We start from the raw sequence: 114,867 nt of genomic DNA, 5'->3' as shown, positions 1-114,867 counted from the left end.
CTTCAACTAAGTTAACCTCTACACTTGTAGTAAAAAAAAAAAGAAAAAACAAAATATCAAAATGAGGAAATAAATACACCAATGACACAAAATAAAAACAAGAAAAAGCAAAGAATAAATGCACTTCTTAAGACACATTTTTTTCCTTTTTGACAAGTCGAAGCAAGAAGAGTGGTAGCAATTGTAGCTCTTTCTTTTTCGTCTTCCTTATTCACATCTTTTTTTTTTCTTTTTAAATAGAAGCAAGTGCAAAGATGTGTCCTTGTTGTCATAACGGATGAGTCTTGGAAAGCAACTATTCAACTTAAAAGGAATCGCCATCAATCTTTGTTATTTAGGTGTGATTAGTCACCTAGGTGAATCTGTGTTTCCTAATAAGATCCTAGGCTTAACTTTGGTTCATTAAAAAGAACAGGTTTTAGTTTTTAAAACAAATTTAGCTTCAGGAGTACGGTTTCGTGTGAAGAAGGTATTAGCACTCTCACAACACCCATTTAATTAATACCTAATTAATTATGTGTCTTTTAAGCCTTATTAAATAAAATCTAGTTTAATATTTAATTTTATTTCCTTCATCCATTTTCTATGTTTATAATTTCCATTTTTTGTTAGTTTATTGAAATAAATAAATAAATATTCATTGTTTTGAAAATTTCCCAAAATCTCTAAACTCTTATTGCATAATTTTGGAAGATTTTCTAAGCCAACTCTTTTAGTATCCCTGAGATTCCATCATTGGAAAATTTATTTATTTAATTCTATATTTTTTTATCTTTTTTTACTTTTAAATATTTACGTAAACCATTGGTATCGAAAATTTTCCAAAATCTCCAACTCTTATGGCATAATTTTGGAAGCTTTTCTCACCTAGAAATTCCTAAGAAGCCACCTCTTTTGGCATCTTTAAGATTTCATCGTTGGAGAATTTTTATAAATTTATGTAAAATCATAATTTTTAAAAGATAAAAAAAATTAAAAATCAAAATCATAAAAAAAATAGTTCAAAAGTTATTAAATTAAGAAAATACTTTAATCAAAATGGTAAAAAAAATCAATTAAATTAATTTCAATATAAAAGGACAACTCACCTAGTTGGGCTGAAAAGAAAAAAATAAAGAGAAAACCAAATTAATGGGTTAAGGTTACCTAAATGAGTTCATGCAGCCTAAATAACAAGCGTGGATCAGATCAATCAAATCCAATCCACAAAGCTCTTCCTTAGTTGATGCAAAACGATGTCGTTTTGCTTTTGATATAAAAGTTTCCCTTCCCTTCTTTTCCTTATTTCTAACTCTTTCACTTTTTCTTTAAGCGAAAGTTTCTCTCTCTAAAAGATAACCTCACTCCTTGAATTCTCTCAATCCCCTTATCCCTTTAATTAAAATAGTTTTATATAAACTAAACCTATTTTCGTAGATCTAGAAAAGAAATCGAAATCCAAAAACCCAAGAACTCAAAACTATTTTCTCTCTTCTGCCAATTATTTCTTCTCAGTTTTCTTCCCTTTTTTTTCCCATCCCTTTGGCATTGATGCTTGGGTATATTCATACCCAATTTGTTCTATTCCTTATTGAATTGGTTTCTTCAATTTTGATTCAATTTAACTTAAACATTTTTTAGATTTTTAAATTTATGTAGGATTAGGATTGATGCAAATTTATCCTTACCCTTTTTCATGTTTATCTCATTTTTTGTTATTTTCCTGATGTTCTTATTTTTTATTTTTCATATTATCAATATTCAATCTACACCTTGGACAAAATAGGGTGTCCACAGCTGTTGCTAACACAAAGAGTGTAAAGACAACCTTTAGGATCAGCTAATGGTACAACAAAATACCGTTATCCCTCAATGTACTCTCTCTAATAAGCAAACTACCCATAAGTATGAATACCAACTCTATCAAAAGTTGGGATAACACTACTCTTACACTTATCTAAATGAATTTGTAGTCTTTCCATAAGAAATAAAGAAACACAAGAAGAGAAATCGTTCATTAAATGAAGGTCAAACTATGATAGCTGGTCATACCCAAATTGGCAACCACTCTATAAGTAAATATACTTCATTAGAAAGTGAGTAACTATCTACACCGAGATTAGCACTTCTAATCATAGATGCAATTGAGAGCTATGAATCCATACACAAAAGTTAATTCCCTATGCACACATTCTTCCAAAAAAACAAAAAGGATGGATATCATAACAAATCCTAAAATTTCACCAAATTTATCATTAGGTTTCACATAAGGTCTAGGACTAAATTCTTTTGCCATATCTATTATCTCAAGAATATTATTCTTTAAGGCTTGATCATGCCCTGATCAAGCCTTGTAATTATTCCTAGATAGATTTATTTGTAAAAAAAAATGTAAGCGGATATACATTAAGCATAAGAGTGCAAATAGTAAACCTTTCTCATAAACACATTTTAATAAAGGAAGCATTCACATAAGTTAAATTTTGTGCCTACAAGTTGATTCTACAATCTTGAATTAATATAAGTCTAGCCTCCTATATAGAAATCCTATATACAATGAAATAAGAAGAAAACTCGTTTCCTTAGCAATCTTTATTACAAAAGGAATGATTGTTGAAAAAATCCCATCATATGGACATCCTAAAATTAAATGTTGAGCCAACCACATGATTAATAAAGTCGCTAAATCATGTTCTTGGTTTGAATACTCAAGAGGTCGTTCTTAATTCCCTTAATGTTGAATTTCTTATAAAATAATCCTACTTAATTGGAGAATCATGCAACCTTCAAAGTTCTACTTTGACTCTAGAGTAAATCAAGAAAAACTTCTCAAAGATTCTCCTATTTTTCAAAGAACTCAATAAAATGAAAATGATTTTTCCTTATACAAGAAGAATACAAATATCCTCCAAAGTAAAGATGAGTTCCACTTTGACTATAATCATAGCATGAAAGAAAGTGCTCCACTTTGCAAGAAAAGCATGCCACACAATTATCATTTTCTCTTCATGGATGTTGAACTTGGACATGACCCATACAACATCGAGCATCCCACAATTGAGAGGACTTTAACATGAGCATAATTCTTCAACACTTTGTTTACTTACTCATACCAACCATGAACAAATTGAGAATTAGAGCCAAACTTGGTAATAGAAAGCGAAAGCTCACCCTGTTTAAACTTGAACTTCAAAATTAACAGTCTTAGAATACAAAGTTTTTTATAAGGAAGTGTTTAAAAGTAAATGCCACATCCAACAAGTTAATATGGATGTTTAGCAACTTAGCTAGCTTAAACTTGTTCCTAAAAGCAATTTTCTTCCCCTTTTCTAATAATTTCATTTTCTCAATTTTCAAGAACAATGTAATTTTATCAATTTTCCCCATTTAGATCTTTTTAGAAGTAAGAACATCAAGAGCAACATCTTTCCTTTTATTTTTATTAGTCTTTTTCTTTGTTGTGACAAAAGCAACTTGATTAGGCCCACTATAATTGATCTGTATAGTAAAACAAGTCCTAACCATTAAAAAAAAGGAATGAAAAAAAAAAGCCGACAAACATGGAAACAAAAATGAGATAAGTATACATATGCAACAATATTATTTTGTTCACATATATATTAAAAAGGGGATAGTCGCATGCTGTGCAAGAGGTCCGTTACATAAGAGGCCCTACACGCAATACACAAAAAGGCTCTACATGTAACCTCCAAAAATAGTGCAGAACACTTAAAAAATATTGTTCCTAAAAAAAACCAAGCAGAGCGGTTTTGATTCTAATGATTTTGGATCAAATAGAAGTAATTTCAAACTTTTATTATGTTCTAATCAAATAAAAGAAAAGAAGAAGAAGAAGAAACCTTACTTGTTCAGAGAAATTTATAAAAAGAAAAGCACTACTTTACTCTGAATATTGCTTTATCATTTGAATTAAAAAAAAAATTCACATAAAAATGTTAAGGAGTAAAGCACTCATTATTTTTTAGGCACTCGAACCCTATTATTAGATAAGGTACCCGAACACTATAAATACTTTATTAAATTTTTGAATTGTTTCCCGAATTCACACCTGATTTTGGATCAAACAGAAGTAATTTCAACTTTTTCTTATGTTCTAATCAAATAAAAGAGAAAAAGGAGAAGAAGAAGAAGAAGAAGAAGAATAAAACCTACTTGTTCAAAGAGATTTATAAAAAGAAAATCACTGCTTTACTCTGAATATTCCTTTATAATTTGAATTGAAAATATTTTTTCATATAAGGATGTTAACGAGTAGAATGCCCATTATTTTTTAGGAACTCGAACCCTATTATTGGATAAGGTATCCGAACGCTATAAATACTCTATTAAATTTTTGAATTGTTACCAAAATTCACACTTGAATATTCTAAACACTACTTGTTAAATACTCATTCCCATTATACTCAATTAAATATATTTAAAATCAATTTTTATGCATATTATTAATGAAAATTAAATTAATAAATTAAATTTAGTTCATAAACAATAAAAGTTTATAATCATGTTTAGAACAATTAATGAATTTTAGTAAACATTACATTAATTATAAGAAATTTATAAATAAAAAACAATATATCCAAAACTAAATTTTAATTTTAAAAATTATTAATTATAATCGAGGTTCTAATAGTGAATACCTTAAAACCAATGCTCGAATCTTATCCTAACCTATAATGGGTAGTAGTTTTATAATCCAAATCTTACTATAAGGTACCCTAATCTAATTTAATTGGATCAAGTAATGCAGTCACTTGATTATAAGGTACCCATTGACATTATTATTTTTACAACAACTTGTATTGATATGGCCTAGAGAATCAAGATTTTTTATGAAAAGGATTTACTTTCCCTTTTTTTTTTTTTGAAAATTAGTTTCCTTTTAGGATTAATATACCTGTTTACCTTACTTTCAAAAAAAAAAAAACCTCTTTACCTTGAAATTCTTATTTTTTTTCTATCATCTTCCTCATGCATGGAAAATATATTATTTTTCATAAAATAATATCCAAGCAAGGGCCAACAAAGCAAGAAAAAAACTGCCATCACACAAAGACAAGAAAAAAGCATTAGAGATGTATGCAGTAAAATCCAAATACCCCTTCTAATTACTCTAAAAAGCACTTTGGTCCCTCATGTTTTAAAATGATACTTTAGGTCCTCATGATTTTTTCCTTCATGCTCAATGTTGGTTTCTACTTGGACAATGGGTGTTTTTGTGATGATTGGTTAGGTTATAGCATCAAAGGTACTTCCTGCTTATGCTTTCCTTTTATGCTCACTGTTCCCTAGAGGATGAATCTTGGACTTTTCTTCTACTTGCTCTGTCTCATGCAACAAGTTTATTTCTATTGCCTTTGTTTGTGCTTTTGTGGCTTTTTGGTGGATCCCTTGAGTCTTGTTCCCAAGTTGAGGAAGACTGATGTTTAAAGCATTTAAAGGCTCACGGTTTGCTAGGTTCACGATGCTTGATGTGGACAATGTTTTAATGCCACGAATCTGCTACAACTTATTCTTCTACAAGCTCCATTATGCTTCCTTTTTGTTGTTTTGGATTTAAATAGGTCGATATGTTCATGCAGGTCTTGTTTGTTATGAGGCTAGAAATGCCTTGTGAATGCTTCTGTGTTTTTGATTTCACGGTGTTTAGTAGTGGTGCTCTGATCATAGGCGTCTTTTAAAATCATACAACATTTACCCACACTAGAAGCTCTATGCCACTAAAGTCTTTTGCTTTAGACTGTAGTGGCATAAATTGGTGATGGAAGAATAAAAATGCCTTTCAAAAAAAAAATAGGCCCTTTGATTGTTATCATTGTTAGTTAATAGTTAAAAAAATTTAAGACTCAATATCACATAAATATTTTAAGACACAAATGATCCTTATATAATTTTTTTTCAATTTAGACATATTCTTTTTGAAAAAAAAAAATCAACTAATCTTCTTCCAAAAACCTTGATCAAAAAATAAATAAATAATTGTTAAAAACAAGATTTTGAACACAAAAAAGATAAAAAACTAAAAAAAAAGATAGAAGAAGAAATGAAATAAAGACATTGATAGATGTAGCTTCCATGGGATTGATATTAGTGAAGCTTATCCTCTTCAAACTGGCAAAGGCATAGAAATATCAATAATTTTTTTTGTATTTCTTTTTTTCTTTCAATCAAAATTCCTTTCGTTAAAAAAACTAAAGTTGTGATTTGTCAAATTGTCATAACGTGAAAAAATTAGGGAGTCGTCACCAATCTTTTTTGATTAGGTGTGATTGGCTACCTATTAAATTTGTTCCATTTGACAAAGTCATAAATTGATTTTAGATTTATTTAAGGAACAATAGCCTGGTCTGCAAATTTTTAGAGTTGGATTCGGGAGTACGATTACACTCAAAGAAAGGTTAGCATCCCCGTGATGCTCATTCCATAAATGATACCATCTAACCATATGCTATCCAATAAAAGCCTTAATTTTTAAATTTATTTCATTGTGTTTCCTTAATTATTATTTATTTACTTTACTCTTGATTTTATTAGCTAATTAAAAACATTTTATTTGGTTTTACGAGTGTGGCATGCACACGATGCAATTGTAAAATGCATAGTATAAAATTTGGATAATGGCAAACAAAAACTTTTTTATTGAGAATATTTCTCGAATCCGCCCATCATATTGATGGGATTCGAAGATATTTTCTCAACTATGGAATTACCCAGGGAACTTGCCTTCACAAATTTAACGAGTAAATCTCATTATCGTGGTAATCATTCACATTTGAAAATAATATTTTTTTTGAGAGCAAACCTTAATACGAGCGAAAACCTTTTATTAAAAACATTCTCCGAGCCCTCCTATCACACTAGTGGGACTCGAAGGTATCCTTTCACCTAGGTAATTTTTCGAAGAAACTTGCCTTCACAAGTTCTCTCGAAAAGTCCCATCATCGAGCCTTATACTCGTATATAGAATATCTCTACATGTCATGACATTTAACGATGCAATGATGAGGTGTGATGTGCCCATAAATTTCAATATTTGTTTATTAACCTTCTTACAACTCTTTTATTATTTCTTTGAAATTTCTTTTTACTATTTTTCTTGGTATGCATGTATATCATGGATAAATATGTTATATTTATTATTTTTATCTAACTATATTTTTTATTTTATTTTATTATATATTTGTGTACATTCAAGTATTTATCTATTTTTTCTGTATAAATTTTCCTTTTTTCCTAAATACTATTTTTTAAAACCAACTATCTCATTTCATAATTATTATTTATGTATATTTTTTATTTTTTATAAATTAATTTTTTCCTATTTTTTATTAACCTAACCTATTTTCTCTTTGACTAACTATTTTTTTTATCTTTTCTCATAAATCTATATTATATTTGCCTTTTATGTTTTAGTTGTATTGACCATTGTGAATTTACCATCATTGAAAGTTTTATTATTTTTTACTATTTATTTATTATCTTCATTATTTCTTTACTTCTTTTGTTTTTATATTTTGCTTAATTAATAATTAGGTTAATATATTTTCATTTATTTAAAATTAAAAACATCGGGATTTGATATTGAGACATTCTTATCGTACTGGTAGGATCTTAGTCAAAATCTTTTACCTAAAAAAATTTATTCGGAATCACGACTTCTCGCACTCCATATGAACATTTCATCATCGGCATTGATCCTAAAATAATCCTTATATGTATATATTTATAATTTCATATTATGTTATATTCTTTTATTTTCTATATATAACTATATATATAAATTTGTATAATTAAATATTTTATTTCTATTACATACTTAACTTATTCTTATTATTAAAAATATATTTTATTTACTTTTATTTATTTAACTCATTTTCATATGATTATCTATTTTAATACTATTTTCAATCCTTACTTGGTGTATTTTTCCTATGACTAAATATCTTTTAATTTTTTTACATTTTAATATATTCCCTTTCCTTTAGCTAAATTAATTTTTTCATAACTAACTATTATTTTACTTACTTAGTTCTACTTTTTAATGTCAAATATTTATTTATTTCTCTCATATATTTTATTTTTAACTTAGATCTACTATTATTTTATTTTATATTAAACATTTATTTTTTATATATATACTTATATTCTATTTAACTAAATCTATTTTTTATAATTAAATATTTATCCATATTTTTTCATTTACAACTTTATATATTTTTACTTTTATTTTTCTACTTCAAGACATCATATAATTTTCATAATATATTTTTATTTAAGCTAAACAAACTTTTAAACAACAATTTTTTTTGGGTTAGATAAGTGGGCAAGCCCTAATTAACACAATCAAAACCCAACAACAAAAGAAAGGGTTTCACCTCACTAGGCTATGTGCAATCCACAAGAAGGAAGCCCGTCTGCTACAGTTCACCAAATCTCCCTCCAAAATTCACCGTTTGATGTCCACAACGTAGCTCCTTTTCTTTCCTCAAAATGATACCGTTTTGGGTTAAGATTTGTCTTCCCTTCACTTTGTCAAAGTGGCACCGTTTAGACTAGTAACCCTAGGTATAAATTCTTTATTTTCTCTCTTCTTTCCCTATTTCTCTTCACTTTCTCTCTCTAATCGTTGGCCCTTTTCTTTTCTCTCTAACCCAAAGCTTTCTCTCACTTTTCTAAAATCCTCAAGCTCTCTCACAACCGATCGATAATCTTGAAAGCCCACCAAATCCAAAACCTGAACTCTCCCAAAACCATAAAAATCCCACAAGAAAAGAAAGAATCAAAAATAAATCCCCAACCAAAACTACTAATTTTTGTTTTTCAATTATTTTGGCTATTTTTGGTTTCTTTTTTTTTTTTTTTGGGTTTGCTTTTGATTATGGTTGTTGGTTGCTGGTAGAAAGCTAGAATTTTTTTTTGTTCCCCTCTCCCCAAAAAATCCCCTTTCCTTATGAATTTTGAGGGTTTTTATAAAATTCGATTATCCAAGTTTTTGGACAGTCCAGAAGTGAAATCATGGGGGCCAGAGGTGACCTAAATTTAGTTGTCCAAAGGGCATTAAATGCCCTGTGTAGGCTTTCCTAAGTATCAAAGTGACAGTGATTAGAAAAGCAATAGGGTAGCCATAGGCCTGAACATCTGATCAAATGATTGTGGGAGAAAGAGGCTAAGCATACTGAAACCGTTAGTTTCATTTTTTTAAGAGTGATTTATTTATTTTTTTTGTTATTTATTATTATTTTTATTTGGGATCCATAGGTATAAGTGTCTACAGAAATCAAAACACTAGTGAGTTTTGTCTCTTTCTCTAGTATTTGGACGACATGTTGGTTTTGCCTATAGGTGGATGATGGATCTATATAATTGTATTGCAAGTTTTTTTTTTGTGGGGTTTCAATTCTTGTGATTTTTTAAATTTGATGAGATTTTTTATATTGGTGGAAGGAGGCCTTTTTGATATTATAGAAGATTTAAAGATCTAGATAACAAATGGTCTTGTTGGTGAGTAGTACTGTGTATGATGTTATTAGGTTTGAGTTTCACAATCATTTAATTGTGATGATAGTAGTTTTTTGTATTGACACAAATAGTAAAAGGTGTGATAATCTTTCTGTAAATCACATTGAGCTTAGGTATCCTTTTTGCAAGGCAAGCCAACACTCACGCTGGTTTAAGTTTCTATAATTTTTGTAAGGGGGTTGTAGGTTATTGTGCAAAGTTTTCAAATTAAATTGGTGAAATCTAGAAACAACATTTTGTAACTTCTCCCTAGATGAATACAATGATCTTATCTTTCAAAAAGAATAAAAGTTAAAATTGTAAGAAAAAGAAAAAGGAAAAACAAAACAAAATCCAAAAAGAGAAGAGAAAATTCTTCAAGTAACAGGAAGAAAATGAAATTCAAAGAATGAATGTTGATTGTTATAAAATTCTTCAGGTGGATCAAAATGCAAAAGATGAAATTTTGAAGAAAACGTATCAAAATTTCTTTAGTTTTTTTTAAGGTTTTTGGAAGAGAAAAAAGATAATATTTTTTTTATAAAAAGGGTATTTGTGTCTAAAATATTTATGTAATATTGGATTGTATTTTTTTCAACGTTGACTCACAATGTTAATAGTCAAAGAACCAAAAGAATTATTTTAAAACAAGAGGGATCAAAGTGTTCTTATAGAGTGATTGGAGGGGGTTTTTGGATTTTATCCTACGCACAAAACATCTATGATAAGGCACACAAGACATTAGCATGAACAAAGCGACCTCTCTTGATAACAAAGAAGGCCCCCCAAATATTTTAGTTTTACATGTAATTTATTTTTTTTAATTTTCTTAACTTGGCCCTTCAAAATATTGTGAAACTAATACTTATTAGCTAAGCCCGACATATAAATTCTAACATTATATGTTAAGTGTCACAGTCCTAGTGTGGAACCATGTGAATCCCACATTGAAGAGATATGCTCCTAATGGGTAGAGCCATAAATCTCACATCAAATATAAGCTCTTGATGGAGCCAAGGGAGGATGTTATGGTCTTAGAGGGGAGTCATGAATTCCACATCGGCTGTATATTATAGTGATATTAAGCATTTAAAGGTTTACACTACCTTCAATATGTGAGGTGCCTTTTGAGGGACAAAATCGTGAGACTAACGGGCCAAAGTGGACAATACCTGATGAACCGTAACAGTTGGTATCAAAGCAGACTTTGGGATACTAACAATGTGTCATTGAGAATAGTGGGCCTTTATTGGAGTAAAGGAAGATGTCACAATCCTAGTGTGGAACCATGTGAATCCCACATCGAAGAGATATGCTCCCAGTGAGTAGAGCCATAAATCCCATATCGGCTGTGTACTAGAATGGTACTGGTCATTTAAGGATTCACACCATCTTCAACTTGTGAGACACTTTTTGTGAGATAAAACCGTAAGACTAACGGGGCAAAGCGAACAATATATCATAGGGGATGGTGTGGATTATGGCATTAAGCTTATCAGATTTAAAAAAATAAGAGTGAGTTTACTAACCCAAACTCACTAAATCTTAATATAAATCTAAGCTTATCATACCATGTTATATCTCAGAAGTTTAGCTCAATAACCTAATATGTTAGTTAACAATTGAAGAGGCAAATAGAAAATAAAAGAAGAGAAGAGGCAAATAGAAAATAAAAAGAGAGCTTTCTCAGGAATAGGATTTGGCCCCCCTTAAAATGCTCTGGCCCAATAGTCCAACATATAAAATTTTTGTTAACTATTAAGTGTCTCTTTCTGTTTAACTCCCTCTTAAAAATATTCTAGCTCTACCCTTGGGCATAAAGTTGTACATAAGGCATAGATAGCCACCACGTAAAGTGTACATGTCGTGCCGATATATTATCGTGCACAAGGCATTACAGCAATATATGAAACTTTTTCATAAGTCAAGCATTAAATTTATTCTTACAAGTTACTTTATCTTTCACTTCTACGTTACTATCAATGCATAATAACCTTTTAAGTTGAGAACTCTCATGTAAAAAGTAAAATGTAAATGCTTGATTTTGACTACTAACGTATTATTACTCAAACAATTATTTTATACTAATCATAATGTTGTATATAGTGTAATGAAAAGAACCAAAACGAGTAGAACAACTATATCACATGAATAATAATGAAAGTAATCCAAAACAAGTGGTAGGGTTCATGGATTAATTTTACTCTTAGGATGTTATAGAGAGCTTGACTTGGTAGGTCAAATATAGAGATAGTTAAATATCTTCCTTTAAATTTTTTTTTTTTAAATACCAGTGTTTCTTCCTCTTCTCTTTTACTTTTTCTCTTTTACTCAAAAACAAATCTCATTACATCATTATCAACAACCATTACACTCAATGATCATAATGAAATTTTAATAATTATTACTTGTTATGTATATTACAACTCTTTTGAATAATTGTTAATCATTATTTGCATTAAAACCCATTGAGTAATTGTATCTTCCTACCATTTTGACGATTACTCAAAGACAGAAAAGAGAATTCTTCAACAAAAGCAAATAGATTGAGCATAAAACGTGAAATTGAATGAGTAATCATTCCTGATGTAAAAAGATAACTTGAGTAAAAGGTGTGAATTCCATCCACAGTTGCAGATTGAAAACACAAAAGGACAGAATCTAACAACTACTTGATTGTCATATATTGAGGTTTCTTATTGCTTGAAAATTGTTTGATGGGAAATTGAACACTTTATTGCACGAAGTGTATACTAAATGTACATACTACATAGTAAAGAATATTGTTATTCTAATATTTTTTGGGGTGGCAGACTGACAGGTACATATCATATGAAAAATTACCCACTATACAATCGATGGAGTTTTAACTCCATATACTTTTGTATAATTAAACTCTATCAATGGAATTAAAAAAGTGCTACATGTCCCACTAAAAAATATTTTTCAAAAATTAATAAATTAATACGATAAATAAAAAGACAAATGACAAAATTTAAAAACTTTTCGATTGTATATAAAATAATAATTTTTTAATATATTAAATATTTTTTTAAAATATCATAAAACATAAATAAGTGTTATTTAGGCAGGCATTGACAAAATCTACTTTAAAGTTTATTAGTTTAAGCTAGGGTGACAGAAAAAGACAAAAATATGTTTAAAACAATGAGGATAAAATAGAGCCTGCATAAAAGATTTGGAACTACCTGTAGAGTTGACCCTTAATGTATAATGAGATTTAATTCCATCTCTATTCTCCATCAATTGTGCAGAATAGCACCGAGATTATTGGTAAATTTCTTGCAACTTTTGAAGAGAAGATCAGTCTTTTTCTTTTTGTGTTTTGTGAGTCTTTACAGTAGTTATTACTTTATTCCTCGCATGTTTCTCGTTTGAGATATGACGACCCACCATTATCAATCAACGCATTCTCAAAATTATATAAAGCATAACTTAATAGTAATTGCACCATTCGTTTAAAAAAAAGTAGGAAGAATGAGTTAAAACCCTCCAAATGTTGAAGCACTGTGGAGGTGAATAGTGCAATATTCTTGTCCTTTTAGACCATTCTCCCCAATGCCTTGACCTTATCTTTCCCTACTTCAGTTGTGGGACAAGTTGAGCTGTAACATAATTGATCATTATCATTATGTTCATTGTACTATTTTTGCTCTGTTTGTTGCAGCCTAAATAGTAATGGCGCATTTCATATTATTCCACGAAATGACAGGCTTGTATTTAACAAATAGGAAGCACTACCTCTTTAAGGTTTTCATTTGTGTAGATTTTTCCAACAATCGTAATAACCAATCAATATTGAATACCACAAGCATATCTGTCAAGAAAAATGACAATACCTTTTTTGGAGTAAGTATAAAGCTTCATTGATGAAACTTGGCATTACATAAACAATCTCAAATAAATGGGGTTTTCATGCAACCTCAAAACAATCTCAAATAAAGCATTTTGATCTTGGGACATTTCCATCCCAAAAGAATGACCTGGTACTGCTGCAGGGGAGCTTGTTACAAGAAAACAAAGATGAAATAAATACATAAAATGTAGAAGCAAAGAATTGTTGCTCCATCAAGAAAGAATTAACAAATCGTTTTCCCATTGTCTAGCAAGGTGGAAGGTCCCTTGGTGGTGGTACAATAGACTTTCTTGGTGACTGCCCATTCTCAACAACAAAGGCCATGTTTAAACCCCACATAGTATGCAGCTCCAGGTGACAGTGCATAAGCCAAACCCCTGCATGTGCAGTCAAAAAAGCCAGAGTAAGTTCAAATAGGTATCATGTCAAAGTCAATTTGTTTGCAGGGTCTTATCTATGAAGAAATTACTTGGATTATCAGGCCTGAATCTAATAGCTATCCATCCTCCAGTTGGTCCTCCAACTGTATTTCTCTTAGGTGGATCGACAAGGTTAAACTTAGCAGGGTCTTTGGAGGGATTAAAGTTTCCAACACCACTTCCAACAACAAAAAAATTGAAACCGTGAAGATGAAATGGGTGTGACTCTACTGTGAGAAGATTTGTGTCCTGTAGTACCAGCTCAATGGTGGAATTGAAAGCCACCTTACTGAGCCTTATTCCTACTGAAATGCCAAGGTTTGCTGTAAGTGGTACACCTGTGTACTTAAATGGAATTGGAGGATGGTCAGGAAAGTCAATTCTGAACACTCCTTTGATATTGAAATAATGAGCCTGCAGGAGTCCAATCTTTAGCATCACAAAGGCTATATTGTTCAATGAAGCTGTGAGTTGTGTACCATTTTGACAAGTGGAGCATGGGTTTGCACCCAAACCAATTGTGTAAAAGAGATGGCGGTCCACTTTAAGTGGGACTTTTGCTGGAAACTGTCGGGTATTTAGGCTCTTAAGTTTCTTGTTATAGTGCAAGGTGACCTTGGTGTTGTTTGGTGCAAGCAATTTGGGCATAGAGGGAAGAACTGTTTTTGAGATGTCTTTATATTCTAGAATAGCTGTAACGGTTTTGTTATCGACAGGAACTGGTGCATCCATGAAAGGCCTGGCTGCCTTGAAGTATCGGCTTGGAGGTTGATCAGCTCTAACTAGAACATTGGGTGTTTGACCTAGTGCAATTAAGATAACCCTGGTTGTGAAGGCCTTGGTATAGACTGTATCAATCTCTACCACAATCATGTTATGACCAGCAATTGCAAAAAAAAGTTCATCATTGTGTGCAGCATCGTTAATCCTCAACAGCTAAGTTTTGCCTGCCTCAACCTCCAAGGCAAAGGTATTTGAAAAGAAACGAAGTCACATTGCTTTAACGCCCAATGATGGAAAACTCATTGAATGGAGCAGTTCTTATGATTTTCATTTAGAGCTTTTATTATCATCATCTCCGTTGTCGCCATGATCATCATCACATTGCTTTAAAATTTATATTTTTGGAAGATTAATTAATCCTAACAAAAAAAATGTTTTTCCTAGTGTAAAGCATGAAAGTAAAACTTACGTTTCTCAGAACATGGGAAGAGTGGTCCTAGTTTCCCATTGATAATATGGGCATCAGAGGTTTGTGGTGGCAGCCCCAACTTATTGGCCTGGTTTACAAGTGCTTCAACGTCTGAATTCCATCATTCTCCTGTCGATAAAACTTTGCCTGTTAGATAGTCCATATCTCTAGTTCAAAGAATTTTCAAATGCCGGTGGCTATAAACTCAATTACAAACCTAAGATAATTTTAGTTTCTCGATGAGGTTGAGGGAATGGATACGGGGTTCCTTCTTTCGGCATAATAACAATGGCACCATACACTGTAGCTCTTAGCCACAAAATATGTGCATGCCATCAAAGTGTTCCTCGTTGCCCTATGACATTAAAATCATAGGTGTGACTATGTCCGGTCTTGATAGGGCATTGTGTTATGTATGCTGGTCCATCTGCCCAACCATTGTGAAATTGCTTCGAGCCGTGCCTGCATACATACAAAAACAAGAAATTGATTTAAACATATTTTGCTTGTGAATTCCACAATCTCAGTTATATGTGCTTTTAATGGACATGTTGTATATTGTGCATTAAGCTGGATTACAAATTAACATTGACAAGAACTCGGTCTCCTTCTCTTACATAAATGGTTGGTCCTGGAAACCTTCCATTCACTGTGACAATTGGTTTTGCAGGGCATAGCCTACTCACATTCTTGACTTTTATCTGAATCCAAAAGAAAAAAGAACTAGAAGAGTTATATAAAGCCTTAACCTTCATTTTAAAGGAAAGTTATAGTCAAAGAAAACATAGAAGAATAACAGCAAACACCTACATCAAACTGATACTTCTTCACAGCAGCTTCAGCTGGAAAAGTAAAAAACGAAGCAAAGCCGAAGATAAGAAACAACGATCCCAAGTAGCTATCAAGGTGCAGTGGCATTTGCCTTCTTTCTGGTGATCAGAAAATGAAACTTTTTTAGGCTTGACTGATGATTGTTGTGTTAGAATGGCAAGAGGAACATTGGTACTTATAGTAGCAGAAATGGAAGGTAGGTTAATGGAGAGGGTTGTTAGTTCAGAGTTGGCAATGCTATAGTTCATTAGGTAAAGCAAATGCAAGGGCTACACAAACCTTTGAAGCAACTTTATAAGAAGTTGAGATATCCATGCACTGTCTGTTAACTAAAAATGGAGAAATAAATATATTAAAAATGGAGTAGCGTCAAAGTTGATAATAATATGCCCATCTCTAAGGCTCTTAATTGCATGATCTATGATCAGAATGCTAACAGCTAGATGTAGCAAGCAGTCACCAAACGTTTGTTTGCTTTACATCTTGCTTGGCTGCTATACGTTGGGTGATAGAGAGCGACTGATTGTATGGTCGAATTTCTCTAATTTGTAACAAAAGCATCGAGCTGGTTGTTGCGGATACCACATTTTTGCCTACTTATCTATTTATTTAATTTGTATAAACCCATTTATCTATAAGTTTATTTTCGGGAACATCCCATCTATTACTTTATACTTTATACATAGCAAAAATGTGAGAAAGGAGTCATTTAGGCGACACAGGCTATAGGCACGAGAGTGGAAGTTGAGGTAAAGGTTTGGGGCTCGAAATCCACTGATTTTGGACCCAAATCACATTTTTGATTCATTATCTTCGTCTACACATTATGCTTACAAGAGGACTGGCCAAGACTTCAGCTTCATCGCTGTTAGTCATGCAGTTCTAGCAATTGATCAATCGTTCCAAGAATATTACACTATTTATAAAATATAAATGGTGAAATTTTGAATTTTACAAATGAATTTATAGAGATATTTCATGTCTATAAAGATTTATGTTTAGTTTATAACTTTAATTATAATCTGATAGACATGTGACCGTGGTTAGTTTAAGTTAATTAATATTTAATTTAAAAGGAAAATTGACAATTAAGGATTTGATTGTTAACAAAAAAAATAAGAATTAAAAAATATTAATATATAAGAACAAAATAGTTAATATGATAAATTGCTAAGAGTAGTAGTAGTCTTATTAGTTACAATACAATTTAAAAACAGAGTCATAAACTTGAGGTCAACGGTTATTTTTTTTTTTGAAAAATAAGGTCAAAGGTTAATTAATGTAAAAGATGTGCTTCATCCATCTAAGGTATTCTTATAATGGACAATCTACAACGGATTTCTTTCCATTCATAAATCGCTGGTTTTGTATAATAACCCCACCACCGGCTTCTTCCATATCACATTTTCCTTGTGAAAGCTAGAGTTCAAGGTTCAATGGCCAACAAAGCAGTTTTCAGTCTTTTCCTCTTATTAGTTATTTCAGGTAAATGCTATGTCTCTTTTTTTTTTTAATTTCTATTTTGTGGCATATGGTATCAAATGCATATTATGATGTCCCACAATTAAAATATCATTTTTGTGATTATATCCTCTGTTCGAGAATTTTATAGGCTTTTCAATTTTATTATTAGGACTTTAAATACTAATTTATTTGCTCAAGTGGTAAATTCTTGAGGTCCCGAGGTCCTAAAGTCTCAAGGTCATCTGCTTGAATTGCATTCTTCTCGAAATAAAGCCTTACCCCAGATTGCCAATCCAAATTTTCAGGTTGGCGGGTGCAATCTGATATAACCTTCAACTTCGACAATGAGTGCTCATTCTCAGTTTGGCTAGCCGCCAGTCCCTCCATTGGTGATGGTGATCCAGAGAGAGGTCCAGGCACATTGGAAATATTTTCGATGCCAGATCCTTGGACTGGTAGCATTTGGGCACGGACCAAGTGCTCCTATGATGCCTCGTTGAATAATTTTACTTGTGAGACAGGAGACTGCGGGTCTGGCTTAGTTCAATGCCAATCCCCACCACCAAAACCTCCTGCGACCCTCCTCAATTTTGGTATTAACCAAAATGTGGTCACTTATGAAGTGAACCTGAACCATGGGTTCAACGTGCCAGTCCGGATTAAGCCAGTAGGCGGCTCGTTGGTTGGAGGGTCCGGACCATGCCCTGTGGTAGACTGCATCAAGAACTTGAAAGATGTGTGCCCTTCGCCCTTGACGGCTCTAAACCAAAATGGAGTTTACGTAGGGTGCAATAGTCCTTGCGATGCACTACAAGATCCCAAATATTGTTGCACTGGAGCCTCTGCAGGGCAGGCTTGCCAGCCCAATGAATATTCTAAAACATTCAAGCAAGTTTGTCAGTTGGCTCATACATATCCAGGAGATAATGATCCTCCAATCTACAAGTGTAGCGGGGCTACTTCTTACGATGTTACCTTCTGTCCTCTTTAAACAAGCCAATTTAGGCATGCTAATCAAGTCCCCTTTTTTTTATTTGAAATTTTGCAAAGACTGTTATGAGCTCTAAACTAGATATGCTCTCAATGGTTTGCAAATGCGTTTGCCAAGTTTTAAATTTTATGGTCAGTGCATAAGATTATAAAATCATTCTCTCTGCAATTATGGTCAGAGTAATTCTTTGGCTGTACATTTTCCTTGAAAATGGATTCTATTTTTGTTGGTAAAAATTAAAAAGAGGAGATAGCCTGTCATACAGAAAAGAACAAGGAAAGCGGACAAAGAAAATAGAACAGTTATTGTCGTTAACAGCAGCGTATCCAATAGAACGACGGAGTACTAAGGAAAAGAAAAGAAAAAGAAAAAGAAAGACAAGAAACGTGGACCATTTCAGCCGAAATGCTCACGTTGGAAATGCCTAATTCAATACTCTCCACCGATCAGATAAGCCGATATCCTCCTTTTTCTCTAGGGTTCCTCTCCATGTAAACCTTTTCCTCATTTCTCAACACACAGACTCTACCTCGATTGACACCAATGACAAAGAAGAAAGCACCAAGGAAGAAGAAGCAAAAGATAAAGGAATTAAACCATATTGATAATGTTCCCCAGTTTACTAAGCTGTCCAGAAAGGCTGCTTCTAAGGCTAAACGCTCTTCTTCTTCTTCCCCTGCTTCCCCATCCACTCCAGGTCTTACAATCTCTCTCTCTCTCTCTAAGCAAATTCTATCAGTTTTCATATTCCTTTTTTTTTTTTGGGTATTGGCTAACTTTACTGTTATCGGAGTCACAAACTTTTAAGTTAGTTGAAGAAAAAAAATTTTGTCTTGCTTAAAATTAAAGGATTTTTCTGTAAAGATTGAAGTTTGCTTGTGTCAAATAATTGATGGGTAATTGTTGCATTGCTAAATGATCCCAAATGGATATCTTGGACACAATTTCAGGACAAAGGTTGAAGGTTGCAGGCTTTTAGTGCATCAATTATGGAATAATTATGTAGATTGCTCTTGTTCTCTTCGCATCATGATATTAATTACATGGATTTTTTTTTTCAGCATTGGCAACCCATCCATGGAGGGTGGGGGATGTTATTAATTACACGGATAATTATGTAAAAGAACTTAATAAGAATAAATTTTGTGAAGTTATGACTTTCTGGAATTCTTTTAGATAGGTTGTAACTTGTAATTATATGACTTTTCATATCAGTTTCTGCTGAAGTTCTAGTGCTAAGATAAATAGATTGTTATGTCAATAAATTAAAGCCTTTAGCTTCAGTTTCTTTTTATGGAGAACCGTACCTTAAATTTTGGCAATTTTGGCACAGGTTCCTTACCAGAGTGCTCCTATGATAGAGATGAAGCTTCCAGTGTAACCTTAACCAGTTTTGATGACAAAAAAGATGGAAGGAAAAAGTTGCATGACTCAGTTTATTGCAGGAAGTCCTGGGGCAAAAGACCAGGATTTGAGTTGAATTTCTATGAATTTCCAGTGGTAGAATCAGTTGCTCTAAATAAAGTTAGTGACCCATGCAGTGGTAGAATTGTCCAGTATGTATAATGCTGTGGGCAGTTTCTGAAAGTTGCTGTCTTGTTATATGGTTTGTTTACTTAGGAAATTTCATTTTCTTTTTATTTCTCAAGTAGGAAAGTTGTGGAACAAGACAGTGATAAGAAGAAATTAAAAGTTACAGGAAGCAATGGTGTCTGCATAACTCCAGGAAATGTCGTATGGGCCAAAACTGCTTGCCAAGTGTGGTGGCCTGCTGAAGTATGTTCCTGCTACTTTCATGTTGTTTCACAATATGTGGGTGATCTTTTTGTGTTTTATACAGTCAGTGTTCATGTGCCAGAATTTGTAGAATCCTGCGAATACAGTTTATTTATTAGAGAACTTGCCCTTTATTCTTTCATTTTTGTTGATTTTTTACTTTCTGGCTGTCAATCTGCATGTCCTTCATTCCTTCTCTCTAGCTCATTTTGGGCTATCTCATATTTGCATACTATTAAGTCAGCTAAGTTGCCAAATGAAACAAAGCTTTTTTGTTAGAGGTGAATTCTATACCTAATTTCATAACTTTGTATATGACAAAAGTACAGCAGATATAAGCAGATTTAAATCTTTGATGCCTGTAACTTTTCAAGGCATGAGAAGAACTTCTTTTAGTGTCTCCTTTTGATAATTTCCCTTTTGACTCAAAACTTCTTGTTCTGTTCTGATATGAGCTCACTTGAAGAGGAGATTATGGAACCTTTTGCACATGGAGCAAATAGTTCCTTTTCTTTATTTAAAAATACTTAGAAGTTCTTATTTGACATTTACAGATCATTGGCCAAAGATCCATTTTAGCTGATTCAAGAATCCAACACAATGAGGAGCATGTTTTAGTTAAGTTTTATGGGAAACATAACAGGTAGAGTTCCCCATTGTAAGTTAATGTTGCTTCTGTCAGAACTGTGAAAAATTTGTTGTTCCGCCAGGTATCTCAATTACATGATCTTAAATATTAGCTAATTGCTTTTCAGTGCTTGGGTTAATGCAGCAAGAGATCTTTCAATGCTTGAGGATGTAAGTACAGGCTTTGTCTAGCTATGCCAAATCATCACATATTGATAAAAGCCTAATAAATGCTTTTCCTTAATACTTGCTATAAAAAGAGTTTGCTTCTCTTCTTTCTCTTTTTCTTTTTCTTTCATACCACTTTGTGATATTCATTTGAAGTATTTAGGAGGCTTTGGAGGGGAATGATGATAGTTCCCTCATGGTTTGTGCAATGTGATTGGAAATTTGGTGGTGGTTGTGATAACAAGAACAGAAAATGATTGGATGAAAAAATGGTTTTGTGATATAAATCTATGGGAACTTAATGTTTCTTTAACTAAGCAAGTTTAGTTCCACGTATGAATAAGTAGCTTAAATGATGTCTACTTTAAAGTCTCTGCCTAAGAATCTACGCAATATCTTTAATTTTTGTCAGTGCTTTGAAGAAAGGAGCTGCAATCCAATGGAAAATTTTCAAGATGCTTTGAAACAAGTATTTGATGATTTCAGTGAAATATGCAATTCATTTTCGCTGTACAATTTTCAACTTTTGGAACTGAACTCTGGCCTATTTGCAGGCATTAGTACAGAGGAAGGAACATATAAAATCATGTAGGCAGTTGCCTAGAAGCCATGATTCTTCCTCTCACTCCGATCAGCAAGACCGAAAATCAGGTATGTGTTGCATTTGTCTCTATGTTACACTATTAACCTTCAACCACACTCGAAAACCTGCAGAGTCAATAAGTGGAACTGAGGAAGATACAGAATTCAAAAGTTGAGGATAGCTTCAGATTGTTCAACATTGCTTTATTCTTATTATATCCTATAAATGTTGTATATCAAAAGATTGAAATGCTAACAGGTGTTACGAGCCACAGTTGTAGCTTCCATAATATACACCATCCTCTTCATGCTTGATGCCTCTGAATCTGATTCATATTCTAGGTGCAGTTTAAGATCTTTGTCTTGTAGGCTTGCATTAGACACAAAGGGGTGTTCAATTCCTTCCCAGGATCATGGTTTAACCAGCAGATATTCTTTGAAATGCTAATAAAACTTAATACCATCTTCAGAAAGGTTCATAGAGGTTCTTACAAGTGTATTATGGCTTTTATCCAAGGACTGCTATTCTTCAACTGTAGCTAGAGTCTTCTTGAGAAACGCAGTTTGAATAGCTGGCCTCATTAGTTTGATGGTAAGAGGATCTGGCTGTTAAGTGCTTGTGGGGATTCAATGCACCCAATTCTCACAAAATTGCAGGGCTTCACCCCCTACCTTTCCCCACAAACAAATACTGATTACATTTTCTGCCTTCTTATCACTCTGGAAATATATTTAATTTCTGGGAGACAGCATTTTTTTTACGCTTTTAGATTATACTTTAAGCCTTTAATGCTTTCATTTTCCATTGGATTTACTAGAGAAACTACCCTTTGTTGTTATTTTAACCCAGCTTGATTTTGGACAGGTAAATGGACTTCATCTACTTCAAGCAAAACAGGTAGTAATTTAGTCAAACAAGGAGGTAGTAAGAAGGAACCAAAGCCTACAATTCACCTTGATGTGAGTTGCCACTAAAATTTATGCCTACTTGTCTTAAACTACTAGCTAGTTGTTATCATTAATGGTTTCAGAACATTCTTTTGTAGGATGCTACATTTCCATCGAAATCTGCTAAAGGAGCTCGCCGGATAAAGATAATGCGGTACCTTGGGCTCACAGCTCCAATAGGATCTCCCTTCTAATTGATCACTCATGTAACAATTTTGAGCTCATCTTCCTTCTAAGCCATAAATAATGTTTGAATATCTTTGTTTATTAGGTCCATCATTTGCTAATTTTACATGTGAACAAGTGGCAATACTTCAATGCCTAAATATATGTATAGAACTCTTAGTTCCATGACCATCATTTTATGCTTTTCATTGCGCTTTCAATTTTTATTTATTATCTCAGATATTGGCAATTTTTAATGTTCTATTTTTGTTTTTCTGGCTAGAGTTATAGAGGCATAGACCCCTTAGAAAGGTAGGACTTGGAATTTGATTCTAGACTTACAAGATTAACCTCTTTCTTCCAGGGAGAGGTGAAAGGGCAATCACTATGCCTAAATTTTATGTTAGTTTTTCTTTGTTAATATATATATATATATATTATTTTGAGAAAGAAAATTCCAATCTTGTTCTTAGAATATGGTTGATATGTATTAATCATTAAATCAAATATTCAAATATATTTTTGAATTTATTTTATCTTTCTACGTTAAAAAATAAAAAACAAAATAGTACTACTAAGATTAGGCCCAAAAAGAGAACCCAATGCAACGGAACCCTCTCCGATCTCCCTTCTGTGTTTGACAGTTGTCAGCAAGCCCATTTGCTTCTTTCTGCCCCAAAAACGTAAGCGTTTTCTTTCCTGAATCTTGATTGGATTCGACAAACCCAAATCGGAGGAACAAATCGAATCGAAAAGCGAAAATCCAGACAGAAACGGAACACGCCACGAAATCAACCCATTTTCCAATTTCCCCATCTAAGAAAAAAGGTATAGGAATCGCGCTACCACGTGGTTTTAACGACCAGCCTGTCTCCTTTCTCTTTTTTTTTTTTCTTCTTTTCCTCCATCCCCCTCTTTCTCGTTACAGTGAATTTTCTTTTCCTCTCCTTTTCGATGCTTCGTTTCCTTTTCTCTTGAAATTTGTAACGCACAATTCAATGGCTTCTTCGAGCTCCATCGGGGGCTCACTTCCCGCTCCAGGTACATTCAATTTCAACATTCCCCCTTTTGATTACTACTGTTATTTTTCTTTTAAACTGTTTTAATTTTTGATCTTTTTATAAAAAAAGCAGAGGCCGTTCAAGTTCTCGTCTCATCGCTCGCAGATGAATCTCCGATGGTTAGAGAAGCCTCCATGGCTTCTCTTAAAGACATTTCTCCACTGTACCTTCTTTTTCTTTTTCTCAAACAAGTTTACATAATTCGTTTTTTGGTCTAATTTTAACTTGATAACTATTTTAGGAATCCTCTTCTTGTTCTTGACTGTTGCTCCGCTGTTTCTCGAGGCGGCCGCAGGGTAATAATTTTCTTCTTTGTTTTTGTTTTTTTATTAGATGTAGAAAATTGGAGTGTGATTAAAATTTCAAATTATTGGATACTTATTGTAGAGATTTGGTAATATGGCTGGAGTTTTTCAAGTAATGGCATTTGGAGTTCGAGCTTTAGATAAAAAGGACATTGATGCTTCTTATATGGGCAAGCTTGCCAAAATTGCTACCGCAGAAATTATCTCCTCCAAGGTATATATATATATATATTTGTCTTTTTTTTATATGTTTCTTTTGTTACATTAGAATTAGTAACATATACTTAGAACTGCCCCTATAGGCTCAGGAAGTTGCCACGAATTAGGTTGCCTTACTGTTTATTTTATCAAAAACTTATAGGCCCTTCTTACTCTTTTATTCCAAACAACAAGGTTCCTAGTGATTGGAACTTGAGACCTCCAAGACGTCTCAAGCTCTAACCATCGTGGTGTCTCCTAGGGGATTAGGAAAATAACATATTTGTTAGTATTGGCTGACACTGTAGCTCACATTGGTAGGTGGCTTATTGATCCCCAATTCTACACATGCTTTCTTTTATGCAATTAGTTGTTCATGGATCACACTTCATAATTTGCTTTTTTTGCTCACTGTTGTATAGGAACTCAATGCAGATTGGCAAAGGGCAGCGGCAAGTCTACTTGTTTCAATAGGCTCACATCTGCCGGACCTTGTAAGTCTGTTGCTGACAATTTGCTCTGTAATTTTCTATTTTGGCTGTTACTGTAATTTTCTGAAACTTTCTCTTGTTCTATGATGTTTATTTGTTGACATAAGAGAAATATTTCTTTATTTGCTCTATGTCTCCTCTTCTGTTCTTTTGTCCTTGTTTTCCCTTATCAACTTCATTGCTTAAACTATCTGTATTTAGTCATTAATCATGGCCTATCCTGGTTTGGCAGATGATAGAAGAAATATTTCTTCATTTGTCAGGGCCAAGCTCAGCTCTGCCAGCTATGGTTCAAATACTTGCAGACTTTGCTTCTGCTGATGGTTAATCACCTGCCTTTGTGGTTCTTTGTACTTTTTTGAACTTGAATTATCTATGGGTTATTGCAATTTCTTTGTTTAACGAAAGTCTTTTTGTACTTCTATTTTATTCAATCAAGCTATGCAGTTCACTCCACGATTGAAAGGTGTGCTTTCACGAGTTCTACCTATTCTTGGAAACGTACGAGATGCCCACAGGCCAATATTTGCAAATGGTAATATATGTCCTCTCACTGCGTTTTTAAAATTTAAGTTAATTAATAACTTAAAGGCAGGAAACATGTTAACATCATTATGTTTCAATCTTTGCTAGTAACTAGATTTCATTATGTCTTTCAATTCTGATTGAAGTCTCCTTCTGTGGAGCTTGAACTTCAGAATCTTCATCATTATGTTTGAGATATAATTAATTTTTTATCTTGTAAGATTCTCTGCTCCCATATGGGAGCATAGCTGGTAAAAGAAGTTGGTTCTTCTGAACCATTTTCTATTTTGGCAAAGTTGATCAACTTAGGTTGCTCTCTTTTTATGCTGGTTTTCCTCTTTCCATGTTTTCTGACATACACAAATTCCCAGGGTTTGATGTGCACCCCATTTTGTTTCCCTTAGATGATTTGGTTGTAGATATATGTTTCACCTGAATTATGCATTTCTTGTCTTGATAGCTGGCTTACTCACAATGTTATGCCCTTTTTACCCTCCTAGCCTTTAAGTGCTGGTGTCAAGCTGTTTGGCAATATAACGTTGATTTCCCTTCAGATTCCCCTCTCGATGGTGATGTCATGTGAGATACACATTTTGTTGGTGCCATTTTTCTGACGCCTTCTATCATGTTCTGATGATGTAATGCCTACATATAAATGTTGTATTTGTTGCAGGTCATTTCTAAATTCTGCCTTTGAGCTTCTGTTGAGAGTTTGGGCTGCTTCACGGGATCTTAAGGTATGCTAAGTCAAGATTTGTGTGTGTGCGCATTAAAAACCTAAGATTAAAGATATTATTACTGTTTTATTATGTTCTTATTATTGTTTGATTCTGGAAAAAAACTCCATGTACTGAATAACGCTCCCTTGCGTGTTTCTTAATCCCTCCATGCTCATCCAAAAACAAAGACATAGAAATATGTGAAAACTGCAAAATTCTTTAAGCAAAATCCCTATGTATGAAAAATATATCTGTCTCCAATAAATATCTTTTAATTTCTTTTTGTTAACAAGGTCTATGTCCTGTTATGTACTACCTGTTTGTTAGGATCTAATGTTGCTCATTGTTGACTTTATTCTTATTTGAATTAGGTTCGAATATCTTCTGTAGAAGCATTAGGTCAGATGGTTGGTCTTATCACCCGCACGCAATTAAAGGCAGCTTTACCAAGACTTGTTCCTACTATATTGGAGTTGTAAGATTAAAATTTAGTCCTCAATGATTCAATATACAAATTACATTATTGTAGTCTGTATATACGATGTATACCAGTGTTATATAAAGTATTACTTTGGAGTTGCTATTAGACATGTATGTTTTGCATCCATACACTTGCAGATACTTACAAGCAGACAAACCTCATCAATTTTTAAACTCGGACATCGATATGGATTATAATGTCTTTTCCTTTATCTTATAATCAGGTATAAAAGGGAGCAAGATATTGCACTTATTGCTACCTATAGTCTCTATAATCTCCTAAATGCTTCCTTACTTTCAGAAACGGGCCCTCCTTTGCTTGATTTTGAGGTAAAGCCCTCATCATCTTCTGTTTCTGTTCACTTGTATTTACTTACTATTTTCTTGCGCAAAAACTTTCAGTGCTCTCGAGTGTAACATCTTCATTTTTCTTAGATATGGTGGAAGAACTTTGAGGATTGTTTCATTATGTCTGTTAAATAGTTTATGAAATAATTGCTCTGTTTTCTCCTACAAGCAATGATTTTGTTGAGCACAGTCTATTGAATGTCTTATCTTTAGAAATTTTTTTAACCATATCTTTAGTTTTCATTTTCCTTGCTCGTTGACAAAAGTAGATGCTAACCAGACAAAGACTTGTAAGTGCCCAAAAGGAATGTTCAACAATAATGAAATCTAGTTATTGTATCGAGGATTAGTCAGGGTTTCTATTCTTAGACATTTTCTAGATGTTAGTCAGATGTTATTCAAAATGCTTTGATTTAATCAATATTAGGATGAAGTCTCTAATTGTCTTTCGTAAAAGGAAAAACTTTTGAAAGTGTTAAGTGGTGTTATCCAATGTTGGTTTAATTTGGTTTGTTGGTGGCCTTGTATTCAAGTTGGACATCTCCACCTAATGCCAATTACTTTTAGATCGGATACATTAACATTGCATGAGCCTGCATTGTTTATTGTTGCATTTGTTGTTTGTTTGCTTGTTTGTTGCCCCATTTTTGTAGTCCATGTGATAGGTATGTGGATTAATTACTGATTTAATTGCAGTACGGAAATATTCGCCTTTTATAAATCAGAAATAGAGCAGTCATGGTTATTGAATTTCCTTTACACTGGCTTGAATTTCCTTTACACCGGCTAATTTCTGTCAAGATTCTTTTGTATGTACTACGTGAATAGCAAATTCTTTTTTTCTCTTGATGGATATTTCATGTTGTCTTTTGCAGGAGCTCACAGTTATACTATCAACACTCCTGCCTGTCATCTGCATGAATAATGATAGCAAAGAGCATTCTGACTTTTCTGTGGGACTGAAGGTATGATTACATTCTGCAAGGCCTTCTTTTGTTAATGATGTTAATTACTATGATAAGTTCTGTTTCTTCTACTTGCTACTAAGTTCCATTTCTTTTTCCACATCATAATTTTTGTACTTTGTGTTGCAGACATACAATGAAGTACAGCGTTGCTTTTTGACAGTTGGTTCTGTATACCCTGAGGATTTATTTACCTTTCTTCTGAATGTGAGTATGCACATTTCTAAGCAAGGTGCTTCATTTTTGGTCATCTAAACTGGAAAGTTTGTATTGTCAGGAAAGTGGCATCAATGATTGGACTGTTTGTATTTGGTTGTTAGATAAGTAGAAAGACATAGTTTTCTTTTCTTAATAGTAGTAATAGATAATTAATGTTTTGACGTATTTTTTCTTTTTCTATATCTTTTTTACTACCAGAAATGCAGATTAAAAGAAGAGCCTTTAACTTTTGGTGCTCTCTGTGTTTTGAAGCATCTCTTGCCCAGGTTTATTTCTTTCTTTCTTCGTGTAATTCTGTTTATTAATTATCTTACATGACTTACTTGCATTTCCTTTAAGGTCATCTGAAGCTTGGCACAATAAGAGGCCTTTGCTACTTGATGCTGTGAAGTCGTTGTTAGATGAGCAAAATATAGGCATCGGAAAGGCTCTCTCTGAGGTATGTTGTTATGTAGTTTTATAGCTTACAGTTTATAATGCTATTAATCAAACATACATTCTTATCTTACTGGTTTTGGTCCTACTTTCATGGTAGTTGATAGTGGTGATGGCTTCACATTGTTACTTGGTTGGGCCATACGCAGAGTTGTTTGTCGAATATCTTGTATGCCATTGTGCTTTATCAGAACATGATAGAAATGATCTTGAAAGCTCCCAGGTAAGCTTTGGGTCCAGCTTTGTTCACTATAGTAACAAATTGGATGATTTACTTTACAAATATGAAAAGTCAGGGTGTCAAATGTTGGTTTAATTTGATTGTTGTTCACAAAAATAGAAAATTTAAATGTATGATAAAATTGAAGAAATGGACAGTACATTACATATTCTTGTTAAGTGCAGTCACTTCATGTCATCAAAACTGATATTTGTTCTACCAGCTACAGTGCTTGGGTGTACTTAAACGGTCAAATTTGAGCCTTAATTGCTACACTTTTCTTTGACACATTCTCAGGATCATGTAAAGTATGATAATGTATGAGTCACCATTGTATTTAATGTCAGTTATTGTTTTGTCAGGTGCAGATAGGGTCAGTTTGTCCAACAGAACTAAGAGCAATATGTGAGAAAGGTCTTCTACTTCTAACTATCACAATTCCCGAAATGGAGGTATACTGGCTTCTCCCTTCTTCAACCATTAAATCTCTAATGAGGGTTCTTAGTTTGAAAATTTAATGGCAAAAGTTATCCTTAACTGATATCTAGTTTTTATGCAGCACATTCTTTGGCCTTTTCTGTTGAAGATGATCATTCCTCAGGCTTATACGGGTGCAGTTGCCACGGTGGGATGCATCTTAAATAATTTTAAGTCCACAACCCTCTATTTCCTGTTTGCTGTGGTTATTTCATTGTGCATGTAATGCCCATCTCTTATGTTAGACTAGGCTGAATCTAATGATTTGTAATGACTGGTTTTCATCTATGCTGCTACTTAGGTATGCAGATGCATTGCAGAATTATGCAGACATAGATCTTCTTATAACAACAATATGCTTAGTGACTGTAAAGCTCGCAGTGATATTCCAAACCCTGAGGTAATGTGCATTTATGCATATGATGTGTTTTAAGTTTGCTTTTGTTCTCTACCGTATGAAAGTAAATCTCTTTCATCCTACACAAATTTAGGAGCTGTTTGCACGCTTGGTGGTTCTTTTGCACAACCCTTTGGCAAGGGAGCAGCTGGCAACTCAGATTCTGACAGTAAGCATAAATTATACTTGAATTAGCTTATATTACTGTTAATGAACCTTGACAAGTTAAAGCAGATGTAAAAGTATGGCATTAATTGTGCTCTTATTCACTTTGGAATATCAGACCAGTGGATTGGAAGACTTTTCTACTTAGCATATGTTCTTTTAAACTTTTTCAAAATTGTGAAAAAAAATTCAGTTTCTCTTCTTTCATGCAACCTCCAGTTTTAGATCACTTCTAATTACTGTATTTTAAGCAGTTTTTCTAGTCAAATATACATGAAAAGGATAGAGGCTTGTAAAGCTCAATGCATGGAAATTTAAATGGTGTTCCTTCTGTGGCTGAAATTAATAGTGTATGGCAGTTGTTCAAGATTTCTGATTTAATTTTGTTTTGGAGGTATACTATGGTTGTTTCATTTGGAATGGGTTAGCCATGTTAGACCGATAAATGGTCCTGTCTTCTTTTTAACTTTTGAACTATTTACAGGTACTCTGTTATTTGGCACCTCTGTTTCCAAGGAACATCAACTTGTTTTGGCAAGATGAGGTAGACCCTCATTTATGGGAATTAAGTTAGAAGTGAAAGTTTATGTTTGAGTTGAAATTTTGTTCATTTTATAGAAACCAAAATTATAGTGGTGCATGAAGTGCTTTTGAGAAAGTAATACAGATCAAAATATAGATGTGTCAAAATTGTTTCATGTGTACTGAGTCATTAACTGTGAGATATGTGACTGCAAGAAAAATTTAAACACTTAAATAGGGTGACAGTTCCATTTTTTTTCTGCTGGCTACATTGATGTTAATAGTATTTAATAATGAAATATTAGTTTCTAAAGTTTCTAAAACATGTCGACATATTAAAACTAAAGATTTAAAAGATATAGTTATAGGAGAAAGGCTCAATCAGTAGTTAGATCAATGCTTATTGCTTCAAGTTCATTCTGTATAGTTCTATCCCTCGTGTACTTATTGCCTATTTTGTTTCCTAATTAAACAAATTATTGGTCATGCATGTATCAAAAGTTAGCTAAAGCGAGCATGCTCTTTATCTAATTGATTGTTTTTTTTGGTAAGCTCTAGATTCCAAAAATGAAGGCGTATGTTAGTGACCCAGAAGATCTCGAGCTGGATCCTTCCTATCAAGAGACCTGGGATGACATGATAATCAACGTAAGGTTTTCTATCTCATAAATCATTTATGTTATTCCTTTTTTTATGCTCCACTATATTGTTTGGCACATGGTGGGAAACATCTCCTCTAGAGAACTTTATTTTGACTTTGGACTTTGCCGATGGGGGAGTTAATGTCCTTTTTCAGATGTAAATAAGAAATGAGATTTACTCTTGAGTGCAATATAACAACATCAAAGTGGGGAAAAACTAGAAACTCCTCCTTATGTGCTAAGTACCATTAGTAATATCTCATGATTATTGTGTTGCAGTTTCTTGCAGAATCTTTGGATGTGATTCAAGACACTGATTGGGTGATTTCTCTGGGAAATGCTTTTACCAAGCAATATTCACTTTATGCGCCTGATGATGAACATTCAGCGCTCCTTCACCGGTATTAGTTTTGAATTTTGATATCTTGAATTCATGAAAGAAACTAGTATCTTCCTTTTGTTGTGGGTGGGGTGGAATTGGGGTGAAAATGGGAAAGATTCTTGTACTATGTTTGTCAATTAGGAGGGGAAGGACAAGAGGCGGAATGGAGGGAGAGGAGTAGAGTGGGAAAAGGAAGATTAATAGAGGGGAAAGGAGAAGGTATAGTTCTATGTTTTGGGGATTGCTTAAAAAAGAAGAGAGAATGAGAAGGAAGGGGTTCATTGTAAACTTACCTTGTTTGGTTAAAGGAAGGAAATGATGACTTATTATACGTTTACAAGCATGCCAATTTAAGTTTAAAAAAATGTTAAAATATGCATTTTTTTCATATCGTTAAAAAGTTTTTCTTGACCTTCTAAATTATAACATGTATGAGAATTGTACATTATTTCCTTTTCATCCTTTATTTACAATTATATATTTGTATTTGTATACTTATGAATATGTGCATAAGAATGGAGGCCATCCTAACATCTAAGCCTTTACTAGTGCATTCAGAGTTACAATTTCCCTTAATCTAGCGGCTGCAGGAAAATTTATAGAACTGAGGCAATTGCCAGGATGTTGCCTGTTATGTTGGTCTAACATAAATATGCACAAAATATAGGATATTAGATGCTAGATGCTATTAAATTTTTTTTTCAAATTATCTTTGATGATGAGGTCTGGTTTGAATTCAGGCCTTGCCACTTCTCTACAGCTAATTTTTGGAATAGTGCCAAGTGAAGGCACCATCCTGATGAATTGCAACAGCTTGAGTGAGGGGTTTTTTCATGTATTGGTTCCTTATTCAGGAGTAAAATTTCTCTTGGTGATTGTTTCATTTGGCCTATCCTGTTTTAGAAGCAAAAATTATTTTGTAAGGAAATTCTTATTGAATTTTAAGTTACTTTTTATTTTTTGTAGTTTCTAGAGGCATCAGAAATTTTTCTTTTGAAGTTACTGATGTTACACTGGAACCAAGTCCAATCTCTATGAAGTTGATTTACTGTATAGATTATGAGCTTTAGATTTCTCTTGCAATCTTCCTCCTTGCTAACTTTCAGCAATTTCTTTAACCAGCAATGACCTTCCGCTTAAAATATTGCTTGTATCTGATGTTAAGCTTCTAAAGTTATTTACTCTTAATATTGACTCCCCAGAGTTCACCGCCTTCTGTTTTTCTAGTAGATACAAAGCTAAGTGCAAAATCTTGAATGTTCTTTTCTTTCTTTCTTTCTTTTGTTTTTTTGAAATTGGTGTTGCAGAGGCCTGGGTATACTTCTTCAGAAAGTTAATGACAGGGGTTATGTCCGTGGAAAAATTGACTGGATGTATAAGCAAGCTAATATCGCTATTCCGACCAACAGACTTGGTTTAGCAAAAGCCATGGGATTGGTAGACTTGAAGCTTTTTTAGTATTTGTTTTTATTCTTTTGCATGTCTATCTTTTTTAATTTTCATTCTTTCAGGTTGCAGCATCCCACTTGGATGCCGTGTTGGATAAGCTGAAAGACATTCTAGATAATGTTGGTCAAAGCATATTTCAAAGGTTTGATGCTTAAAATTTTTTTCCATTTGCAACACCATGGAATGTGATGTTCGGTTTACATGTGGATTTTAGCAGTACATGCACTTTCTCTTCAAAATTTGAAGAGAATAAAACTCTAAGCAGAATGGCTTTGCTTATTTTATTTGTTTACCATATTTATGAATTATTATCCTTATCATAGGGTGAAACTGAAAACTTGAAGCAATACTTTTCTTTACAACTGCTGTTGTTTTCAGTTAAGTAATTTTATAAATTGATTATTTTTGTCAATTTGTATAAGCATGTTCTCAACTTTCCTCATTTTTCTCTTTCTTTTTAATTTTAAGTTTTAAGGTTGTGCGTATTTTTAAAAAATTGATCTGAAGTCTGAGGCTTTACCCGCTGCAGGTTTTTAGCATTCTTCTCTGAAAGTTACAGAACAGAAGATTCTGATGATGTACACGCTGCTTTGGCTCTGATGTACGGATATGCTGCAAGATATGCTCCATCAATGGTTATTGAGGCTAGAATAGATGCACTTGTTGTAAGTAATCTTATCTTTTTGGGCTCCTAATAACTCTCTGAATGCTGTAATGATATAAGCCTCATAATTTTTATATGTTTAGCCTCCATTTACAACTAAAGCATTAACAGTTCCATATTTGTATAGCTTTCAAGCTGCATGTTTGAAAACCATTAATATATGGTGGGTATTGGGTTCATCCCATCATACATGTTTCTTACTGATACAAATCTGCATCTTATGATTGAACTGTGATTTTCACTGTGTTATACCTATATACACTATAGCTGATTGAAGTTGTCTGATGTCTATTTACAATTTGGCTGTTCACTGTGTTACCTATAGTGCAGAATTTTATATATTATGTAAGGTGATTATTAGTTCTCATTCTTGCAGGGGACTAACATGCTTTCTCGGCTTCTTCATGTACATCACCCGACAGCAAAGCAGGCTGTTATTACAGCTATTGATTTACTAGGTTTGTAAAAATAATACTTTAATAGCAAGTTAGAAACGTGGAGTGAATAATTCTCAAAAAAGAGAAACATGGAATATTAGTGTCCAAAAGGTGTGAGGTTAAGCAGGGCTTGAACAGTATAATAGGAATGCACTTTTATTAAGGGTAAAAGTAGAAATAATTATGGACTAAGAATTTCTGAGAAGGAAGTTCCTATGCGCCAAGAGTGATTGTTTTCAAAGCTTAGACTTGATGATTCATGAGGAAGCAGAGGTTGGGGAGGATGTCATGCATTGGCTTAAGAGTTGGTTGGATGAAATGCGGAAATAAAACTGCTAGAAAATGTTTTCACATAGAAAATGTTTTCACATGTCATACTTAATATGTTGATAACAAATTAGCTGTTCTGGCATTCAAACATGTAATGGTGATATAACTCACTGTTCATGCAGGTCGTGCTGTCATTAATGCTGCTGAAAATGGTGCACCGTTCCCACTGAAAAGAAGAGACCAGTTACTTGACTATATTTTAACTTTAATGGGTCGAGATGAAACCGATGGTTTTGCTGATTCAAGTCTTGAACTTCTGCATACTCAGGTAGTTTGATTACTTCTAATAATTGCAGTATGATATAGTGGTATTTATTGTCTATTACATTAACTGATATTGCTATATAGTTTGCTTAAAATTTTGGACTCATGGAGTTGGCTAAAAAGGATTCAAAAGTAAGAGTGCAGACACATGGATACGTCTTATAACAATATCTTAAAGATATTTAACTACAATACCATGTTAAATAATTTTAATTTTAATATTTTCCTTGGGCTTTATTTTAAAAAAAAGGGAAAACCCTTCTCTTTTAAAGTCTTAAGCAATTAAATTAAGTTTTATTATGAGTATTGATTTTAAGTAGTTTTATTCTATCAAAAAATAATTAAATATTTTTAAAGGATTATTATCTCAAAGCTCGAACCCATATAAATATTAGCTAGGCAAGAGCCCGAGAGATATCGTGTTGCTTTTTGTGCTAGGCTAAGACTAATTCGAAGGGAATTTGGGCCTGACTATTAGCGCCTTGTACAAGCCAAGTTAATATTAAATGGAAAGCCCTAAATTTTCTCCTATTCATCTTTCTCTTATTCAGCACCACAGCAGAACTATTTTTCATTCTCCCTTTTTGTAAGCCAGCAGCACAATACAGACTTGGCTCGCCCTTTCTCTATTCTTCTTCTTCTTCTTCTTCCAGCTGCAATTGTAGCTAGCCAAAGGGAGCAGAGACCGTGCCTTTAGGGTCGATGTCTCGTCGGACACATATATTGTATCCTTATTTGTGTCATGTCATGTAGATACCGGTATGGTGATCCAAAATGATGAGTCTGTGTAACAGAGTATATGACCTGTTTTCTGTTTATGGTTTCTTAGGCTCTTGCTTTGAATGCCTGTACCACCTTGGTTTCTGTGGAGCCAAAGCTGACAATTGAAACAAGAAATCATGTTATGAAGGTACATGTTTTCAGTTTATTTTGTTAAAATTAGTAACAATGTGAATTCTGTTCCATAAGTGCTTACTTTGAGCTGTGAATACTTCTGAATATCTTGACAGGCTACCTTGGGGTTCTTTGCTTTGCCAAATGATCCAATAGATGTTATCAATCCCCTTATAGATAACCTTATCACTCTTCTATGTGCTATTCTTCTCACAAGGTATTGTCGAGATATGGTTTGAACTTTTTGCTTTTATTATTGTAAGATTTCTCACAAGTATGCATACATGTACTTGTAGAATATTCTTTGCTTCTGGTATCCTACTTGACTGCCATAACTTAACTGAAACTTTATATCTAGAACATGGGAAACAAATACAATAAATGATAAGTGTACAAGGTGTGTCTTTACTAGTGTTCTATATGAACCCTTTAATTGTGGTTTGATGATGGCCTGAAGGTCAGGGTAAAATCAGAATAAGATACAAGATATACTTCCCGTTAACCTAATCAATATAGAAGTTGGACTGGTAGTTTGGAAACAACCTAGTTCTAAATTTTATTTGTTTTCATTCTGTTTTAATTGTGTATATTTGATTATTCGACCTCACTTTTTTGTTCACACTAGAAACCTGTAGGACAATTATTGCATCTGGTTATTCCATGTATATTTCAAGTTTCCTTTTTTGAAGAAAGGATATGAATATTTCTGCTTGGAAGATTAAAATTTCCCATAGGCAATCCAAGGCCCTTCAATGGATAAGAATTCAATATGTTCTGTGACTGAAGTCCTATGATAATGTACTTTGAACATAAGCATGGAGATCAATATTTTGTTGGGAATTTGTTTTATCCCAGTGTCGATGATGAATGAAGGTGGACTCCTCCCCACCCGCGACCCCCCCACCCCCCTCCTTCAAGGCCAGGCAGAGAACTGGCCACATAAAGCAGAGACATGAAAGAAAAGCCTGATTAGAATTTGGGGGCTTCTTGAAGAGCTTAGCTATCTTGCTAACTTGTTCTACTTTTCTAGAGTTTCATGTTGTTTAGTTAGCATTTAGGTTATCGTGCTTCATTTATTGACTTCAATATTAAAGGAAATATTGATGGTGATGATGTTAGGAACAGAGTCCATCTGCAAAAATCTTAATATATCTAGTTTACAAATTTTCATACTTTTATTTGTATTGTTGTATGATCCATGGCTGTTCTAACTGGCAACATGTGCAACATTCAGTGGAGAGGATGGAAGAAGTCGAGCAGAGCAGCTATTGCATATATTAAGACAAATTGATCAATATGTTTCTTCATCTGTGGAGTATCAAAGAAGAAGAGGTTGTCTTGCAGTGTATGAGATGCTTGTCAAGTTCCGGATGCTCTGTGTCAGTGGCTATTGTGCGTTAGGCTGTCGTGGGAGTTGCACTCACAGCAAGCAAATTGACCGTACTCTGCACGGAAATTTTTCCAACTTACCATGTAAGTGCACTTCCTATGGCAGGTTTTAGATCTTTCATGCCTCTTGCTAATCTTGTTGAATTTCTTTTCTTCAACTACCAGCGGCATTTGTTTTGCCAAGTCGTGAAGCTCTGTCTTTGGGAGATAGAGTTATAATGTATCTTCCACGCTGTGCAGACACTAATTCTGAAGTTAGAAAAATTTCTGCTCAGGTATTAAATTGGTTTAGTGAAAGACTTCATATCATTTAAAGATGCAGCTTCCAGTACCTGTATAAGTTTTTAATTTATCTTAATCTATGTAAGGCATTTAATTCTACAAAAAAGAAAAGGATTTAATATCTTTCTTTTTTCTTTGACTAGATTCTTGATCAACTTTTCAGCATCTCTCTGTCACTTCCAAGGCCATTAGGTTCTAGTGTTGGTGGTGATATAGAATTGTCCTATGGCGCTTTGTCCTCCCTTGAGGATGTTATAGCCATCTTGAGAAGTGTATGTTTTAGTCTGAGCATCTCTGTCCCTAAAATTTAGAGTTACATAAGTTAACCTATGACACTTTATACCAGGTTTATTTTTTATTCTGCTGTGTTTTCAGGATGCTTCAATTGATCCCTCAGAGGTTTTTAACAGAATTGTTGCTTCTGTCTGTGTTCTTTTGACAAAGGATGAGGTGAGATTTATCTTTCTGTTTGCTTGTTCAAATCTAAATGCTTTCAAACTAACCAGCAGTAGTTATTCTTGATGATTACTTGCAGCTTGTAGGTACCCTGCACGGTTGCATGCCAGCAATTTGTGACAAAATCAAGCAGTCGGCTGAAGGGGCTATCCAAGCTGTTATTGAATTTGTAACAAAGAGAGGGATTGAGCTGAGTGAAACCGATGTTTCAAGGTGTTTTTTTTTTTTTTTTTATAATTATTATAATAAGAAAATGAGCTTTTAATTAGCTCATTAATTTTACACTCTTATGATTAAGAGATAAATTAAAGGTCTCTTGAAGTGTAGTTGACCAAGTTTCTATACAGGACCACTCAATCTTTGCTCTCAGCTGCGGTGCATGTTACAGAGAAGCAATTACGTTTAGAAGTTCTTGGAGCTGTATCCTTTTTTTGTTTAAATTTACTAGCTTAGCTGATGTTAACTTATTCCTGTTTGATCATTGTTAACAGTCTGTAGAATCAACTGGGAGGTACTATATATTTTTTTATGGTGATCATTGTATATCTTTGAGTACCTGTAGATATCCTCTCTATCTGAGAACACGAATGCAAAAATTGTTTTCAATGAAGTATTGGCTGCTGCTGGAAGGGATATCGTCACAAAAGATATATCTAGGCTACGTGGTGGCTGGCCAATGCAGGATGCATTTCACGTGAGTCCCCTTTCAAATTAATTAGTAAATTATTCCTGTATTATATTTCTCCTTGAATGGACAACATATATCTTAGGCCTTGTTGTGGTGCTGTTACCTGTGATGTGTCAAGTGGGCTGACTTGGTGTGTACAAGTACTGTATGTGATGGCAGTTCTTTCTTTGCAGGATTGGCATACCACTAGGTCTTTTAGTTTTCATAATCTTTTTAAATTCTGGGTTTGGTTAAACAGGGATTTCATCTTCCAATTTTGTTTCTGACCTGAAAGGCACATAACCCATTGACAAGATGGTTTCTCTTTTGTCGAAATCTTTGCTTTCCAAGTTATAAATAGTTGTAGTTGATTTTTTAGAATATAAAGGTTTTTTTGTGTATGTATTTCCTTGTGTTAAAAGTTTATGAAGAATGATGTTGCTGGTCCATAACCAACATTTTTTTCTTATTTGTTTTAGTCCATTGGCTTTCTTATCATATCTGCAAGCCTATATTTCAATGTTGTAAATTTCATGCTCTACTTTGTTTCTTTTTCTATTTTTTTCACTTCCTTTTATTGGACAGCTATCAATCAATTCCTTCAGTTGTTGACATTTTCTTAATTTGAATAGGCATTTTCCCAACACATAGTGCTATCAGTTTTGTTCCTGGAGCATCTGATCTCCGTCCTTAATCAGACTCATTTCACTAAAAGTGATCCAGGAAAAGGAGAAAATTCTAGTCTTCTTTCTGAAACTCAGTTAGAGGATGAAATTCTGCAAGCTGCTATTTTTGCCCTCACTGCCTTTTTCAAGTATGTTGATCAATTGCATTCATGAGAATTTATCTTATCTTTATGGTCTCCAGAGTTTATGATGTTTCATCTTAATCACAGAGGTGGTGGTAAAGTTGGAAAGAGAGCTGTTGAACAGAGCTACTCTTCTGTTCTTGCTGCACTTATACTCCAATTTGGAAGTTGTCATGGTCTAGCTAGCTCTGGTCAGCATGAACCACTACGGTTAAGTTTCCTACTGCATATAAATTTGACAAAGGCATATGTTATGTAAGTTGGAATCTGATGTCCACTTAAAAATATGTCAATTTCTTTCTCCTCCTCTGCAGTGCACTTTTAACCTCATTTCAGGCCTTTTGTGAATGTGTTGGGGACCTTGAAATGGGAAAGGTACGTGAACTTTTTGCCAATACTAACAGCTGCTACTGCTAATACAAAGAGAAACACTTCATTTACTCAATAATACAAAGTTAAAACACAACCAAATACTCTCTTCAGTTTTTGGCTAGAGATGGTGAGCAAAATGAAAAGGAAAAGTGGATTAATCTTATTGGAGATTTAGCTGGCTGCATTTCTATAAAGAGACCAAAAGAGGTAATACTATCCATTTGGTAGTTTCTTTCTGTATGGCTTATCTTTAATAATACTGAAAGGAAAATGTTTACCAACATTGTGATCAATTCTACAGGTTCAGAATATATGCAAGATTTTCACAAAATCCTTGAACCGTCAAGAAAAAACTCAACGGGAAGCTGCAGCTGCTGCACTATCCGAGTTTGTCTGCTACAGGTATGAATGTTGTGATCTCTTTGAGTTTCTTTTGATCTTCTACTTGTATCCCTTTCTTTTCTTTTGTTTTATTGTTATCGCTGTCCTAATCATCTCCAGCATCATTACTATCTACTTTTTCTTGATAAGAATTGTTATGTGCTAATTTTGATTATGCAGTAGCGGGTTTAGTTCCCTATTGGAGGAGATGGTGGAAGTGTTGTGTCGACATGTCTCAGATGAATCTCCAGCAGTTAGATGCCTTTGTTTAAGAGGATTAGTGAAGGTATGTGATAGGGATATTCATTCAGATTTTAAGTAGAGGTGGCAATTGGGTGGGTTCTGACAGGTTTGGGTTGGGCTATTTTCGGGCTTGGTTTCACTTCAGATTCGGATTTTCTCAGGTTGGAATCACTTTGGATTCAGAGTTTAGGGATTTGGATCATTTTGGATTCAGACCGTTTCGTGTTTGGTCTGTTTTGGGTTCATGCGCGTTTCGGGTCATTTTTTTATTCATATAAGCTATAGACATTTTTATAAAATCGAATGCAATACATAATTTCACTTTTTTCTCTAATCAATGTCAAGTCAATAGCATTGATTAATTTAATAATTTTAAGATAAAAATGTGATAGAAAAAATTTGATCTTGAAAAAAAAATTGATAAGCATTTGTATAAATATAAATGAAACTATATCTTTATCTATACACTCACTATCAGAGTTTTGTATACTTTTTGTTTTTATCTTTTTAGTCTTCTTAGTGATTATAATTGGTAGTATTTAATTTTTTAAGAATTTCTTATTATATATATATTTTTGGTTTGGACACAATTATGAAAATTAACATTAGATATAGTCATATAGATGAATGTGCAACTGGAGTGTTAAGTAGTTGCAATTAAAAAAAAGAGTACCAATTGATATTAATTTACTAAGAATACTCTGTAATAGTGTAATATTTGCTATTTGCCTTGCCCTGGTACAGAATCATAATGTTTAAAAGTAATTGGTATAATATTGTTCTAATTTTAACATTTGATAATTTTGGCACTAATGAAAAATAAAAAAATGTCTTGATTTGAAGAACTTAATAAATCTAGTTGACCAATTAATTTGCATAACATTTATTAAAGTTTGCAATAATAGGAAATCAATAATCATGATATTTAAAATTAATTTATATAATGTTAATTTTTTTTAACATTTGACCATTTGAGCACTACAATTAATGAAGAATTAAGAATTATCTTGGTTTGAAATGACTTAGTAAGTCTAAAATGTTTTAACTAATCAATTAATTGGTCTTACTACTAACCTTATTAATTATTATGTATAAATTATAATTTATACACTATGGGAAATCATAATATTTAAAAACTAAAACTAATTGGTATAATATTGATTTAGTTTTAACTTTTGGTCATTTGTGCATTAATGATAAAAAACAGAGATTTCTTGGTTAATTCAAATTTATACACTTGAGTACTTGAGTCTTAGTTTTATTTTTTATAGAACTATAAAATATTTAAATTTTATTTAGAAAACTAATCATAAGTCTAATTACTTAAATATAATTAATCTTAATACGCATAAATTGAAAAAATTGATTATATTTAAATTTTATTTCCCACCATCTTGTGCTTTCAATAGTTAGTTGTTGTTTTAAATAGTAAAGCTAGCACAAAAAATCATTTGATATTCATGTTAAGTGCATTTCATAATCTAATTCAAACATTCAATATGAAAAGGTTGAAAATACATTATTTATATAATTGTATAATAGCTATAAATAATATTATTATTTAAAATTTAAAATTTTCATTAAAGAAAAATAGTTTATCCTTTGTTTATTTAAGTATTTTAGACAATCATTTCATTATAGGTTGGGTCTTTTTGGGTTAAAATGCAGGTTTTTAAAGGTTTCGGGTCAGATTGGTCTTGGGTTTGGGTTATTCTAAATTTGGATCACTCCAGGTTTGGGTTGCTTCGAGTTCACACTGTTTCAAGTTTGTTTCATTTCAAGCTTGGGCTATTTGGGGTTTTGGTTGCTTTAGGTTCAGGTCTTTGACTTCTTGTAGTTAATTTAGATCAAGATCGAGTTCGGTTTGTAGCTGGTTTAGGCAAGTTTTCAGGTTCGGTCAAATTTTGCAGCCTCTAATTTTAAGTGTGCCATTTTTAGTCATCAATTGCAGTCACAGACATCCACTTCTCTCATAATGGCTGTCTCAAATTTGATGTTTGTATGGTTGCATTATGTTACTTTATTTATACCCTTTGAGAGTATGTCTTTCTGTGTCTGTGGCAGATTCCGTCTGTTCATATCTATCAGTACACAAATCAAGTTCTGGGTGTAATATTATCATTGCTTGATGATTTGGATGAATCAGTGCAATTAACTGCAGTTTCATGCTTACTGACGGTAATTTTTCCATTCACTCTCTTATATAATCTTTCAATTTGCTTCGTATACTCCATTGTTATATTATTATTTTTATTTAAACTTTTAATTTGTTGTAGATTCTTGACTCCTCACCCAATGATGCTGTTGAACCCATTTTGCTTAATTTGTCTGTTCGGCTTCGTAATCTACAGGTGCATTCCGTAGCTATTTACAATGTTTGATTTAAGGCCATGCTAATTATAGACATAGGATTTTGAATCACCTTAGGACATGCATTAAAGACTCCATATACCTTGCTTAGTTATGTATTAGTATGAGCTGGAGGTAGTAAATATCAAATGAACCGGTAATAGCTTTCTTTTTTATATAATTTATTGTGCTATGTTATTTATTACAATTGTGTGCTTCTGTTATGAGTTAACCTGAAACTGAGTAATATAACTTTTCCTTATTTGATGTCTGCATCTTTTCCCTTTTCATTTGCTCCCAGCTGGGGACCTTAGATGTAGACTGCCAAAGAGTTTTTGCAAAATCTTTCATGGACAATCTTATATTTCTAGGGTTTGATTTGATTTTAAAGTTTATAGCATTAATGATTAATCTGGATTTCAAAGATTCAGTATAGATGACAAATGCAAATGGGATGATTGAAACTTAAAGTTTTCATAGCTGGAAGTTCAAGATAGAGGCCAACTTTAAGATTTCAAGTCATTAATTTGGGATGGGAAAGATTGAATCATTATGGCAATTGAATGGCTAAAATCAGATGATTTCTTGATAGGAAATTCAGGAAAGAAGCTAACTTTAAAATTTAAAGCTAATTTCAGTGTTATTCAGGTGCTAGATTTTCAGAAAATGTTGTGATGATTTGTGGTTTGTATTTGTACAACAGAAAGGCAAGTTTATGGTAAGGGTAGAGTCAAATTTGGGCTGTTGATTGATGGTGCTTTGGCCAGTTGAAATCTGGTTTGATGAAAACCTGGATGCTAGCACATGCAGGTTTTGTGCCCCACTAAAGGAAAAATCTGATAAAGGTTTGAGTAGGGTTTGTAAGAATGTTTTTATTAGATCAAGATTCAAGAGTGCTATAAGATACATGTGGATTTCCTTGGATATCATACAGTAGGTCTGAAAGGCATCACAGATGGGTTTATTATAGTATCATGCTATCCTAAAACAATTCTTCATTGATTAGGGAGAGATCATGTTAATACGTACAGGTATAATTATTCTATGGATATAAGGATGTAAGCTCCAAATAGACCTGATCAAAGCCAGGCAACCTGCCTAGACTCATAATCCTGGCCCCCTGTGCAGGTGCTGACAACTTATTAGGCCTGATAAAGTTAGGGCTGGCTGATAGATGTTGAATTTGCAGCCAATTCCTGTCTGTCCTGGCCTAGAAATATATTAGTATTTAGATTATTTATTTTCTTATTTCATTGTTTGTTTGTTTTTAATTTTGAAATATAAGAAATAGTCTGAAAATATTATGATGGCTTTAGGAGTGCTTTTGTAAGAATCTTGTAATTTTAGGCTGATCTTGAACAAATATTATACCCAATGGTTGGCTTGCATCAGCATGGGCAAGAGTCTTAGCTTTAGGTCCCCAAAAAGTGGGAAATCATAGAAATTGATTAGTAAACATGACATAATTTACACTAACATAGAAATGTACATAATCAGGCTCAAACACCACTACCTAGCCTATCTCCTGCAAAACTAAATATTCCAAGTCCCCTTGGATAGTCTGGGCTACATCCTGTGATAAAGAGATATAGAGTAAGACTTGGTAAGGTTCTTGATAACTAAACATTGGCTGCCCTTGTTCTAGATTTTTTTGATAGTGGATTATGTTTTTTCTTGATATCTTTGTTTTTGCATCAATCTGAGTTAGTCTCCACCACTGCTAGTGTCAAAAGCTGCATCTGCATCCATGCATGCACCACAGTTTCAGTTGTAAATTTAGTCTTGGTGTTAGGCTGCATTTCTTGATGGGCAATGGTTTTCATCTTGTACAGATATCCATGAATGTAAAGATGCGGGCTGATGCCTTTGCAGCATTTGGAGCACTTAGCAACTATGGAGTTGGGGCACATAAAGATGCTTTTATTGAGCAGGTAGTCATTGAGTTGATTTCATTTTCAACTAAATAAATAGGGTAAATTTACCAGGACAAATAGTCTGTTTTTCCTTTGATGTTGAATCTACCTTGGTAGATATATCATCGAACTTATTGATAAGATCATAGAATTACATAATACCTTTTTTAAAAGAAAGAGTTGTGAAGTTTTTCTTGGTCTACTCAGTGTGCCACAATCATCAGAGATTCTATAAATTATCTAATGTCAGCATAAGACCATGTGAAGTACGGTAACTAGCCTTATCAGTCCAATTATCTAACTTAATCAGTGCTTGTTTTTAGCATTCTGTACATGCAAAAGGTTCATGCCCAATTACATTTTCATGTTATCCTTTTATTTTGATCACACTTCCATTCACCTACTACATTTGTGGTACATTGTAGATAAAGTAGAAAATGAATGAGTTTTTGCACCAGTTATCATCTCATCTAGCTAGTCTAATGTTAATCGCTATCTCCAGATACATGCTACACTCCCACGCTTGATCCTACACCTACATGATGATGATCTTGCTGTTAGACATGCCTGCCGTGTAAGAGATACTTTATTTTCAATGCCCCTTAGTGCATGAAGCTTATTAAGAATTCTTCTTTCTAAATGATGTGTTCTTTTTCTTTATTTTTTTCAAAATAAATAGAACACCCTGAAACGGTTTGCCACTTTAATGGAGATAGAAGGGTTGCTGGCTTTATTCAATTCGCATAGTATTAACTCTGACCATCGGTATGTAATAATGAATCTTGTAATGCACAGTAACCTAAAGTTTTCTTCCTTATTTCATTATCATAAAGTATATCTTGCTTCCTTTCAGAAGTGATTATGAGGACTTTGTAAGAGATTTTACAAGGCAGTTTGTGCAACATCTTTCCTCCAGAGTTGATACGTACATGGTGTCAACCATACAGGTTTGCATTTTTCTGATAACACTGCACATTTATTCTAAAATATTACTTTCCGGATAATTTGCTTAATGGCAAAAATGCAATTAAGTTGTACTTTAAAAGCCTTTCCCTTCTAAATAGGAGGCTATATTATTTTTCCTCATCTAAATTGCATAACTTTGATTGCTGGATTATGTGCTTGCTTTTAGCCTGATGCGGGACAGTCATGGAAGCTGGAAAATTTTAACATAGTTCTTGATGATGCAGGCTTTTGATGCACCTTGGCCAATAATCCAAGCAAATGCTATTTACGTTTCCAGCAGCATAGTCTCTCTTTCAAACGATCAGCACATATTAGCTCTTTACTTTACACAGGTTATTCTGAGATATCCCCGCCATTTAATTGTTATTGTTATTATGGTTTTAAGAAATATGCTTGAAACATGTTTACCATGGTTTAGGTGTTTGGATTGTTGGTCAGCAAGATGAGTCGGTCTGCAGATGCAGTCGTTAGAGCTACAAGCTCTTCAGCCTTTGGCTTATTACTTAAATCAACGAATTCAATTTCCTGGAGAGTAGCTCGACTTGAACGAGCAGACTCTGGCCGAAAGGGTCATGATTCTGAGTCTGCAAAAAAATAGCAAATGCACTTACAAGGGACAATTATTGTGTCGATTATTGTACTTTGACTGGCGGCCAGGCTGTATCCTTGATGCAAGTGAACTGTGCAAGCTCAATGCAGGTAGGTCAAAGTTTTAGAGTACATAAAGGAATCCCGAGCGAGAAGAGGTTAAGTGATCTGCTGAAATGAAGCAATTCCAAATTGCCGAATGGAAGTTGAAGCAGTAAATCAATGAGGACAACTTGTTTGTTTACTGTGATGGGTTGGGTCAATGTTGTAAGGTTTGTAACTATACAGCTGTAAATGTTGATCATACAAAGACTAGTATTTGCATTTTTGGGTTGCTGGTTGTTAAAGCTAGTGTAAAGTATTTGGCCGCACTCTTTCCCCGATATTTCCAAGAGTTCACTTGTAGAAAATACTTAAATGAAATGAGTGCTGTTTTTCCCACTAGACCGCGTTTGGTTCCGGAGATAAAACAGGTCAAGCTGTTGCTATTGAAAGGATAACTTGACTCTTTCAAAATGAATATTTTTATTTATTATCATATATTATTTTTTAAAAAAAAATTGAATTTTACTGTTCAAGACATCAATCAATTTGACGCTTAAGTGCTATTATCGTGTATTATTGTTAACATACTTTTAAATAAAAATATATTACTCATTCAATAAAATAATAATTTCCGAGTAGACCTTGTCAGGTTGCCCATGTCAAACAGGTCAAGCTTATGGGATTCAACGGGTCACTTGTCTCTTTCAAAATAAATATTACTATTTATTATCATGTATTGTTATTTACATATTTTAAAATAATAACGATATATGAATATAAACGTTTTTAAATTGTAAAATGAAAAATAATTATATCTAAAAGATAATTGATGTTTCAATTTTATATAGTTGAAATTTGCAGTATTAATCTATAAACTATTTAATGCTTCTAGAATTATGGAAAAACATTTTTAATGACAGTCGTTAAATGTTATTAAAATTTTTATTTACAATTTGAATAAATTTTATTAATATTTTGAATAAAAAATATTTTTAATGAAAGTCATTCAATATTATTAAAATTTTTTATATTTACAAATCAGATAAACTTTAATAATATTTAATAATAAAAATATTTAAAATAATAATTTAAAAATATAATGAATAAGTATGATTATTTTCGTCAATCAAAATGTTTTTTAAGTAGTTATATATGTTGTTTACAATATATATTTGTTTCATCTTTCATAATTAAAATCTTATTGCATCAAATTATTTAACACAATAATAAGTGCATAAAAATGACCACCGATATCCACTTAATTTGAAAAACTCAAAATCAAAACCTTTTAGCTTTGAGGTAAACGAAACCTAATTGAATTGTTTAAAAACTTATTGTAATTATTCGTAACTTAACCAAAATCGATTAGCAATTTTCGATAATTTTTTGAAAAAAATCTCAGTTTGATCCAATCTGACTTGATCAGATTTGAAAAAATAATTTGAGAAGTTACAATATAATATTACAAAATGTATTTAAAAATAAATAAACTCATTAATTTTACGAAATAAATCTAAGCGGTCATTAATAATCTACTAGTAAATTTAAACCAAAAAAAAACAATAAAATATGAAAAAGTATCAATAATAAAACTTGTTTCCTAATACTACAATGACCATCTAATCCATAATCAAACATGAAATGATAAGTTAATTTGGTAAGCTTATAATTAAAATCATAAACACATGTAATTAAAATTATACAAAATTTTGCTTATGAAATCCGTAAATTTATTTTGAAAATATGTCAATAGCAACTTAGATAAATATTACTAAGAAAAATGAATTCCCTTCTTTAAATAAGTTTTAATTATTTGACCAGAATAGATTAATATATGAATAATTTAAATAATGGGTATCTTAACTTTAAACTTGAACCTTACGTAAAATTGTATCGCATATTAATTTTATTATTCAAAACATACTCATATCCAAAATCACATTAATGGGCTTGATTGAGTTAAATACTCTATTAAAACCCATCCATTTATACGCATGTTTCTCTCTATTTGAAAATTTTGGTTTAAATTCACCTTTTTTCGAATAAAAAAAAGTGTTAGAAGAGGTAATTATTATAAGACTAAGAAGTTATTGATGAAGAAAATGTGAAATAAATTAACTTAATTTTTTTGTTTTTATTGTCATAAAATAAAAGAAACTTGGCTAGCTTTCAATTGAATATGTATTGAGAAGAGCCTAATTCCTATATATGTATGGTTGATGTTTTTACTACTTATTTTTTATTATTTATTTTTTACTTTTTGAATAATTTCTGTAAAGCAAAAGTAAGAGGTAAAAATTAGTGTCAAGAAAACAAGTGCTATAGGCGGACGTCATAGAATTAGCAATAATATAGAACGCACGTGCTCAACACATGGCATGTTAAGGTAACAAACTAAACCTAACAATTTTGAATACGACATGAAAAAATACTAGTTAAATAGGTTTTGAAGTTAGTTTTAACGTGTTTCGTATCTAATCATTCTGACACATTAAGATACGAAAATTAGAATTAACAATAATATAGAACGCACGCGCTCAACACATGGCATATTAAGGTAACAAACTAAACCTAACAATTTTGAATACGATATGAAAAAATACTGGTTAAATAGGTTTTGAAGTTAGTCTTAACGTGTTTTGTATCTAATCATTCTGACACATTAAGACACGAAAATTTTCGTGTCTTAACGTGTCAGACACGACAAACACGTTTAAAATATATTTACTTAATCGTGTTATCGTGTTTAAACGTGTATACGTGACATGTTTATTAACTTATTAAAAATTAATAGTTAAAAACTATTTTAACCTTATATAAATAATTTTAAATAACTATTTTAATAAGTTTTTTTAATTTTATAAAGGTAATAATGTTATTATTACGATTGAAAATTATGAATGAGTTTTTATATTATTATATTTGAAGGTTAGATATTAATGATGTATTTTATGATATTATATTATAATAAATTTTATGTATGTTATATATATTAAATTTTATTATATTTGATGTTATTATTATATTTGTTTTGTTATAATTATTTTTATAATTATAGATTTTAAATTTAAATAATAAAGTTATATTTAATTGTAAATATTTTTATTTAATCGTGTTAAACGTGTTAATCGTATTAAACGTGTTATTAATTGTGTCGTGTCATATATTAATACGTTTAATAAACGTGTTAATCGTGTTATTAATCATGTCGTGTCATATATTGACACGTTTAATAAACGTGTTAATCGTGTTACATGTTTATTAAACGTATATGTGTGTACGTGTTTTAAATTTAAAATACGAATATTAAACATGTCGTATTCGTATTTAGTCTTAACGTATTTCGTGTCTAATTGTATCTGATACGTTTACGACATGAAAACACAAATTACCAGGTCTACAACAGACACTGTAGAAGTCCCTTTTTACACTAAGCGGTTAGAACCTTTCTTATTCATTTGTAAATACAAGCTTGACAGCTTAATACTTGTACACAGCAGCTCATTACTTGTACATTTTGTTTTTATAATTATTTCTTGTGTATATATCTATGGTTTTGTGGAACAATCAATGAATAATAATTTTTCACTTCTCTCACTCACTCTCGAGCAATAAGTATCAGAATTAATTTAAAATAAATAAATAATTAAAATATAATACGAATTAAAATAAGATAATCAATCTATGTAGAAGTAGTTATTTATTTTATTGGTAAAAAAATTACATATTTTGTGTACAATCCTTCGAAAAATGCATTTTAGTTTTTCTGTTTTTAGTTTCAGAAGCAAATAGCAAATAGCAAATTATCTCAACTAAACCAAACTTTAATAATTGTATTTTTCAAAGAAGAATAGTTGTAATGCTTTATTGCTTTTAGATTTATTTTAATTTTGAAATTAAAATCATATATATAATAATCTTTGCAATAATTCAGTGAATTAACAAGTAACTATTGCTGAGAATACTGATAACATATCATGGGTAGAATACGAGATTGACCATACCTTTCTAATTCTCGGATTATTACCATTACAATCACAATCACAATTTCAAACCTAAAAACATTATTAGAGAATATGATTTATCAGTTATAATTGCAACAGGCTACAAAACAATAGTTGCCTATGTTAAATTATTCATCAATCCATACATCTTGGCATAGAATTAAAACCAAGAAGGTTTTAATGTTTATTTGATAACCAGCAGTAATGGTTTTTATTCTAGAATCATAAATATATGTAAAGCAATAGAGCTTTTTTTTTTTGGTGCTTGCAAGGTCTGAAGGACAGAAAATGATAAGGTAATTAGGTGCAGTGCTGCTTTGATCATCAAAAGCGTAACTGTAAGCCTGAGGGCACTGATTCTTGAAGATCCTGGAGTAGTTTGTGGGTTGACATCCGTCCAGCGATTTATACTCACCGGTGCAACGATGGGGAATACGAAACCAAGCCAAGAATTTTACACAAATTTTCCCTGCACATCAGTTATTCTGCACCATTTATTTCTTACTTTTAAAAGTCTAGGATTGTTTTCTCTTCGAAATCTTCGTACAGGAAAGTTTGGTCACTTAAATGTTAATATAGCAGTCAACTTAGTTGGTTTCAGGAGAGGATCTTTATCATTTATTCAATTAATTGACCTTTTACTGCCAAAATTTAAACACGATGAGCCTCGTTTAACTCTTTATATAGCACCTTCTGTGTACCACAGCTTCACCATTCACATCAACTAACAAAGAAAGCAGTTAATCAATTGTTTAATTAAGCAATGATGAGGCTCTACTTGCTCTTTGGCCTTTCTTTGGCCCTTCTCATCTCAGGTAATAAACAAGACCTTTTCCCATTCTTTCTCTCTAGCTCCAAATGTATGGCATCTAATTGGTTCTAAAAATAAACTTTTTTGTAATGCATTTTTATAGCATTTTGTAATGCATTTTTATAGCATTATCTTCTTCTCAACATTGCATGTATATATGCAGGGGTTCACCCGGCAACTCTCAACATCATAAACAATTGTCCATACGCTATCTGACCAGGAACCCTTACTGGCGATGGTGGAGCTCAATTACCAAACACTGGATTCGAGTTTGCCCCTAAGCAACAAATTCCATTAACGTTCCCGCTCCATGGATGAGGCAGGCTCTGGGCTCGAACACAATGCTCAACCTCCTCAGGGAGCTTTAGTTGTGCCACTACGAACTGTGGCTCTGGCCAGGTCGCTTGTAACAAAGCAGGTGCGGTCCCTCCAACATCCCTCGTAGAGTTCACTCTAGCAACGGAGGACAAGATTTCTATGATGTCAGCCTTGTAGATGACTTTAACTTGCCAGTTTCAATAACCCCACAAGGCAGTTCCGGTCTAACCTGCACCACAACAAGCTGTGTGGCAAATGTAAACTCAGTTTGCCCATCAGAGCTGGCTGTGAGAGGATCTGATGACCAGTGCAACAGTATTGAGGTTGATTGAAAGCTACGCTGTTGTAGGCGATGATATGTTGTGAAAAATAAAGAGACAAAAGTTGGTCTTTCATTCAATATGTGGTCTGTTATGAAGCACCAAAAACAGAGACTTAACAAGGCTTACACACTTTTAGTACATAATAATCACACAGTAAAAATAACATTACAAATAAGCTTATACATGAGCTTACATCTGTATTAACATATTAACACTTGTGCTAAAGAGATTAACAAGTGTAAAACATTATAGTCTAGCTTCCATGCATCAATCCACGTATAGTCATCAAATCAGACAAAACATTCACTATGGTGAATGAATTACAAATGGATTTCCACATGTCACAAAAGTCCAATTGTCAAAGCAAGCATTAACTCCAAAATTCCCTCTGAATGCTTGCATTGACAACCTTCAAATTTTATGTATGATACTTGAACTTTGCCTTACATAGTACTTTGGTCATTGTATCAACAATCTGCTCCCCTTTGTTATAGTGAATAATACCTATCTCACCTTGATTTTCTACATCTCTCAATGCTTGGTGCTTGACACAATGCTCATCAAAAAAGTTCTCTACAAAGGAACTTGGCTTTGTCATAGCCAATTGACACCTTTGATGGATGTCCTGTATCGATCTTACTCCTCTAACAGGAGCTTCATCAACTATCTCATCTTCATCAACTAAGAGAACATTAATGTCTTGAATATTAACAAAATGGAATGGCTCATAATCAACATCAACTCGACTTTGGTTCTAGTTCCATTCACCATTTTTATTAGATGCAAAATTTCTACTGATAGATATCTTACCACAATAAACCAAATATATCTTGTAGGCCTTTGAATGTAAACTATAGCCTACCAGAACTCCAATTTGAGCCTTGGGAAGAAACTTATCTTGATGTTCTTCTGGTATACGTCCATAACTTATACTTTCAAAGACTTGCATTTGCTTAACAGATGGTCTCATACCATACCATACCTCAAAAGGTGAAATATTCCTTGCACGAGCAGGAATAAAATTAAACAAATAAATTGAAGTTGAGGTAGCTTCAGCCCAGAACCTTTTTGAAAAATTATTTACAGCACCAGAATTACTTATCTGCTTCAAGTTTCCATAATTATAGGAGCTAAGTCTTTTATGCCACATGGTTGTCAAACTTGGCTTTACTTCACAAGTCTACAAGCAAGTCTCATTCCAATTTACAAAAAAGCATTTTTGCTTCATGGGAATTGTCATCAAATAATCACCAATGGGAGCATAAATAGTGCAACAGTTATCTTTGAACACAACACATAATCATGCTCATTTTTTTTTTTTTGAAAGATTGTAGTCTCATTGCAAAGAAAGGTGGAATAATCCCCTTCAAAAATACATCAGTAAAGAACCAGTGATTTGTGGGCTATACCTGGGCACAAAAAGCAGGTATAGTCCCCAAATCTTAACCATATCAACCCAGAAAAATTTACATATACAAAAATCTGACACTATACACTTCCCATGAATTGATACATGCACAATCCTGCCAATACACAAACACATCAAGTCTTGGCAGTAGAACAAAATAGAACCCGACCCTTCCTACCCTTAAATCACAAAAAAACTTGAAAGATAATCAAGTAGCACAAAAATCATCAATTCAAAGAGCAGAAAGTCAACCACCCGGTGATAGATTACAAGACATTCGATACTTCACAAGCAGAGTTTTCCTCACCAGTTCCATAAATCCGCAGAAGATCCTGCTACCCATAAACCTCTTCATAAGTCAACTTATCAACCAACTTTTTCAGGAACTTCATTGAAAAAACTTATCCACAAAAGAGTCCACCTTCCTTAGAAAAGCCTATAGTTCCAGCATCCTCTCATGACTATCATACTCCTTTTACACAGGGTCAAAGTGGCCCTGCCCAGCAAATGAAACAAAATGACATCTCATGTCTCCCAACATAATTTTTTTTTTCAAGAACCTGTACATTTAACAGACAAGTGTCAAAAACCAAAGACCCCACATCCCTCTACTTGAAGTTAGCGTCACTATAACACATTCCAAATCGTCAACAGCCCTAAAACACCTTCCCAACAGTAAACAAAATCATGATAGATGTGGAAGTTGTTCTCATTCACCCATCAGACACCAATCATCACAGCAGCTTCCACAGTCAATACACCCACACAGTAGCACCCAATTTTCAGAAAAGTCTCGACCCCAAAATTAAAGAAAATTTTCCACATTACTTGGGTTCCTTTCTCACTTTAACAGTAACACCAAAGTTTGAGGGCTATTCCAGCACAGTCACTAAGTCCTCTGTGCATTGAACCCCAGCTTTCGCAAGTCGATCTGCTAGTTTGTTATTCTCTCTAAAGGTATACCTCACCTCCCATCTTCTTACATCATTTTTCAATAGTTCAATATGAAGAACCCACTTTCTTAATCTCTAGGGTGCTTCCATAGGTTTGTTCACCCATTTAACAGCATTACATGAGTCACTCTCAATTATCAGACTGTGAGATTGATTCCATTTGGATGCAATAAATAGTAGGAAAGCTTCCCGAATTGCTCTAATTTTAGCTAGGTTTAAATCCCCTATGCCTATAGCTTTTGAGAAAATGATCTTAACATGTCCGTGTTCATCCCTCATTGCTCCGCCAATCCCAGCCTCTCTTGGGCTTCCTTTGGCTGCCCTATCAACATTGAACTTCATCTCCCCCTGTGCTGGTTTGCACCACCCCTCAACCTTCCTACCGTTTTCCTCTTTTGCTAAATTAGCACCCAATTGAGGGAACCTGTAGGTGTCCAGAATCTCACCATACTTCATAGGCCACTTCGCTTTGGCCCAAGTGGCAACCCTCAATTTACTGATTTCATAGGTTTGGTTTGAATCCCAAGCTATGCCTTTGAACACGACTTCATTCCTCTGCAACCATACAGACCATGAAACTGCGTAGAAAGCCATTTTCCAGATCTGTCTCTCCCCTTTTGTTATTGCCGCCTCATTCCATATGTTGAAAAAATTCATAACATTACCAGATACCACATAACATGCTCCCCAACTTCACTCCATTTTGCCCAGACCTTCCATATCTCTGGACAGTGCAGAAATAAATGCCTCGTAGTCTCCTGCTACCTATGACATAGGACACATCCAGCTGTCTCATTGTTAATTAATCCTCTTCGTAATAATTCGTACTTGACTGCCACCTTTTCATGGATAATCTGCCAACAAAACACTTCAATTCGATACGGTGCTAGATTCGACCATATTCTCTTCCACACATTTTCATTGCTCCTACCATTTGTGAGTCTTTGCTTGCAAAAAGATTTAACTGTGTAATGGCCAGAAGCAGTACCTTTCCAAGCAAGAGAATCTTTTAATTTTCTACTTAGATGGTATTGTTCAATGCATTCTTTCAGTTGAGTCAGTTGGTCTTCCTCCCATCCAAAGGTTGGCCTCCTTAATTGCACCTCCCACACCCAAACCTCTTCTTCCCATCTGCCAAACTCTTGGATGTATCCATATTTGTTTCTTACAAGGGCAAAGATTATGGGATAAAGGTCTTTTAAAATACCACCATCAGTCCACCTATCAGCCCAAAACAAAATCCTGCTTCCATCTCCTACAACCAGTTGCATATCAGTGCTCACCTGTAAAGAAAAATCATTAGTTGGGGATAGGGGTTTGATAATATTTTTCCATACTGTTGAAACTCTCTTGTTTGCACTCATCTCAGGTATAAGGTTGATGAGATTCCTTCCTACTTTCTTCACAATTACCTCTCTCCATAAGCTGCCCATCTCACTCCCATACCTCCACAACCATTTATTAAGTAAAGCTCTATTCTTGACCTCCATATTAATGATCCCTAGCCCCCCGTTCTCCTTATAGTTGCAAACTTTGCTCCACTCAATGTAATGGATTTTTTGTTTCTTTTCACTGCCGCACCATAGAAACCTCCTTTCAATTTTCTCCAACTCCTTTATCACCCTTTTTGGTATTTGAAATATAGACATGTAAAAAATAGGTAAGTTAGAAAAGACTGACCGAAGTAGTGCAACTCTTCCTCCTATGGATAACGTCTTTGCTTTCCATCCTGCTAGCCTTGTCTCGAATTTCTCTATGATTGGTTTCCACGTTTGTATCGAATTAGGATTTGCCCTTAGTGGCAACCCCAAGTACACCATGGGAATAACTTCAAACATATAATTAATCCTCTCAGCACATTCTCTAACAAAATTCTCATTTGTTCCAATTCCCGCAAGGCTGCTCTTATGGAAATTAATCCTCAAACCTGATATTGCTTGGAAGCATCTTAAGATCCTTTTGGCATTGACAAGGCTCTCAATCTCCGATTTAAGGAAAATCATAGTGTCATCAGCAAACTGTAAATGAGAGATTCTCAACCCCCTTAATCCAATTGGAATTCCTTTACATAGTCCCACAATCTCTCCTCCATCCATCATTTGACTGAATGCCTTTGCCACAATATTAAAGAGAAAAGGCGAGAGCGGACAACCTTGACGCAGCCCACGACTCATCTTAAAAGGCTCTGTTGCCACTCCATTCACAAGAACTGAAACCTTAGCATTTGACACGCACCCCATCACCCATTTCCTCCATCTTTCACCAAACCCTATATTCCTCATCACAAGTTGTAGGAAAGTCCAGTCCACACTGTCGTAGGCTTTCTTGAAGTCAACTTTCAGCAAAAAACCCCCTTCATTTTTCTTTTTTACAAAGTCAATAACTTCATTTGCTATTAAGGTGCAGTTCATCATTTGTCTTCTTTTCACAAAAGCGAATTGTTTCTCACCTATAACCTTCCCTATGACCCATCTCAACCTATTAGTAAGGAGTTTGGACACAATCTTGTATAAGCTTCCCACTAAGCTAATAGGTCTATATTCAACAATCTTATTAGGATTAGCCACTTTTGGGATAAGAGTAATAAAAGAATTATTTGCTCCCTCCTCTAACTTACCCTGCTAAAAAAAACTCCTTAAGCTAACCATGACCTCATCCTTAATCAGTTGCCACTGGTTTTTGAAAAAATTAATGTTATAGCCATTGGGTCCAGGTGCCTTATTCCCATCGTAACTATATATCGTATCCCACACTTCTTCTTCCATTACATTATTTTCCAAGAAAAGCTTGGCCTTCTCACTCAACTTTTTGAACTGCCTGCCAAAACTTCTGAGGCCTAGGACCTTTGTTCTCTTGTAGAATTCTGTGTAATGGTCCACAACTGCTTCCTTAATTCTTTCAAGATCCTTTAATTCAACATCGCCAACCTGAAGCTGCTGAATGTAATTGTTCCTCCTTCTTATTGATGCCATTATGTGGAAGAATCTTGTGTTTCGATCTCCCTCCAGCACCCATTTTGTTCTCGATTTCTGTTTCCACTCTCTTTCCTCTCGTCTATACATGTCCCATAATGCAGCTCTCTTGCAAACTACTTCCTCCCAGACTCTATTCCCTACCTCCCCTTCTTGTAATCTCTCATTTATTTAACTCACACTTAACAAATTTTGAGTAATTTCTAGTACTAAGAGCGTTTCAAAGACATACCTAGAGTCTGCTATAGTTTGCATAACTACTAACCCGTTTCTAGTTGCTTGCAAGAACACACCATTCTCAATCTTTTACATTTGGGGTATGATTATCAAGTGGTAATGATTATCAAGTTCAGTAAATAAAGCTTCATTTGAGGTCATGTGGTTAGAAAAACCACTATCCAAGATCCATTGGTTAGCATCAATGGCTTTTACATCATCATATTGCACCATGAATAAAACTTCTTATTATGATACATTAGCTTTCTCTACTGATTCTTGTACTTCGGCTTGAGTAACAACCTTATTCTTGCATACCCTCTGAACATGTCCTAACTGGTTATAGTTTCTACCTTTTACATTGGTTCTAAACCAACAGTTAGCCTCGGCATGACTCTTTCTTTTACAATGAGAACAAAGTTGCCTTTTCCCTCCCTTCTGCTAGTTTTTATTCCCTAGTTGAAGCTCTTTCTCTTTCTCTTTTTGCTCGTATGATAACTCTCTTTTGCTCAACAGCTTGGAGAGCATAAGCAACATCAAAGAGTGATAATTTGGAGAGTTCCTTTGATCCTTCTAGGGAGGCTAGTTTTGACTCAAACCTCTTTGGTAAGGAGACAAGAGCCTTTTGAATGACTCGTTTCTTAGATAAATCTTCTCCCAATAATTTAATTTGATTCATCACCTACATAAGCTTGTTGATATAATCTTTAACTTTCTCTAAATCATTCATTCTCAAGGTCTCAAACTCCCTGGTTAAGTTCATAATTTGCATCTCTTTAGTTCTTTCTGAACTTTGGATTGATCTCTAAGTCTGTTCTAGGCATCTTTAGCTGTTTTACACCCATTATTCTCACAAACATTGCATCTGTAATAGCTCCTTGGCACGGTAGCGTTTTGCAACCTCTTCATTGTATTACTTGATTTGAGCAGAAGTTGCATTCTCTTCCAAGGCAAGAACATCAAGTCCTGATTCAACTGCTTCCCAAAGGTCAAGACATCCAAGATAAAACTCCATCTTGGTAGACCAGATTACATAATTCTCTCCATTAAACACTAATGGAGCTTGATGACTGAAGGCAGTATTAGAAGCTGAAGTTATATTGACAAACTAACTTACGTTTGGTTTGCTGAGAAAGTGTTTTGGGTTCTTTCACTAGTAAGGTCCCTTAAGAACTTAACAAAGCTTTGATACCATGTTGTGAAAAATAAAGAGACAAAAGATGTCTTTCATTCAATATGTGCTTTGTTATGAAACATCAAAAACAGAGACTTAACAAGGCTTACACACTCTTAGTATATGATGATCACATAGTAAAAATAACATTACAAATAAGCTTATACATGAGCTTACATCTGTATTAACATATTAACACTTGTTCTAAAGAGATTAACAAGCGTAAAACATTATGTCTATCTTCCATGCATCAATCCACGTATAGTCATTAAACCAGACAAAACATACACTATGGATCATGAAATACAAGTGGATTTCCACGTGTCACAAAGTCCATTTGTCAAAGCAAGCATTAACTTCAACATGATATTCCCACCTGATCCTTTCATAACCAACTCTGATGGGCAAATCAAGTTTACATTTGCCGCACAGCTAGTTGTGGTGCAGGTTGGATCGGAACCACCTTGTGAGATTATTGAAATTGGCAAGTTAAAGCGATCTACGAGGCTGACATCGTAGATATCTTGTCCTCCGTGTTAATAAAAGGTATTGATATAGCGAAAGTAACGATACAAAATAAAACTTTTTTCATTTGAAAGAACTTGTGAGATGCAAATATCCAACCAACAAAAATATCTCAAACCACAAATATAGTTATAAATGTACAAAATAAAACTAGAAAAAAATATATGATTTTTAACGTGAAAAACCCCCTTAATGTGAAAGGTAAAAATCACGGGACCTAGTTCAAAAAAGTAATTCATTATAAAATATCAATGAGGACAACAAAGAGTCATTCAATTATTTTAGAACTTAGAACAGCCCTCACTTACTACCAACAAAGGGAAAATCACCAAGCAATAATACATAAAACCCAATATAAAAGGTATCACAACCTAACCAATAGAAAAGAAAATGTTGGTGTTAACGGGGGTTTATACGGTATTCAAGAATAGGCAAAATTGACTTCAAGATGAGCTTTTAAATAGGCGCTATCTTAAGACTTATTTCACCTCCACCACTTGGTATGCAAAGGGGAATACTGTGAATTGTCTCAAGGATACAATGAAGCTAACGTCTAACTTTCGTATTGCACTTACGAAGTAGATTGCTAGATACACCCGAGGGTTTACAAAGTTGTTTGACCTTAGAGCCTACTTTCTGCAGCAAATAGATTATAAGGAATTTGGAAGCTTTTGTAGATGGTGGGAACTTTAAGTGTTTATGTTATTAGAACACAACATTTATCTTACTCTTGACTTTTCTGCTCTTGTCTTGTCTCTAAATTTTTGGTTTGTCAAAATGGTTGGCAACATTTAAGATAATAGTTTTTACATAATCCATTGTAACAACACCTTTAGGAGCAAAACTAGTCAAGGTCACATGGAGATGTTCCCAAGAATCAGGTAGAGTATTAAGCAACCAAAGTCCTAAAATTTCATCTTCAAATCTAACACCTATGCTAGACAGCTAGTCAAAACACCTTTGAAATTCACTCAAATGATCAAAGATAGAACTATCTTTCTTGTACCTCATATTCATAGTTTGTTTCAACAAAAACAATTTATTGTTGCCAATTTTAGAGGCATACAAGGTCTCAAGCTTTTCCCACAAAGTTTTGGAATGTGAATCATTAGCAATATGATTCACAACATTGTTATTTACCCATTTTCAAATAAAACCACAACTCATCTCATGCTCAAAAGCTCATTCTTCATTAGATTTAGTCTCAAGTTTTTGAGTAGCAAATACCAATAAATGTAACTTTCTCACAAATAGTTGATCTTTCATTTTTCCTTTCCGCTTGTGATAATTTGTGCCATTCAAACTGATCATTTTACTATAATTAGGCTCCATCTTCCAATCAAGCTAAACCCATAAATAAAGAATATGCTCTAATACTAGTTGTTGGTAAAGAGTATTGATGTATCGAAAGCAACAATACAAAATAAAGCTTTTCTCACTTGAAAGAATCTATGAGAAGCAAATATCTAACTAACAAAAAAACCCAAACAATAGATATAATTATGAATATGCAAAATAAAATCACAAGAAAACATATGATTTTTAACGTGAAAAAACCATTCAATGTGAGGTAAAAATCACAGGACCTAGTTAGAAAAAGTAATCTACTATAAAATATCAATGAGTACAGCATAGAGTCATCTAGCAATTTTAAAACTCATAACAATCCTTACTCACTATCAACAAAGTGAAAATCACCAAATAACAATACATAAAATCCAAAATAAAAAGTATTACAGTCCAACAAATAGAGAAGAGAAAAATATAATTTGATTGTACAAATTGAAGTTCACAATGTCAAGAACAACATACTGAAATTTTATGGAAATCAAATCACAAATCACCTAGATCGATGCCACAAAACAAGTCAAAAAATTTTCTCCCAATTTTTTTTGTCAACACTTTTTTTCTCATCTTTTAAAAAATAAATCCCTATTCTTAAAAAAACCAAAAACCTTTTTTTTATTAATTTAAGTTATGGACTCCACTTGAAAAAGACAGCAACACTCTATTTGCTGCTAGAGTGGAGGGACCACACCTGCACCTTTGCCAGCTACCTTTGCAAGCAACCTGGCCAGAGCCACAGTTTGCAGTGGCACAACTGAAGCTCCCTAAGGAGGTTGAGCATTGTGCTCAAGCCTAGAGCCTACCTGTCCATGGACCAGGAACGTTAATGGAACTTAATGCTTGGGGGCCAAACTCGAATCCTGTGTTTGGTAATTGAGCTCCACCACCGCCAGCGAAGGTTCCTGCCCAGAGAGTGTATGGACAGTTGTTTCTGATGTTGAGGACTGCCGTGTGAGCCCCTACATATATGCATGCAACGTTGAGAAAAATGCATTAGGAAAAAAAGTTTATTTTTAAAACCAATTCAATTTCATACATGCAATGGGAAAGGGGTTTGTTTATTACCTGAGATGAGGAGGGCAAAGGAAAGGCCAAAGAGCAAGTCATCATTGCTCAATTAAACAATTGATTAATTGCTTGGTGAAGCTGTGGTACGCAGAAGGTGGTATATATAGATTTAAAAAGCCTCAACATGCTTAACTTTTGGCGGTAAAGGTCAACGGGGAGACGAGTGACACTGACATTGATTGTCGAGGCCAGACTGGCAAGGTGGAGATAAAATTAGATAAATTTGATTCATGTTAATAATAAAAATAATAAAAATAATTAAATAATAAATAATAAATATATATGATTATTTTTATGGTTCAAAACGTTTTTCCATTTGGTTTTTTTGTAAAAGTAATTTTTTCAATAGTTTTATAAATATTAATTATAAATATATATTATTTATATATATTCCTTTCATCCTTTATAATTAAAAGATGTTGCATCAAAACATTTCACGTAATAATAAGTGAATAAAGATAACAATAGAAAGGGTACTTGTTTAATTTGAAACATCCAAAACCGAAATCTTTAAACTTTATAACATCTAGAACCTAATTAAAATCTTATTATAATTATATGTAACTTAACCAAAATTGATTAGTGATTTCGTTAATTACGCAGAAGTATTTGTTTGATGGATATCCAATTAAATATTTGAATCTAACCGGACCTCAAAATACAATTTGATAAGCTACAACGTAGTATTACAGAATGTATTTAAAAAAATAAACTTATTAATTATACAAAATAAACTCAATAATAATAATCTACTAATAAATTTAAACAAAAAGTAATAATTAAACATGAAAAAATATCAATAATCAAATTTTTGTTTCTTACATACTATAGTAGCCATCTAGAATAATTCATCATCAATCATGAAAATGACAAGTTTGATAAGCTTATAATTAAAATCTCAAGCACTCATAAAAATTATACCAAATTTACTAATTATGAAATTCGTAAATTTATTTTAAAAATATGATAATAGTAACTCAGATAAATAATATTAAGAAAAATGAATTCCCTTAATTAAACAAGTTTTATCCCAACATTTGATCAAAGCCGATTTATATATATATATATATATATATATATATATATATATATATATATATATATAGGGGATATCTTAATTTTAAACCTCAATTTTATGTTTTTACACCAAACTGTATCAATTATTAATTTTACAATATATTCAAGACTGACCCATACTCAAAACTGTATTAATGAGTTTAATTAAGTTTGATAATCGATTAAAATCCATCCATGGCCATTCTTTAATTCTTATACGCGCATATATCTCTCTACTTGAAAAGTTAGGTTTGAATTTTTTTTTATTCAAATAAAAAAAGTTTACAAGAGGTAATTATATTAAGGCTATAAGGAGTCAGAGATGAAGAAAAACTGGAATAAATGAGCTTAAAATTTTCTTATTTTTATTGTCATAAAAAACAAAAGAAACTTGGCTAGCTTCAATTTAATATGTATTGAGACGAGCCTAATTCACATAATTTGCATGGTTGATATTTCTACCTTTAGTTTTTCATTATTTGTTTTTTAATTCTTGAATAATTGTTATAAAGCAAAAGTAAGAAATAAAAAGAACATATCATAATTCATTTAAAACAGATAAATAATTAAAATTTAATATCAATTAAAATAAGATAATCAATCTTTATAGAAGTATTTATTCATTTTATCATGTAAAAAAATTACATAATTTGTGTCCAATCCTTTAATTTTTTTTTTTTAACTTTTGTATCGAAGTGTGTTTTAATTTTTCATTTTGCTTTCAGAAGCAAAAAGTTGATAGCAAATTATCTCAACCAGACAACTTTAATAATTGTATTTGTTTTAAAAGAAGAATAGTTGTAATTCTTTATTGCTTTTAGTTTCTTTAATTTTATTTTGAAATTAAAAATCATAAATATTAATCTTTACAATTATTAAATAAAATCATAAGTAACTATTGCTTAGAATACTGATCACACATCATGGGTAGAATGCGAGAAGGCGCTGACATTACCTTATTACGATTACAATCACAATTTCAAACCTATGAATATTATTAGGGAGAATGTTATAATTGCAACTGGCTGCAAAACAATATTTTCCTACGTTAAATTTCATTCATTGTTCCATACATCTTGATCACATACAATTAAAACCAAGAAGGTTTTAATGTTTATTTCGAAACCAGCGGTAATGTTTTTATTCTAAAATCATAAAATATATGAAAAGCAATAGAGCTTCTTCCAGCTTGTAAGGTCTCATGGACAGAAAGTGATAAGGTAATTAGGTCCACCAGTGCAGGAGAAAGTGCTACTTGGATCATCATAAGCGTAACTGTAAGCCTGAGGGCACTGACCCTTGAAGATCCTGGAGTAGTTTGAGGGTTCACATGTCTCCGGTGAATCAAAATCACCAGTGCAACAGTACTGAGGCTGATTGAAAGCTACGCAAGCGCTTTTGCACGCTATGATATTGCCATCAGATCCTCTCACAGCCAGCTCTGATGGGCAAACTGAGTTTACATTTGCCGCACAGCTAGTCGTGGTGCAGGTTGGACCGGAACCGCCTTGTGGGGTTATTGAAACTGGCAAGTTAAAGCCATCTACAAGGCTGACATCGTAGAAATCTTGTCCTCCGTTTGCTGCTAGAGTGAACTCTACGAGGGATGCTGGAGGGACTGCACCTGCTCCGTTACAAGCGACCTGGCCAGAGCCACAGTTTGCAGTGGCACAACTGAAGCTCCCTGAGGAGGTTGAGCATTGTGTTCGAGCCCAGAGCCTGCCTGTCCATGGAGCAGGAACGTTAATGGAGTTTGATGCCTGGGGGGCTAACTCGAATCCAGTGTTTGGTAATTGAGCTCCACCACCGCCAGTAAGGGTTCCTGGCCAGATAGTGTATGGACAGTTGTTTCTGATGTTGAGGGTTGCCATGTGAGCCCCTGCATATATACATGAAATATTGAGAAGAAGATAATTCTATAGAAATGCATTAGCAAAAAAGTTTATTCTTAGAACCAATTCGATTCCATACATTTGGAGCTAGAGAGAAAGAAAGGGAAAAGGTTTTGTTTATTACCTGACATGAGGAGAGCCAAGGAAAGGCCAAAAAGCAAGTAAAGCCTCATCATTGCTTAGTTAAACAATTGATTAATTGCTTTCTTTTTTGGTTGATGTGAATGGTGAAGCTGTGGTACGCAGAAGGTGCTATATATAGAGTTAAACAAGGCTCATCGTGCTTAAATTTTGGCAGTAAAGGTCAATTAATTGGATAACTGATAAAGACCCTCTCCCTAAACCAACTAAGTTGACTGCTATATTAAGATTAAGTGACAAAACTTTTCAATAGAATATTTCGAAATAAAAATATTCTCAGACTTTAAAAAAAAAAACAGTAGTAATATTAATTATTCAAAAGAGAAAAATCAACAGAGGTTAATCCTGTTTATACAAAGCTGCAAAAGCTCCCAAAAAGTGCAGCAAAAACTCAAACTCCGAAGGTCCCAGGAAACAAAACAAACACAGGGAAGAGATAAGCAAGCCTCAACCTTTCCAAACCCAGAAAACAAATCTCAGAGCATCTATTAACAAGTGCAAGTTGACACTCATAATAGGAAAGAGCAAATAAAACACATGAAAGAAATAAATGGTGCAGAATAACTGATGGTCAGGGGAAATTTATGTAAAATTCTTGGCTTGGTTTCGTATTCCCATTGTTTCTCCTCCGAGATCTTTGTATTAATGGAGAAACAGTTAATGGATAAACAGTTTTCTACATTTTCCAACTTTGTGATTTATATGAAGGATTAATATTTGATGTATTTACAGTCTTTAGTTTCTATACTCATTAATAAACTATTATTTTGAAAGAAATAAAAAGTTGATAAGGTCCCAAAACAGCATTATGTTTTAATATTAATTTTTTATTTCATTCAAAATAATACTCATTAATGAGGTGTCAAGATTTTGTGGTTGGATAACATATAGAAGCTATACATTGTTTGAGCGTCTAATATTTTTCTAACATAAATATGAAAGCCAGTTATTTTTTCTTACTTTTAAAATAATTACAATTCTCAATTTAAACAAAGCAATTTATATAATTAAATATAGACAATAAATACATATTAGATCGATTTCATATTTAAAATAGTCTTATAATCATAGAAGACAAATTCAACATGAAGACAATTTATCAATGTGATTGGTCATATATAGAAATATCAACACGTTTAAAAGTATGAGATTTTGAATGAATATCGAATAAAAACAAAAGATTGAAAAGATCTTTATAAACTCGACAAGAGGGAAAAATACATTGTGGCATAGTCAAATGGCACGTAGCGATTTTCGCCATCGTACACCCAATCAAAGTTTTATAATTTCTAACTACAAAATTTTTCTTTGGATTCAACTATTTGATCATATTACAAAAACCATGTAGTGGAATTCTCTCCCAATCTTTTACACACAATTATGTAATAATTTTTTATAATATTCTATAATGTAATATGCCTTTAATTCTGATTAAAAATACAATATATAAGTATATGCTTAAAATGGTAAAAGAAGCAAAGAATTTGTAAGTACTAACAATGTGAAATTAACTTGAAGTTTGCGGACAGCAAGTTTTGGGCAAACACGCAATATTGTTGCTCATCATGTCAAAGTAATAACGTGAACATCACAAATTCCTTCAAAGCCAACAATATTTGTACAAAATTCATATCCATAAACTATGGTGATGTACTCAAATCTGATAATTTTGAAGCAATGGGAAATTAAACCGATTGATCATTTTGACAAATGATCGCCTCCTTGTGTCTAGCTAACTGCCTATCATATTCTACATAAGGAATAAATGACTCTGGCTGAACCACTCGTAAATTTGAAATTGATCATCTGGACATTGACTTCCATGCACATACGTATGCTTCTTGCTAACTTATTATAACTTTCAACATTGAATCCCTAATCACCACTTATTAGTAGTTTTTCCGTACACAGTTGTCGTAACGTGCGGGTCCGGGAACCCGACCGCTAGAGGTGAATGTGAAAACTCACTAAAAAATTAAACTAGGAGTCGTCACAAATATTTTTTTACTAGGTGCGATTGGCCACCTATTGACTCGATTCTAATTGATGAAAACTTAAATTAATTTTAAGCCCACCGAAAAGAACCTTAAACCGGTCTACAATTTTCTGGATCTAGGTTCGGGAGTACGGTTACGCCCGGGGAAGGATTAGCACCCCTCGGACGCCCATTCCATGAACGGTACCATTTTTAGATTATCCTATTGGGCTTTAATTTTTAATTTCACTAGATTTCCTTAATTATTATTTTTTATTTTATCTCCTATTTAACCTAAAATGGAATGCAAATGGGTGGCGAGATGAAATGCATGGCGTGAGGTAAAAATGCCGGACAAATAACCTTTTATCGAGGATATTTTCCGAATCCGCCCATCATACTGGTGGGACTCGGGATATTCTCTCACCTAGGGAATTATCCGAGAAACTCGCCTTCGCAAATTCGACGAATAATTTCCGTCATCGGGGTCATCGTACGTTTTCTTTTTAAAATAATATTTTTGTGCATAATGAACCCAATTCGGGCAAAAGCCTTTTATTAAAGATGGTTCTCGAGCCTTCCCATCATACTGGTGGGACCCGAGGACATCTTTTCACCTAAGGAACTTTTCGAGAAATACCCGCCTTCACAGGATCCCCGAAAGATCCCATCATCGGGGCTTAAACTCAGAAACAGAAATATTTATATGCAATGATATGTATAATGCAATACATACATGCCATGCTAATGCAATTATCTATGTTTTTTTTGTTATTATTTTTTATTTTATTATCATATTTTCTATTCTTATTTCTTATTATTATTTTTTTATACTTTACATTTTTTGTTCTAAGTTCTTATGTTTTCCATTTATACTTAGACAAATTGCTTATGATTCTATGTTATTTTAGTGAACAAAAATTATATATTTTTTATTATACTACTTTTATTTTATATATTTTTATATTTTTTTTTATTATATTTTTCATAAGCAATCTTTTATTCAACCTAATGCCTAAGATCTTATTTATTATTTTTTATCTTTATCTTTACATTTCTTTATGCCACTTAATACTCAATGTTTAATTTTGAATTAGTTATTTTTTACTATTATATATTTATTTATTTTTATTTATTTAATGTCATGTATATTGTATTTTCAAATTGATTATTTATTATATGTTTAAATTGTTATTATTTTATCTTTTTTTATCATTTATTATTTATTTATTATTTTTATCGAGTAATTTTTTGTATCATCAAACTCTTTATTTATTAAGGATTTCGGAATCTTGAAAACGAGACCCTCCCATCATATTGGTGGGGCCTTGATTCGGATTTCGAGCCTAGGGAACATAAGCTCGGGATTGCGACTTCTCGCATCCCGATCAATTATCCCATCATCGGCATCAAATTGAGCAGTTATCTTATCTATATTAAATAGTTCTTTATCTTCTCCTATTTTATTCTTTCTCCATTTATATAGAACTACCTTTTTACCTAATTTGATTTTTCCACATTTTTGTTTCATCATATTTTAATTCTAATTTATTTTCACTCTTATTATCTCTACATAAATTTTCATGACTATGAATCTCATAAATATGTTCCACATTTCATCTTTTCCCATATTTATATATATATTTTTTAAACAAACAATCCGTTAAATATCATATGTACTTTAACTAAATTAATACTCTAACGAAACTAATTAGCTTCCTCTTTATATATATATATATATATATATATATAAATTTTACGTCAAACTTAGCACCACAAAATCAAGACAATATATCTATAATAAAAATGAAGAATTTACCTTGTTATGAATAGCCACTCCCTCCAGCACCGAAACGGTGTCGTTTTGTAGTCAAAAGGGGTTTTGGGTAAGTCAAAACGGTGCCATCTTTAACCTTTGGAACCTCCCTCTTTCTTCACTCACCATTCCTCTCCCTTCCTCCTTCTCACCTGATCCTCACTGTCGTTGGCACTGCATCATTTCCAGATCTGGTGTCGCGGCTCCGCCTCTCTCTCTCTCTCTCTCTCTACCTTCTCGTCGACTACCCAGATCGAGCTCTCCCCCCTAGATCGAGCTCTCCCCCCTTTTCCGTCGGTTGTGGGATCCAGGATCTTGTCATTCGGTGCTTCTTTCCCTTGCGCCAGCCGCCGCTCCTCTCTCTCTATTTCTCCGTTCAGTGCTTCTTCCCCTTGCGTCAGCAGCAAATCCTGGCGTCAATCTGCAGATTCTCCCTCCCTCGCGCCTGCGGCTTAGGAATTTTGGTGCTGTTCACTGCTTCGTCTCTAGCCATGGCAGATGCGGTTGCCGATGTTGCTGCCCCCGGGAAGCTGGTGGTTTTTTGCTTGCAGGTTGCTTTGTTGCTTTGGACTGCCGGATCTCCGATTTTTTTGTGGATTTTTTTGGTGTGGCTGCTGGAATTTTTTTGTTGCAGGTTCTCCCCCTTTCATGCTACAGTGCCCCCTCTCCTTTATACCCGATTCCCGGGTTCTGGAGGGGGCACGCTCTATTGCCTTGTCCCTGGGCACCCGGGGGCAAATTCCACTATCCTGCCAGACGCGAAAAATTCGCGTCTGGCAGGTGAGAGAGGTGCCTGCACCCTGCCAGTCGTACCTCTCTCCTTTCTTTTTTCATTTTTTTCATTTTTTCATTATTATTATTTTTTTTAAAATTTTATTATATATATATTTTACTCCATTTTTTATTTGTAATTTAGTGTCTACAACTGCCCCTCTTTGAGCATTTCGAAAATTCGAAATAGTGCAAAGACGTAAACACTGTATTCGACTAAATTCTTTAATTCTCTTATCGAATTTTTATTATATATACATATATATTTATTATTATTATTATTATTATTATATTTATATATATATATATATTTTAATAAATTCCTCAAAACTGAGGCCACAAGACTTTTAAAATGAACTCCTCAAAACTGAGGCCATGAGAATTTTTAAAAGTGAGCTCCTCAAAACTGAGGCAACGAAACTTTAAAAATGAACTCCTCAAAATTGAGGCGACGAGACTTTAAAAATGAATTCCTAAAAAATGAGGCAACGAGACTTTAAAAATGAACTCCTCAAAAATGAGGCAACGAGACTTTAAAAATGAACCCCTCAAAACTGAGGCACCGAAACTTTAAAATGAACTCCCCAAAACTGAGGCAACGAAACTTTTTTTCATTTTTTTTTTTTGAAATGGTGAAAAATAACCAATTCCTCATCTGAAATTCATATGATTTTAGAGATAAATTTCCCTCTTTTTCAAATGTTTTAAAATTTTGAACATGTCAATTCATCTTCATCAGTTTCCCTTTTTGGTATTTTTAGAGCCTTTTCTTTGATCAATGGGGGGTGAATCGATCTCATTTCCGATCTCTCGTCTTCCTCAATTCATTGCTCATAACTGTTTTCTTTTTCTATCATATGCATGATCCAATCACTCTTCACCCTTTTACTGTGCTCCATTCTATTGCTAATTCCATTCCTTTCTTTCTCTTCTTAGACTCCATTTCATTCCCTGTCAATTACGATCCTTTTTTCAAAATATTGCAAACGTTTCTTACCTTATCATGCTCTTTATTAAGTATCATTCTAATTTTTTGGCAAATGCAATGCAATATACTCATATCTCCTCTTTTGGCAGAATGGAAATGAGGGCATTGTTGGGAGTGAAAGACTATTTTTCATTAGAAAAAAGTGAAGTTTCTACAATCAAGTATAATGACAAGGAACAAGGGAAAATTGATTAACACAAAAGGGATACAGTCCTTTCTTAATGACTGCTTCGATAGATATTATCAGTAGTCTCAAAATTTTATCCCGAAATAGGCACATTTGTCAGCTCCCTTGTCTTTTGCATGCACATCTTGGATCATGATCTTCACCCTTTCTGTGTTAAGCTTTTGTAGTATTTGGACCTTTTTCCTGTCTAGACCGCCCTTTCGGGTTTTCGCCCTAAACATATCTTCCCAAATTCAAGCTGCCTTTTCAGGTTTTCAACTTGAAAATTTTCTTCTTCTTTTTTTTTTTTATGCAAAATATTTCTTGACAGCATCGGCATTCACCGGGTTGGAAAACTCCCTTCCATCCATCTCCGCCAAAATTAGTGCTCCTCCTGAAAAAGCTTTCTTCACCATGAATGGTCCTTCCCAATTCGGTGTCCATTTCCCACGAGGATCATGCTGGTTCGGGAGAATTCTTCTCAATACTAATTCTCCTTCTCGGAACTGTCGAGAGTGTGCCTTCTTGTCATATGCCCTCATCATTCTCTTTTGATATAACTGCCCATGGCAAAGTACTGTCAACCTTTTTTCTTCTATGAGATTCAATTGCTTATAACGAGCATTAACCCATTCGGCTTCTTTCAACTGTACTTCTTTAAGGACCTGAAGGGAAAGAATTTCCACTTCAATTGGCAAAACTGCTTCCATCCCATACACCAAAGAGAACGGTGTAGCTCCCGTGGAAGTTCGGACTGTTGTGCGATAAGCATGCAAAGCAAAAGGTAACTTCTCATGCCAATCTTTGTATGTATCTGTCATCTTCTCAATTATCCTTTTGATGTTCTTGTTGGCTGCTTCCACTGCTCCATTCATCTTTGGGCGATAAGGTGTTGAATTGTGATGCTTGATCTTGAACTTGGCACAAACCTCTTTCATCATCGAACCATTGAGGTTACTAGCGTTATCCGTGATGATCCTTTCTGGGAGACCATAGCGGCATATTATTTCCTTTTGGATGAACTTACATACCACTTTCTGGGTCACATTGGCATAAGATGCTGCTTCTACCCACTTAGTGAAGTAGTCAATTGCCACCAGGATAAACCGATGCCCATTTGACGCCTTCGGGGTTATCAACCCAATCACATCCATGCCCCACATTGAGAATGGCCATGGTGATGCCAATACATGCAGTGAATTAGCAGGGGTGTGGATTCGGTCTGCATATATCTGACACTTGTGACACTTTCGAACGAAGTCTATACAATCATTTTCCAACGTGAGCCAGTAATACCCTGCCCTCATGACCTGTCTCGCCAACTTATGTCCACTTGCATGTGCTCCACAAACTCCTTCGTGAACTTCCTCAACTATTCTCCGAGCTTCGGTTGAATCCACGCATCTCAAAAGCGTTTGATCCCTACTTCTCTTGTATAAGATGTTCCCATCCAAGAAGAAATTCATTGCCAACCTTCTAACGGTTTTCTTATCATTTTCTGAGCTTTGATCCGGGTACTGCTGAAATTTGAGATAATGCACAATATCATGGTACCACGGTTTCCCATCTATTTCTTCTTCTACACTAGAGCAGTGTGCGGGGCACTCTCGAAGATTAATCATGATGGGTTGGATCTTGACATCGGTACCAACTTTGAACATTGCCGCTAGCGTGGCTAATGCATCGGCCATTTGGTTCTCCTCTCGGGGCAAATGATTGAAGCAAATTTCATCAAAATTTTCAATCAGCTTTGATACATACTTGTGATACCGAACTAACTTTGAGTCACGTGTCTCCCATTCTCCTCGCAACTGATAAATAACCAATGCAGAGTCCCCATACACTTCCAAAATGTGAATTTTCCTCTCGATTGCTGCTTGAATGCCCATGACACAAGCTTCATATTCAGCTACATTATTGGTGCAATAGAAGTTGAGTTTAGCTATAACGGGATAATGATCTCCTTCTGGTGACACTAACACGACCCCTATGCCATGCCCCAAGGCATTCGAAGCTCCGTCGAAAAACATCTTCCAATTCTCTTTCTCTGATTCCTCCCCACTTGTTTGACATATTGACATCAAGTCCTCATCTGGAAACTCAAACTCCATTGGTTCATAATCTTCTTCCACCCTTTCTGCAAGAAAATCTGCGATTGCACTTCCTTTGATAGCTTTCTGGGACACATATACAATATCATATTCAGACAATAACACTTGCCATCTTGCCACTCTACTTGATAAGGAAGGTTTCTCGAAGATGTATTTAATCGGGTCCAACTTTGCAATGAGCCAAGTGGTATGATATAACATGTACTGCCTGAGTCGATGCGCCGTCCATGCTAAAGCACAACACATATTTTCCAACGAGGAATACTTGGACTCGTATTCAGTGAACTTCTTGCTCAAATAGTAAACTGCCTTTTTTTTCCTACCAGTTTCATCATGTTGTCCTAACACACATCCCATGGATCCTTCATTTACCGTTAAGTATAAAAGGAGGGGTCTCTCGACCATAGGTGGTGCCAATACTGGCGGACTCAACAAATATTCTTTAACTTTGTTAAAAGCAACTTGGCACTCCTCATTCCATGCCCCCGGATTATGTTTACGAAGGAGTTTGAAGATCGGGTCACATTTGAGTGTGAGTTGTGATATGAACCGGGCTATATAATTTAATCTCCCCAAAAATCCTCTAACTTCTTTTTGCGTCTTGGGAAGAGGCAAATCACGGATTGCTTGAACCTTATCCGGGTCAACTTCTATTCCTCTTTCACTGACGATGAAACCCAGTAGCATTCCTGAAGTGACTCCAAAAGTGCACTTTGCCGGATTTAATCTGAGCTGAAATTTTCGTAACCTCTTAAATAATCTTTCAAGATTGGTCGCATGGTTCTCTGTTTTGCGAGCTTTTACAATCATATCGTCCACATATACCTCAACCTCTTTGTGCATCATATCATGGAAGAGAGTCACCATAGCTCGCTGATAAGTTGCCCCGGCATTCTTCAAACCAAATGGCATTACTTTATAACAAAAGGTCCCCCACATAGTTATGAAGGTAGTCTTCTCTCTATCCTCTGGTGCCATCTTAATTTAGTTATACCCTGAAAAGCCATCCATAAAGGAAAACATGGAGTGGCGGGCAGTATTGTCAACAAGGGTGTCAATGTGGGGAAGAGGAAAATTATCTTTTGGGCTAGCTCTATTCAAGTCTCGATAATCCACACACATTCTCACCTTCCCGTCTTTCTTAGGAACTGGGACAATATTTGCAACCCATTCAGGGTACTTAGCTACTTCCAAGAATCCTGCATCGAACTGCTTTTTCACCTCTTCTTTAATTTTCAACAACATTTCAGGTTTCATTCTTCTCAACTTTTGCTTAATCGGTTTGCATTCAGGTTTCAAAGGCAGTTTATGGGCTACGATGTCTGCATTGAGTCCTGGCATATCTTGATAAGACCATGCAAACACATCTACATATTCATGAAGTAGCTTTATTAGTTTTTCTTTTTCCACCAACGTCACACCAATCCTAACTTCTTTCTTATTTTCTTCATTTCCCAAATTAATCGTTTCAAGTGTCTCCTGATGTGGGACAATTTGTCTCCCCTCCCGTTCTACTAGTCTTAACAAGTCCGAAGTTAAATCATAATCCTCCACGTTTTCTGTATTGTCAAGTTCACTGACACTTGTACCTTTTTCAAAATCAACTTCAAAACCACTGTCATTATCATCTTCGCATTCATTATTTGGAATCCTGAAAGGTAAAGGGGAATTGAAATATGTAGAGCTATTGTATAGGTAAATAGTTAAAATAAAGGGATGAAATGACACTAATGGAAATGATTAATTATGAGACGAGATATGAGAAATGCACTACGCATGTCAATTTATTAAAATGATAAATGATAAAAAGCTCGATACATAAAATTCCAATGCTTTTGGGCATAAGCATGGATGTTTAGTTTGTATTACTTTGAAATTGAATCACAAGTGACTGGTAAACTCATGGTGGTCCAACTGCTCAGCTTTAGATTCGGTGGCCCAAGGTATGTAGTAGGAATCTCATCCACATTTCCTGGCTGTTCTTCACCTTCCTCCGTTGCACATATTGATAAATCAGAAAAGGTCCCTCCTAAAGCTAACACTGATTCTCGGTTCCCAACGGTGAGTGATTCAGGAAAGATGCAACCTCCAGATCGGAATGTCTTGTAAAGATGAGGATATGTCATTCCTCGGATTTCCAACTCATGCCCCTTAAAGCGAGCCAACCTTTCCTTTCTTCTTTCGGCTATCATTTCTTCTCTTTCCTTCTTAGTTGGTTTGTACCCCAGGCCAAACCTTTCTTCATTTTTGGTAGTACGTATGGGACTTCTAATGCCTTGTAGTTCTTTTCCCAATCCTGCCCCCGCTCGGTATCCTTTTCATAATATCTGACTGACAATCATCTTGGTGGTTTTGGAAAGCCTCGGAATAGGCGGTGTGGTTCCTTCTCCCACATACGTGGTGTTAACGAACTCGAAGGATCGAAAGGAACATTCAGGCACTTCTTCCGCCGCTTCTACGTAAGGCGTATCTGCTGGCTTGCTTATGAGTAAGTCCTCTTCCCCGTTAACACAGACAATCTTCCCTTCCACGATGAACTTGACCTTCTGATGAAGAGATGAAGGTATGGCCCCAGCCATGTGTATCCAAGGTCTTCCCAACAAATAATTGTATGAAGGAGCAATATCCATAACCTGGAATTCAATGGTAAAGGTACATGGGTCAATTTCTACCGGTATCTCAATGTCCCCTACTACTTCTCTCCTTGTCCCATCGAAAGCTCTTACGATCATCTGACTCTTTCGCATGTAGGACATGTTGATGGGTAAACGGGCCAAGGTCCTCATGGGCATCACATTTAAGGACGATCCGTTGTCAAGCAGTACCTTTGCGACGGTACAACCTTTACACTTGGTAGTGATGTGCAAGGCTTTGTAATTTCCTCTACCTCCAGAAGGGATTTCTTCATCGCTAAAGGATATTATGTTACCCACCGAAATGTTCCCAACAATGTAGTCCAAATTTTCAACTGAGATATCATGATCCACATATGCTTGGTTCAGAATCTTCATCAGAGAGTTCCTATGTGGTTCTGAGCTGAGGAGCAAAGATAGTAGTGAAATACGAGCGGGCAACTGGTTCAATTGCTCGACTACATTGTACTCACTATGTTTGATGAACTTGAGGAACTCGGCAGCTTCTTTCTCTGTCACCGATCTTTTTGAGCCATCTGTCGATTCCGGAGGCTGTACCTTTTCTTTTCTAGGACTTTGCTCTTTTTCCTTTCCCTTCTCATTCTTGAGATTCTCAAATGCTTTCGGTGAATAGCAGCGTCCGCTGCGGGTAATCCCTCCAACGCCAGTTATATTGGCAACATCATCTTGAGATTCAGCTATCCATTTCTTCGCTTCTGAAACTTGTACCTTGCAGTTGTAGTTCCATGGGACAGCTTTGTTGTCTTTGTAGGGGAAGGGTTTAGGGACTTCGATGATCATCTTGGCACGGTTTTTGTCCTCCACAAACTCTCCTTTTGGTTCGTAGAAAATGGTCAAAGGTTTTATCTTCATTGGGTGAGTGGACTCCTTGGATATCATGTTTACTGCTGACTCTGAAGCTTCCGTATAAAACTCGATCTTTGATTCGTCCATCATTCTTTGCACTTCCTTCCGGAAAGAACTACAATCCTAGATTGAATGTCCCACACATCCTTTGTGGTACAAGCAACATAGTCTTTGGATATCTCGTGAGTCATTCACATTAGGACATTCAGACCACACCTCGAGCATATCGGCTTTTACCAAGGCTTCAAATACTTTCTCCATGGAGGTTTCCACTTCCCGAATGTTCCTTATAACATACACCTCCCTTTCGATTGCATTTACCCCTGCCCCAGCATGATTTGGCAGTGGGTTGTTGTTAACATTATGTTCTAGCTTTTTTTCAAAGTTCAGGATTCTTGCCTTGATCAACCCTTGCACCTTATGCTTAAATGCCGTGCAATTCTCGATTGAGTGACCTTCTATTCCATAATGATAATCACAATGGGCGAAAGTGTCATACCATCTCGGGAACGGAGGTTTTAATGGCTCTATGTATAAGGGTGCTACTAGATGGTTTGCAACTAACTGAGTGAAGAGTTCAGCATAAGGGATCGGGATTGGGTCAAATTGCACTTTCTCTTGCTTGTTTCGCCATCCTCTTGATTCACCGGTAGTATGGTTGTTTGAAGGTGTTGTTTGTTGTGTGGTTGAAGCTGTAACAGTTGTGGAAGTAGGTGGGTGAATATTTGTGGGGTAGAGTGTCCGCTGGATGGGATTATATGGGTACAGGTTAGGGAAGGCATTTGGCATAGGCGGGTATGGGTATGGGCTTTGTGAAGTGTTGTTCACAGCTGGGTAATAGGGGTATGGTAGGTATGGCTGGTAAGGATTGTATGTCCCTCCTTGGTGTTGTCCTGAAGTGATGGCTTGGGCTTCTCCCTCTTTCCTCTTGAAAGTTCCCCCTTTCTTTGTGTTTGCCATATCACCTCCTTCTATCTTCCCCTGTTTAATGGCAGTTTCTATCATTTCTCCCGAAATCACCATATCAGCAAAGTTCTTTGTGGCACTACCAACCAATCGTTCATAGTAAGGGGCTCGCAAGGTGTTAACAAACATTACAGTGGTTTCTTTCTCAGTCAATGGTGGTTGAACTTGAGAGGCCACATTCCTCCATCTTTGAGCGTATTCTTTGAAGCTTTCAGTGGTTTTTTTCTCCATATTTTGTAAAGAAAGGCGATCCGGAGCCATATCTGTAACGTGCTTATACTGAGCTACAAACGCCCGAGCAAGGTCTTTCCACGTGTGGATTCAATTGCGGTCCAGTTGGACGTACCATTTTGCTGCAGCACCAGTAAGGCTATCTTGGAAACAATGTATCAAGAGTTTGTCATCATGAGCATATGCGGCCATCCTTCTACAATACATGGTGATATGTGTGACCGGGCACTTGGTTCCATCATACTTCTCAAAGTCTGGAACTTTGAATTTTGGGGGTATAACCACATCTGGAACCAGGCAAAGCTCAATTGCATCCATAGAACAATACATTCCCATTCCTTCTACCATGCGCAGTCTTTCCTCAAAAAGGTCAAATTTTTTATGGGTATCGGGATTATCTTTCGATTCAACGGATCCACATTTGAGCTTCTCTTGTTCCTTTGGATCATCCAAATCAGGTACAGAGATAGGATCTGAAGGACTTGCTCCTCCAATTGGCCTTTGTTGAGCATAAGTCGGTGGTGGTCCTATTGGCATCCCAAAAAATGGATATTGACCCACGGATGGCATAGGAATAGAAGCATTCCTTGCAGGTGGAGGTGTAAATCCTGGTGGATACACGGGGTCTGTATTGGTTTCTGTTTGTTGAACGTCTTCTGGTGTACCAGAACTCCCTGCCGCTTTCTTTCCTTTATCTGTAGATATTAACTCCAAAATTTTTGATAACTGACCCATGATTTCTTCTTGCTTCTTCTCAATCTTATCCATCCTCTCTGAATGCTGGTCCCCCATGATCTTAGAACGGGCTCTTCTATTGTATCTGTGGAGAATTTGTTTTTCTGAAATTTTATTCTATTAGTTCAAGGAATAAGTTAGAATTTTATATTTGAGTGCATTATTATTTATTATTTTTATCTGAATCATGCATTATGATGCAAATGAAATGTATTTGAATAGGAAAAATATTGGCCATCCAACATTTACCATAAGAAAATCCGCATCCATAAAACTTAAATATCCAATTACATCATTGTCTAAAACCATACACAACTATCAAAAAGAAAAACCGACTTTGTCATATTGGTCCCTAACCATCTTGAGGTGACTGATCAACCGCTCACTCAATTCATCCTTGGGAAGGATCTCTCGCCTGAGTTCCTCGATCTTGTCTGCCATTACTCGAGCTCTAAATGCCACTTCTCTCATCTGTCTCAGTATCCATTGCATTTCAGCTTCTTTCCTTTGAAGGCTTTGTGTGCATGAGTTGTTTCTTTCCCTCATTTGGAAATATTCTTGCCTTATTGCTTCATACTGTGCCTTATAGCCCTCCATGGCAGTTTCCAACATGTCGCAGTCATTTTTCAACTCTTGGATGGTTTGTCCTTTTCTTTGTACCTCGTGCTGCAAAGCGTTGTTGGCACTTTGGAGTTCTTGTATTCTGGCTAACAGAGAAGAATTTGCCACGCTTACTTCCTCAAACTTGCTTTGCCACTCATCCCGCTCTTTCAAAGCCACCCGTACCTTTCTTGCAGTCTCTTTCTTCACTTCTTCTAGCTCATCCTCATGTCTTCGCTTCATATTCATCATCTCCTTCTCAAGTCTTTTTCTCGTTAACTCACTCTCCAGCAGGACGTCTTGAGGTTCTAGGTTTACAGGATGTTTTGATGGATCCTTCGAGGGATGTATGACATTTTTCACCCTTTGGTCATGCCAAGTATGATATCTCGTGGTGACTTCATCAGTAACCCTTCCCTGATCTACTCGGCAAGTTTTCTTCCAGTCCTGAGCAATTTCCTCAATTCTCTTTAGCGTCTCTGGCTCTCCATATGTAAACTCTAACTGGTCGAGCTGGTGAGTCATGGGCACGAACTGCTCAGATCCGAACTGTCTTCGCACCATTATTAGGGCATAGCTGATGGCTCCCCAAGGTCCCATCAGTAGTACCCACGGCTTATCCCCACATTTATACATTACTTGCATTCGTGGCATCCATGGAGCTCTCCAAGTCACTTCAATGCTCATTAACCTCCGGAGCCTTGCGACCCACTCTTCTTTCCTTTTGTAGTCGGGCCATTCACTTTCGCAGAACTCAAGGATAGGACAACTCGCAAACAGATAAAGCTTTCGAAATTTGCTCTATTTGCATTCGAAGTGGCTTTTGATCCATATGGTTAGGAGTTGAGCACATCCGATGAATCGTCACTCACCTTTGCGTCGACAGAAATTCAAGGATCTGAAGGTTTCAGCTAAGATGGATGGGGCCGGGTTGATGCTCCTTGTCACCTGATCAAAGAAGTCTATGACTGACACCTCCACATGACCTAAAACCTTCGGGAAGACCACTAAACCGTAAATTGCCATCGCAAAAGCCAAGAGACCTTGTTCATCCTCCATGTGTTTTTTAATATATCCGTTCAAGAAACTCCACGGAAGGCATTCTGTGTCTCCTTTCTTCTTCAAATGCTTATCCACTTCTACCGTAGTCATTCCTAACAACTTGGCCAACTTTCGTCGGTGTCCCGTCTTCTGAGCCCTCCAATAGATCTTGTCAGGCTGCATATGGTCTATCCGGAGCAGAGAGGAGTACTCTTCTATGGTAGGGGTCATGTCCACCTTGTTAAAGACAAAGCAACGATATGAGGGATCCCAAAACTGGACAATGGCTCGGAGCATCTGGTCATCGACTGGTACATATAGGAGCCAAGCAATGTGTCCATACTTGTTCTGAAAATTGTCTCGGTGAGCACGTCTCCATTGTTCCCAAATTCCTACCATCTCTGTAAAGTCATTCTGCTGAAGGTCCAAGTGAACTCTTTCGGGTAAAATTGAGATATGTCCTTGGGTCAAACAGTCTCTTTTTTCTTGTTGAATCTGCCTCATCTGCAACTCTATCTCATAGTCATTTCTGTATATGTTGAGCGGGCCTGCTGATGACGATGCCATGGATATAACTGGGATCTCTTAGGTTGAATGTTGTGTAGCCAATATTTCTCCTATATGCAATTACGTTGTATGCAAATGAACATGTAACATGCGCATGACAAGCAAAATAAACTTAAGTTAGTATGGTAAAAAGAAATAATGGAATGTTAAAAATAATGAGAGAATAACAAGCAATATCATGGGTATTATTGTCTACTCCACGATACTTTATTATCTCGAGGCATAATTTAAAATAGATGGAGTGGAAGAAATTCCTTCATGTGTACCTACTTATAAGGTATATTCTCACGGGTATGGCCCTTTCTAAGGTTAAGCTGCTCTCGGTACTCTATATGCTGAGCGGGGTTTATAAACAGAGCTAAGGCTCCTAAATCGTTCCTCACTGTCGTCCACACGGACTAATAAGGCACCCCGGTCCTCACCCATTACAGGCTTCAAACGGACTAGGTTCGATTTGAGTGGGAGTCTTCACTAGCCCGTGCGGAGGTTATCACCTCACGAGAGCGTAGCTACTAAACTCCCTCCTAAAAAGGACATAACCCGGGTGGAGGGTTTATGCATGAATGTAAAATGTGCTGTGTGTGTGAAGGAAATCATGAGTTCAAAGTAACAATCTCACATCCCTCTACCCTAAATCCCCGCAAGTATTAGAAGCAATAAAGTAATAAATGCGAAATAAACTAGTGTACCAAACAAAATATGCAGTACAAATCATTAATTATTAAGGAAACAGTGGATTATTTAAAGCCTTGGATAACCTATTATATTTTTTTTAATGGCTCGACTCTCTTTGGTTCCCAGTGGAGTCGCCAACTGTCGTAACGTGCGGGTCCGGGAACCCAACCGCTAGAGGTGAATGTGAAAACTCACTAAAAAATTAAACTAGGAGTCGCCACCAATCTTTTTTTACTAGGTGCGATTGGCCACCTATTGACTCGATTCTAATTGATGAAAACTTAAATTAATTTTAAGCCCACCGAAAAGAACCTTAAACCGGTCTACAATTTTCTGGATCTAGGTTCGGGAGTACGGTTACGCCCGGGGAAGGATTAGCACCCCTCGGACGCCCATTCCATGAACGGTACCATTTTTAGATTATCCTATTGGGCTTTAATTTTTAATTTCACTAGATTTCCTTAATTATTATTTTTTATTTTATCTCCTATTTAACCTAAAATGGAATGCAAATGGGTGGCGAGATGAAATGCATGGCGTGAGATAAAAATGCCGGACAAATAACCTTTTATCGAGGATATTTTCCGAATCCGCCCATCATACTGGTGGGACTCGGGATATTCTCTCACCTAGGGAATTATCCGAGAAACTCGCCTTCACAAATTCGACGAATAATTCTCGTCATCGGGGTCATCGTACGTTTTCTTTTTAAAATAATATTTTTGTGCATAATGAACCCAATTCGGGCAAAAGCCTTTTATTAAAGATGGTTCTCGAGCCTTCCCATCATACTGGTGGGACCCGAGGACATCTTTTCACCTAAGGAACTTTTCGAGAAATACCCGCCTTCGCAGGATCCCCGAAAGATCCCATCATCGGGGCTTAAACTCGGAAACAGAAATATTTATATGCAATGATATGTATGATGCAATACATACATGCCATGCTAATGCAATTATCTATGTTTTTTTTGTTATTATTTTTTATTTTATTATATATTTTATTATCATATTTTCTATTCTTATTTCTTATTATTATTTTTTTATACTTTACATTTTTTGTTCTAAGTTCTTATGTTTTCCATTTATACTTAGACAAATTGCTTATGATTCTATGTTATTTTAGTGAACAAAAATTATATATTTTTTATTATACTACTTTTATTTTATATATTTTTATATTTTTTTATTATATTTTTCATAAGCAATCTTTTATTCAAACCTAATGCCTAAGATCTTATTTATTATTTTTTATCTTTATCTTTACATTTCTTTATGCCACTTAATACTCAATGTTTAATTTTGAATTAGTTATTTTTTACTATTATATATTTATTTATTTTTATTTATTTAATGTCATGTATATTGTATTTTCAAATTGATTATTTATTATATGTTTAAATTGTTATTATTTTATCTTTTTTTTATCATTTATTATTTATTTATTATTTTTATCGAGTAATTTTTTGTATCATCAAACTCTTTATTTATTAAGGATTTCGGAATCTTGAAAACGAGACCCTCTCATCATACTGGTGGGGCCTTGATTCGGATTCCGAGCCTAGGGAACATAAGCTCGGGATTGCGACTTCTCGCATCCCGATCGATTATCCCATCATCGGCATCAAATTGAGCAGTTATCTTATCTATATTAAATAGTTCTTTATCTTCTCCTATTTTATTCTTTCTCCATTTATATAGAACTACCTTTTTACCTAATTTGATTTTTCCACATTTTTGTTTCATCATATTTTAATTCTAATTTATTTTCACTCTTATTATCTCTACATAAATTTTCATGACTATGAATCTCATAAATATGTTCCACATTTCATCTTTTCCCATATTTATATATATATTTTTTAAACAAACAATCCGCTAAATATCATATGTACTTTAACTAAATTAATACTCTAACGAAACTAATTAGCTTCCTCTTTTTTTTTATATATATATATATAAATTTTACGTCAAACTTAGCACCACAAAATCAAGACAATATATCTATAATAAAAATGAAGAATTTACCTTGTTATGAATAGCCACTCCCTCCAGCACCGAAACGGTGTCGTTTTGTAGTCACAAGGGGTTTTGGGTAAGTCAAAACGGTGCCATCTTTAACCTTTGGCACCTCCCTCTTTCTTCACTCACCATTCCTCTCCCTTCCTCCTTCTCACCCCATCCTCACTGTCGCTGGCACTGCATCATTTCCAGATCTGGTGCCGCGGCTCCGCCTCTCTCTCTCTCTCTCTCTCTCTCTACCTTCTCGTCGACTACCCAGATCGAGCTCTCCCCCCTAGATCGAGCTCTCCCCCCTTTTCCGTCGGCTGTGGGATCCAGGATCTTGTCGTTCGGTGCTTCTTTCCCTTGCGCCAGCCGCCGCTCCTCTCTCTCTATTTCTCCGTTCAGTGCTTCTTCCCCTTGCGTCAGCAGCAAATCCTGGCGTCAATCTGCAGATTCTCCCTCCCTCACGCCTGCGGCTTAGGAATTTTGGTGCTGTTCACTGCTTCGTCTCTAGCCATGGCAGATGCGGTTGCCGATGTTGCTGCCCCCGGGAAGCTGGTGGTTTTTTGCTTGCAGGTTGCTTTGTTGCTTTGGCCTGCCAGATCTCCGATTTTTTTGTGGATTTTTTTGGTGTGGCTGCTGGAATTTTTTTGTTGCAGGTTCTCCCCCTTTCATGCTACAGTGCCCCCTCTCCTTTATACCCGATTCCCGGGTTCTGGAGGGGGCACGCTCCATTGCCTTGTCCCTGGGCACCCGGGGGCAAATTCCACTATCCTGCCAGACGCGAAAAATTAGCGTCTGGCAGGTGAGAGAGGTGCCTGGCAGGGTGCGTCCGCAACCTGCCAGTCGTACCTCTCTCCTTTCTTTTTTCATTTTTTTCATTTTTTCATTATTATTATTTTTTAAAAAAATTTATTATATATATATTTTACTCCATTTTTTATTTGTAATTTAGTGTCTACAATAGTGTGAAGAATGAAATTGGACGTTGAATTAATTAAACCTGTCGCTTTTTTTTTTTTGAAAAAGAAAATCAATTGAACCTGTACCCAACTTTGCAACTAAGTCTATATATTTAACTAAATCGTAGAAGAGAAGAGTCAACCAAGTTATGTGTTGACTATTGTCATAACGTGCGGGTTCGGGAACCCGACCGCTAGACGTGAATGTGAAAACTCACTAAAAATTAAACTAGGAGTCGCCACCAATCTTGTTTTACTAGGTGCGATTGGCCACCTATTGACTCGATTCTAATTGATGAAAACTTAAATTAATTTTAAGCCCACCGAAAAGAACCTTAAACCGGTCTACAATTTTCTGGATCTAGGTTCGGGAGTACGGTTACGCCCGGGGAAGGATTAGCACCCCTCGGACGCCCATTCCATGAACGGTACCATTTTTAGATTATCCTATTGGGCTTTAATTTTTAATTTCACTAGATTTCCTTAATTATTATTTTTTATTTTATCTCCTATTTAACCTAAAATGGAATGCAAATGGGTGACGAGATGAAATGCATGGCGTGAGATAAAAATGCCGGACAAATAACCTTTTATCGAGGATATTTTCCGAATTCGCCCATCATACTGGTGGGACTCGGGATATTCTCTCACCTAGGGAATTATCCGAGAAACTCGCCTTCACAAATTCGACGAATAATTCCCGTCATCGGGGTCATCGTACGTTTTCTTTTTAAAATAATATTTTTGTGCATAATGAACCCAATTCGGGCAAAAGCCTTTTATTAAAGATGGTTCTCGAGCCCTCCCATCATACTGGTGGGACCCGAGGACATCTTTTCACCTAAGGAACTTTTCGAGAAATACCCGCCTTCGCAGGATCTCCGAAAGATCCCATCATCGGGGCTTAAACTCGGAAACAGAAATATTTATATGCAATGATATGTATGATGCAATACATACATGCCATGCTAATGCAATTATCTATGTTTTTTTTGTTATTATTAATTATTTTTATTTTATTATATATTTTATTATCATATTTTCTATTCTTATTTCTTATTATTATTTTTTTATACTTTACATTTTTTGTTCTAAGTTCTTATGTTTTCCATTTATACTTAGACAAATTGTTTATGATTCTATGTTATTTTAGTGAACAAAAATTATATATTTTTTATTATACTACTTTTATTTTATATATTTTTATATTTTTTTATTATATTTTTCATAAGCAATCTTTTATTCAAACCTAATGCCTAAGATCTTATTTATTATTTTTTTATCTTTATCTTCACATTTCTTTATGCCACTTAATACTCAATGTTTAATTTTGAATTAGTTATTTTTTACTATTATATATTTATTTATTTTTATTTATTTAATGTCATGTATATTGTATTTTCAAATTGATTATTTATTATATGTTTAAATTGTTATTATTTTATCTTTTTTTTATCATTTATTATTTATTTATTATTTTTATCGAGTAATTTTTTGTATCATCAAACTCTTTATTTATTAAGAATTTCAGAATCTTGAAATCGAGGCCCTCCCATCGTACTGGTGGAGCCTTGATTCGGATTCCGAGCCTAGGGAACATAAGCTCGGGATTGCGACTTCTCGCATCCCGATCGATTATCCCATCATCGGCATTGTTTACTTAACTTATTTAATATTATTGTGTCTTAAAATTCAATTTTTCCAAGGTCAATTCTAATACCTATCTTATTATAATTATTTGACTAGCTCAACTATATATTTTTTATTTAACATAAAATGTTTCTTCCTTGTTTATTCTCATTCACTAAATATATTTTTATAATCTAATGTATAAACATATTTTATATGCTCCTTACATGGTTTTACCCAAGAATACCTCACCAATGTCTCAATAGTCTCCAATTTTTACTTAACTTAACCTTTATATATTTTTTTTGCCTATCATCCATTTCATTCATTTATATTTTTATATTTTATATTTAGATCTCTAGATCTATCACTATAAACATATTTTATTTAGCAATTTATTATTTTTTTGCTATGTGCTTTATTTTCCTAAGTTTCAATACCTCTAATAAATATTTTCTTACATTTGAATCCTTTTCTTATGTAAAAATTTTTTATATTTATATATTCCTTTATTTGTATTACTTTCTTAAATCTCAAAAATAAAACCTAAGGATTTTAGAACATTACATTGAAGTATTAATCTTAAATGATTAAACAATAGTCCTACAAATAAATAAAATGAACCAACTCAAGCCATAAAAATTTAAGAGAAATGATAAATATTTTACCTTTCTAAGCTCCTCCAAATCTACAACCCACTCCAATCAAGTCAGCAAATTTTATTCTTCCAAAATATGCCATTTGGGGTGGGAAATTGGAGGTCTACCTAGAATACACTTTAAGAAACCCCATTATTTTTTATCATTTCTTCACTTTTTCCTCCCCTTTCTCTCTCTAGTGCCCAGCTACTTCTCTTTCTCTCCACCCGTTTCTTTTTTTGCTTTCTTACCCAAGATCCTTTTTTTGCTCTCTCACCCAAGATCTCTTTTTGCTCTCTCACCCAAGATCTCCCCCTTCCTCACTCACCCAAACCGGCGGCACTAAGAAAAAGCCCCATGCCCTCTTTCTTTCTTCCCCTTTTTTTTTGTTTGTGGCTTCTCCCTTTTGCTGGAAATCTGGAAAATTTTTTGATGTGCAGATTTTTTGATCCCCCTCCCCCGAATGCTACAGTGTCCCCTCCTTTATACCCGATTCTTGGGCTCTGGAGGGGGCACGCTCCACTACCTTGCCAGACGCGAATTTTTCGCATCTGGCAGGGTGAGGGAGGTGCCTGGCAGGGTGCGTCCGCACCCTGCCAGTTGTACCTCACTCCCCTCTTTTTTCATTTCTTTTTTATTTTATTTTTTATTATTTTTATTTATTTTTTGTTTATGATTTAGTGTCTACAACTATGTAGAAAGGTCACGTAAGTAATAGGTTTCGTTCTTCACACTCAATAAAAAGATCATGTAACACGAATATATGAAAAACAAACGATATTAAAGATCAATCAGTAAATTATATTTAATTATACTACCAACTCATAAAGATAGAAATGTTTATTATAACACTACAAGAAAACAGATGAATTGTCGATGGATAACAACTGTGTAATTTTTCAACAGAATATTGACGAAATACTGACAGAATTCATCGACAGAAGTGGTTAGTAAAATCTAATTACAATAGTGAACTATTGTGTTGTCCACATTTGTTGTATATAAATTTTTTCTTAAAGTTTTTTATGCCACATGCCATGATGCCTTGACCTTGATAAGAGCTATATTTTACTCTTCACAATTTAAATAAATATAACAACTCAAAAGTTTGGATATGAAAAGTTATCTTTTTACATTATAGCTCAACGATTATATCTTATGGTTAAGCCTTGACCTTGATGGGAGTTATATTTTACTCTTCACAATTTAAATAAAAAATTTAGATGCTTCATTGTAGCTTGTAGGTGATTCTCCCAAAAAAGTAGCATTTAGGTTTCTTAATGGAATTTTGTTGGTTGTTATATAAAACTTACGCATGGAATCAATCTCTGTTGTCTTAGAGTTTTTTCAAGGATCTGTATATACTATGTTATTATCGTTGATCCTTAATTGCATTCATTGTTAGTGTATTTTCAAAATAAAATGATTGTCTCTTAATATGAAAAGCTATTTTAGCTCAAAAGTTATGTTACATAAGAAAAAACAATCTTAGTTTAAAGGTTATATCATATAGTGTGACTATTGGATTGTAGGTGAGTTTTTAATGAGAATAGTTATATCTCTTGGTAAAGTGGTATGTTGAAAAAACACTTTTAAATCTAAAGGTGAAGAGACAATTGAAAAATATCACAACTAAGAAGCTTGGACATCAAAAGTTATCTTTTCATAAGATTATGTCTTATTGTATGACTGGTTGTCCTTTTATAAGATAATTATTTTCTTTTTGCTCAGTTTCGTAAGGTAATTATTGAAACAATACCTTTATCAAAGGATTGTATCTTATAATATGCAGAGGTGTTTTTAAGATGTAGAGGTGCTTCAGTGAAAGGGTTATGTTCTTCAGAAAAGATACATGAAAGTCGATATGAAGGACTTGTTACCAACTATTTTAACAAACCAAAAACAAATGAGATAAGAGCAAAAAAAAATCAAGAACAAGAGAAGTATTATGTTCTAAAAATAAATATAAACACTTGATTTCCTATCATCTACCAAAAGAGTTCAAATTTTTTATAATCTACTTACTACAAAAGGTAGTCTCTAAGACCAAACAACTTTGCAAACCTCGAGTTTGTATCTAGTGGTCTATTCTTGTAAAGTGTAAAATGAAGTTAGATGTTAACTTCATTGTATCTTTAAGCCTATTCGCATAATAACCCTTGGCATACTGAATAATGAAAGCGAAATAAGTCTTAAAAGATAGTGTCTACTGAAAGACACACCTAAATTTTTTTTTTTTAAAAACACCTTGAATGCAATTTTACCAATTTTTTGAATTCCATCTAAACCCCATTTATACCAACATCCACGTACTAAAGTAGGCAAGCATTTAAGCATTAGATGTAAATACTTGATGTTAGGCATAAGACCAACAACTAACAATTTTATGAGGTACTTTACCTAACAAACTATAATTGATTTATTCTACATCTCGCTATTAATGGCATCTAGCAAGCATACATGATCAAGGTTTGAAAAGAACTAAGAAGGGTTTTGCCTTTTTTTTTTTTTTCTAAAATGGCTCTGAGACTATATGTTGCATATAATTTGTAGTGCATTTTTAAATTTTCTTCCCAAGTTTTTTTTAGGTAAAGTACCTTCACATTCCAAATTTTTTACCGTAATTACACATAAGTTCATTAGTTTTTCAAATAGACAGTCGGTCCCAAATAAACATTTTCGTTAGATAAATAAGTCCTACAGTAGTCAACTGTCAATATTTTCATTAGTTTGATGACATAGTAATATTGTTAGGATAATTTTTCATTAATTTAAAAATTACTACTATATAAATTATATTTTTCGTTTTTAAATTTTTTCTCTCTTTTCAAGAAAATACCTTTCAACCCAGTCATCTCATGGTTGACAACACTCCCCAAGGGAGCACCAACCTGATACTTGGGGTGTGTGGCTAGATCTCACACTCCCTTAGAGAGCACTAAATGGGGTGGATCTGACATTTCATGACCAAATCCAGTAGCCAGGTGGCCGACTGATGTAAAGAAGCGCTATCAGCCAGTTTGAGAGAACGAAAAAGAGTGAAAAAAGAAAAAAGACATTTTACACATTTCATGTTTAGGCATTATTGTTATTTACGCATTTGGAAGAATATTCATTTTGAAAACTAATAGATTCGTATGTAATTATAATTAAAAGTTAGAAGTGTGAGAGTATTTTACTCTTTTTTTAAAAAAAACAAGATGTATAAGAATCTTTCATAAAATGGGGGAAAGGGAGCACTGGTTAACAAAAAGATCACTTGGCTCCACTATATACAATTTTCTCCCCAAGTTACTCTATTGTAACTATTCCCAGTGAGATGATCAAATTAGTTGATAAAGTTTAATTTGTTTCCCTCACTTGAATGCTATTGATATATCTAACTAGTTACTTTTTTGACTTTTTGGTGATTCCATAATTATTTTGGATTAATCAATATGCCATAATTAAATTAATTAATGTATCAATAACTTAATAAAAAATTAATTAATTAAATAAAATAATATATTACTAAGCAAGTAATTGAAGAAGAAATATTATTTAATTTATCAAATAATTAAATTAATTAAAGTATTAATCTCTTAAATTAAGTAATTCAATTAATGAAATAAAATAATGCATTACTAAGCAATTAATTAAATAAGTAATAATATTTAATTTCAAAAAATAAATTAATTAATGTATTAATTATAGTTTAATTGACTTAATTAAATAGTTTAATTGACAAAATAAAATTTAATTAAAGAAATAATATTACTCAGTTTTAAAAATTAAATTAATTAATGTACTAATAACTTAATTAGATAGTTTAATTAATAAAATAAAATAATTTATTAGTAAACAATTACTTAAATAAGTAATAATATTTAATTTCAAAAAATAATTAAATTAATTAATAAATAACTTAATTAAATAGTTTAATTTAATTATGTTATTTATGCCACATGCCATGATGCCTTGACCTTGATAAGAGCTATATTTTACTCTTCACAGTTTAAATAAATATAACAACTCAAAAGTTTGGATATGAAAAGTTATCTTTTTACATTATAGCTCAAAGATTATATCTTATGGTTATGCCTTGACCTTGATGGGAGTTATATTTTACTCTTCACAATTTAAATAAAAAATTAAGATGCTTCATTCTAGCTTGTAGGTGATTCTCCCAAAAAAGTAGCTTTTAGGTTTCTTAATGGGATTTTGTTGGTTGTTATATAAAACTTACCCATGGAATCAATCTCTGTTGTCTTAGAGTTTTTTCAAGGATCTGTATGTACTATGTTATTATCGTTGATCCTTAATTGCATTCACTGTTAGTGTATTTTCAAAATAAAAAGATTGTCTCTTAATATGAAAAGTTATTTTAGCTCAAAAGTTATGTTACATAAGGAAAAACTATCTTAGTTTAAAGGTTTCATATAGTGTGACTATTGAATTGTAGGTGAGTTTTTAATGGGAATAGTTATATCTCTTGGTAAAGTGGTATGCTGAAAAAACACTTTTAAATCTAAAGGTGAAGAGACAATTGAAAAATATCACAACTAAGAAGCTTGGACATCAAAAGTTATCTTTTCATAAGATTATGTCTTATTGTATGAATGGTTGACCTTTTATAAGATAATTATTTTCTTTTTGCTCAGTTTCGTAAGGTAATTATTGAAACAATACCTTTATCAAAGGATTGTGTCTTATCATATGCAGAGGTGTTTTTAAGATGTAGAGGTGCTTCAATGAAAGGGTTATGTTCTTCAAAAAAGATACATGAAAGTCGATATGAAGGACTTGTTACCAACTATTTTAACACACCAAAAACAAATGAGATAAGAGCAAAAAAAAATCAAGAACAAGAGAAGTATTATGTTCTAAAAATAAATATGAACACTTGATTTCTCATCATCTACCAAAAGAGTCCAAATTTTTTATAATCTACTTGCTATAAAAGGTAGTCTCGAAGACCAAACAACTTTGCAAACCTCGAGTTTGTATCTAGTGGTCTATTCTTGTAAAGTGTAAAATGAAGTTAGATGTTAACTTCATTGTATCTTTAAGGCTATTCGCATGATAACCCTTGGCATACTGAATGATGAGAGCGAAATAGGTCTTAAAAGATAGTGTCTACTGAAAGACACGCCTAAATTTTTTTTTTTTTTGAAAACACCTTGAATGCAGTTTTACCAATTTTTTGAATTCCATCTAAACCCCATTTATACCAACATCCACGTACTAAAGTAGGCAAGCATTTAAGCATTAGATGTAAATATTTGATGTTAGGCATAAGACCAACAACTAACAATTTTATGAGGTACTTTACCTAACAAACTATAATTGATTTACTCTACATCTCGATATTAATGGCATCTATCAAGCATACATGATCAAGGTTTGAAAAGAACTAAGAAGGGTTTTGCCTTTTGTTTTTCTAAAATGGCTCTGAGACTATATGTTGCATATAATTTGTAGTGCATTTTTAAATTTTCTTCCCAAGTTTTTTTTAGATAAAGTACCTTCACATTCCAAATTTTTTATTGCAATTACACATGAGTTCATTAGTTTTCAAAATAGATAGTCGGTCCCAAATAAATATTTTCGCTAGATAAATAAGTCCTACCGTAGTCAACTGTCAATATTTTCATTAGTTTGATGACATAGTAATATTTTTAGGATAATTTTTCATTAAATTAAAAAATTACTACTATATAAATTATATTTTTCGTTTTTAAATTTTTTTCTCTCGTTTCAAGAAAATACCTCTCAACCTAGCCATCTCGTGGCTGAGAACACTCCCCAAGGGAGCACCAACCTGGTACTTGGGGTGTGTGGCTAGATCTCACACTCCCTTGGAGAGCACTAAATGGGGTGGATCTAACATTTCATGACCAGATCCAATAGCAAGGTGGCCAACTGATGTAATGAAGCACTATCAGCCAGTTTGAGAGAACGAAAAAGAGTGAAAAAAGAAAAAAGACATTTTACACATTTCATGTTTAGGCATTATTGTTATTTATGCATTTAGAAGGATATTCATTTTGAAAACTAATAGATCCGTATGTAATTATAATTAAAAGTTAAAAGTGTGAGAGTATTTTACTCTTTTTTTTTTTGAAAACAAGATGCATAAGAATCTTTCATAAAATGGGGGAAAGGGAGCACTGGTTAACAAAAAGATCACTTGGCTCCACTATATACAATTTTCTCCCCAAGTTACTCTATTGTAACTATTCCCAGTGAGATGATCAAATTAGTTGATAAAGTTTAATTTGTTTCCCTCACTTGAATGTTATTGATATATCTGACTAGTTACTTTTTTGACTTTTTGGTGATTCCATAATTATTTTGGATTAATCAATATGCCATAATTAAATTAATTAATGCATCAATAACTTAATAAAAATTTAATTAATTAAATAAATAATATATTACTAAGCAAGTAATTGAAGAAGAAATATTATTTAATTTATCAAATAATTAAATTAATTAAAGTATTAATCTCTTAAATTAAGTAATTCAATTAATGAAATAAAATAATGCATTACTAAGCAATTAATTAAATAAGTAATAATATTTATTTCAAAAAATAAATTAATTAATGTATTAATTATAGTTTAATTGACTTAATTAAATAGTTTAATTGACAAAATAAAATTTAATTAAATAAATAATATTGCTTAGTTTTAAAAATTAAATTAATTAATGTACTAATAACTTAATTAGATAGTTTAATTAATAAAATAAAATAATTTATCAGTAAACAATTACTTAAATAAGTAATAATATTTAATCTCCAAAAATAATTAAATTAATTAATAAATAACTTAATTAAGTAGTTTCATTTATTAAATAAAATTTAATTAAATAAGTAATATTATTTAGTTTTAAAAAATTAAATTAATTAATGTACAAATAACTTAACTAAATAATTTAATTACTAAAATAAATAATGTATTAGTAAAAAATTAATTAAATAAGTAATAATATTTAATTGAAAATAATTACATTAATTAATATTTTAATAGCTTAATTAAATATTTTAATTTATTAAATAAAATTTAATTAAATATGTAATATTATTTAATTGTAAAAATTAAATTAATTAATGTACTAATAACTTAATTAAATATTTTAATTAATAAATTAAAATAATGTATTAGTAAAAACTTAAAAAATTGGTAATATTATATAATTTGAAAATAAACTGAAATTAATTAACGTATTAATAACTTAATTAAATAGTTTAATTGATTCAATAAAATTTAAATAATTAAGTAATATTATTTAGTTTTAAAAAAATAATTAATGTACTCATAAGTTAATTAAATAGTTAAATAATAAACTAAAATAATATATTAGTAAACAATTAATTAAATAAGTAAAAATATTTAATTTAAAAAATAATTAAATCAAATAATGTATTAAGAAATTAATTAAATAGTTTAATTGATTAAATAAAATTTAATTAAATAAGTAGTATTATTTAGTTTAAAAAACTAAATTAATTAGTGTACTAATAACTTAATTAAATAGTTTAATTAATAAAATAAGTAATAGCATTTAATTTAAAAAATAATTAAATTAATTAATATATTAATAACTTAATTAAGCTATTTAATTGATTAAATAAAATTTAATTAAATCAGTGATATTATTTAGTTTAAAAGAAATTAAATTAATTAATGTACTAATAAATTAATTGACAATAGCAGAGAGGAAAGAGTATAACTATTTATTGCTAGATGACTTTTAAGATATTTGTAGCTTCATAATCTTTGAGGCATTTAATATTTTCTAAAAATTCTACAAGTGCATGTTTGGCCTAACTTTTTTTCAACTTATCTATCTCTTAAAAGTAAAAGCCAGACCAAACATGATTTTTTGAAAAGCTCTTAAAAAAAAGTAGTTTTTTTTTTTAAAACAAAATTTTTATAAAAAGAGCTTAAAAAAAAACTCCAACGAGGAGTTTTTTCTTCTCTTCTTTTAAAAATACAAGAAAATTTTTATTTTTGTTCTAAAAATATCCTCATTTGTTAAAAATAATTACAATATTATCCTCTTAAAAAAAAGAAATACCTTCTATTATAATTTTAACAAAAATTATAACTTATAAAAAAAAAATTTACCAAACAACTTTAATTTAATTTTAAAAATTATTATTTTTCATAAGAGCTTCATAATAGCTTTTAAGTTAAAAAAAAAAGTCAAGCCAAACAGGCTCTAAGGAGATACTCAACGGAATTTACCGACAAATTCACACTTTTTACTGATAGAATTTGATAATGTGGTCTGCGTTCAATCCATCAGTTATTTCATCAATAACGTCCGTCGATACTGCACTGATAAAATTTTTCAACGAAATGGTTGTACCACCAACCATACCTCTAGGTGACTCATTGGCTAGTTTTTTGACAGAAAAGTAGACAAAATATTCTATTGGATGTTCTGACGGATTATTCCTTCACCGACGAAGTGGTCATTACCGACGATATTCTCAACCTTGATAGATTTTTCTATCAACATTTTTGTTGGTGAATTAGAATACCGACAAATTATAATACTTTATCGGTAGAATTTCTATTGATAAAATCCAAATTCTTGATAATGTAGGGCCATAGCACCTTAAAGTCAAGGGCTTTCTTTTGTAAAGTCGTGGGAACTTTTTATTCCCTGCTGATCAATGAAATCCTTAATTTTCAAAATAAAAATTCATAAAGATAGATATTTAAATCTTATTACGTTGGCAAGCTAATTCATGGTAGGGTGTCCAAACATGAATATTTGCTTTATCAAGAACTACCATCATCTTTTCAAAGCACTCAATGTTTCATAGACATCAAACTATACATATGCTTGTAAAACAATAAAAAAGTAAGCACAAAAAGAAGATGTCCAATATCTCAAATGTGGAACATCTCACACAAAAAGAACATGTCCGGTATCTCAACTGTGGAACACCTCACACAAAAAGAACATGTCCAGTATCTCAAATGTGGAACATCTCATATGAAACGCCACTTTTACTCTGATTATAGTTTGAAAACCCCATATTGATGTTAAAAGAAGTCCTCGTTATAATAGCTATAAAATGCTAAGTATGTAAAAATGATTTGTGTATTTTTAATCTCTAATTAATTATATATGACTAATTAATTCAAATCAAATAGTAAATGACAACCATATACGATGGATGACAGTAGCACTCTGTCAACAAGAATACTTTCCTCCCGTATAGTAAAATTCTTCACCTCTCATGCCATTGCCAAAACTTGAAAATATCCCATTTTCGATAAGAAGGAAAGTTATGAAGCCGGCCTACATATATTTTTTAGATCTAACAATTTTAGACACAATACGTTAACATAATATGAGAAGACACGGAATTAAACAAGTTTAGGTTTAGCCTTAACGTGTTTCATGTCTAATCGTGTCTGACACATTTAAGACACGAAAATTTTTGTATCTTAACGTCTCAAACACGAGTAACACGTTTAAAATACATTTAAACACGTTTAATTAATCGTGTTAATCATGTTATCATGTTTAAACGTATAAACGTGTTTAATCGTGTTATCGTGTTTAAACGTATATACATGGTACGTTTATCAATTTGTTAAAAATTAATAATCAAATATTGTTTTAGCCTTATTTAAATAATTTTAAACAATTATTTTAATAAGATTTTTAAATTTTATAAAGATAATAATGTAATTATGTCATGTCCAAATCCTAATTTTAAATTTTGTTTTGTTATATTTGATATTCTTATTATTTTGTTTTGTTATAATTTTTTTTATAATTATTGATTTTAAATTTACATAATAAAATTATATTTAATTGTAAATATTTTTATTTAATCGTGTTAAACGTCTTAAACGTGTTAATTGTGTTATTAATCTTGTTATGTCATATATTGACACGTTTAACAAACGTGTCTAAACGTGTCTTGTCATGTTACACGATTATTAAACGTATACATGTACATGTTTTAAATTTAAGACACGAATAGTATTCGTATCGTGTTCATGTTTAACCTTAATATGTTTCGTGTCTAATCGTATCTAACAAGTTTAAGACACGAAAACACGAATTATCAGGTTTAATATTTCCTTTCTTTTTTGTATATTAGTCATAATTTTAGTATCTCGATTTTTTTTATCTGATCAAAGTCTATATACACATCATGAACAGAACGTGATGAGGCAGCTGTAAAATTTGCTCTTTTTGGCTTAACCAGAATTTCATTCCATTCTTAGACAACCATTCTTATAATCGCATGACCAAATAAGTGGTCGTGATGATAATTGAATTATGAAAAATTCATGCAAAGAACGTGATGATAAAACTGCATGTAACTTTCTTTTCATTTGCAGAACTTCTTGAAGCTCCCTAGTTATCAAAATTGCATGGCCCAGACTGTAACCTAAATTTCCTAATTAATTAGCCATGGAAGCAAGATGATTTAAAGAACAAGGCAATAATTAATTCGTCATGGAAGCAAGATGATTCATAGAAAAAGCCAGTTGTCAAGGGCTAAATAAATTATTGCTATAGGCAACAAGACGATTTTCCAAATAATCAGCCAAAATCAACTGAAAGAAACAGTCTATAAAAAAACGTAGATAAAGAAATATATTTGAAGATTATATTCTTGATCATAACATTTTTGTAGTTCAAGATTTTATAGATCAAGAAAACTAATCTTCAAGGACAGAAAGTTATGAGGTAATTAGCTCCACCAGTACATGTAGCCAAACCAGACTTATCATCATAAGCGTAACTATAAGCCTGAGGGCACTGGCTCTTAAAAATATTAGAATAATTTGTGGGAGGGCAAGTATCCGGGGTACTAAAATTGCCTGTGCAGCAATACTGAGATTGATTAAAGGCCAAGCATGCGCTTTTGCAGGCAACAACGCCTCCATCAGACCCCTTAACCTGTAATTCCTGCGGGCAAACTGCATTCACATTGGCCGTGCAGCTGACAGGGGTGCAACCTCCCGAACCACCTTGTGGGGCGATTGAAAGAGGCAAGTTGAAGCCATCAACGAGGCTAACGTCGTAAAAATCTTGTCCATTGTTTGCTGCGAGGGTGAATTCTGCCAGGGATACTGGTGGGATCCCACCAGCGCCGCCGCATGAAACCTGACCAGAGGCACAGTCCCCTGTGGCACATTGGAACTTGCCATTAACGTTTGTGCATTGAGTTCGAGCCCACAATCGGCCGGACCATGTAGCTGGAACGTCTAGGATTAATGAGACTTTTGAGGCTAACTCAAAGCCCGTTGTGGATAATTGAGGTCCTGAACTTGTTAGAATTCCAGGCCAAACTGTGAAGGGGCAGTTGTTGTTTAATGTGAATGTAGCTGATTTAGCCCCTGCGTTTGATTGAACTTAATGATTAGCGTCGACATTAGACATGAAAAATCCCACAGAAAAAATTTCAAAGACAAAAACCTTTTGTAGATACCTCCAAAGAAAGAGCATCGAAACAAGAAGAGTTAAGGAAAAAAAAAATATACCAGAGACGAAGAAGATGACAGCGAGGGAGATGCCAAAGATAACCTGAGCCTCCATTATCACCACTAAAATTTCTTTGATCGTATAGGATAGATTATCAGTACTGTAGGTGTAAGTTGGTGCTCTCTGCCGTTATATATAGAGGCATGAGCTAGCCGTAGGGATAATATTTCTTTATATGGAAATAGTAAACGATATCGTCAATTAATTATACACGCAAAGGTAGATTTTCTTTCCATCTGCAGCTTATGAGTAATAAATCACCTTTGCATTTCATAGCTTTTAGGAATTTAATAATTTAATTTTTCCCGTTTTAGGGAATATCATGCCTAATAAGAATAAGAAATTTATCACACGCTTGGTGAATGAGATTTTACCTGCCCTTGCACTTGGGAAACCTGACTGGCCGATATACCATACAGAGATTTTCTGTATAAGATGGAACTTATTTTCCATATATAAGCTTTTGTTTTTTTCTCTCTCTCTTTGATTGGTTACCCATCCATGGAGGGTGGGGGATTTTCCATATATAAGCTTAATACCAATAATTAATTGGAAAAAAAAAGGAAAATTAAAGAGCAAACATATGCACAGGTGCAAAACCAGGAAAATAATTTCCAAGAAGACTTATGACTGCTTTGATTTTAAAAGTTTTTGTATATATGCATCAGTCATTAGGGTTGTCAACGGATACGGTACCCGTTAATTTCGAGATACCCAAACCCTAACCCTATAAAAAATCAAATACCCAAATCCTATTAACTACTCAAATAATTTTAAAATTACTACCTTAACCCTAATTCTAATACATTCTCACTATCCTATAATTACCCTAACTCGTTTAAAAACCTGATTAGATAAAAAAATTATTAAAATGTTCTTCATGGGTACCCAATTACCCGAACCCAAACCCATATTTATATATAATAATATTTTTCCTATATATTTCATATAATTAACTACTAATTAGATTATTTAAATTTAAATAATCAAAATCTATAAAGTGTGCTTCTAAATGAACATAATATATAATATAAATAAATATTATTTTATTGTTTAGTAATTATTAACTTATATAATCATAATTATATTCTTTATAAATGAACATAATATATAATATAAAGTGTATGTATTAAAAAACATTACAAGTTATATACTATAAAGTGTGTGTATATATATATATTCTAATTAATAATTTTATAAGTTATAACTTTTTTAATGTTAACAGAAAATAAAATGTAAATATATTTATATTCAAAGTATATATATATTAAAACTATTTCAATGTATATATATAATAGTAATTATATTCTTTATAAATAAACCTAATATATATAAAGTACAGATATTAAATGACATTACAAGTTAATTAATAATCATAATTTCATTAATTAATTTAATTAATTATATGAGTTTGTCCTTAATTACACGAAATTAAAAAAAAATAACAAAGTTTCAAAACTATTCTAATCTCATAACTTATTTTTAGATAATTAAGTGTATATATTATAAACTTATATAAACAAAGATATATATATATTATAATTAATAATTTTATAAGTTATAATTTTTATAATGTTAACAGAAAATAGAAAGTAAATATGTTTATATTTAAAGTGTTTATATATATACATACACGCTAAAAGTATTTTACTATATGTATAATAGTGTTTATAAAACTATTATAATTTTTATAATGTTAATACAAAATAAAAAGTAAATATATTTATATTTAAAGTATACATATATACATATGATAGTAATTATATTTCTTTATAATATGATATGATATTCATATTATTTAAATATAATTAATAATCTAATAATTTTTTAATTTAAATATATTAATATCATCACATTAATAATTTGAGTAACCATACTTTTTAATATATTTGTCAGCTTTTAATAAATATATTAATGTTAATTATTTTTAATTTAATTATTTAAATAGCAATAAAATATATATAAACAAATATTGGGATCGGATTCGGGGCGAGTATCAGCGTAATCCGAATATTAACATAATCAGGTTCAAGTAGCAGGTACCCAAAGAGTAATACCCAAACCCGATACGGATAGTGAAATCACTACTCCGAACCCATCCCAAACCCGATTATAGGATATCTTAACCTGATATAACTAGATCAGGTACCTACCGGTATCCTATAATAGGATACCCATTGCCATCCCTATCAGTGATGAAGATTTAGAGATGGCATATAACGTGATGAGCTAGCTGTTTATAACTTTTCGTCAGGGAAATCTGTTGCAGCGTAGTTGTTGGATTCATAAAAACATGGGAATGATCCAAGTCTCTAACTGGAATTTCCTAAAATTATTGTGCTCAATTACTAATTAGAAGATAAGCATCAGTCATGTACATTCAGAAGCACGTAATTACTAGGTTTTGTTAGTACTTATATGGAAGTCCATCACCAAAAAATAAATGGAAAGTCCATTAATTTAAGATTGAGCTTGCCAATATATTTCCTTTTTCTGCTTAATTTTAGGAGTGAAAAGTAAAGTAACACACTTGATAACCCCTTAAACAACTCTTTTAAGTAGATGTTCCTCCTACTTGAATCTCCCTTCTTCCAATATTATATATACTTTGATTAAAAAATAAAATAAAAAATACCATCAAATGCAATATAATTACTCGAAGGCAACAAATAAGTATAAGACAAACAAAACTAAACCTAATTAAAGATTTTATTTATGATCATTAGTCATGACAATTTGTACGTAGTCAAATCTTCGAGGACAGAAAGTTATAAGATAATTAGCTCCACCGGTACATGTAAATGTACTACTCTTATCATCAAAAGCATAACTATAAGCCTGAGGACATTGACTCTTAAAAATCTTTGAATATATTGTTGGCTGACATGTATTCGGTGAATTATAAGCGCCAGTGCAGCAATATTGGGGTTGATTAAAGGCCAAACACGCGCTCTTGCAGGCTATAACAGCTCCATCCGATCCCTTAACCTGCAATTCCGGTGGGCAAGCTGCATTGACATTGGCAGGGCAGCTCGCGGCACTGCAACCATCTGATCCACCTTGCGGGGTAACGGAAAGAGGCAAGTTAAAGCCATCGACAAGGCTGACATCGTAAAAGTCTTGTCCACTGTTTGCTGCCAGGGTGAATTCTATCAGGGACGCTTGGGGGATTGCACCAGCGCCATTGCACGTAACCTGACCAGAGCCACAGTCCGCGGTGGCGCATTCGAACTTGCCGTTGGTGTTTGCGCATTGGGTTCGAGCCCAAAAACGGCCAGTCCATGGAGCTGGAACATTAAGGGTTGATGAGGCTTTTGAGGCTAACTCAAAACCGGTCGAGGATAATTGAGGACCTGCACCTGTTAGAGTTGCTGGCCAAACTGTGTAAGGACAGTTGTTTGTAAATGTGAATGTAGCCGATTGAGCCCCTGCAAAAAAATAGCTTCATCAGGCATGAATTTTTCACAACTTTTTTCCTTCTAACCAATGACAAGAAATCTGTGCAATTATAAATATCAGACTTGTATACTTGTATTAATATGCTGATATTGCTTGAGAATGTGAGGACTGAATTCAACAAAAACATATGGAAAAACCAGGGAAATTATTTACCATAGAAGAAGAAAATGGCCAACGCAAAGGCAAAGATAACTTGAACCTCCATTACTAAATCTTGTTTCTTTTAATTTCTTCTCTGATGATTCCAGTGAAGCAAGCGGTGATTTATATAGGCCTAAACTTGGTGTAAAAAATGGTAACAGAGGACTAGAGATAAGCCAAACATGCTTGCATGCTCAGTCTTAACAACTAAAATTTATTGAAAGCAGATTATGTTTTACATCTCCATTTCAGTATCGAGTAAATGCGGGATTCCTTTGAGTTAATGCACCTTAAGAAACAATAAATACAACAACTAATATACATATATATATATATATATTTCATTTTACAGAACAGCATGCTCAATAAGAGAATTATATATGGCATGCTTTGTATGATTTACCTCTTAATTTACATTGCATTGTGTGCCCCGGTGTGTTGTTTGATTATATTATAAGCATCTATGGGCCTGGGGTTTTATTGATTGTGTCCGGTGGCAGTGATATGTTAGATTTTGGTATATGCGATGAGGTTCTTAAGTCTATATGCCTTACATGTATGAGCATAAGGTTTCAAATCCTCTCTTTGTTATCCTTAAGGAGAATTACTCCAGATATAAATAAAATTCTACTTTTTTTAAAAAAAAATTATTGCAACAGCGAGGTTTAGTGACTTTCAACATGAGTTTTCCAACTATGTATGCCTCAGTGTAGTTAGATAGATAAGAGATACAGGAAGAATCAGATTATTACTGCCAAAAACAACCTAATAAAATGAAGTCCTACTCTTGGATTATCCATATGTTCAAATGTAAAGTGTATTTGGATGGGTGATATTGGCAAAATATTCAAAGATTGTTGAAATGACGAAGGACAGAATCGGCATCATACTTTTGTGTAGATTACAAATCTATGATCCAAAAGTATCGCTTTCGTATTCATATAAAATTATGATGCCATTGTCTCTCCTGTTTTATCCCAACCTAGATTCCACCATCGTTTGGAATTTGTCAATTTTCTTTTCTAAACTCACATGTACAGAAGTCGACAATACTTTTTGGTGTTGTTTTCGCATCTCCATCCAGCTGGGTTCCAAGGTCTTATTCCATACGAGGTCTAACTCAAACGATATTATTAATGTCACAGAATTTTTATGTCAGATCACATCTAGAGAGAAAAATACAATATATAGAATACTGTACAGAAAAGTGGCAGAAAATTTCGTTATGTTGACTCAAATTCATAAGTCACCCGATACATTAGATAAGAGAAATGCTTTTTTTTTCAAAAAAACGCATGGGATTTTATTGAGACAAAGGGGAGTACACAGTACCGAGTGAAGTCTTTATTATAGCTCTGTAAACATGTTAGGCAGAAGGCTTCACTCTGCATTGCAAACTCTACTGTTAACTGTGTTGGTGTATTTTTAATATAAAATATTATCTCTCCATATGAAAAGTTATCTTAATTTAAAAGTTATGTCACATAATGAAAAAGTTATTTTAACTTAAAAATTATGTCACATAATGTGATTATTAAATTATAGGTGGTTTTTTATGTGAATAATTATGTTTTTTGATAAAATGATATATTAGAAAAACACTTCTAAATCTAAAAGTTATAAGGTAACAAGAAAAACACAACTCAAAAATTAAATATAAAAAGTTATCTTTTCGTATTGTAGCTCAAAGATTATATCTTATGTAATGAATGGTTGTCCTTTCATAATATAATTATTAAAATAATAATTATGTCTTGCAAAATGCAAAAATATCTTTAAAACAAAGAGATACATTGATGAAAGGTTTGTGTTTTTAAAAAAATATATATTTGTAAGCCTATATAAAAAACTTACTACCAACCATTTTGATATACTAAAAACAAATAAGAGAAGAGTAGAAAAATCAAGAGCAATAGAAATTTTATATTCTGAAAATTTTTATCAACTACCAAAGGAGTCTAAATTCCTTCTAATTTACTTGTCGCAAAAAGTAGATTCTAAAGTTGAATAACTTTGCAAACCTTCAAATATATTTAGCGGTCTACTCTCATAAAATGTAAGACAAAGTTAAATATTAATTTCATTATATCTCTAAGTCTATTCACATAATTTCTCTTTGTATATCGAGTGGTGAGAGTAAAATAAATCTTAAAAATAACATCTATTAAAAGGCACGCCTTGAAATCAGTTTTGCCAATTCTTGAATTCCATTTAAACTTCATTTACACTAATAAACTGAATCCAAAAACCTTAGCCAGCTTAGTTTAGCCCTTATAACCAGTTTCAACTATTCTTTTCATCAACAGTATCCTTATAACACCACAACTAAGAAAAAAAAAAACAGAAATATCACTCAACAGCACCACCACACAGATCAAGATCAATCAAAACTTCCAAAAACATATAAAAAAACATCAGCAGACATCCAGAAACAGCACATGATAATCTGCAGCAACTCTCTTGATTCAGACAGATTTCATAACCAACCAGACTTATGTTAGTGATGACTTCACTCAACTACTCATCATACAACCCGATTTGAACAAGTATCAATGTTAAAAAGGTCAAAAAAGTATCGATTTGAACGATTCGAATGTAGAATGTAAAACATAAAGTTTTGTGTTTAAAGATTGTAATATTTACATAACATGCAATTATTTTTGTTTGATTGCATTTTTTATATTGAAACTATTTGACACACCTCTCATTAGGATAAACATTTGATTAGTTTCATCTATTCGATTTTAAAATTTTAAGAATTGAATTAATCAAATTCTTATAAAAATAATTTAATTAAATGAATTATATTTTAAAACCAAAATAACCGAAATCATTTATATTTCGTCGGTTTGACGATTTTACTATTTATTTCAGTATTTTATATTATATTTAAAATATTAATTAAAAATGTTATTAATATTTATGTTTGATATATTAATAATAACATGTTTCAATAATAATTACATATAAAAAATATATTTATATAATATAGTTTAAAAAAATTATTAAGGGTCAGTTTGATTGTAAATTTTGATTATCAAAAATCAATCGAAATAATAGAATAAATCGAATTAAGTATTTTACTAAAATCGAAATCGAATCAAATTAACCAAATTCAATTAATTTCAATCAATTTATTATGTTAGAAATAATTAATACTCACTCTTATGTCTCATTCCGTAATAATAGGCTGATAAATGTTAGAAAATTCGATCCTATCAAGAAATAAGCATATTATTATATGGAAGCAAGGAATGGCCCTATCCTAGGAACCGAGGAACAATCTACCTAGTCCTAGAGATTGAATATGCAATTAATAATTAACTGTCATTTCTCTTGTAACTAAATTCTGACCATGTTGGAGCCTCTGATTTGTGAATTGTGATTGTAAGAAGAAACTATTGAAAACTTTGTCATGTGTTTTAATCCAAAGACTTTGAATATTAATTAGTAGTTAATTTTAGGACATGTTAATGGTGATGGCTTAATGTTCCTCATTTTTCAGAAGAAAAACAAAGAAACTTGAGCAAAAGAGCACAAGGAACTGTCTCTTGTTATGATCAAAATTTTTTAATAGCTCTCCAAATTCTTTGGTACCACTTCCGGTTTGCAGTTTCAACTAACGTTTGCCCACATCTACCTACCTAATGCAGGTTTGGCCTAGCTCCTAATTCCTAAAGTAGTTCATCTAATTTATGAGGTTACAAAAAATAATCAATAGGATCTTATGAGATTTTGAAATTTTTTCTTCTTTTACTTTCGTTCCATTTTCTTATATTACTATAAACATGTATTGTGTATTAAAACCATACAATATATATTTTTGAAAAAACTTTGCAGTACTAGAAGATTAAAATCATAGAAATTTATATTGACCAAGTTACCCCCCATCAATTCTTAAGGAGTAGAGGACGGTTATAGAAATTCATAGGTGCCTCCTCTAATACAAAAATATTTTTATAAATAATATTCTAAATAATACTAAAGAATGTCATAAGGCAATCGTTAGTATAGTTATTAAATTAGACTGAACTAAGAATCATTAAGTTGAATTGGTTATCCGAACATGAAATCAATCCGGTTCTTATATTGAATCGGATAAGCAAAAGACCCGGTCAAACTTGGTTTTTTTTATATGTATATATGTATATTACTCAATCATCAAAAATGTTATTGATACTAACAGATCCCATAGGATCAAAAGAGCATAGCATTTACTAGACATGCATGGCTACACCGGATATCCTACCGCCACATGGCATATCCATTGGGTTAATATCCATTGCAAGCCACAACACCACAGCTTAAACAAATTACAAGGAAAATTCAATAATTACATGGATGTTGCAACTAAGTGCACATCTAAAAATGTAATATTGTTACCACCAAACGAATAGCATTTCCTCTCTATCCACACCAAACTTTGCTAGAGCATCGGCAATGGAATTAGCCTTCCATAATGTATGTCTAAACTCATAAACTCCAATCATACGTAGGCCAACATCAATATCATTATATATCATAATTATCATTATCGTATAATACGCGATACGTATCGTACGATACAATATGATATTAATAGAAAACGATACGTATCATAACTGTGTCGTATTTGAACAAATATCGAAAGTGGATCGTACAATACACGATACGTATCTTACGATATGAGGACATATCGTATGATACAGTTTATTCATTTTTTATAAACTTAATTCTAATTAATTATTATAAAATTTTATTTTTTATTATTTTTTTAGTTGAAATATGAAAAATTATATTTTATGAGCTTCCATCTTTAGATTTTAAACAAAAAATACTAAAAAAATTGAATTTCCTTTTAATTTTAACATGAAAACTGTTTTTCATTTTTTAATTAATAAATTAACATAAAAATGTATATTTTATTTAAAAATTATATTATTAAAAAATATGTTGAAAGTTTAAATTAAAAAAATAATCATATTTTCAATTTACACCCTATAATCTTGAATCCCATTAAAAAGTATAATATTTTTCAATTTTTCCTTTATTTTACATGTATAAACGTTATTTATAATTAATTTTAAAATTTTTTACCATATCTTACAATATGATGCGATTCTTAATATTAAAAAATAAGATTTCGATGCACGATATGTATCTTGATTTAGCAACTATATTAAATATCATCCAATGGACCCAAGGCCTTTCCCGTGGTTCTCTAACCCAAGACACTACTACCCTTGAGCTGAATTCAACCATTAACTTTTTCCGTTCCACATAAGGTGAGGCAATAAACATTTGAAGTGCATGTTTAATTGCCATTAATTTCACAAAATTAAAATCTTGGATGCCAAGTGGGCCAAAAACAACCCTATAATCAAGCCATCAACAACACGTAGCACCCCACCATATCCTACCAATCCCGATTTCCCTCTAACGAAACCATCCACATTAAATTTGAGTTCATTTGTTTTGGGCCTTATCCACTCAATTCTACATCTATTATCAATAGATCTACTTCTGCCACGACCCGTTTTTGGGGGCTCACGACTAGTGCATGGAGTTATATGGGTATGGCCCACTAGGCCGATGGAAGCCTTAAACCTCATACTAGGGCTTGACATCCAATGCATTTATACAATATCCATATATTACAATAGAATTCACGAACATATAAACATCGTCACCCCATTATGGAACATCTCAACATAATGGGTGGAACATTATGCGTTCAGTAATCAGACAACTACCTTCACATAGTTATGGAACTTCTCAACAGGGTGGGTGGTTTTTATTTCATTTCATATCATATCAATATTCATATTATATTTAGCATCTGTGGTTCAGCACACATCTGATGCCTTTATCGCCAATTGTCCTTCCACCATAGAAACGACATTTGTCCGCACCCATTTTCGATGCTCAACACAATATTCACAATGAAAAACAAATATATATATCAGCATTTATTTACATAACCAAGTATCATTCATAACATAAACAAAATAAGACCCAACTCGACACATTGCGAAGTGTAATGACATTAGAAGGCTGGAAAGGAAGGTTCCACTACACCTACCAAATATGAGTTGAGCTACCACTCCATAAGGTGCTTAACCAAGCAAGCTACTGATCTACAAAACAAAAACAAAGGAAAATAACTAGTGACTCACAAAGACTCCATGAGTGGATACGAGAAAAGAGACAAGCCAAAGGGAAAAGTTTTTGCAATAAACATACTTTGCAAAAACAATGTGAATTTCATAAGCATCATCATAAACTTTCCAAATGTCAATAATCTCAATTCAAACATTTTTCCATAAATGCATATGAAATTCGTGATACATCAATGGTTAGATTAGACAATGACAATTTCAAATACAAGTATTTACAAAAAGACAAGCAAAAGATTTCTCTTCATAAGCACTAATACCTTCACCATGGGTAGCAACATCTTACTTACTCGCAACTCAACTATCGAGCGTTACCTCCCATTTAGAGGTTTCAAGACACTAGTAAATTATCATACTCATTGATCCCATGTCCATATTTTCAAGGCAAAAACTATGACGGTCATCTCCAAATCGAATATAGGGTAATTATGCTCATGCCTCTTGAGTTGTCTAAATGCGTACACAATCACATTACCATGTTACATCAATACACATCCAAGTCCTACTTGTAATGTGTCATAATAAACTGTATAATCCCCTTTACCACTTGGTAAACTTAACAATGGAGCTGTGATAAGACAAGTCTTGAGCTTCTCAAAACTCTCCTCCCATGCATTTTGTCCAAATAAATTTGACACCTTTTTGTGTCAACTTAGTCATAGAAGCAACAATTCTAGAAAAATCCTTGACGAACCTACGATAATAGTTGGTTAATCTCAAGAAACTATGAATCTCTGTCAAAGATGTTGGCCTCAACCATTTCTCCATCGCATCTATCTTTGTAGGGTTTACTTGCACTATGTCTTTAGACACAATGTGCCTTAAGAAACTTACACAATCAAGCCAAAACTCACACTTGACGAACTTGACATATAACTGATGCTCCCTCAAAATTTGTAGCACAATTTTCAAGTGTTGCTTGTGCTCCTCTTGACTCCTTAAGTACACCCAAATATGATCTATAAACACCACCATAAATTTGTCCAAGTATGGCCTAAATACCCTATTCATCATATCCATAAAAGTTGTAGGGACATTAATCAATTCAAATGATGTAACCAAGAACTCATAATGACTATACCTCGTGCGAAAAGTAATCTTAGGTATGTCTCCATTTTTAATCCTTAACTGATGATAACCATATCGTAGGTCAATATCAAAGAAACACTTGGCACCTTGCAACTAATCAAACAAATTATCTATAAGTGGGAAAGGAGACTTGTTCTTGATGGTTACTTTATTCAACTGGCTATAGTTAATATAAAGTCTCATTGAATCATCCTTCTTCTTCACAAACAATACCGATATACCTCGTGATGAGACACCAAGGAGAATGAAACCCTTGTCTAGCAAATCCTTTAACTGGTCCTTGAGTTCCTTAAGCTTAGCTAGTGCCATCTGGTAAAGTGGTATAGATATCAGGTTGGTGTCCTACACCAAGTATATACAAAACTCTATTTCTTTTTTTGGAAGTAATCTAGGTAACTCCTTCGGAAACACATCAGATACTCTCCCACAATTGGCACATCTACCACATTACCCATTTCCACTTGGGTATCCAAGACTACTATCAAAAATCCTTATCAATCCCTACTTCATTAATCTACTAGTAGTCATAACTGAAATGACCCTACTTGATTTCATGCTACGATCTCCTTCAACATAGAATTGTGTCTCCTTAGGGTATTCAAACTCTACCCGTTTATGGTGACAATCCACACTAGCATAATTGGGAGATAGTCAATCCATCCCAAAAATCACATCAAAATCAAGCATGTCTAGTAGCACTAAATTTGCTTTAGTGTCTCTTCCTTTAACTTGGACCACACAAGCTCTATACCCTTATTCTACCATAAATACCTCTGTCAAAGGTGTGGTCACTACTAGACCTTGCTTCCTCTTGGAGCACTCTATGCCTAACTTAAATGTACAATACAAAGAAACAAATGAATGTGTAAAACTAGGATAATATAATACACATGCATCAATAGAACAGATGGGTAGGATAATTGTGATAATTACATTGAATGCTTACGTATCCTATAGAGTTACTGCATAAACTCTGGCTTATCTTCGACCAGTTGTTCCCTGAGATCCAAACCCTAATACTCTACCTTGAGGAACATTAACAACACCTCTGCTCCTAGGTCTTTCGACCTTTCTAATAGACTATGCAGTAATAAGAGTAGGTGTTAAGGCTGGTTGGGCAGATCTTTGTGACTGTCGACCCTTAAAACAGTTTCTCACAATGCGTTTAGACAAATCACATGTAAAACAAGAAAGTCTTTCCTTATGGCACTGTCTTTAGTGCCTTTTGTGACAAGCAGGGTACTGCGAAATAGACTGTCTATCATGACCTGAAGTCTGTTGTTTGTGAGGTCTTCCGTCCCTCATATCATGTCAAGCATCACCACCATTAGTACCACTCTTTTAATGGGATGTCTACAAGCTCTTCTGTCTCCTAGGGGAGAATGGCTTTCTACTACTTTTAGACTCTCTATAGCTCTCAGTGTTAACCCTCTTAAATATATCTCTAACTGCTCAAGTCTCAATAATCCTCATCTCTATCCTCTAAGCATAATCCATGACTAAGTAAGAATTAAAGTCTCAAGATGCCTTCCTTTTAAATAAAGACTCACTCAACCTATTTACAAACTTCTAAATCTTTATCTTCTCTTTGGAGATGAGATATGGTGCATATCAAGCCAACTGCATGAACTTAATATCATACTTTGATATTATCATCCTTGGAGTCTGCACCAATACCTCAAACTCTCAGACTTTAATATGTAGCATATTAAGAGGCAATAAGTGATTCAGAAATGCAATATTGAACTCATCCCAAGTAAGCGGAACAGCACTAGCCGATCTACTCTTACGTAAAAATCATATTTTTTTTTACCTCTTCCAAACTTAAAAAGAATTTCTACTTCAACAATAATAACCAATCAAGGTGATAATGAATTCTTTTTTGAAGGTTAAAACTAAATTTGATATTCAACACATGAAATCTTCATGTTCACTTAAGGATTTCTTAACTCATTCTCTCACATCAAGGTAGCATTTCACAACCTCTGTGCCTAAATTTCCAAGGTTCCACCCACCACCCAATCTTATCCATTATCTCATTCCCTCACATGCTTTCACCCACTATAAAAACCTCATTTTTATCAAAAATAAAATCTACCCTCCATCCCATGTTTTACCATTGAAAATTGTGTCATTCTAAGCCAACCAAATAGACCAGAGTGTGGCATGACAAATAATATTTCATCTCCTCCTAGATGTTTCCCACAAAAAGATTTATCCCAAAACTTCATTAGAATTTCAACGAAGCTTAGGCATACCCATTGTAACCCCATCATCTAAAGATATAACACCATATACTCCAAGAAAAATTACAATACAGTAAGACATTTAAACAATCTTCAGTCTTTTCATGGCACTAAGCACATAAGCATGTATTTTCAGCCAAGTCTATTCCCCTATGCCTCAAGAAATCTCTAGTATGTATGCTATTAAGAATTGCCATCCATAAAAAATAATTTACCTTAGGGGGGATGTCCATTTTTCAAAGAGATGAGAACCATACCTTGTTCTTTTCCCACTAAGTGGAGCCTCGAAGTGAGACACAAGTCATTTCACTGAGAAAACACCTTTCGGATCATGAAGCCACACCAATCTATCTTTTTTATTTTGCACAAGTGTCACCCTTTTAATTAACCTTAAGCTTATGGGAAAAAGTTTCTTTCTAAACAAAGAGAGTTCACCTATATGTTATATTCTACCCTTAATCATTCCAAGCCTCAGCCATCTTCATGTCCTTGTCATACACAAGGAATAGTCTAAGGTAATCCATATTTAAAGGAATATTTAACAACCACCTATCAAGCCAAAAGAAAACATCTATTCCATCACTAATAACCCACTTACAACTATTAAACCCCACAAGGTTTCCCATCCCATTGTTCCTTGGTAAGTTGATGATACTCCTCCAAACCGAAGATATTTTGTGTTCATTATCCATAGATGGTAACCATTTGAGTCTACTCTCTTTATATTTGATTACAAGAAGCTTCATATAAAGTGCATTCTTATGAAACTCTAACTTTTCATTAGAAGATATAATGGTAAATCCATGGTGAGCTTATAAATTTTTGTTTTGAAATAATATTTTAGACTTTGACTATTGAAAAATCTTATGTTTTGAGCTACTAATTTGTTTTGGCAAATAGTAGAGAGAAACTAGTAAAAAAAAAAGTGTTTTCAAGTGAATTTTCACATTCTAGAGTAGAGGCATGATACTTATGAATAAGGCATCGATACTAATTGCCCAAAAAGCTTTTAAATGGGATTTTGACATACAAGTATCGATATCTCATTCGAAGATATCAATACTTAAAACCCATAAATACTAGTATCAATACTTCTCTCAAAAATATCGATAATTGTCGTTGTTTATAAAAAAAATGGTAAAACAATATATTCACCTTAAAATTACCTTTTTAGGGCTTTTCTAAAACCCCTCAACTATTATTCCACCTCATTTTTCCTTTCCTAGAAACTCTTAACCTATCTCTCTTCTTTTCTCCCTTTAGAACCACCAACCTTGAAGATTCTAACTTGGTATTTAGTTTTGAAGCTAGGAAGGCTAAGCTTTCCACTCTTCAACTCTTTTAAACTCTAGTTTTCAATCTTTGATTTTCAATCTTTCAATTGAATCAAACTTTTCTCTAAGGGTTTGTTGCATAACTTGGTCTTCTCTCACTACAAGCTCACCAAGGTAAGACAAAGGTAGATTTAAGTGTTTAATATATTAGTTTATTATTGAACAGTAGATTAACTAGCTAAAAAGTTAAATTAAACAAGATTTAGTTAGGGTTTGTAATAACTTAACTTCAAATTTCGGGATTAATAGTTTAAGATGTGTTTACAATGGTATGATTATTGTTATAAGGTCTATTGAAGCTCTAATGAATTATTTGGCATGAAGAGTGGTGTTTTGATCACGTGTTAGTTAATCAATCAATCGAGATGGGTAGGTACGATGTTTTAAATATTTTCATATGTATAAAGTTGAGCATATTTATCAAGTTTGCGCCTTACATGATATCTTTGTTGAACCTTAAAAATATGAAAAGTTTAAAAATCATTTCCAATGTTTTCAAAAAAGGTTTCAATTTATTTATACTATATAAATATGAATACTATGTAGTAGTCTTGAATAAGGGTGGACAAGCCCTTTCAAATGTTTTTTTTTTTTTTTCAAAATGAATCTATGATGGTATGGTTGATGTAGTAATGATGCATGACTATGTAAATGCAAATGTGGAGGAATAAGTACCCACACTTATGATAATGAGATGAGCATGATGTAAATATATGAACATGTCAATGATAACTATGAGCTTGAATGAGTTTATAAGAGAATATGTAGATGATGATAATGTGCTACGTTATGTTATTGGTGTGTTGAACACCATATAAATATGTAACTTTGTCATGAGGCATGATACCACCTAATTATGTCCAAGATAATGGGATTGTACCATTATCCATGTTGTCCATGTAGCTTTGTCGTGGAAAGGATCTACCAATGGTAACTACTCTGCAAAATCTGTGTAAAATTGTCCTTGGGAAGTAGAGGAACGATGCATCACCATGGAAACATGTGTGGGCAAGTCTTGCTTTGTCAAAGTTGAGGTATTCTATTGGCAAGTAGTAAAAGAAAAAGTTGTGGTGAAGGATAAGTTAATAAAGAAAGGGTAAAGTTGAGTAGGAACTTTGCAATTTGCTTTCTATGCAAAAAGAGAAGGAAATAGTAAAGCACATATTTTTTTTATTGTTATGAAGCATGGAATGTGTGCATGTTGTGGTGTAACAGTTGGGGAATAACATGGGTGACTCCTAGAAAAGAGAAAGGCTTTTTTGTTGCATGCAATAATATGGGCATTAAATTGAGGAATCTTGGTATGTGAAAAATGGCCTTCTTCATAATTATTTGATCAATATGGTTACACTGGAATAACATGACTTTAAATGGGAAACGTTCGGATGGAAAACAAGTTTTTGATATGGTGAAGGTAAAATGGCCAGACCTTAATAACTATTTTTTGGATTGTTGTAATCAATCGAGTATGGCAGTGGTACTGATGCAAGCTAAACAATCGAAGTATCCTATGAAATGGACAGCACTTCCCACAGGCACCTTAAAGTTCAACGTCGACGAGGCTTTGAAAGAAAAATTGGGCAGAGCAGGCATTGGTTAAATACTCAAGGACAGTGATGGAACAATTTTATTTTTCTAAATCTGCTAGTATTATGGAATCTAACTCAATTGAACTCATAACCGTTAAAGAGGCTTTTTCTGTGTTTATTGGTTCAAAATGGAAAGGTTTTCATCGATTGTTGATCAAGAGTGATTTGATAAATGTAGTGAGCTGGGTAAAACATCCACAATCTACACCTTGGAAATTAAGGAGAAATATGCTACATATAAAGGCGTGCACACGTATGGTCAAGAGATGGGAGATTCAACATGTTCCACGGGAGGCAAAAGAGCTCATAAATCAATTGGAAAAGAAGAGGTAAATAGGGCATTACCACTTCTAATGAATTTGAGTGGAATGGAAACAAATTTAATTTGAGGTGGTGGTGATTGTTATATGGCCCTCATGGCCCATAGCTAGCATGTAGTGCTTGGCAAGACAGAGTGCAGTTGCGATTCTAGAATATGCCTGCATACACCATGAGGTTTTGTCTTTACATGGTGGAATGCAACAAAATAGTTGAACCTGAAATGATTTTGCTCTTCATCCTAGGCAAAATACTAGAGCATGCAATTTTATATACGATACGATAACACAACATGAACACGACATAAATTTAAGTGTGTTTGTGTTTAGACTAATCATATTTCATGTACTAATCGTGTCAATACGGTTAAAACAAGAATAAATCATGTCTTAATCATGTCAAATCCACTTAACTCATCTAAAACACAATTAGTGAATTGTGTCATCCTATATCCGTATAACTCATGACCCGTTTATTAACCATTTATTTAATCGTGTTCACATGTCGTATAGACACATTAACTTTAGTATACAGCTAATGTTGATCCCAAATAAATGCGCTAGAAGGGGGGTGAATAGCACTTTTTGGCTCTTAATAAAGTTATCTTCTAGTTGGAGACAGATTCAAGATAAAAGGAAAATTAAAAGATGAATGAAAGATTAAAAATAGAGGAGATAATGCGCAGCAATTTATAGTGGTTCGGTCCAAAATCTACATACACTACCTTGATTATTCAACCAAAGATTTTTCAAACTAATCCATTATGAACCGGTGAAATTCACAAGCTTTCACCAAGCTTTACAATGGCTTTTATCAAGTTTAGCCAAAACCTTTCACAATGGTTTTTACCGGGATCAACCAAAACCCAAAGTAGTTTTTCAAAGGCTCAACCACAACCTTTCACAATGGTTTTTCACAAGCTCAACCAAAACCCAAAGTGGTTTTTCAAAGGCTCAACCACAACCTACAACAATGGTTTTTCACGAGATCAACCAAAACCTAACAACTAACTTTTCTAGGCTAAGTTATAACCTATACATTCAATCAAGCTAACCCAAGCTTGAATAAACCCCTTAGAGTGACTCGCTCACTCTAAGTATTCAAGAAGAAAAGAAATAAAAATGCACCTATGATCACTAGCTTGATCTGAATGGTACCAAGTGAAGTGCCTATCTCAAATACAAAGATTGGAGTGAAGTGTAGAGAGTATTGCAGAGAATTTTTGCTATTTTGAGCTCTTTTTGTTCTTGGAAGCCTTCATTACATTTCTAGTCGTTAAAACCATCTTTTATACTGAAAAAATCAGCTTTGAAGTGAGTTAGACAATTTTTGACCGTTGGAAACAGTTTTGTTATAGTTTTGGCCATAAATCTGTCTTCTAGTGTACAATTCAAATTTTTTGACAGAATGCTCTTAGTTGACTAACCGATATCTTAGTCGACTAAGTCGTCTTTGTCTTCTGATTTCAATTTTTGACAGTGTACACTTAGTCGACTAACTTATTTCTTGGTCGACTAAGTCGGTTTTGTATTTCAATATTTTTCAGCCTGTCAACTTTTGATTTGAATTTTAGTTGACTAACTCCTCATTAATCGACTAAGGAGTTTCTGTCTGGTTGATCAATTGTGACTTTCTTATTCCTTTACTCTTTGATATGTGCATTTCAATGATTTATTAATTATTTGCATACAATTTTTGTCCCGCACAATCAAAAAGAGATATTAGACGCAAATGAATGAAAATATTTTATTATCATTAAAAATTAATAGAGCCAACATCTATTTATTGATCCATATAAATATTAATACTTTTATGATGATTAACATTTATTGATATTAAATTTTATTATATTTGATAAATA

At 33.3% G+C, this 114,867-nt stretch overlaps 6 protein-coding genes and 3 pseudogenes across 12 annotated transcripts; 4 read left to right on the top strand and 5 right to left on the bottom strand.

Annotated features, from left to right (window-relative positions):
• Positions 1-13,618: 13,618 nt before the first annotated feature.
• On the bottom strand, positions 13,619-15,901 carry LOC18598077 (laccase-11-like; annotated as a pseudogene).
• Positions 15,902-17,250: 1,349 nt separating this feature from the next.
• LOC18598076 (thaumatin-like protein 1b) lies at positions 17,251-18,269 on the top strand. The gene is made up of 2 exons (XM_007027441.3): positions 17,251-17,299; positions 17,584-18,269. Exons 1-2 carry the CDS (start codon positions 17,251-17,253, stop codon positions 18,267-18,269), a joined length of 735 nt encoding a protein of 244 aa, XP_007027503.2.
• A 276-nt stretch (positions 18,270-18,545) lies between these two features.
• On the top strand, positions 18,546-22,730 carry LOC18598075 (uncharacterized). 4 transcript variants are annotated; one of them, XM_007027438.3, is made up of 9 exons: positions 18,561-18,966; positions 19,603-19,825; positions 19,919-20,045; positions 20,600-20,688; positions 20,801-20,843; positions 21,253-21,309; positions 21,395-21,491; positions 22,288-22,382; positions 22,469-22,730. In XM_007027438.3, exons 1-9 carry the CDS (start codon positions 18,813-18,815, stop codon positions 22,562-22,564), a joined length of 981 nt encoding a protein of 326 aa, XP_007027500.3. In that variant the 5' UTR covers positions 18,561-18,812; the 3' UTR covers positions 22,565-22,730. The 4 variants fall into 4 exon arrangements, with proteins under 4 accessions (XP_088662512.1, XP_017977726.2, XP_007027500.3 ...); XM_007027439.3 differs by having other exon boundaries at positions 18,562-18,966; positions 19,922-20,045; XM_018122237.2 differs by lacking the exon at positions 21,253-21,309 and having other exon boundaries at positions 18,560-18,966.
• Positions 22,731-23,240: 510 nt separating this feature from the next.
• LOC18598074 (ARM repeat superfamily protein) lies at positions 23,241-45,981 on the top strand. Of its 3 annotated transcripts, none has more exons than XM_018121708.2 (51): positions 23,242-23,576; positions 23,669-23,759; positions 23,838-23,892; positions 23,984-24,115; positions 24,522-24,593; positions 24,854-24,913; positions 25,038-25,125; positions 25,616-25,694; positions 25,789-25,852; positions 26,206-26,309; positions 26,539-26,644; positions 27,538-27,627; positions 27,757-27,834; positions 28,045-28,112; positions 28,186-28,285; positions 28,382-28,504; positions 28,864-28,953; positions 29,061-29,126; positions 29,280-29,378; positions 29,470-29,544; positions 30,025-30,084; positions 30,621-30,710; positions 30,983-31,104; positions 32,393-32,522; positions 32,597-32,676; positions 33,064-33,199; positions 33,575-33,656; positions 34,088-34,233; positions 35,059-35,139; positions 35,240-35,340; positions 36,358-36,596; positions 36,678-36,787; positions 36,938-37,066; positions 37,170-37,244; positions 37,330-37,463; positions 37,598-37,670; positions 37,813-37,944; positions 38,550-38,731; positions 38,813-38,935; positions 39,040-39,100; positions 39,209-39,304; positions 39,399-39,499; positions 39,659-39,764; positions 41,786-41,899; positions 41,998-42,072; positions 43,903-44,001; positions 44,486-44,557; positions 44,663-44,748; positions 44,837-44,930; positions 45,174-45,281; positions 45,368-45,981. In XM_018121708.2, exons 1-51 carry the CDS (start codon positions 23,534-23,536, stop codon positions 45,545-45,547), a joined length of 5,100 nt encoding a protein of 1,699 aa, XP_017977197.2. In that variant the 5' UTR covers positions 23,242-23,533; the 3' UTR covers positions 45,548-45,981. The 3 variants fall into 3 exon arrangements, with proteins under 3 accessions (XP_017977199.2, XP_017977197.2, XP_007027497.3); XM_007027435.3 differs by having other exon boundaries at positions 24,823-24,913; positions 25,030-25,125; XM_018121710.2 differs by lacking the exon at positions 36,938-37,066 and having other exon boundaries at positions 23,241-23,576; positions 24,823-24,913; positions 25,030-25,125.
• A 3,733-nt stretch (positions 45,982-49,714) lies between these two features.
• LOC148762365 (thaumatin-like protein 1) lies at positions 49,715-62,709 on the bottom strand (annotated as a pseudogene).
• On the top strand, positions 50,350-51,023 carry LOC108661906 (thaumatin-like protein 1 pseudogene; annotated as a pseudogene).
• Positions 62,710-62,783: 74 nt separating the features above from the next.
• LOC18598071 (thaumatin-like protein 1b) lies at positions 62,784-63,889 on the bottom strand. Its single transcript, XM_007027432.3, has 2 exons — positions 63,774-63,889; positions 62,784-63,636 (listed from the first exon to the last, which is right to left on the bottom strand). The coding sequence occupies exons 1-2, from the start codon at positions 63,823-63,825 to the stop codon at positions 62,957-62,959; spliced, it is 732 nt and encodes a 243-aa protein (XP_007027494.3). The 5' UTR covers positions 63,826-63,889; the 3' UTR covers positions 62,784-62,956.
• A 31,967-nt stretch (positions 63,890-95,856) lies between these two features.
• On the bottom strand, positions 95,857-96,732 carry LOC18598068 (thaumatin-like protein 1b). 2 transcript variants are annotated; one of them, XM_018120672.2, is made up of 2 exons: positions 96,675-96,732; positions 95,857-96,530 (listed from the first exon to the last, which is right to left on the bottom strand). In XM_018120672.2, the coding sequence occupies exons 1-2, from the start codon at positions 96,727-96,729 to the stop codon at positions 95,857-95,859; spliced, it is 729 nt and encodes a 242-aa protein (XP_017976161.2). In that variant the 5' UTR covers positions 96,730-96,732. The 2 variants fall into 2 exon arrangements, with proteins under 2 accessions (XP_017976161.2, XP_088662685.1); XM_088806559.1 differs by having other exon boundaries at positions 96,678-96,729.
• A 781-nt stretch (positions 96,733-97,513) lies between these two features.
• On the bottom strand, positions 97,514-100,339 carry LOC18598067 (thaumatin-like protein 1b). The gene is made up of 4 exons (XM_007027428.3): positions 100,288-100,339; positions 99,429-100,103; positions 98,152-98,223; positions 97,514-97,521 (listed from the first exon to the last, which is right to left on the bottom strand). The coding sequence occupies exons 1-4, from the start codon at positions 100,337-100,339 to the stop codon at positions 97,514-97,516; spliced, it is 807 nt and encodes a 268-aa protein (XP_007027490.3).
• Positions 100,340-114,867: the final 14,528 nt, after the last annotated feature.

This window comes from Theobroma cacao, chromosome 5 (assembly GCF_053813885.1).
Source record: "Theobroma cacao isolate CCN51 chromosome 5, ASM5381388v1, whole genome shotgun sequence".
Lineage (NCBI taxonomy): Eukaryota > Viridiplantae > Streptophyta > Magnoliopsida > Malvales > Malvaceae > Theobroma > Theobroma cacao.
Note: the sequence above shows the minus strand (reverse complement) of the source record. Positions and strands in the feature narration are given on the sequence as shown.

What these genes read in the sequence shown, in the direction of transcription:
- LOC18598076 (XM_007027441.3), top strand. Translation starts at nt 17,251, where the DNA reads ATGGCCAACAAAGCAGTTTTCAGTCTTTTCCTCTTATTAGTTATTTCA. An exon ending in CCTCTTATTAGTTATTTCAG is followed by an intron (nt 17,300 to 17,583) that starts GTAAATGCTATG and finishes CCAAATTTTCAG; the next exon opens with GTTGGCGGGTGCAATCTGAT.
- LOC18598075 (XM_007027438.3), top strand. Translation starts at nt 18,813, where the DNA reads ATGACAAAGAAGAAAGCACCAAGGAAGAAGAAGCAAAAGATAAAGGAA. An exon ending in TTTTATGGGAAACATAACAG is followed by an intron (nt 20,689 to 20,800) that starts GTAGAGTTCCCC and finishes ATTGCTTTTCAG; the next exon opens with TGCTTGGGTTAATGCAGCAA. An exon ending in TTCAAGATGCTTTGAAACAA is followed by an intron (nt 21,310 to 21,394) that starts GTATTTGATGAT and finishes GCCTATTTGCAG; the next exon opens with GCATTAGTACAGAGGAAGGA.
- LOC18598074 (XM_007027435.3), top strand. Translation starts at nt 23,534, where the DNA reads ATGGCTTCTTCGAGCTCCATCGGGGGCTCACTTCCCGCTCCAG. An exon ending in CCTCTCGATGGTGATGTCAT is followed by an intron (nt 25,695 to 25,788) that starts GTGAGATACACA and finishes TATTTGTTGCAG; the next exon opens with GTCATTTCTAAATTCTGCCT. An exon ending in AAGATGCTTTTATTGAGCAG is followed by an intron (nt 44,002 to 44,485) that starts GTAGTCATTGAG and finishes CGCTATCTCCAG; the next exon opens with ATACATGCTACACTCCCACG.
- LOC18598071 (XM_007027432.3), bottom strand. Translation starts at nt 63,825, where the DNA reads ATGATGAGGCTTTACTTGCTTTTTGGCCTTTCCTTGGCTCTCCTCATG. An exon ending in CTTGGCTCTCCTCATGTCAG is followed by an intron (nt 63,637 to 63,773) that starts GTAATAAACAAA and finishes GTATATATGCAG; the next exon opens with GGGCTCACATGGCAACCCTC.
- LOC18598068 (XM_018120672.2), bottom strand. Translation starts at nt 96,729, where the DNA reads ATGGAGGCTCAGGTTATCTTTGGCATCTCCCTCGCTGTCATCTTCTTC. An exon ending in TGTCATCTTCTTCGTCTCTG is followed by an intron (nt 96,531 to 96,674) that starts GTATATTTTTTT and finishes AATCAAACGCAG; the next exon opens with GGGCTAAATCAGCTACATTC.
- LOC18598067 (XM_007027428.3), bottom strand. Translation starts at nt 100,339, where the DNA reads ATGGAGGTTCAAGTTATCTTTGCCTTTGCGTTGGCCATTTTCTTCTTC. An exon ending in GGCCATTTTCTTCTTCTATG is followed by an intron (nt 100,104 to 100,287) that starts GTAAATAATTTC and finishes ATTTTTTTGCAG; the next exon opens with GGGCTCAATCGGCTACATTC. An exon ending in TATAACTTTCTGTCCTCGAA is followed by an intron (nt 98,224 to 99,428) that starts GATTTGACTACG and finishes AACTTATAAAAT; the next exon opens with TATTAATTATAATATATATA.